The sequence below is a fragment of the Tursiops truncatus genome, chromosome 13 (assembly GCF_011762595.2).
Source record: "Tursiops truncatus isolate mTurTru1 chromosome 13, mTurTru1.mat.Y, whole genome shotgun sequence".
NCBI classification, from domain to species: Eukaryota; Metazoa; Chordata; class Mammalia; order Artiodactyla; family Delphinidae; genus Tursiops; species Tursiops truncatus.
Genome location: NC_047046.1, coordinates 46,327,372 through 46,471,550, shown reverse-complemented (window position 1 = coordinate 46,471,550; position 144,179 = coordinate 46,327,372). Strand labels below are relative to the sequence as shown.

At 41.7% G+C, this 144,179-nt stretch overlaps 2 protein-coding genes, 1 long non-coding RNA gene and 1 pseudogene across 7 annotated transcripts; 2 read left to right on the top strand and 2 right to left on the bottom strand.

Annotated features, from left to right (window-relative positions):
* LOC109549184 (gamma-secretase subunit APH-1B pseudogene) overlaps window positions 1-149 on the bottom strand; it is a 1,362-nt pseudogene extending 1,213 nt beyond the window's left edge.
* A 29,513-nt stretch (window positions 150-29,662) lies between these two features.
* B4GALT6 (beta-1,4-galactosyltransferase 6) lies at window positions 29,663-95,745 on the top strand. Of its 5 annotated transcripts, none has more exons than XM_004313790.4 (9): window positions 29,663-30,755; window positions 48,760-48,876; window positions 56,391-56,504; window positions 73,823-73,947; window positions 80,976-81,092; window positions 87,830-88,017; window positions 91,175-91,297; window positions 91,588-91,689; window positions 92,215-95,745. In XM_004313790.4, exons 1-9 carry the CDS (start codon window positions 30,641-30,643, stop codon window positions 92,360-92,362), a joined length of 1,149 nt encoding a protein of 382 aa, XP_004313838.2. In that variant the 5' UTR covers window positions 29,663-30,640; the 3' UTR covers window positions 92,363-95,745. The 5 variants fall into 5 exon arrangements, with proteins under 5 accessions (XP_004313838.2, XP_019786002.1, XP_033693540.1 ...); XM_033837648.2 differs by lacking the exon at window positions 29,663-30,755 and adding an exon at window positions 38,739-38,953; XM_019930443.3 differs by lacking the exon at window positions 48,760-48,876.
* Window positions 95,746-103,119: 7,374 nt separating this feature from the next.
* TTR (transthyretin) lies at window positions 103,120-109,367 on the bottom strand. The gene is given in 5 exon segments (XM_033836943.2): window positions 103,120-103,227; window positions 104,485-104,549; window positions 104,552-104,619; window positions 108,146-108,276; window positions 109,288-109,367. Coding segments are annotated over 5 exon segments (441 nt in total). The 5' UTR covers window positions 109,357-109,367.
* Window positions 103,139-139,114, top strand: LOC141276196 (uncharacterized). Its single transcript, XR_012325366.1, has 3 exons — window positions 103,139-103,274; window positions 103,749-103,813; window positions 139,004-139,114. It is a non-coding gene; the product is annotated as an uncharacterized lncRNA (long non-coding RNA).
* The last annotated feature ends 5,065 nt before the right edge of the window (window positions 139,115-144,179 follow it).

The window sequence follows — 144,179 nt, the reverse complement described above, 5'->3', positions numbered from 1 at the left end:
TTTGGTGTCCTCTGAAGCGTTAGTGACTGGTAATACCTGGCGGTGTTTGGTATTGTGATGGTGTCCACAGCCAAAATCCACCATTTGCCCATCAGTTTTGAAATGCTTGACATTTCTCTATCCTGGGCCTCAGAAAGTCCACTGGTCATCTCAGCGTTTATTTGCGACTTCCTAGGGCACACACTAGTGTCTGGCTGCACTGCACCCTCCACTCAGGCATGGGCAACCAGGCGTGGTATTTCAGGTTCATCTACCTGTTCTCTTCCTGTCACATGTGATACAACCTCTTCTTGGAGGCTCTCAGATTTCCCAGGTTCTATATGGTGAAGGAAGCAACTAGCTCCAAGTTTCCCTCCTATTTGTCTAGATACATCTACTTCTTTGTCCCCTCTGGAATTTGGTCTGGAGCAAGTTGCCAGAACACATATATCTTTTGCTCCCCTTTTCTCCTTTCCCTTTCCACCTTCTCTGGGAATGAAAAGTATAGTCTTTAACCTTCCTTTTCGCATGGCAGGGATCCCCCTTACAGCATAGCCTTGCTTCTCCCTATCCCTGGCTTAATGGTAAAGTGGGCAAAGTCTGAATCTTGATGTACTAAGTGAAGCTTAAAGAATTTAGAAAACAATTTCTCTTCCAATAAACCTCACCTTAGTAATCTCTTGCTAGGGACTCAAAAAAAGGTACTTTGGTCATCAAAAGCCCAGCATATAGCTCTATCTTCTGGGAAGCCATTGATTATGAGGGTCCACAGGGAGGTTAGAACTGATTTCCCCCATAAGCAGTGCCTTCCCACAGGCAGGAATGGAGAGGAGCAGAGTGGAAGGTCACACCCACCCTCTTGGCCATTCACCTCTATCTAGGAGGATTCTGCCTGTATAGCTGTGCTCTCCTGACTTGGAAGTTAGGGCTGCCTCTCAGTGGTTTTGCAAGGCTGATTCTACAAGCACCACCCTTCCAGCTCTGCGGAGGCCACGGGGTTAGGTGCAGTACGATGCTGGTTCCCACAGGGATATATGGAGATGTGAATGTGAGGCAACTTCCGAACAGTTTGAAATAATTCCTTGAGATTTCTGATGTGGGCTAATCATAAGACATTAAGTCAACACAGCATCTTCTCATTACTTTCTTCTTACAAATAGGTCCTGTCTTATTTCCATCTAGGTCAGAGTTTCTCAGTCTCAGCACTATTAACATTTTAGGTCATATGGTTCTTTTCTGTGAGGGGCTGTCCTGTGCGTTGTAAGATATTAAGCAGCATCTCTGGCATCCATCCACTGTTTGCCAATATCAGTTCTTACCAGCTGTGACGACCAGAAATGTCTGCAGACATTGCTGAATGTGCCCTGGGGAAGCAAAGCAGCCCTGTTGAGAAACACTAATTTAAACCTTGGTCTTATTTTGATGTCGTTGCGACGTTTTAATTGTGTGCTTTTAAAAAATATAGAAATATTTTACGTACTTCTGATTCCTGAAGTAGTAAAACTCATCATAAAATATTTTCCACATAAGTTTTAACATTTTGACAGTTTCATCCATGCGTGGCTTTTCCCCCCCATTTGTAGCCATACAAATGTTTAAATAGTTTTCTTTATAAAAATGGGATTTACCATTCTGTTTTGAATTTTTCTTTTTTATTTAGTAATACTTGTGTTTCTTATTTTTGACTTGTCTGTTCATATCCTTTGACTTTTTTATGTTGAGGTGTTATATTTTTCTTCTTAACTTGTAAAATATATGTGTGTGTGGCTAGAGAATATCAAGTTTTGCTTGTTATGTATGTTTCAAATGTCTCCCAGAATTTATGTTTTTCTCATATACAGAAATTTTAATTTTAATATAATCAGATTCATCGATATTTTCCTTATTGTTTTAACTTTTTGGGGGTCATGTTTAGGAAAACCTTTCTGATCCCAAGATTATAAAAATATTCACCTATATTTTCCTCTATCTCCATTTTAGTTTGTTTAAATTTTTTTGATTATTATTTTATTCTCCTTTAAATTTTTCTTCATTTCTGTAAATTTTTTGTCTTCTTCTTCTAGATCATTTTTTATTAAATTAAGGTAATTAATTTATTTATTAAATTATTTTACATCTCTGAGCTTTTGCAGTTTCTGCTTTGTAGTGTTTCTTCATAGAGGCACTTCTCTAAGTTTAAAAATTCATGTTAAATGTTTGCTCACAAATTTCAAGTGCTTCATAGTCATAGTTTTCTGACAAGTGCACTCAGCTATTATTAAGTTTTGTTGTTTTTCACAATTTTTTTCCTGTATTAGCTTTGTGTCAATGCTGTGCCCATCCTTCACCCAATAAAAATGGGCTATTTTAGGGCTTGCCTGGTGGCGCAGTGGTTAAGAATCGCCTGCCAATGCAGGGCACACGCGTTTGAGCCCTGGTCCGGGAGGATGCCACATGCCGCGGAGCAACTGAGCCTCTGCGCCACAACTACTGAGCCTGCGCTCTAGAGCCCATGAGCCACAACTACCGAAGCCTGCGCGCCTAGAGCCCGTGCTCCACAACGGGAGAAGCCACCGCAATGAGAAGCCCTTGCACCGCAAGGAAGAGTAGCCTCCGCTTGCTGCAGCTAGGGAAAGCCCACGCACAGCACCGAAGACCCGACGCAGCCAAAAATAAATTAAAAAATTTATTACAAAACAAACAAAAGAACAACAAAAAAGGCTTATTTTATGACTCATCAGTAAATGATTTGAGTTTTCCTAGAAGAGAAGTTCCTGGGGGGTAGAGATTGGGCAGAAAGATCAGGCTAGTTGAAGGACTTCTTTGCAGGCTCAGAGAGAGTCCACCTCCTGTAGAGGGGGTCTGTGTGCCCCCATTTGCTGTGCAGCCTTACCCCCTTTCCTTCTTTGGATGAGACATGGTTCAGGGAGACTCAGCTGCCCCCTTACCTCATCCTCCCCCTTTCTCAACCCATTTCCTCCGCTTGTTGTTGCAAACAAGGGACATAGGTTTTGCCTCTAAGAGGGGCTCCCCATTTTCAAGAAATGTGTTTTTGCTACGCCCCATAGCATTCTCCATGCTCTCTTCCCTCACACAGGCATGAGTTCTGGCTGATCTCTGCTGATTTGGGCAGAGCTTACAAGTTTTCGAGTCTACATAGTATATCGGACTCCTGGTTTTGCTGCAAATGGAGTTTGTGGAATTTTATTCCTTCTCCTTTTTGCTTTTATGTGACTTCCACAAAGTGAACAGGGAAAAATCCTAGCTTAGGGTAGCCATGTTTATCCTGGAAGTCCTGAGTTTAGTTTCTGGCAATTTTAAAAAGCTGTTATTCAGTCTAGTAGCTGTTAGTACTACTTCCAGATTTTGGAGGAAGCAGTATGTCATCTGCAAATAAAGATAATTTTTTTTTTAATCAGAGTTTTTTCTTTGGAGTATAGTTGCTTTACAATGTTGTGTTAGTTTCTGCTGTACTGCAAATAATTTTTGTCACTGCCTCTTCAATGTTTATAGCACTTAATTCTTTACCTTGGTCTGTTGTTTGGCCAAAACATTTTGGAAAATATTGAGCACTATTGGTGATAATTTCCTTCTTTTTCTTATTCCTCACTGTAAAAAGAATGCCTTGGGATTTCACCATTAAGTGCATGTTATGTATTAGATGCTCTGTTAGCTTCATGTTTGACCTTATTCTGTGTTCCAGCTCTCTCCCCTCCACACCCATGATAGAGGCACTCAACCATCATGGCACTCGTTCCCGCTGAGCCTGATGGGACTTCATATGTGCCACAAAATCTGTTTGCCATCCTTGTTCTAAACAATAAGGCATTTGTATTTCATTTGAAGTAGGTCCCCTAAGACAAGGTTCATGCTTCTAGAAGAAATAACAGTTGGCGAGAAGACTATTACAGCCAATCCCAACACGTATTTTCTTCTTCATTAGCGTAGAGTTGGCATCATGACGGTAGACAAAATCACACTGGGCAGGGATTTTTATAAAGAGAGAAGTAAGTATTAAAGCTTGGGAGAAAATAAGTAAGCATGAGTTGTGCTAACCTGAAGACTAGCATTTATCTCCAGCAAATATTGGGGCATCTATGCCCAGAGGTTTCTTCGAAGCCCTCCCTCCTTGTCCTTCTGCCTCAGTTCCTGATGCCTACCTCCCATGGTGGGCTATGTCCTCTGTCAGTCCCGTAGGTCTGAGCTCTCGCCTGCCTGAGCACACGCTCTGTTACTTGGCGGCTTCGACTGCCACCCCTGAGACTAGCTGGTGACCAGTCGTCAGCATCATTATTATTCTTGGCACGATATCAGAATGGACCTAGAGGGAAATTTTCCTGAAAAGAGATAACACATTCGTTATTTCCTTTCATCTCCCTTTTATGCTGATTTAGGGGTAGGAACACATATTTGTTGTTTAAGTGTTTTATTTTGGTAAGTGTACGTTTGCTCATGTAATATGGATCTGGAAATGAGTCTGAAATAACTTCTGAAGCTCTCTGATCTCTAACCCTTTGATTTCCATGGAAGACTACTGTTAAATCAACTAGCACATAAGCTCATGGACCTATTTTTACCAACTCTGATGGCTTATTAAAAGCAAGAACATGATGTTTTAAGCCTCAGTCAAAACAGAGAAAATAAGATTTAGGTTGTTTTCCCTGTTTTTGGAGGAGGTCATTGAGAGGACATGACCTTCGGTTGACCGGCAAACTGGACCTGGGCAATCAGAGGCCCCTCCCCCCCCCATGTTTGGAATAGAATGTTCAGCCCACTGTTCCCCCAGGGGTAGCTGTTCCGAGGGCACAAATGTGAGAGAGGAAGGTGCTGTTGAGACCATGTGGATGGTACATGTTGGATGTCATTGTGGATGTGTGATGACTTGCAGTCCTCCAAGGAATCTCTCTCAACGGCAGAGAGCTCAAGGAGATGCTCTGGAGGCAGCTCAGTTTCCGCCATCCCCTCCGGGCATTCATTTGGGATGGGGCAGTTATCTCTCCTATGTTGCCTAAGAGCCTAGGTTCATGGTGTCTCTTTACTTCCTCTCCTTCCCCAGTGGTAACCCCTCTCTGACCCTGTTTATGGCAGTGCAGCCTGTAGGGTCAGATCAGGTGCAGAGCTAATCATTATGTTACTGTGAGGAAATTTTAGGGTATGAACTAGGTGGCTGAGGTTAATTACAGGCTGAGTATCTCATTACTCAGTTCAACAACGGTACTGAGCATAAAACATTCTTTCAGGCATTCCCTGTCATCACTCTCATTACTAGTCCCAAAGCCAATTTCTAGACCATTTTGATTGTTTTACCCAGTTCTGAATTCTCTCTGAGACCCCTAGATTCCTGGAGACTTGGGACTTTTTGAACTCTGGGTCACAGGTCAGCCCCTTCAGCCTCCTAGTTGACTGGTGGTTAAGAGAGCTGTGAGTAAAGAGTGGTAACTGGTTAGTTAGCCATACTTTTGATGAAACATTTTCAGAAGCTTCTGTCTGAATTCCTCTCTCTCTCTGTGTCTTGTATTTTTCCCACCACCTTTCACTCACAGCACTGATGAGTTGAATGAGCGTTGAAACTGGAACCAGAAGACTTGAGGTTGGGTCCTAGGTTTACCATTTACTAGCAGTTGTGCCTGGGAAATTTCTTTAAGTCTCTGAGCCTCAGTTTTCTCATTGACAAAATGGAGAAACTTTTGCCTTTCTTATTTTACAGGGTGGTTGTGAGGTCAGATTAGCATAATGAAGGTCACAGTCGTGTAGTTTGATATTTCGCCGTAGGAGGCTGTGATTCCATTAAAAAGACAGTTCTAAACATGACAGAGATTTGGCTAAGAAATGAAACACTACTGAGAGTCAAGTGAATTGCCTATGATCAATGGTTCCTATATCTGAGTGACTTAGAATTAGTGGGGTCAGAAAAACAGTATTTTTATAAGAGCGCTATGGGATTTCCAGGTAAAACACACAATGCATGGCACATGGGACATCCTTATACTAAAAAGTTGGTCATTGTTTATCTGATCTCAATTTAACTGGGAATCTTGTATTTTACTTGCTAAAGCTGGTGATCCTACATGGGTAATTCTCACGAGTGAGCTGCTTTTGAAACTGCTGACCCACATCCTGCGTAGGGCTTGATTGAAAGCGAGGGAAATGAGCTGACGGCCTCTATGGAGGATTTCAGATGCTCCCAGGAAAAGATCATGGTCTTTTCTCATGAGAATAAAAAATCCTGCCTCACCATCTCCTCTAGGCTTGACATTTTATTCTTAGAATTGTGTACATTGCAAATGTCCGAGGGAAGGGGAGAAACTTCAGGTAAGTATCCATTATTTACATTTTACCGTAGTTGAACGACCTAAAAATAATTTTTGAGAGTAAGTGAAGAATATGAGGCCCTGAATCTCTCTGGAAAGGGGAGGATGGTGGCCTGATTTTAGTCCCAGAGCCGGGATGTGGGAAAGACTAAAGACACACATTGCCTAATCCCCAGGCCTGCCCTGGATCTGACTTGTTCTCAGTTACAGTGAAGCCCAGCCTCGTAGGTGGCCTGTGTGACCTCTCTCTGTTCAGGTGGAAGGGAAGTGGCAGGAATGGCCTTGGGGGAGCAGTAACTTAAGCACTGTAGCGCCAGTGGGAAGATCCTGACAGCGGACAGCAAAACAGCTGAGGTTTTCTTCTTGCTCTAGTTCAGTGTCGTCCAATAGAACTTTCTGCAATGAGGAGAATGTTCTGCACTGTCCATTACTGTAGGCACAAGCCACAGGTCACTCCTGAACACCGGAAATGTTGCTAGTGTCATCGAAGAACTGAATTTTAAATTTTATTTAATTAAAATTAAAATAGTTGTAGGTGGCTAGTAGCAACCATAGTGGACATGTGGTTTATGGGCCAATATCAGTCTACACTAGAGTCACTCCTTGGCCGGCAACTTGTGGGCTGTGTAGACACAGTTTGCACAGTTAGAAAAACAAACTAACCTGATTTAGTTGCCAACATTTAATAATTAGAACATTTCCGATGAAAAACTTAATTTCTGGCTTCTTTGGAAAGTATCAGGATATCTGAAAACACCAAGCCAACAGTCCTTTAAGGCACCGATTAACTTGAGCTTATCAGCGTTATTTTGTTTTGCTTTGTTTTATTTTACACCCCACCTGTTTTCCTCTTTTGTTTTATCTGCCTGGCTGCCACAGGAATTTGACTTGGGGGTCCCTGTTTGAGAAACAACATTTCAGTTTCACTTTTATGAAAACGAGTTAATTAAACGTCTAATTTTGAGGTGCCTTTTACAAATATCAGTTAGAAGCTGCCTCTCTCAGACTGACTAAAAAAGGGGCCCACGTACAGGAAAGCAGTAGCTTCAAGCTCCATCAGAGCAGGACTGCAAACTGGATTCATCATGTTCTAAGTGGACAACTTTGCGACAGTCCTTTTGCCTCTCAGAAACTCAGTTTCTCCCTCTATAACATGAAGCCAGTAATGGTAGCTACCTCATAGTGTTCTTATGAGGTTTTTCTGCAGTGAGGTGTATAAAGCACTTAATATCCATGATCAGTAATAAGCTTAAAATTTAGAAAGTAACATTTTCATTTGAGTTATAATTCTTATACTTAGATAACATCAATTTTGGAAGAAACTGGTGAGAACTAAACAGTGCTTGGAAAAAAATGCACCTTTTTGTGAATAAATGAAAAAATACAGTGCTGCAGCCTACACAGAGGAAATAAAATGTTCTTTTCATGTTTCCTGGGTTAAACTCATTGTCATAATCTAATAGATCCCACAAGAAAATAACTGCATTTTGAGCCTGTCAAGATAAAATTGGCTTATTAACACACTTTTCCTTGCTTAGTGGCATTGTTAATTTGGAATTTGAAAGGAACCAAAAAATAGAAAAAGAAATCAAATTCAGGTGGAATTCAACATCACCAAAAGCCCTTAAACATGGGACAATGAATATAAATGTGAGCACAACAAAGGAATTTAGGAAGGAAGAAGTGAAAATGGTCTTCCTGAAAGGTACTATGTGAGGAAAGCGAAAGGAAAGAACATGTATCAGTAGAGGAGCAAAAAACAATGACAACCGCAAACTTTTGCAGAAATCCAGTGGTAAATAAGAAAAAGACTGTATGTTTTAGACTAGTGTCTGCACCATCAGGAGAAGCGATGGCCAGCAGAACTTGTCAGACTTCTAAGGTTACTGATGTTTGGGAAATGGCAGGAATCTAAACTTAAGTGACTATAATCCTCTTAGGATATTTGGTTATTAAAAATTACTTAGGAAACAAACATTTGAGCATGAGCTGAATGCAGGGCGGTGGGAACAACCAGTCGGGGCTCTGCTCTCAAAGAGTTATCATCAAGTTGGGAGAGGTAGGAGAGAACAGAGGCTAGTATATGGGAGATAGATGATGACTGGTGAATTCAGAGGGGCATTGCATAGTCTTTACTTTCTAATAATCCCATGTCTTTCATTTTGAAATGGAGTTTGAAAGATGAATAGATGAATGAGAGTTTACCAGATGGACAATGGGAGAAAGTGATTCCAAGCATAGAGACCAGCATGTTCAAAGGCTCAGAGACTTAAAATACTGAATAAAAGCTGGAGAAAATTTTATTCTCCATAATATGGTGCACAGAGATGGTTGGTGGGATGGCTTACATTACTAGCAAAATTGTGTGTAAGGATTTTGGGATTTTGGAAAGGAGAGGGGACCATGAAGGGAAAACTGAGCATGATGTTGAAATTGTGTGGTATGTGATGTAGTTTTTCCTCTGTGCTACCCCCGATCTAGTAATCCTAGTAGGTTTAAGAGATGCTTGATGTTTGGGAATTATTTGTGGATACCAGTCTTGGGAAGGAGCCAAGGTCATGGGACCAGGGGCAAGAGGACAGACACAAAGAACCACCAAGACCATGGCTGACGTTATGTCATTCTTGTACAAATTTTACGAAGACACCTATTTGGGACTGTGTGGTGGCTTTGTGCAAAAACGAGGCATTTGCAGCCCCACAGCAGGTGCACAGCTTTGAGGGCAAATTGCCAATGTATTGCAGCTCCCACTCATCTCCCTGGCTGCACACCCTTCTGCAGTGCACAGCCTGCTCAACCCTGTGTGGCAACCCCCATCATGAGAAAGTATGCATGGGGGGCGGTTTTTGACCATCCCAGGTCATGGAAGTGGGGTTTAGGCCAAGATCACCTAATCCCTAAAGGATTCAGAGATTATATCACACGTGCATATGTACAGTTTGTTCAGGGAACTCTGAGCAGATCAGTATTTTTGGAAACTATGTTTTTAAAGGACTGTATTTGTTCCTTGGGGCTGCTGTGACACGTTACCAGACCTGGATGGTTTAAAACAACAAAAATTAATTCTGTCACCGTTCTGGAGGCCAGAAATCCAGAAGTTTGAAATCAAGGTATCAGCAGGGTTGGTTTCCCTGGTGGCTCTAAGGGAGTTTTCATCCCATGTCTCTCTCCTGGCTCTGGTGGCTATGGGCAATCCTTGGCAATCCTCAGCTTATAGATGCCATTCAATCTGTGCCTCTGTCTTCACATCATCTGTTCCTCTGTTAAAAGGACACATTGGATTTAGGGCTATGCCTATTACATTTCCAAAGATCTTTTAGCACATTAGGTCACAATCGCAAGTCCTGGGTGGACATATCTTTTGTGGGCCACCATTCAACATACTACAAGGGGAGTCATGGGAAGCCATTAGGCCAGCAAACAGGCAGGAATCTCCCATCTGATATTGTGTGATCACTGCATTGCTTATTTATACAGTAAGTCCCCTACATATGAACGAGTACCTTTCGGAGAGCACGTTCGTTAAGTCCAATTTGTTCGTTAAGTCCAGCAAAGTTAGCCTAGGTACCCAGCTAACACAATCAGCTATGTAGTACTGTCTGTAATAGGTTTATAATACTTTTCACACAATTAATACATAAAAACAAACACAAAAAATAAAGAAAACATTTTTAATCTTACAGTACAGTAACTTGAAAAGTACAGTAGTACAGTACGACAGCTGACATACAGGGGCACGTTTGCATCTTTGAAGTTCTCAACTAGAAGGATCATATGTAGGGGACTTACTGTATCAGCTTATGTCTCACTGATATTAAAATATTTGTCACTTACTTGATGTTTATTTCGGCCTAGGCAGTCTTTCTTCATTTTATACTGTGTGGCTTGGTTTTACCCTGACAAGGCAATTGTTTCAATCAGAAAAACATAGTTTACATTTATGCATTTCTTATTTCTGAAAGAGGAAAAGTCTCTGAGTTGTTGCTGGGTAGTCTTTGAGTTTAAGCCTGAATCTTCTATTTGCCTAGATCTTGTTTTAAATTGTTGGTATCCTAGAGACATCATTTCCCTACTTATTAGTCTTTGTGGATTGATTTCCATTGAAGTATTAAAACTTTCCCACAATTGATGAATTCTCTTTGGCCCTCTGTATTTCAGAATACTCATAGTCACGTGAGCATTCTGAAACACAGAGGCCCATGGGTTTTAAAATTGGAATAAAGAAAAGGCTCTTTTTCTGAAATGGGTTTAATTGCAAAACAAAATAAATTCCTCTCTCATGGAATTAAAGAATGTTAGAGGCAAAAGGTGCTTGTAGATTAATCTAATCTAGCTCACACATTTTACAGACAAAGAAACTGATGCAAGAGAGCTTGGCTTGTCAAAGATCACACAGCCAGAGGGTGAAAGAGAACCCATTTACTTTTACTGCTTACATTTGTAACAGTTGTGAAAATTGAATGCATAGGTAGATACTCTAATGAAATGAAAACTAATTTGAAACAGGCATTTCTATTTCATAAGGATGCATCTAGAATAACCCACCTGGTCTCATGTTTTTTCAGTCACTTAATTCCAAAACCTGAAGATGTTCTCTCTCCTATATTACATCACTATTTAGCATCTTTCTAATTAAATATATCAGTTGAATTAATGAATGCTTTGCTTTTTTGACATTATTTTCTTTCCTTCTGACAATATCTTGCAGTATCTTCTGTTGAACTCCCCTTTATTTGTCCTAGCTTCCTTCAGCTCTTTATTTTCTCCTAAAATCTACCTAATCTTTTACTATTTTTCCTTCCATGGAATAAATGGGAAGGTCAGAGTCCAGGGGTAGGGGGAAACACGGAGGAAAGATGGAAGGGAATAAAGGGAGGGAGAGAGAAATAAGATTCTTCCTAACTTTCTGCTTCTTCTGTTTTCAGATGTCAATATTCTTACAATGTTATGAATTAAAAGAATGAAGCTAAATGTCCACCAACAAGAAAGTTGTTAACTAAGTGGTTCTCAAATTTTGGTCTGTATTAGAATCTCCTCGAACACTCTTAAAAATATGGATGTTTGAGCCAAACACTAGATCTTCTGAATCTAAATATGTATAGGCTTGGACACTGGCATCAGGACAATCACCAAACTTCACAGGTGATCCTAATGTAAACTGCAATTTGTTAATTAATACATTAAATTACTTCATGATACAGTCATACAGAAGAATACTATGCAGCCATCAGAAAAGATAATGTAGATCTATATGAATTGACAGTGATAAGTGTCCATAATATGGGAGTGAAAAGGTCAGGTTAAAGAATAATACATTTAAGATGATTTCATTTATTTTTGTAATATATATCATACGTGTAACATTTGCAATATATAGCATATTATGTAATATGTATGTATATAAGTATAATGTCTAAAAAAATATAGAGCCAGTGTTCTATGGTGGTGTTAAGAGACTTCTACTCTTTGTTCAATATCTTTCTGTTTTCCAATTTTTATAATGAGTCTATTATGATCCATGGATAATTGGGGGAGAATATCAAAATAAGAAACTGCCTAGAAGCTCCTGTCCTTAAATGACAACGTCAGGGAGGCTTCTGCAAAGGGTTAAGTTAATTAATACCATTTAAATAATTTACTACTGTGAAAAATGTTTTATTCATCTCTTTTCCGGCTTACTCTTTTCAAATATTCTAAATCACGGATAGCACATGTTTAACTTATACTGTAAATTAACCCTTTCATCTAGAACAGGGAAGAATACAAAATTCTCTGCCCATCTTACTCATTGTGGTAAAAGCAAAAACTCTTAATGAGGTCAGTTGATCAGCTTCTATGAGTGAGAAAACAATAAAATGGTCATCTTTCAAGACAGGTACACTGGGTCACAGGCACTAGTGAAGTATTTTACCATGTACTGACACTATAGTATCTTCCCGTTGCGGAGCACAGGCCCCGGACGCGCAGGCTCTGCGGCCATGGCTCACGGGCCCAGCCGCCCCGCGGCATGTGGGTTCTTCCCGGACCGGGGCACGCATCCGTATCCCCTGCATCGGCAGGCGGACTGTCAACCACTGCGCCACCAGGGAAGCCCCACTGAATGTTTAAAAAAACTTTTTTAATAAATCAATTGATCATTTCTCATAGATAGAGGTATAGTTAATCATTCTGGGTGCCTGAGTAAAAAGTTTAGGAAAAGTTGACTTACATATTTTTATTTGCAAAGTAAATAGCTTCCCAGCTTCTTCTGTGTTGCCACTCCTATGAAGAGAGAAAAAGTATGGACTAGTAGTGCCTATTTATGTTTCTCTGTGCTGTTTCCTCCTGCCTTTTATCCATCTCCCCTACACACACCAGGGCCACATGAATAAATGTCTGTTCAAGATGGAAGTTCATAAATAAGCGACTCTCGCGATTTACTCATGTTACATGGTTAGTATTTCTCACAGAGCAGTCAGTGAGCACCTCTTACTGAATTAGTACAGTTCTCAGAGTTATCTTTATGGTACTGCTATTGTTTCTGATTTGTTCTGTTTAAGCACTTTCAGCTCAGGGATATTAAGCCAAAGACAGGCTTGAGTATATTGTTATTGGTTATTAACATTAATATTTTCTAAAAAACACTAAAGTCAATTATAGGAATATGGAAATATGGAGGTTTCTTAAAAGTTATATAAGGTTCCTGATAGTAAATGTTTTATGTATATGATATATACATAATAATATAATAGATGTATAGTATGGATGTATATATACACACACAACACATTTGTACACACCATATGTATGTATATTTATTCCGTCTGTGAATAGTGTTACATTTTTCTTTTACAGGGTATGAAACTTAAAATATCTAATATTTATTGAGCACTTACTATGTTCTAGGTATGCTGTCTCATTTAACCATCATAAATGTCTAAATATAATTTTCAAGAAGCTAAAGACATGATTATCATTCCAATATAGTATGAACACATGCTAAAAGATTTATTAACTCATTAATGAGAGAGTCAGCAAGATAATAAAGCTGTTCAAGGAGTATATTGAAGAACTGGGTATTTATAGGCATTTAAGAGGAATGTTAGAATAAGACTGATCAATAGGGCAATTTAAAAACCAAAAAAAACTTTGGGGCCATCTTTTCCACCCAACAGAAATTACTTGTGGTTCCGCTGTACCTACCTTCAAGTTAGCACTTACATCCAAAGAGTCTAAGATCTTTTCGTTTGTTTGTTTGTTTACAATGACAGATAATTTATTATTCAACAAAAACTGAGGCATAAGGACTCAAGTAAAGAAATTAACAGAAAATATTTTACAAGGGACCTTGAAGAGAGAGCCCAACTAAAACAAAAGTAATGCTTTACCATATACTACAATAGGGATTGAAAAAACAAAGTTTTCCATTTCACAAGGAGTCTAAGATCTTAATTCATGTACAAATCATGCAAAAAGGGCTGTGCAAAAGTCAAACAAAGGAATGTTACCGTAGATAACGAAATAATCTGTGAGTGGGCTGATTAAACAGTGCCCCAGTATGATACTGAAAGCACGTGCTGAACTCTTTGCCTTATAGACAAGTTTTAGATAATATCTTTTAACACACCCCGTTGTGTAAATACTTTTATTATCCTCATTAATTTGGTAGAGTTAAGAAGATAAGTCAGATTCAAATATGCTAAATCACATCTATTTTATAAGGCAGTAAAACAATCTGTTTTTGGGGGGTTTTTTGACTGTGTTGGGTCTTCGCTGCTGCACGCGGGCTTTCTCTAGTTGCAGCGAGTGGGGGCTACTCTTTGTTGCAGTGCGCAGGCTTCTTCTTGCAGTGGCTTCTTTTGCTGCAGAGCATGGGCTCTAGGTGCGGGCTTCAGTAGTCGTAGCACGTGGGCTCAGTAGTTGTGGCGTGTGAGCTTAGTTGCTCTGCAGCATGTGGGATCTTCCTGGACCAGGGTTCAAACCCGTGTCCCCTGCATTGGCAAGCGGCTTCTTAACCACTGTGCCACCAGGGAAGCCCGCAATCTGAGTCTGAGCAGGTCCGCTCTATTCTATATTCCCATCAATAAATTGAGAATAGCTATAGCCATAGAGTTTCATATTTATTACTTAGCTTTTGACTTGTTTGACTGATTTTGCATTGTTGTATCTGTGATTTTTTTTAACAGAATTGCTTAAACAATGTCATTTATTTATTTATTTATTCATTCATTCATTTATTTACTTATTTGCTGCACAGCACAGCATGCGGGATCTTAGTTCCCTGACCAGGGATGGAACCCGTGCTCCCTGCAGCAGAAGCCCAGAGTTTTAACCACTGGACCGCCAGAGAAGTCCCTAACTGTGATTTTTAAATGACAGGCCATGCCAAATTTTGGTGGGTAAACAGAATATTAATATAGAGTTATATCTATAAAGATTTAACTTTGTATGCCTATGTACATTTCTCTAAATATCTCTTTCAAATTGTAAATTAATTACAAATCATGTGGTTCTTTTCACTTCGCCAAAACCCTGGGTCACTTAGCCCAGTTGATTATTTAATGTATTGTATAAATGAGGTCGATATGGATTGCTTGACTTTAACATGAACAAACTCTTCAATGACCACTGCCTGCATCCCTAAACCGATTGGTTAATTCACAAATATGTATTAGTGGTGAGAAGAGAGTAAAAGCCTACATAGAATGTTTTCTAAAGATGCAACCCATCATCACTCTTAGAAAAACAAATCCACATACCTCACTTTATCAGATTTTATATATTTGGGATAAGGCATGTCAAAAACTGTACTAAGGATGGATACAGGCCTTTTTTGATATGAAAAAGCTCTCTTATGACCCTTTATAAAAGATCTTAGTTACGCTTACCCACTTCTATGATTCCTATGTGTCTTAAAGACCACAGGGTTCTTCAGATTATTAATTATAAAATTATTATTGATGATGACTATTATTTGTATTTGATGTTCTGATTTACCAGTTACTGCAAAACTTGTAGGACTAGATTTTCACATTCAGTTTTTGTTGTCATTAATGTTGTTTTTGTTGAAAATAGAGAAATCAAAGAAGGATTAAAGTCCCAGGCCTGGGTACATGATTTATGATGACAGAAAAGTTTGATGGTTAGTTGTCCTGAATCATAAAGCACTGATTCTCAACTCTCAGAATAGTATTTAAATCTCTTAACCCTGCTGATACGCAAAAAAGCCAGTGCAAATTAGTTGCTCAGAGCTTTACATATTTCTCCATACGGATTCTTAGACATTTGCGGAACATACCTGAGTCAGGTCTGTCCTCAAATACATTTATTGGGCTCTTGTCTAATTCTATTTATATAACACTGTTTCCCCAGGTGTCCTCAGAGCTCTAGCTATTTAGACGCCCTCTTTTCTTAATACTGGCGCGATCTCTGACCTCAAATATGGTGAAAATCAGCATTCCTCCTACACCGCTGAAGACTTTCTAGGGGCTTATGCTTTTCAAAGTCAGGGCTTATGCCTTTCAAAGTCAGGTTCTGTCCCAATTTGTGGTTTAGGATGAAATTTGTTTTTTATGTCTGTCCAACTGTAACTCTTCTTTACTCTCAGGCCTAACAGGAAGCAGGAAGCAGAGGTCCCCCTCCTTTAATCTCTCCCACCCACTCTATCCAGTAGCACAAGCACAAGTTTTTCTGAAGGATTGGGGTAACACAGAACTGCGTGTACAGAGCCTGTTCTTCAATTCTGCGTCGTCCTCGTCTTTTTTCTCCTCAAGGCTCAGCTACCCAGCCTTTTCTGGACCCCTGTATCTCTCCTCAAATTCTTCACTTCTTCCCACTTTCTACCCATTCCTGGGTTCCCTCGCCCTCTCCATTATTCTTAGTTTGTTATGAAAACAATTTTTTCTTTTGCTTTAAATCATTTTTCTTTCTTTTTTCTTTTCCAACCCCCTTTTCTTCCGCCAGGATGACCTACCAAGAGGCTTTGCTAAACAAGAGTTTTCTGCCTAAATTCTGCCACCAGCTAGTTTTTAAATAATTAAAAGAGAAAAAAAAAATACACACACACATATATAGTTACAAAAATTTCAACAATAAATAAATATAAAAATTTATAAATAAATTTATAAATTTATTTGTAAGTTTATAAAAATAAAAGAATAAATAAAAATTAAAAATAAAATACATAAAAATAAAATAAATAAAAAGAATGCAGAGAAAGTATGATTTCCTTTTAACCCATACTGCAAAGACCCCTATTCTTACATGATTCTCTTTTCCAAAGGCCCCTCATGGCAGATTTTTGAGTGCTTAAGTATGTGTATAACTCCACTTTTCAAAAAATAGAGCACTGTGTATCTTCCATTTTCCCCTCCAGATCTACTCTCTACTTTCGCTCCCTGATCAGAGCTCTGTAATGGATTTATCCTTGGACTCCCTCACTTCTGGCTTCAGCTTGGAAGATCTAAGTGGGAGAAGAGAGAGGTGGGCCTTGGCCTGGCTTCCTAAGGTCCCCCTGGTGTCTCTCTCCAACTACCCTCTCTTTCCAGTTCTGGTAACTGGGCCTTTCCTTCACCTCTTCAGGCCTATTGGTGGTTACTGTGCCTTGTAGTACTATCTCTAGAGGTTTCTCCACACCCCACCCAGAACTTATAAACAGTTTCCTTTGAAAACTCCTTAGATATTCAGTTTGAGTGTTGCCTCCTAGAATCCTAAAGATGAAATGGGAGCACCAAATGCACAATTTTCTGGAGCTTTAGATGTCAGGCTGTAGCAACACATATGAAACTTATCTTAGGCCTTTGCAAGCATAATTTTCAATTGTGCTGATTTGATTTATCTACCCAATCACCTACTGTTGGCAGTTAGGTTGTTTCCAGTCTCCCTATGTTTATAATGTTGCTGCAAACATATAGCCTTGTGTTTATTTCTTTGCACATATGTACAAGTAGGACTGCAGGATAATTTTTTAACTTAGTAATTGCTGTACCAAAAACTATATGCATTTAAAACATTAATAAAATGCTGACAATTGCCCCTTCAGAGGTTTGTACAAGTTTATACTGCCACTGATAGTATCTTGCCAATACAGTTTATTCTTTGCCAAACCAGTAAGTGGAATATGGTATCTCATTGCCATTTTAATTCACATTTTTAAAATTTTGAGTAAAAGATAAAAACTTTCTATTTAAAACTATTTTTTGCCATGAGAACTTCCTTTCCCTATATCTCTTATTGATATGTAAGTGCTTTTTTTATACTAATAGAATTAATCCTTTGTTTCTTTTGTGCATTTCAAATATTTGTTTTCAGATTGTCCTTGATTTTTAACTTTGCTTACGGAACATTCCAATGAACAAAATTGAAATTTTGTTTAGCAACATTTCTCAATCATTTCTTTTAATGTCTTAGTTAGAAAGACCTTCCTCATTCTGTGACAATCAAAAATTCACTTTTTTTTCTTCTAGTATTTTTTTACCATTTCACTTTTTATATTTAAAACTTTAAACTCTGGAAATTTTTAGTGTAAAACATTAATGGGTCTAGTTTCTTCCAGATGTTAGCATTGTTCCTTCTCCATTTAATGACTAATCTTGTCCATTTTTCATGACTTGAAAAATGCTACTTTTATAGGTATTGAATTTCCACTTTCATTTGAGTCTAATTCCAAATTTCTATTTTGTTCCCTTGTTTTGTTAGCCTAAGTTATTAGTTGTAATAGTTTATGTTATGTTGTAATATAAATTATTCTTGAAATATCAGTTGATTAATAAAACAAAGGTTCATTTCTTGCTCAGACTTCATGTCAGTGTGGTTCGGTAGGTTCAGATAGGTGTGGGGCGGGACTTTGCTCCACATGGTGACTCAGAGATCAAGGCTGATGGATGCACCACCATCTTATGACACCAGAGATAATCTCTGGAGTCTAAAATATGATCAATTTTATAAATGTTCCATAAGCACTTGAAGCAAAACCATATTCTTTATTACAGAGTATGGAGTTTCATATAGATAGTTTAGTTAAACCTATATTATTAAGTATATCATTTTGTTCCTCTATATTTCTATTCATGTCTACATGACTATCTTAGGCTTAGAAGAGCAAATTAAAGTATTTTTCTTCTCTTCAATTTTTCTTATTTCTTTAGTTTTGGCTGAATAATTTTTTTTCAATACTTTTTAATTGAAGTATCATTGATTTACAATGTTGTGTTAACTTCTGCTGTACAGCAAAGTGATTCAGTAAAATAATTTTTTAAACATAACTTCTCTAAATTAAAAAAATTATTGAGTTTTATACGTATTGTAAAGCACACACATATTATGTGTAGAGACTGATGATTCTTTTTTTTTTTTTTTTTGCGGTACGCGGGCCTCTCACTGTTGTGGCCTCTCCTGTTGCGGAGCACAGGCTCTGGACGCGCAGGCTCAGCAGGCATGGCTCACGGGCCCAGCCGCTCCGCAGCATGTGGGATCTTCCCAGACCGGGGCACGAACCCGTGTCCCCTGCATCGGCAGGCGGACTCTCAACCACTGCGCCACCAGGGAAGCCCTTGTTTCCTTTTTATGCCTTGTTGTACTAGGTAGAACTTCCAGTATGATGCTGAAAATGTGTGGTGAGAGGGAACACCTTTGCCTTGTTCCTCATCTTAGTGGGAAAGCTTCGAGTTTCTCACCACTAAGTATGATGCTAGATGTAGGTTTTTTTGTAGATAGTCTTTATGAAGTTGAGGAAGTTTTCCTCTATTCTTAGTTTACTATGAGGTTTTTTATTTTTTATCATTAATGGGTGTTGGATTTTGTCAAATGCTTTTTCTGTATCTATTGATATCATCAGTAATTTTTATTTTTTAGCCTGTTGATGTGATGGATTACATTAATTTGTTTTAAATATTGAACCAGCCTTGCATACTTGGGATAAATCCCTCTTGGTCATGGTGTATAATTCTCTTTAGACATTGTTGGATTTGATTTGCTAATACTTTGTTGAGGATTTTTGCATCTATGTATGTGAAAGATATTGGTCTGTAATCTTCTTGTTTTGCAATGTCTTTGGTTTTGGTATTAGTATAATGCTGGCCTCATTGTACGAGTTAGGAAGTATTTCCTCTGCTTCTAACCCTTGGAAGAAATTGTACAAAATTGGTGTCATTTCTCCCTTGGAAGTTTGGTGGAATGCACCAGTGAACATATCTGGGCCTGGTGCTTTTTGTTTTGGAAGGTTATTAATTATTAATTCAATTTATTTAATAGGTATAAGCTTATTCAGATTGTCTATTTCTTCTTGTGTTTGTTTGGTAGCAAGTGTCTTTCAAGAAAATGATCCCTTTAATCTAGGTAATCAAATTTGTGGGCATAAAGTTATTCATAGTATTCTTTTATTATCCTTTTAATGTCCATGTCATTTCTGATATTAGTACTTTGTGTTAACATTTTTTAATGGTTACCTTATAATTTACCATATACATTTACAACTAATCCAAGTTCACTTTCAAATAACAATATACCACTTCACAGGTTGTGTGAGTACCTTACAATAATAAAATAATCCAATTTATCCCTCCTGTCCCTTGTATCATCGTTGTCATTCATTTCACTTATATATAAGCAATGTAACCAAATACATTGTTGCTATTATTATTTTGAACAAATTTTTATGTGTTAGATCAATTAAGAATAAGAAAAATAAAAGTTTTTATTTTACCTTTACTTATTCCTTCTTTGGTGCTCTTCCTTTCTTTACGTATGTATGGGTTTCTGACCTTTATTATTTTTCTTCTTTCTGAAGAACTCCTTTTAACATTTCTTGCAAGGTGGGTCTACTGGAAACTAATTCCCTCAATTTTTGTTTGTCTGAGAAAGTCTATTTATTCTTCACTTTGGAAAGATAATTTCACAGGGTAGAGAATTCTAAGTTGGTGTTTTGTTTTTTTTTCCTCAACATTTTAAATATATCACTCCGCTCTCTTCTTGCTTGCATGGTTTCTGAGCAGAAATCAAATGTGATTCTTAACTTTGTTCCTCTATAGGAAAGGTATTTTTTTCCTCTGGCTCCTTTCAGGATTTTTTTCTTTATCTTTGATTTTCTGTAGTTTGAAAGTGATATGCCTAGGTGTAGTTTTTTTTGGCATTTATCTTGCTTGGTGTTCTCTGAGCTTCCTGGATCTGTGGTTTGGTGTCTGACATTAATTTGGGAGATATTCTCAGTCATTATTGTTTCAAATATTTCTTCTTCTCCTTTCTCTTTTACTTTCCCTTCTGGTATTCTCATTATGTGTATGTTGTCCCACAGTCCTTGGATATTCTGTTTTTTTTTTCAGTCTTAGTTTTATTTGCTTTTCAGTTTGGGGGGTTTCTATTGACATATCTTCAAGTCTAGAGATTCTTTCCTCAGCTGTGGCCATCCTACTAATAAGCCCATTAAAGGCATTCTTCATTTTTGTCAAAGTGTTTTTTATCTCTAGCATTTCCTTTTGCTTCTTTCTTAGGATTTCCATCTCTCTGCTGACATTGCCCATCTGTTCCTGCATGCCATCTACTTTATTCAATAGAGCCCTTAGCATATTAATCATAGTTGTTTTAAATCCTCTGTCTGATCATTCCAACATCCCTGCCATGTCTGGCTCTGACACTTGCTCTGTCTCTTCAAATTGTGTTTCTTACCTTTTAATATGCCTACGAATTTTTTCTTGATAGCTGGACATGATGTACTGCATAAAAGGAACTGCTATAAGTAGGTCTGTAGGAATGTGGTGGTGAGGTGTGGGGGAAGGAGAAGTGTTCTATAGTCCTATGATTAGCTCTCAGTCTTTTAGTGAGCCTGTGCCTCTGCGCTGTGAACTTCACAAGTGTTTCTCAGTTTTTTTTCCTCCCCCTTAGGTGGGACCAGATGACTAGAGCAGACTGGAGTTGGATAGTTCCTTTCCCCAGGTCGGTTAGGCTCTGATAATGCCCCAACCAGTTAGGCTCTGGTTAACTAGTTTCTCCTGAGGGCAGGCCTTGTTAAGAACAGAATGCTCTCCTGGAATCATGAGGAGATTTTCCTCTGTTATTTATTATGAGAACATGTTTGAGCTCCTGGGGATGAAATTCACAGAAGTGTGGGGTCCTCCATGACTGGGTCCCCTGAAGTTTTTAACTCTCAGACTTGTTCATACTGAGCCTCCAGCAATTTGTCAGTTATGGTTCAGGTTTTCCTACTCCAGCACTGATTCCCTTGGTGGTTTCTGTTCACCACTTTCTGCTCTGGGAAGCCGTGGCTGTTTCTCCAAACTTGGGGACAGCAGCTTGTCCTGTGTCTTCATCTCTCTTAAGGATCCAATAAGAGTTGTTGACTTTTTCAGTCTGTTCAATGTTTTACTTGTCTTTCGGACAAAGTAGCAATTTCTAAGCTCCTTATGTGGAAACCAGAAGTCCTGTCTCTGATATTTTTGTTTTGTTTTTCTTTCACATTGGTTTTGTGCATTTCCTTTTCAGTTTATTCATGGGTATTATTTACATATATTTGCTGCTGTTCTTGTGATCTTTTTGTTGTGGTTGTTTATTGTATAATCTCACAGGTTAATGTTTGTGCCAGGTAACTTTATCAAATTTTATCAATTTTGTAATATAATCAGGTAATTTATATCTTCCATTTGCTATATATCTTATATTTTATTTTATATTAATTAATTAATTTTTTTGGCTGCACCACACGGCTTGCGAGATCTTAGTTCCCTGACCAGGGATTGAACCAGGGCCCTGGCAGTGAAAATGCCAAGTCCTAACCACTGGATAGCCAAGGAATTCCCTATCTTTATATTTTAAAAGAAAGCATATGCTATATGTATAACAATGATTTATATATTGAATATTCTATCGTATTACCCTATTACTAGGGTTTTTCTCTATGCTCTGAGCGCCATCATATGTTCGACCCATGACGTACCAGTGGAATACACTGCTACCAAACATAAACAATGAGTAATGTCCTAGCCATCCTGAGATGAGTAATTCTATAATGTGTGTTGTTTTCTCTGCTCTAGCTTCTCCTGGGATTTATTTATGTTATAAATTTATTTATTTATTTATTTACTTTTGGCTGTGTTGGGTCTTTGTTGCTGTGCGCGGACTTTCTCTAGTTGCAGCGAGTGGGGGCTACTCTTCATTGTGGTGCACAGGTTTCTCATTGTGGTGGCTTCTCTTGTTGCAGAGCACGGGCTCTAGGTGTGCAGGCTTCAGTAGTTGTGGCATGCGGGCTCAGTAGTTGTGGCTCATGGGCTTAGTTGCTCTGCGGCATGTGGGATCTTCCCGGACCAGGGCACGAACCCGTGTCCCTGCATCGGCAGGTGGACTCTCAACCACTGTGCCACCAGGGAAGTCCATCCTGGGATTTATTTTGAGCTCTGGTAAATAATTCTGACACGAATTGACTTCCAAAGGTATGGTACCATAGCACTCTACCTACTACAAAGGAATAGGGTGAAGGACCAGGCACTAGGTTAGAATAAAAATTTTCTGGCAACTTGTGATGTTTTTAAGGAAATGCTTTAGGAAGCAGATGATAAAGAAGATTAGGAGGTTGGTAGAAATCTTTTGACATTTTGAAGGACATCCTAAACATTGTTAGAAGCTGAGATGATTGGGCAATTGCTTAAGTACAATGCTTAATATACTCCTCCATAGGAACTATAGGACTCTGTATAATTAAGTCCAGTTAGAGCTCTAATTTCTAGGAATGTATCCCCATGCTGAACTATGTGTGTATATATATATTTTTGAGTGGCTCTTTATTAATCTCTCCTATTAGATCTAATGTGTTTTCCAGTTAATGCTCTTTATGGTAATCATAAACTTATAAATAACAATAATTTTTTTATCACTTTCTTTCCACTATTTTTACCCTTTAATTTTATTTTCCACGTGCATTGGCTAATTCCTTCCAATCCATATCTTTTCATGATTCTAATGAGTAAGATTCTACATTAATCATACCGATGCAATTTGCTTGAGATAGCTCTTTACAAAATAGAACATATCCTCAACACTATTTTATGAAGAGTTTCAACATCAGAAATTTTTTAATTGTACCAAATGCTTTTCCAGCCTCTATAGGAGATACTGTATGCCAATAAATTTATGAAAAATTGCTCAATCCCACTAGCCCTCAGGAAAGTGAAAATTAAAACCAAAATGAGCCACCATTATATTCTACCTGAAATGCTAATATTAATAAGGTTGACTATACTAAGTGTTGGTGAGGTGAGCAGCTTGAACTCTCGCTGCTGATGAGGTTGTGAATTGGTATAATCATTTTGAGAAACTGTCTGCCATTATCTCTGAAATCTGATCATGCACATATAAAACCGAGAATTTTGACTACCAGGTATATAACCAAAATGAAATGCATAATAAGTTTATTTTATTCATAATTGAGTCAAACTGAAAAGCCATGTCCTTTAATAAATAATAAGATAGGTAAATAAATTGTCCTATATTTATACATTTACCTACTTAAAAAAAGACACTTGTTTTTTTTCTTTGACCTAATACGTTATGCTAATAATTTGCCTAATGTTGCCAGGTTCTTGCATTTCTGGGGCATTCCTTACTGGTCATGGTGAATTGGTATTATTCATACTTTTCAGGCTGAAAATATTTTGGTTTCTTTCTTTCTTTTAGTTAGCTCTGAGGTATCTAAAGTTCTTATGTTTTCACATCTTGCTACAATAACTTACATCAAGCTTGTTACTATGAACTTGTGGATTTTAGCAAGTCAGGACCTTAGTATTCCAAAATTCCCTTTCCAGACACAGAAACACCGAAATCCTTTGTCAAATTTACCTGAAACCTATTTCTCACTTCAACATTTACCCATTTAAGCTCTGAAACCAGTATTTTTCCCAGAGTGATTTAGTCACAGACTGAGAAAATCCTATGAGACTTATGTTAAATATGAAAATAAATGGATAGAAAATGGCCTACCAGTGTCCTTCACTAAAAGCTATTCTATATCATAATTCAATTTCTTAAAATGCTGTTGTCTGCCACAGCTATAGGATTCTTAATGTGGTAGAAGAACACTGTCATAGGATACTCCTTTCACCTACATATTTTATCCTCTACTTTTATGAGTCATTCACCTATGGAGATGGCTCTTTTGATAAAATGCTCTGGATGAGATAAGGTGAACTAACTTGTACTCATCGTTACACTAAACCCAAAAGAATATACATAATAGTGTAAAAGTTAAGACTGTGTTAATTAATTCATTCAATAATTATTTACTGCCCTGCTTTTGTACTAAGTTCTGGGAAACTACTATATATCATCAAAATAGAATCGTGTTCAGGAAATGACTTCTTAAAAAATCCAACGACTGAAGGTAGGCTATTTTGACTATAACAAGCAGATTATTTTAACTGCATCAAGTAACAGGAGTTTTTTTCCCTTCTTTTTATTATGGATATGTGTATTAATAAGGAAGATCTCTCTCAGAGTTACCTAGGACTAACTGCTGTTTAGAATTCAAGGCTGCTCTAGGAATGTGGATATTTGTTTTGTCTGTTCAGTAGCCAAGTTTATGGGCCTTCCCTCTAGGGTTGACTGGTCCAGCTGGTGTGCACAACACCCGAGGTGCCTGTGTATCTGGGTTACATATGTGCAGAGACTTTGATTTCCCTCAGCTTTCAGGCAGGCTGGATACAGAGGAAGCCTCAAGCAAGTCGAGAGGCAGCCTCTATGTTTACCATGGAGAGAGCCTGAATAGCATCCTCTCCATGTAAGGCACAGGGCACTGCCTGGTATGTGAGTCAACTACTCTTTCAATCTCCTCTCTCTCCTTTTTATTGTATTTTCCTCTACCTTCCAACTTCATACTTTTCCGAACAGATTCTCATTCCATTGCCATTGGGCAGGCTTCTTTTTCCAGGGGGCAAGTCAGTGGCTAGTGCCCCGCAGCTCAGATTCCCTTGAAGGGGAAACTAGCAATCTGTTGAATATACCTAGCATTAAGCTGAGCAAAAGAATGGATGAAGCAAACACAATCTATTCATTTTCTCATTAAACACAATCTATTCATTTTTCTCATTTTGACTTAACAACTGATGACAAGCAAGAATGAAGACAGTTGGGTCCTAACTTTATGTACCATGTAGTACAATTTATTTGGTTCCTGATACAGATGTCTGAGACAAAATTGGTAGAGAAAGTTTGAAAAATGGATTGCATATATTTACTTCTGGAAATATTTAAAATACACACTAAATCAAATATTTGCCCTGATAGGCAAAGGAATTCGTGTGAAAATGAGAGCTGGTGCTGTTTGTGGAAAGGGCACTGAATGAAGCTGATAACATCTTGGCTCTCTCCTCAGCTCTGTTACTGATCACCATGTGACCTGAGGCCAGATATTGTACCTCACTGTGCTTTAGTTTCCTCATGCCCAAATGATATAATAATACTTGCCATATCTCCCCCAAAGGGATGTTATGAAACGATAGGAAAAGTGGTTTGAATACTTGAAAATGCTACAGGGCATTCTTATGATGTGGAAGAATGATCTTGGATTCAGGATGAAAGGATTAAGGCAATTTAAGATGAGTATGAAATTTGGGTCAACTGCTGAACTGAGGATTGTTGGCACTACGGTGGTTTTCTTTTTCAAATTTAACTATAATAGAGTATTATTAAGTTCTGGATTATTTCATATATGTAAGATTATTAAAATCTAGCTTTAAGGTGATTATGTTTGATCTCAAATGTAAGAAATTTAAGATTTCTTTAATATAACTTAAATAAGAGATAGGGACTATTATTTTTCTCTCAGCAGAACTCTATATTTATATTGGAAATCAGTGGGAAAATGGGCTTTATTTAAGGGAAGTTTCCGTACCACAACAATATTTTGGAATACATATTCCATTTTATGAATCATGCCAATGTCTAACTCATACAATCTATGTTCCAATTATGTAAGTAAAAAAATTCAACTAAGTACAATCTATCAACCTAACAATTTTCTTTAACTGAAGCTCAGATGCTGAGACCATGTATTTAAAAATATAAAATTGCTATATTTAATCAGTGATTATAATATGGAGGTCGGAGCCCTAAGCAATCATAAAACTGAGATCTACGTGCTCTTTCATTCTTTTTTCTCCAATTCACAAGAAAAACAAACTTACTGATTTTTATTTTACCAAGGTTACGAGCAAGTCCAAAACACTTAATGGATATTGTTTATCCTAGCCCAGACCAAGTAAAATGTCATCCATCTCATTAAACAAGTACATTTCTCTTTTTGTGGTAATTACAATCTCAGTAATGTATTTCTTTTTTTGTTTGTTTGTTTGCGGTATGCGGGCCTCTCACTGTCGGGGTCTCTCCCGCTGCGGAGCACAGGCTCCGGACGCGCAGGCTCAGCGGCCATGGCTCACGGGCCCAGCCGCTCCGCGGCATGTGGGATCTTCCCGGACCGGGGCACGAACCCGTGTCCCTTGCATCGGCAGGTGGTCTCTCAACCACTGCGCCACCAGGGAAGCCCAATGTATTTCTTTTTTAAAAATATTATTTATCTATTTTTAAAATTTTTTTCTGCATTGGGTCTTTGTTGCTGCACGCGGGCTTTCTCTAGTTGCGGCGAGCGGGGGCTACTCTTCATTGCCGTGCGCGGGGCTTCTCATTGCAGTGGCTTCTCTTGTTGCAGAGCACGGGCTCTAGGCGCGTGGGTTTCAATAGTTGTGGCGCACGGGCTTAGATGCTCCGCGGCATGTGGGATCTTCCTGGAACAGGGCTCAAACGTGTGTTCCCTGTATTGGCAGGTGGATTCTTAACTACTGTGCCACCAGGGAAGTTCCTCAATAATATATTTCTGATTAACATAAATAGAAAACCATTAGTTGTAACTTATTCAGTTTGATACCCAAATATTTAAGAGCACAGGGTCTCTAGTGGACAGAAAATAGCAAAAGGAATAGTTGGTGGTACTAAACGTAGAACAAAGCAGGTACGTGAAATTTACTGTGTCTTGCTACTGTAAGTAGCATGTCTTATGATTTTATGTTTAAGGTCTCTTCGTTATAAAATGAAACTTAGTAGATTTTTGTAAGGTCACTCCTCTGCTGTGGGCCTTACCTGGCTCCTAAGGAAGTATCAGGTGATAATCTGGGCTTGAAAAGGTTTGGCTCTGAGTATTTCATTGACCTTTGCTTTACAAATGAACTGAGACCCTGAGGCATCCTTCAGACCATTAGAGACTGAGACTTCATGGCTGAATCAGTAGGAAATTTGGTTTTTAAATAGGAAGAGACCAGCATAACTTGTTAGTTGGCAGAGAGTAATCTAAAGGAGAGATTAAAAAAAAAAATTAACAAATATTCAAATAGTGCTTACTAGGTACCAGGCTCTCCCAAGCTTTTTAGAAGAATTAACTCATTCAGTTTAATCCTCACAACAACCCTAATAGGCACTATGGTTATCTTCTTTAGCTGATGAGAAAGTGGAGGCACAGGGAGCTTTAAGTAACTTTTGAGGTCACTTGACCTGAGTAACTGGGATCCAACCGTAGGCTGCCTGGCTCTAGAGGCCTGGCTACCTCCTTCTGTGGCTGGTGAACAACAATGCTAAAGGGTGCACCGACTAACCTGGTTTTCTGGTACTTGCTTAACTCCAGGGGAGAACTAATCATTTTTAACAAGTACCATGTTAAGAGATACCAATGGCAGTCATCTATGCTAGCCAAGCACATCTGTACACAGACTTCATATTTCTTAAAATAAGATTAATCATCAATTTCTAAGATGTTAATACTTCCCACTTAGTTTCATAGTAAACTTTCTTTTCAAAAAGCCAATTTTTCCTTAGAAGAATTATCCATTGCCAAGACAGCACAGTGGTATTAGCATTATAAACAACAGTTGAACTGGTGCAAATAAAGAGAGATAAAAGTCAGCAGGGTCAGAGGGGGAAGTACTACAACTTTGCTTCCTCACCACTCATGGATTTCTTTCTTTTGCATACGTATTTTTTTACAAGTGAGTTTTATCTACATATTTTTTTACAAGTGAGTTTTATCTCCTATTTAATATGTTGCTCCATTTTGTATTTCAGATTTCCCTCAAGCATCTAAAAATGTTACAAAACAGTGTCATTTCCTTTCACATTAAATATCAAATTAGCCAGAGAAGTTCAGTAACTTGTAAGTACTCCAAAAAGCAAAATATTAAGAAATGAAGTTGAACTGGTGATTCCATCCAGTCAACTGTCTAAAGGGAGGTAAGGAAACATCTTAGGTGCCAGACATCATATTTAGCATTTTACACAGTAACCCGGTTTAATCCCATAGACTTGAAAGCTGGTATCACACCCACCATTTGAAGGCTGAGAAGAGAGGCTTGCAGAGGGTAGTGGCTTGGCGTGAGTTTCAGTTAATAAAAGCCCTTGGTGGAATTATAAACTCAGGTGTTACAGGCTCCACAAAGCATAGTACTATCTCAGAGACGATGGAAGGCATGGGTCTCTTGCTAAGAAGGTACCATATTTGCTGGCAGTCAAGTGGTGTTCAATACTGCTGCATCTGGAAATAGCAAATAATGGCAGTAGGGGGCATCCAGCCACTTTCTACATGATTAGCTGCAAAAGAAACAACTACAAACACACGTTGGAAAAATGCGATATAGCTAAGGACCAGCTAGTAGGAAAAAGTAGCTTTTGAACAAAGGGTAGACCACGATCTAGGAGGTGCATTAAAGCAATTTGCCCATTGAAGCTGGTTGGTGCTGCAGCGCTCAAGGGCCTATTGGCTGCACAGAAGTCTATTCCTCCCCGTCTGAACGGATACAGCTAAAGTAGGGCTATTCAGTGCTCACCTTCAGATGGGAAGGCAAGTCCTATTATAAGAGATATACACAGATCCGTATCACATCCTGACAGTATGTTTCTATAGAAAGTGCGGGATGGGAGGTTCCATTAATCTAGTACTGGAAAACACCTTGTTCCCGGAGCGCGTATTTTGGGAGGAACGCACACTACACCACAGAAGCTTCCTCCTCGAGATAAAGACACAGCATCTTTCATTATCGATCCCCAGAGTGGAACGTATCCAAGGTTCAAGACGCGTCCCTCAGCCCCCTGCAGCACTGGAAGCGCCGGGGTCCCCGCGCGGGCGGGGACGGCGGTGACGCAGGAGGCGGCCGGGGCGCCGGTCCCGGCGCGGGGAGGAGGGGGCAGGTTGTTCGGCGCGGTGCGGCGCAGGCCAATCAGAAGGCGCGGTGTTTCGGACGAGGGGAGGGGAAGGGTGGGCGGGAGCCTCCAGGTTTCCTCAGGGCCGGCGCAGCGCCGCCTGCAGTTCCGAGCTAGCGCGTGGGGCCGCCGGGGGTCTCCGATCCCGCCCGCGTGCCCGGTGTTCCTCCGCGGCTCCCCCGCCCTCGCAGGCCCGCCTCTTCTGCGACTCAGACGCGGCTCCGACGGCGTCTGGCCTCCCCCTCTTCGGACTCCTAGGCTCTGCCAGCCGCGCGACTCACCCCGCGGCTCTTCGCCTGGTGTCCGCGGGCCGTGCGGGGGCGGCGCCGGCGGGGGCGCCTCACCCCGGGCCGGCGGCGGTAATGCTGCTGCGGTCGCCGCCCTTGCGGCCGGGCGGACAGCTGGCGGAGGCAGGAGCCGGAACCGGAGCGCCCTCGCTGCTGGCCGGGACGCCGCCCTCGCCTGCGCTCGGCTCCCGCGGCCGCCGCGGGACGCCGGGGCCCGGCGCGGCATGAGGAGGAGGCTGCGCGCTGGCGAGCGCCCAGCTCCTCTGCCCCTAGGGCCCCCGCGGGCCCCGGCGCGTTGCGCGCGCCGGCTGCGGCCCCGGCGCCCACGCTAGCCCCGCGCAGGCACGAGACGCCGCGGCCCCGAGGAGGAGGCGGCGCAGGCCTGCCAAGCGCGGGCTGCCCGGACCCTGAGCGCAGGGGCTTCGCGACCTGGACCCCGGCGGGCGCGGGCAGCCGGAGCCGCGGGGGAGCCCGACTTGCTGCAGTCGGCCGGCCCTCTCCGCAGGGGCGCCGCGGCGCGCAGCCCGCACCTCTCCCCACTTAAAGCCCCTCCCCCCGCCGCTACCTGGCGTATCGAACGCGGCTCCTCGCCCTTTCACGGCCTCCTCGGGTTATTTGGTCCCCGGGGCTCCCTGCCCTGCGTTCCCTCCCCCCTTCCCGCGCGTCCTCCCACTCTTCCCCTCCCCCGGCTCCCCCGCCTCTCATTCATTCCGTCGGCTCCCTCCTCGCTCCTCCTTCCCGCTCTGGCCCCTCTATCCCAGATCCTCCCCGCGCGGACCCCGCTGCAGTCCTGTGGTTTTTAGCACATTCATGGAAGTTTAGGGCCTGGACGGTGCCCCCAAGTCCGCCTTGAGAGCGCAGCCCGAGCTGCCGGCCGGGAAGAGGAAGATGTCTGTGCTCAGGCGGATGATGCGGGTCTCCAATCGCTCCCTCCTCGCCTTCATCTTCTTCTTCTCCCTCTCCTCGTCTTGCCTCTACTTCATCTATGTGGCTCCGGGCATCGGTAAGCACCGAGACACACCCTCACTTCCCACGGTCACAGTGAAGGAAACGCAGCATATTACTTACGGGAGATGGAAGCTGTATAAACAGGGGCCCGGCAGAAAGCATTTTATTTGAAATGCGATTTCAGACCTGTCACATAAACTGCTTCGGGGCATGGCTTTGGCATGTGAGTTTTGTCAATGCACGTTTAAACAACTTAAAGACTGCGTTACGTGGACAGAGCAAAATAAGGTGTGATGGCCCGAGATGCCCTGGTCGCTTTCTTGAGTATTCGTGACAGCTTTATCCATTTAATATTAAGTTTTTAAGTTTAAACTTAGTAATCGTAATTTTATTCAGACACTCTCAGCTATATTAACTAGTTGTAAAAATACGATGGAGGAACCCACAGTAGGGAATGTGATTGAGTTCAAGAATGTACTGTTCTAGTGTTCTAGGTCGCTTTTTTAGAATGGGGTCAGTGAACATTTGTGCCACACTTCAGGAATTTTTAGGCGATGAGTTGTCTAGTAAAAACAATGCTCCAATTGTTCAGTGTGCTTGGGTCTGCTTTGCAAGGGTAGGTAGCCTCTGCTACCTGTTAGGATGAATTCTGAGATAAGATGATTAAATTAACAATTATGCAAGATAGTTTACAATTTGAACCTATTTACCATTTTTTCTTTTGGTTTCTAGTCCAAAATACACTTTTGTATAATCTGCTTGAATTAGCCTCTTTAGTAAACATCCTGGTTTCTCAGCCCCTCTGGTTGAAAAGGTGCCAGTGTGGCATTCTCATGACCGAAAAATCTGAACTTCATATGGATATTAAAACACTGTATTTCCAGAACTTTTCTGAGTTCTTCCGGGTTATTATGTATTTAATGTTAAATGAGTTAGTAACATTGTGCATCTCCTATCATTGTTTTTTAGACATTAGTAGTTTTTTGAACCAGTACCATTTCTCCCCTGAGTGAGCTAAAAATGTATGTATGGCCTCTTACAGAGTGAAAACACCTGCAGAATTTTAAGATGGAATTATTATCAGGGCATTGTCTCACATGGTAGTAGATTATTTCAGTGGATTGCAGGGGGGAGGGAAGAAACAGACCTCACCAAACCTCATCAAGACTGTTGTGTTTCCTAAAAATTATGTGACTTGATTAAATTTTCAGGTTCAAGTAAAACGTATAAGCTCAGAATGATGCTTGAGAAGGCATAAATTGTCGAAACCTTGATATCCCGAAATAGAAGTTTGGGGTTAAAGTTTGAAAAAAATATGAATATTTCAACATATTATTTTCTTTTAATGCAGTTTTTTTCTTTAGGCTAAATTGGATACATCTTGAAGCCTGTAGTAGAAATGACAGTGATAGCTCAGTGGCTTTGAGAGTAGTTAGCCAAAATATTCAGCAAGCTTTTTCTTAAAATTCTCTGCCATTTTGGAAGTCTTATCAATTAACTTCTCATTCTACAGCAATTTTTACTTTCTTATGTAGCTCTTTAAAGGTTGGACATCTTTGGGGGATGTTATTTTATGAGATATTTTAACTTTGAGAGATTCTGGAGAAGTTTTTTTTTGCACTTAGATAACAATTTTCTTACTTTCTTGGTATTTTGAGTAACATATTAAAATTACTCCAAAAGCTAACCAAAGGAAATCAGAATTCCAGCTTTCACTTGATAGCCATTTTTTGTTATTGCATTAATATATTATCTGTAGATTCTTAAAATTCAATTGATGTGAAGTAGTAATATATCTTTCTTATTTCTATACTTAATGTTTGCCATAGAACAATCACTGACATGGCATAAAAATTTTGGCAGTTGTCTTCTAGGCAATTAGGTTGACATGATTTAAACTACTCTGTTCTTTTGGGTCTTCTAATTTATAACTTAAAAAAATTGATTGAAGCCAGTAAGAAGAATGAAAACCAAAACTTGTGAAGTGTTAACAGTTTGTTAAACTGAATCTGTTTCTTAAACTAGCATTATTTAGCAGCAAAAAACCCTCCTTACTTTTAATTATTGAGAAACAGTTTTCCAAAACTCAGATTTTTGCTTGAAAGCTTGAATTTTGTCATTGGTAACACATACTGTCAGTTTTTCTTGAGGCGTCAGGCTCATTTTGCTCTTTTTGGGGGAAATGTAGGTCAAATACAGAAGTCTAAATGAGCATAGTTTTTCAGTTGTACCTTTAAGTAAAAATGGTGTTCCGTGAAAAAAATGTGGCTAGTTCAGCTCACAATGCAATGATCTATTGCACAATTTGATTTTCAAGACAACCACAGTACTTTGGTATGCTGCAGAAATGCCTTATGCATACTTCTCGTTTCATCACAGATTTCTTTTTTCTCTTTTCTTTTTTAAATTAATTTTTATTGGAGTATAGTCGATTTACAATGTTGTTTTACTTCTCAGTTATACGTATACATTTATCCACTCTTTTTTAGATTCTTTTCCCATATAGGTCATTACAGAGTATTGAGTAGAGTTCCCTGTGCTGTACAGTAGGCTCTTGTTATTTGTTTTATATATAGTAGTGTGTATGTGTCCATCCCAGTCTCCCAGTTTATCCCTCTCCCTGCTTCCCGCTTGGTAACCATAAGTTTTATTTTCTACCTCTGCATCACAGATTTCTTATTAATGAGACATACCCCAAACTAATTAGGTTCTTATAACTAGTTTACATTAGATATACATAGAATCTTTTTGAAATAATTCATATTTTAGCCTGAATTACATCTTGGGGCAGAATTTTCTTGTGACTAAAATACATGTTATGTAAGAGAGCATTTTTTAATTGATCTTAAATAAATGTTTCAAATCTCTTATGTTAAAAAATCCATGTTGATCCTATCCACATCAACCTGTTTAGTAGACATCAATTGTATTTTCCTACGTTTTTTGCTCAGAGACCTATTTTTGTCGTGTGTCTTCCCCCAGGCAGTCAGTCCTGTCATTTTAGTTACTCTTATTAGTCTCCTTCCTCAGTGTTCTCCTCTCCCTCTCTTCCTTCTGAGAAGATAGTACCACACAGTTGTAGGTAGCAGAATATGTTTAGTTTCCAATGTTTTCTCATGTGGCTCAACAACTTTTTGACTCTTTGGATTTTAATCTGCAATGAATTCCAGCAAACTCAAAGCTCATTATTTTAAGAATAATTTGAAACACTTTCCTTGAAATTTCTAATTCATGCAAGAAACACAGGAACTTTCTTTATATTAGGAACTTTAGTACTAAGGGAAATTGGTCTGCAGACCACCCTCCACCCTGGAAATCCATGGACACATGGCTCTAGCCCACCCAGTAGAGGCTGGTGCCCTGAATTTTTTCTCGTTCTCTTTCTACTTTTGTGCATGATTGCAAAAAGGTGAGTGCAGTGTTCCCCTAAGGTCTTGCCTTGGCTGAATTGAAAATGGAGTTCCATTTAGTGTGAAACTGTTTTCAGTATAACACAACATAGTCATTTACCTGCTATTGCATCAAAGGAGTAGGTGAACTGACTTATAGATTCGTTCAGCAAACACGAATAGAGCACCTCAGACAGGCTAGACATTGTTTGAGGAAAAAAGATGACCAAGACAGAGTTCCTTCCCTCATACAGTGGGATGAGCGCCGTGAAAGGGCTGCATCAGGTCCTCAGAAAGCATGCCGTGGGGAGTGAGGTCTGGTTAAGGATTTCCAGAGGAGGTGATGGATAGGATTTATCTGGACTGAGCAAAGGGACTCTAGTCAGAGGGAACAGCATGAGCAAAGGTAGGTTCCAGAAAATAGGAGTATTTCCATCTGGCTACCATCCAGGGCGTGGGTTGGTAGATGGGCCAGATTGGGAAGAGTGTCGGGTCTCCCCTGCCCAGCCTCGTGTTCTGGCACTTGGGGTCCCTGAACTTCCTGGCCGAGAGAAACTGGCCTTGGTTCACACAGCTTTATTAAAGCTGTCTGTGGCTAAGAAAGAAGTTGATGAGCCTTTAATCAGCGGGGCAGTATTGTGGGGGAGATTGCACAGCTCCCCTGGGGGTGGGAGATTTCACTGTCCATTTGACGGTCCTGACCTTTGTCAGACTTGCTTTCAGGCTGTCTTATTCTTTGCGTAGAGGTGGAGTCCGGTTGGGCCACTTTGGTGTGAATTCCTGTGGGCCTGTTGAGGAATCACTTGGCCATGTGCTTTGCTTTTTTGGGTCTCAAGGAGGTTGGTGCCCTGCTGGGTCAGGTGGAGCTGGGGATGGGTGGGCAGGGCGTGGGGGTGTGTTGTGGGAGTGGGTGGCTTAGTAGGTCCTTGCTCAGAGTCCCCCCGACGTTCTGGCTGGGTTTCTCTCAGTTTGCTCAGAGAGTAGCTTGTTAGTTGCCTGTAGCTTTCTTATGGCAGCCCCTTAGCCTCCTGGCGGGGTGAGTCTGGTTGTGCACTTCTGAGCTGTTACAGTTTGCTTTGTGTTTCAGAGGTCCTTCTGGTTTCTTTCCTCACCAAGTTCTCTGGTCACCATGGCTCTTTTGGGGGGTTCTTTTGGTTTGGGCCACCGTGTTGGGTATTTCTTTTTTTCTGGGCCTCTCTTACTGGTCAGACTTCCCATGCTAATATTTTTGTCTTGTGAGTAGCAGGAAACATCAGAAGTTCTGAAAAGGGGGATGCTGGAATCCTTTGTTGTAGAGCAGTTCTTCTGCGTGGAGTGTGGGTTACAGAGGGCGGAGCCAGTGGCTGGGAGACCAGGTGGGAAGTTTTTTCAGTTGCTCAGGTGATAGAAGATTCGAACCTGATCAAGGTTGTAGTTGGGTCAGGGCAGAGTGGAGAGGATGTGAATAGTGGGATTGAAGGAAAGGGAGAAGCTTGAAGACGATGCTTGTATTCTGGCTTAGACAACCAGGCTGTGGGTCGTAGGGACTATAGAAAGGCAAGTGCCTTGAGGGGGCGATTTTGGTTTTAGAGATATAGAGTTGGGAAGCTTATAAGATAGCCAGGAAGAACTTGTCAGTAGGTAGGCAGATGGACATAAGGGCTTAGAGCCCAGGAGAAATGTCTAACTGGAGAGAGATTAGGGTGTCTTTGGCATATAGGTGAATGATACATATCTATTTTTCCCCTGACACACCTGAGTTAATAAAACTAACTTGTGCAAGCAGAAGTGACTCACTAAGTTAGTTACTCTTAAATGTGGAATGATAGGGGTTAAATTGGAATATGAAGGAAGCCCAAGTGCAGTTTGAAGGGTTCCCCATGAGGCTCTTTTACCTTTTTCACTCCCCAGCCCTAAATGGGAAGCAGTGTGATTGACACTGTGGAAAGTTTAGATGGCTACCCAAGGACAGCTGGTGGAGGCTGAAGGCAAGGTAACGACAGATGAAATCCATCAGCCTAGGGCACGTGGAGAAATAGGAATAGGAAAATGAAGGGAGAGAGAGAGATCATGAAAGTGAAGAGAGACCTTCGCAAAAATAAGTAAATAAATAAAAATGATGATCAGCAAAACAAGCATTGCAGTGTGATATATAGTTCAGTGGGGTAAAGTCTGGAAGGAGAATCATGGATTTGGTAAGTAGGAGCTCTGTGACAGCCACTACAAGAGCTGTTTTTGTGGTGTCATAGGGCACCAGCCAGATTGCCTAGCCTTGGATTGGATTGCCTTGGGTTGGATTGTAAATCAGAGGTCAGATGAAAGTGGATCAAAGGAGCCTTATAAGATGGGAAGACCTGAGCTTATGTGGATGCTTGGGGAGTGAGGGCATGGTTTGAAGATTTGAGGAAGGGAACAAATTACAACGTATGATCTAGGAAGACTTAATTCATTTACTTATTCATACATGTTTGTCTGTGGTTCTGCACTGGGCAGAATCCACACGGTCGTTGCCTTCATAGAGCTCGTAGCCAGTGGGAAATTCGCATAGTTGCAGAGCAACTATTCTGGAAGAGAGTGTGGAGCGCAGTTTGCTATGGGGCACCAGATGGGTGGGTGGGGGTACTAGGCTAGGCGTCAGGGAGAAGAGGGAGGTTAAGCTGAGGCCAGAAGCTTAAGTTAGGTGATTAAAGGGTGGGCCTGGGGAGAAGTGCTTCAGGTAGGAATGGGATATTTGAAGGCTAAGAGATGAGAGAGAAATGGAAAGTTTTTTTAAAAAAGAAAAAGGGTAGGGGGCTAAAGAATAGAAATCAGAGAGGAGTGTGGGCCGAAGCCAGAGAGAGAAATACGGGTCCAGCCATAGAGGACCTTGTAAGCTGGGTTTGAGAACTTGGACTTCAGCCTGAGGACAATGTCAGACCACTGAGCTTAAATTTTAAGTAGGAGAGTGACATGATCAGGTTTGCATTTTAGAAGTACTTAGGCTGTACTGGTGTGGATGGATTAAAGTCAGCAGTTCTGGAATCAGGGAGACCAGGTAGAGGGAGTGGGATCAAGTATATGGGTAGATTAATTTTGGAGATGGGAGAGGAGATAAAGACGTTCATGATAGCAAAGATGAGATGCATATGGAGAGGGAGGTTGAGGACATGCATACCTAATAAGGTGGGTGACTGAGCTCTTACAGTGAGCGGCTCTGTTTACGTGAACAAATGTTAGTATAAACTGTTTCCTAGACTAGGTTAGGAGATTTGGTTTCTACCTCGGCACATACTAGAGGCTTAGTGAAGGGTTGTTGAGTGACTGTTTCCGATTAAATCACTGCTTTTGGTGTGGCAGCTCCAGTTCGCTCTCTTCCCTGCCCACTCATCAGTACCATTCTAGTGTTGGATGTTAGACACCTTGGAAGAATATGGAGGGGCTGTCAGGGGATGAGGAACAGTGGAGAAAATGCCAGGATTGGTCAGTGTATTAGTTATCTATTACTTTCTAACAAATTACCTCCAAATTGAGGGTCTTAAACCAACAAACATGTATTATCTCATCGTTTCAGTGGCCAGGAATCTGGACACGGTTTGGCTGGATGCCTCTGGTTCAAGGTATCTTACTCGGCTACAGAGTGTAGCTCAGGGCTGTGGTTGGAGGCTCCACTGGGGGAGGATCTGCTTCCAAGTTCACCCACATGCATCTGGGCAGGATTCTGTTCCCTGAGGGTTGTTGGACTGAGGACTTTGCTTCTTCGCAGGTTATCGGCTGGAGGCCTCGCTCAGTTCCTTGCCCTGGCACCTCTCCATTGGGCAGCTCCCAGCCCCATTGCTTTCGCCATATTTTCTTTGTCAGAAAAGAGTCTCTAGGTCCAGTGCACACTCAAGGGGCAGGGGAGCCTTCTCAGAGGCTGCTTACCACCGTCAGGTTGCCATTCTTTTATTTTTATTATTTTATTCTCTGGTTGCCATTCTTGAGCGTATCCGTTAACTCAGCTATATTGTTTCAGCATGAGTGAATCTAAATCCTATGACCTTGTGGGAAATTAGGTATTTTTGAAGGGGATATTGATTGATTGAAATCTGACAATGCTAAATACCATTCTCCTTGTTACCATTTTATAAGTAAATTTGACGTCTATTAAACAACATGGCAGAATGAGGTAGTGACGCATTTATTCTGCGGCAGTGTTTATCATTACTACTTTTTAATGTTTATTAAAGGTAAAAATAGCCGTGTCTGTGGATACCTTAAAAAGAGAAACGCCTAATCTAGGTTTGTCGTCTCTGTATTGGTAGGTATTCCAAATACTATTTGGAATTTTGTTGGGAACAGAATGCATTTTCCTCTCGGGGCAGTGTTACATGTATAGAGGGTGAGTAATTTCCTTACCCGTCTTGTGACCAGCCTGTTTATCACAGGATGTACTGCGAAGCTTCTCAGGACACATACGCTTGTGCGCATGGCGTTAGGCTCTGGTGGTTGCAGCTGTGGCTAAGCCTCTCCCCACCGGAGCCCCTCTGTCTGAGGGCCCCGGGCCATGGGAACTTTGGACACAGAGGCCTTGGCTCTGGAGCCAGAGCTGTGTGCAGAGAAGCCCCAGGAGCAAGATTCCAGAGGTCTGCTATTGGAGCTCCGCACCCCCTGCCCCGTGCTAGGAGAATGGCCTTGTTGTAAAGGAAGAGAAGGAAAGGCCCCTAAAGATCACCACTTGCCCAGAGTCTCACGCGTTGTTGTTGGAAGAACTGAAGTGGATGATTTTTGGAAAAGCTGAACTGTGCCCCTTGGGATTTCTGTGCCTGAGTTGCCCTGGAACATTGAATATTTGGGGGACGTATGACCTGTGTCTTCTTCAGCTTTAAGGAATACCCCATGGAGAAGAGAGGAGACTCTTCTGGATAGTGTGAGAGCAGTGAGCGTAATTACGGGGCAGGTTTTCTGCTCTTTGTAAAGAAGCCAAATCAGACCATTCTAACAGAGCTGTAAACAACAAAATAAGCGGCCTGCTAAGCGTTCCTTTCGTAACCTGTTCTCCAGCCGAGAGTAGATGACCACAGGTTAAGGCTGGAGAAGGTGCTTTGCTTGGGGGACCGGACAGGCTTCTCAGCCCCTTGCCCTCGTTTCCTCGGTGCTGTGTTCATCTCTGCAGCCCTCTCCCTCTTCCACCTGTGCCCACTTCTACCCACCTGCCTTTGTGACTCCTTTTCCCTTTCCAGCCTGCCCCTCATGTTTGTCTTAACCTGAGTGAAAATGTGGAGGTGGTGAGAAGGAGGTACGTTGTGGAGAGATTTTTCTAGAACTTGGATTTCCTAGGTCCTATTTGGGAGTTCTGGAGAATGGAGAGCCCCTCCGGCTTTGTGTGTTTACAGTTTTCTCCTTCCGGTCCATTTTCCTGGCCGCCTTAGACCATGCTAGCTCTTGTCACCACTGCTTGGACTGCACTTTTTTTTTTTTAACCAGTTTAATCAGAGCAGCCTGCCCCCAGCTCTTTCTCCCTTGTCTTCTCTTTTTTCTCCTTTTCCATCTGAATCTCTTTTTCTTTTTTTGATTCCCAGAGGCTCCGGTGATTGAATATTTATAAAGTCTTTTCTTTCCACTTCTGCCTGTTGTCAGGATGATAACAAAGAGAATAATATACGAGTAATATTGTGATTCGAGTTGAAGATTGGCTCCATTGAAGGTTAAAAGGTTTTCTGAGGATACCTACAATGCCATGGAAAATGGTTTACTCTAGTTATTACTAGGTATTTTTACTCATGTCTTGGGCCCACTGGAGAGTTTCAGGTAGCACCCCAATTTTATTTCTCTCTAGCACGTATATCCTATACTGGGCCGACTTAATTTGTTCTGTTTCATAGGCATACTTGTTTTCCGTCATGGCAGAACTTGACAGAGTTCAGTTTAAACCACAGCAAAAACCCTCCTCAGTTAAAATAGGAAAGATAGCTTAAAAAAGATAGCTTTGTCAGTTTTATTTTTGGCCATGTGGCACAGCAAAATGTTTAGGAAAACATAAATCTCAAATTTGTAATTAACTTTTTTTCTCCAGAGGCATAATAAGTATGACTTCCTGTTCGTATCTTTGTTTTCATGATTAATTTTCTCGAGTTAGTAAAAGTCTTTGGCTCTATGAGGTCTTTGTGTTGTATGTTCGTTAGGGATGAAACATAGATTCTTCGTTGTCTGAATGAATTGTTCGTAAATTAGAAAGCTGTATAAAAGAGGATGTATTTGGTATAAGTTAAACTAATTATGAAAGCTTCTACTTTTTTGCTTGTTAACAAATGTTAATGACGTTTAGAGAATGGTTTTTCAATTTTCAAACATGAAGGTGCTTAAGCCTTACCTAAGGCAACTCAGGTCTTATCACCAGATATTCTGATTGTGATCCTGGTTGATTTTTAATTAATACTTCAGGTAATTCTGGACCCTGGGAACTTATTTCTTTTTAAATTTATCTTATTTATTTTATTTTTGGCTGCATTGGGTCTTCATTGCTGCACGCAGGCTTTCTCTAGTTGCAGTGAGCAGGGGCTACTCTTCCTTGCGGTGCACGGGCTTCTCGTTGCAGTGGCTTCTCTTGTTGTGAAGCACGGGCTCTAGGCACATGGGCTTCAGTAGTTGTGGCACATGGGCTCAGTAGTTGTGGCTCGCAGGCTCTAGAGCACAGGCTCAGTAGTTGTGGTGCACGGGCTTAGTTGCTCCACAGCATGTGGGATCTTCCTGGACCAGGGCTCGAAGTCGTGTCCCCTGCATTGGCAGGCGAATTCTCAACCACTGCACCACCAGGGAAGCCCCTGGGAACTTATTTCTGACAAATACCCCAAATGGTTGGGAAATAATTTAGTGCTAAATAGTTTTACTTTTTAGACTGGTTATCTCATATCATTTGATCTTTCATAGAACTGATCTTACCTGTTAAAAAACGGATTAATTTGTTTATAGCATCATGTTTTACTGGAGACAGAAATGGCTATCACGGTGAAGAATTTTTTTCCTCCAGAATGGAAATGGCCAGAATGGACAGACAGGTTGTTTAAGACAACCAGGATCATGTGTTTCTTTATGAGTCTCCACTGACTATGTGATTGAGTTATAGGTTGATCCTAAATTTGTTTAGTATTTTTAATTATTAGAAAGATATACTGTAATTCACTTAACAAGGTCAGTGAAAGTTATTAAAGCATGTGGCATTACATGTTAGCCAATGGAAGTAATTTCAAAACAAAAGACTTATAAAAGTCTTTATAGTATTTTCATAGCTAAGCAGCTCTATGAGGTTTGTTACTATACCATGATATCTTAATTGAAATATTATCTCTTTCTTTATTTTTAAATATTTGGAGCTTGCTAGTGTTAATAATTCTTTACTGAAATCATTTATATATATTGCCTTGCTGGTAATTAAGTTAATCGCTCAGATATTGTGACTTCTAATTATAGTGCAATTTCCAGTTTGACTTGGAGGAAGAGAACTTGGACTTTATTTTCATTTGAATCAAGAGACCAGTGGTAGGGACTTCCCTGGCAGTCCAGTGGGTAAGACTCTGCACTCCCAACGCAGGGGCCTGTGTTCGATCCCCAGTCGGGGAGCTAAATCCTGAATGCCACAACTAAGAAGTCTGCATGCAGTGACTAAAAGATCCCGCGTGCTGCAGCTGAGACCCGGCACAGCCAAAAAATAAAATAAAATAAATAAATAAAAATAAATCTTTGAAAAGAGGCCAATGGTAGAGAATGAGAAGATGCCTTGTTTTTAGATTTGAAAATATGCTCTAGCTTTGGAAATCTTTGAAATTCATTTCCCATGCTGTGTCCCCTTTCTCCTGCCTGTTATACTTACTTTCATGATTAAGTAAGTTGAAATTATGAAAGATATTTTAATTGTGAAAACACAGGGAAATTGGGGATGGTTGTAAAACATAGTTCAAATAGGTCTCCCTTTTATTTTTTCTCAAGATAGCATTCTTAAGCGGGTAGAGGTTCATTTCGCATTCACTTTAAATGTCTTCTGAAATCATTCATTTTCAGCAGATTTATAATGTTTCCTGGATGTGTTTATTTATGGTTTCATCTTTTAGTCGGTAATTTCATTAGGTAAGTTTCCTTACTGATTAGATTAAAAATGTAATTGTCTGCATTTTTCCTTCCCTGATTCCCTCATTTCCTCCTGATTCTACTTTTCTCTAATGTGGTTTATAGCTCAACTCTTCAGGCTTCTGTCATGCTTTAAAGAGGCTATGTGTTTAAGTGAATAACAGTGAATTAACAAATGACAGTGCTGAGAGCTATCGTGTGTTAGATCATGTGTTCAGAGTCTAGTTTTTGAATTTTCAGCTGAATTTAAACTAGGCTGAACTGATGGTCTGGTTGTTGTAGAAGTAATTCCGATGTTTTAGGCAGTTTATTCTTTTTCAGGATTTTGGTTTTTACAGAGGAACCCCCATGGCTTCTTAGTTTCTGGTACTGCTTGGCAGTTGGTAGTTATTCAACAAATATTTATTGAATAAACACGTCTCTACCCTGAACGTCTTTAATAAGACTGGTGGGAAAGTCAAATTTTATTCAAAAACATTTAACTTTGATCAGTATTCAAACACAAGTAATACCCTCAAATAACTTAAGACTGTTGAAATGCAGAGTGGAAGTGGTAAAAGTACCTGTTGGAAAGAATTTTTTGTTAATGTTTGGTGTCTACATCAGCAAAGCTTGAGCTGTTGGCTAAGATCTGAAATAGATCTGTACTGTATGTGATCACTGTATTCATTATTGCTTGATAAAATGAGATTCTGACCACAGAATTATTTCATTCTGTTTATTAGTCAGCCTGTGACTTACTGGAAAGATAGGGAGGAGGATATTATAGGCTAGTAATTATTTGCTCTGCAGATTTTCTTGAGCCCATACCTGACTTTGAATTATTATCACCATGGTAAGATAGTGTTTAAATAGTGAGATCTGTTTAAATAGTGCTTTGACATAAAGGGAATCATTTGTTTTACAGCCTGGCACAGCCTAGAAGTCTGTTACTTTTTGTTTTTAACTCAAGCAATACTTTGGTCCTAGGCAAAGTATGAACTATATTTCACATGTCATGTGGCCTCATCCTGGGGTTTACAGTATTATTATTAGAGATAATATATTTAGCTTTTACAAACTTGCATGAGTAATGTCTGGAAACTTGTTGCACAAGGGGCTAGATGTGGAAAGAAGAAAACTTACAAGCATGTGAAATAGATTATTGTGAGTTCTTAGAAATTCAGAGAATACCTGATTCAGATATCTGTGGTTACTGTCAAGGGATGTCTACATGCAGTGTTTTGCCTTTATCCATATTGTTTATTTCCTTATGTGTTCTGTGGATTATTTGGGAAACCGTTTTCTCTCCTGTGACTTTGAAGTGCCCCTTCTGACTTCCTCCTCGCATTAGTTGAAATCTGTTTATCCCTCCTGTTGTCACTTCCCTCATAACTTTTTACGTTGAAGGTTTTTCTTTTTCTTAGCCCCTCTCTCTCCTCTAGAAGAAGCCATTGCTTCTTCCAAATAGCTGCCCCTCAGGGTCATTCAGACCAGTGCTTGAATCTTGATTTTTAAAAATTCCAGCTGTGTAACTTCTGAGTTTGTTTTCTGATCTCATAATGGGGAAAGCTGTACCTGTATCCCGGGGTGGTGTATTCGTTTCCTAGGGCTGCCGTACACGTTACCACACTCTATTCCAGTTGGCCAGAAATTTGAAATCAAGGAGTTGGCAGGGCTGTGCACCCTCTGGAGGCTCTAGGGGAGAATCCTTCCTTGTCTCCAGCTTTGGGTGCCTGTTGGCATTCCTTGGCTTCCTAGGCTGGTGGCCAGGTCACTCCAATCTCTGCCTCCATCCTCACATTGCTTTCTCGTGTGTGTGTGTGTGTGTGTGTGTGTGTGTGTGTGTGTGTGTGTGTGTGTGTGTGTGTGTGTGTGTGTGTGTGTGTGTGTGTGTGTGTGTGTGTGTGTGTGTAAAAACCTCCCTCTGCCTTTCTCTTGTATGTGCACTTGCCGTTGGATTTAGGGCTAACCCAGATAATCCAGGGTGATCTCGTCATCTCGAGATCCTTAACTTAATTACCTCTGCAAAGACTCCCTTTCCAAATAAGATAACGTTGACAGGTTCTGGGAATTAGGATGTGCACACGTCTTTGGGGGCCTCCATTCAACCTGTTACATAAGAATTAAGTGAAATGTAATTATATGTGTGTTTAAGTATATTTATATATGGCATTTAGCTCAGTGCCTGATGAATGTAGTTACTCAATGTTAATTCCTTTCCCTTCCCTTCAGAAATCTGTGCTCTCCAACATTCTGCCCCCCTGGGATGCTTTCCGCGGTTATGCTCAATTCAGAGCGTTTCTGCTCCGCTTTGCCCCTGCTGGCGTCCTGTGGTGACCATCAGGTAGTCTGCTTCTCGTCTTCCATCTTTCCTTGCTTGACCATGCCTGGGTGTCCCCATGTCTGTGGTGTGCTCTCTCTCCCGACCCCAGTCTTTCTAACCTTCCACGTCTGGCACTTTCTCACCTTCATTAATGTTACTTCTCATCTTCACAATGAGCTCTAGTCCCCTCTTCTTTGTTTTTGCACCCCATTCGTCCATTTGGACCTCTATAACTTATTTTCCATTGCTGCCAACACTATTCAAGTTGGATCGCTTATCCCCGTATATCCTTTGCAGCTGTGCACCTCACAGCCTCTGCTTATACTGTCCTATCGACGTAAATGTGCTTCTCCCTCCTTCCTCTTACTTCTCTTAGTGCCTTCGCTTTAAAATTCATCTTTCCTCCTTCCACTCAGGCCACAGTCATGCTCAGGTCCCTCCTGTTACAAGAAAACTTCCCTTGACCTTGCTCTCACTTACCTGTTCTAAAACTGGACTGCTTCCACTTTATCCACTCAACTCCTTACTAGTTTCCTTTTGTTTCCATTATTTGGGTGAAACTGCTCTCTTGAAGGTTGACCGTGATCTAATAGCTTTTTTCAAGGCTAACTGGGTTGGTGGTGAAGAGCTGGGTTGCTGGAGCTGACTGCAGGGGGTGAATTCTAGCTCCACTACTTGCCAATAACTGTGTGACCTTGAGCAAGTCCCTTAACTCCATGCTTCAATTTCCTTATCTGTAAAATGGGAATATTAGTACCTAGATTATAGGATTGCTTGTAAGGGTTACATAGATTAGTTTATGTAAGGAACTTCTAAGGATGCCCAGTAAAGTATGCACTAGGTATTAGTTTTTTTTATTTTCTAAGCTATTGTGTTTTAGTCTTTCTTGTTAGCCTGTGTGGTGACATTTGACATGGTTGACCGTTCCCTTTTCTTTTGTCCAGTGACTTCTTCACCATGTTCAAGCTCAGATTAATTCATCTCGGGGTCTTTTATCTTTGTGTCTCCTATTTGTGGTCTGAACTTCACCTTCTTATCTCCTTTCTAGATAATTTTTCCTGTGGTAATTCACCACCATGGTTCCTACTTTTACTTTTGTGTGAGTGTCTCCGCAAATTGTATTTGTACCTTGTCTTTCTTAGCTCCAGCACTGCGTTTATAGCTGCGTGTGAGAATGCCTAACCAACACAGTCTCCCTCACAGTCAGCTCTGTTGTTGACTTCTGGTTTTGTTAAAGGACCTGGAGATTGTGACGATTAGAAACATGGATGTCGGGATCAGAGGGATGTTGTATTTGAGTCCTTCAGTGCTTAGGAAGCCTTTCCAGATCACTGCAGACGGCACAGTCTCCTTGGCTTGAATACACAGCGTGCTTTCAGTGAACAAAGCTGCGTGTGGAAAGAGGTAGAGAGACACAGCTTTATGGCAAATGTACTCCTTAGTTTTATTAAGTTGAGAATGAGGCATGTTCATAAATCTTTCCACACAAACCCAGGGTAGGATGCCTAGAAGCTGTTGTAAACTGTTGATTTTTGAAAGTTTTTTTCCTTTAAGTTGTAGTTGTCCCCCCCTGGAAAACAGACTAGGTAAAGAAGTTAAATTTATGTCTCACAATGCAGAGGCAAATAGCAAATGAACTAAATTAGAGAACATGGCATCATTTTAATTAACCAGTGGTAGTTTTTAGTGTGTTTCTGAGTTGTCTTGAGACCAAAGGGCAAGGATGGGAAAGATTTCCCTCTTTGTTTTCTGAAATGTAGTCTCTTGTAAGTTGGAATAGAAATTTTAGACCAGGATTTCCAGGCTTGCCAATAAGATATTATATTTTATAGTAATGATAATTAGCAGGCAAGTATAGTTACTTGAGTGTGGATTACTGGACTTTCATGATGTTTGGTAATCAGACAGTCTGGACCATTCAGTGCTGGTTTCTTGGGCCTTGAAACTCTGACACATGGCCTTGCTCCTGTTAACAATGCCTCTGTTTAAACACAGCTTCATTCCTTAATGGGTTTTGATCTTTAGGGATTAAACCCGTGAGGACTATTAACCTAAGGAATGTAACTCAGTTAGCTGTGAATGATTTAAAATAAACTAATAGATTTCCATTTGGAGAGCTTGGTGTCTCACTTTATTTCTTCTCCATCCATCTAATGAATGGTAAATGCAGTCTTTTGGTAAATGATTCACCTTTGTCACAGGTGCCATCAGTGATACATTTTCTTAACGGTTTTGTTACCTGATATTTTGAAAGTTTTTAGGAAAATTTGACTTTGATTATCCTTTTCTGTACTGGATGTTTTCCTTGTTTCTTAAATTTGACTTGGTTTCAAGATTCAAACCATTTTCTTTGTAAGAGTAGGTGTGTTAATTAAAAGTAAAAGCTACATAGTTTTTAAAAGTTCTGTTTCCAGGACAGACAGTGAGGTACATGTGTTCTCACCTAGCATATCCTTGCTTAGGCCAGTACTGTTTCTTCCAAGGCTGGGAATCAGTACTGGTCTTCGCTTAATAACCCTTGGCTCAGTCCTGCTTCTCCATGACAGGTCTTTTTTTTTTTTTTTTTTTTTTTTTCCAGTTTGGTGCATAACAAATATTTAGGATATTTACACCACTGATAACAGATTTCGTGTATAACTTTAGGATTAAATGATCCGAGAGATTGTAAATCAGTTGGCATTCATTTTTTTTTCCTGCATCATTTCAGTTGAACTTGAGATCTTGGTTTAGGTAGAGCTGCTAATGTTACTTTGGCTTTTCTTGAACATTTTCCCACATTTTTGGTTGGCTGTTCTCTTTGTTTTCATTCTTCACTTTGTCTCGTTTGTCTTTTAAAGTCCATTAGAAAGCAAAACTGTAATAAAAACTTGTGGGGCTTGTAACCCTGGTATAATAAATTCAAGTCTAAGCAAGTTAAATCTAATTATAGGACTGCTTTCTAGAGAGGATGTGGACAGTCTACTAAAAATGATTGAGGTAAAGCTTATGTGGAACCTGGATTTCTGTTTCTCTCTCTTTTATGGCTTGAAGGTGAGAGAAAGAGTGTTAATACACTCTGCTTCTCTACTCTCGTTATCTATTTTCTGTTCATTTGTACTTTGAGCAAGTTCAAATTTCAAAAAAATGGGAAAGGAGGTAGCAAACGTTTTGCTCATTTCTCTGTATCATGTCGAAGAAGCAGAACTGGGCCCAGAAAATGAGTCGGCATTTTTGATTTTTTCATTCAGCATTCATTTTTCGAGAGTGTCATTACTGTGTTGGGAGACAGCTTACCTTAAAATTGAAAGAGCCATTAACCGAGGCTTGCAGTTTCTTGGTTTTGCCATGAAAGTGAGCTTCCTCCTCTTGTCTGAATGGAGTTTATGATTTTTAGCTTCATGCTTGGAGAAGTTAGAGTAGAAGGGGCTTTAGAGAAACCTAGTGTAGTACGGCCAGTTTTAGTTGAGGAAACTGAGATCCAGTGAGCTGCCCATGGTAGCAGAATCAGGACCAAAAAAGAAAAGGTCTTTTGACTTGACTTCTGTGCCTGTCTGAGGAGGCTTGCCATCTCAAAAGTCAGGGGTTTTTGTAATCTTTGTCAAATTACCAGTTTCTCCCAAAGGAGGAGATTAGAAATTATTTTTGAAGCACTTACTCTGGAGAATTAGATTAACAGCTTGAAAATGCCACATTGATTTTGATTTTGTCTGCTTTTACAGTCCTGGTAGGTAGATTTGTGATTTAAAGGGGGTGTAAAAGTTCAAGTATTTAAGAAAAATTACAAAAAGTGATACTGATTCTAGATCATTCTACACTCTGCCCCTCCAACGGCTTGAGAATTTGCAAGATCCATACCCATACTAGAGAGATTGATTTATGATCTATTTATGATTCAAGATGGAATCCTCACCTTTGTGGAGTCTTTGGTTTGAGGGAATTAATATAGAATTAGAGAAAGTGAATTTTAGGAGTATATGGTTGAATACTTATAAAAAAATGCCTCTTCGAAATTTCTAAGTATATTTTATAGTAGAAAATCATCTATGGATAAAGGAATTACGATATTTCAGTTTGTTCGTTTAGTCTCATTCTGTTTGATGGATGGATGTTACTACTTTAATTTTTTCATTTTGTTGTTTTTTTAAAAGAGTTTGTTTTTGTAAGTTTTTGATAATGGGAAATAGTCATTTTATATTTCTCTTTTCCCTTTGGATGTACTAATTGAGTCAGTTTGGGTCTATTGGGCAGTTCCTCAATTCTGAATATTTTTAAAAATTTTTAAAAAGCTTATTGAGTCATGACATTCTCTTTTTTTTTTTCCTTTATAGCCAACACATATCTCTTTATGGTACAAGCTCGAGGAATAATGTTGAGAGAGAATGTAAAAACAATAGGACATATGATCAGGCTGTACACAAATAAAAACACTACACTCAATGGTACAGGTAAGACTGCTTCCTGTTTAATTTTGCTTTGCTTCCACTTCTTACCCTTAGAGTCATAAATCAGTAAACCAAATCTCTTCAGCTCTGGTTCTGCCTCCAAGTACCTTCCTGTTAAAGATGAAGGTCTCCTACTAAGTGCACTGGGAGGGTCTTTCACTGCTTGAGTCGGGACTGTCATGTATTCTAGGATATATATAAGGGTATGATCACCAAGGTGATGAGGGCTTTGTATAAAGATACTTAAGTTAATTCTTGCAAACATAAAATATGAAAAACAGCTTGTACTTTTTCAGTTTGCCTACTGTGTTGAAAAGAAATTACCCACAAAGAGAGTAATTTATTCCTCTTAGCCATACTGCCATCTTCTTTATGCCCATTCTAATTCCTAAGATGCTTTCCCAGCTATGTCTAGAAAGTACTTGTTTTTAGTTATAGAAGAGTCTTAATAATTGTATGGCCTTTTTAGGGGCTAATGGGAGAAATCATATAAAATTGGAAATCAGTAGCTGCTCTTGTCTTTTTAAAATATAATCTGGAAGAAGAATCTCCATCAGAATCACATGAGGTTAAAACCTGTGTAATAGGCCAAACTAGTGATTTAATGATGTAAATAGGTTCAACTGCTGTGGGAGGATGCTTGTGCTCTTCTCTGGCAGTGTTTCCACATTGTCTTCCTGAAGTAGAATTGGCTGTTATTTTAAAGGGTTCAGTGGCTGATTATCAGTTGTTGCATCCACTGTATTCTCATTTTAAACAGTTAAAGTGAAAGACTTATGTCAACAGTTCTTCATTCATTGTGCCACTGTAAATCACACACACATATCCCCACACCCTAATAGGAAGTCCCTATCTCCCAACCATAGGTATATTTTCTTAAAATGGGCGTTAAGATGGGTAATACTTTTAGACCCTTCTAAAAATTCAAGACTGTGACATTGATTCTTAATTTAATGTCACACATGCTTCTGCAAAACCTGTCCTAGTCATTTGCCTGATTTGTATTATGATGCCGCCAATCAAACATTCTTAGTTTTCTTCTTCCTTTTAACTTTAAAGAAATTTCCTTTAGAAAGACTGTCTCATCTGAGCTGATATTTTAATAGTACGGTAAAAGTCTCATGAACTGGTCTTCTGCATTAATTGGTCTTCTGAACAGTAGGTCAATTTTAGGAGAAGTTTAAACATTTTAAAAGCTTCGCTAAGACTTGTCCTGGTTGAATAAGTTGATGTGAAGGTATTCGCTAAAAGTTCATTCACCTGAAGTATTAAGCATCTTTAAGTTACTGTATTTATATAAGTGAGTGCTAATAGAATCTGTGCCCAATCAGGTTATTTTCCTGGAGTATGAATAAGTTATATGCGTGAATGTTGCATTTTTGATTAGGAGAACTGGTTACTTGGGCAAGACAACCCTGCCCTCAACCCCACTGCAGCATCCCACAGCTGAAAAAAAGGAAATCCTCTCTTCCCCTCACCAAGTCGTAGTTGCAGTGAAGACCGAACAACCAGTGCATCCTTTGATGAAAGTGTGCTTTTTATGAACCTTTGGAAAATTTTCACATGGTTCCTTTACTGATGGTGCAACTCTTCTCAGGAGACCGTCAGTTATTGTATCAGTTAGGAATTAGGTTTGGTTGTAAGAGAAACCTGCCTGCAGTGGTTTAAACCCATGAGGCTTGTACAAAAGAAGTCTGGATGGAGGACTGTTTCTGTTGTGGAGAAAGTCTTCACACACTTTCCCACTTCTGCTCTGTCATGTAGCTTCACAGGCTAAGATGGCTGTGGGTCTCCAGTCTCTATGTTTGCCCTTGGGTCATTAGAAGGAGAGATGGAAGGGAGGGAAGAAGAAGAAATAGAGTGCCCCCTTTGTAAGGACCCTTCCCGGAAGTCCCATGTAGTAGTTCCACTTACGTCTCACTAGCCAGAACTTAGTTGTAAGGACGCCTGGGAATGATAGTCTTTGAGCTGGGCTCCCTGCTGCCCTGAATGAAATTGGGGTTCTGTTACCAAGGAAGAAAGGGAAAATGGAGTTTGAATAGGCAACTGTGAGGTTCTGCCGTGTTCATTTATCTTGAGTAGTTAGTGTAGGTATCCTTAGCTAGATATTAGAGATACAAGATGAAGAAAAACATCCTCCTGAAACTGTGCCTTTAAACAGCATAGTCTTTCTTCCACGTTGTCACATTACCTTTTTTAGGGAAAATAATCTTGGAGCTTTCGAGCTAGAAGGACCATTAGAGATCACCTACTTCAACCCCATTATTATACAGCTGGGAAAACTGAGGCCCCAGACGAAGTGATTGACCCACGGCTGCACAGCTAGTAACTAGTCAACCAGGACTAGAGCTTGTCTTTCAGACTTCTGATGTTCTCTGGTTTAGGGATCAGAAGACTCTGGATCTAGCACTTGTTCTTATACCAACTAGCTATCGTATATTTAAAAGATTCAGCAAGCTCTTTATGCCCAGCTTTTTCATCTACGCTGTTTCATAGAACTATTAGAATAAAATGAAGATCTGGCATTTAGCATTCATTGTAAAAGGCAAATAGTACTATTCAAAAATAAAGGATTCCTACCAAAAGAAAAAAAAAATCCTCCCTCTACATGAAGATCTCTAGGTTTCTGAGAGAGATGGAAATGTAAATAGCTACTTATAATGCAGTGATTTATTTCTGCACAGACTTGTACAGATGAAATCTGCCAAAAAGGAGATAATGGACACTAAGGTTTACAAAGAGCTAATTGAGCTCCAGGGGAGAGTTGATGAACATGTATTGACTCATTTAAAATTTATCACTTAGACTTCCCTGGCGGTCCAGTGGTTGAGACTCTGTACTTCCAGTGCAGATGGGTTCGATCCCTTGTCGGGGAACTAGGATCCCAGATGCCCCTCGGCATGGCCAATAAAAAAGAAGATTATCACTTAGATTAGATCTTAAAAATTCTCATCACAAGAAAAAAAACTGTAACCGTGTGAAGTGATGGATGTTAATTAGCCTTGTGGTAATCATTTCACAATATATACATGTATCAAATCATTATGTTGTACACCTTAAACTAACACAGTGTTATATGCCAATGAAAATAGTTTGCAAAAAACATAATATTTAACACTTAGTGGCAAATTGTGATATTTCTAAGTACATTTGATTCCAAAAAGGAGTTTTTAACCCTGTGCCTGAACGTTCTGAAGCACCAAGTGTAAAGAGATGTATGTAAAATTTTTGTAAAGAAACCATGTTCTTTTATAATCAAATGGTGCCTTGCCTTGTAGCCCACGGAGTCAGTCAAATTAAGAAAACAAAATGTATTCAGTGAGCAGTTATCAAAACAGATGACAAGGGTCACGCAGTGTTAGAGCTGGTAGGTTTGTTAGAAATAACCCAGCACACTTCCTCATTTGGTGGATGCATGGTCAGAGGCCCACAGACATCGCCAGACTGACATGACAGGCTAGCAGTAAATAGACTGGAATGCTCATTGAGTTTCTGTTACCTGCTTTAAGCTGCCTTTTGCAGGGAAACCAAAGCCCTGGAGAGGTCTTCTTTGGTCCTGTTCTCCTAAGGTCCAGTGAGAGCTGAAGAGGGGACTTGTCCAGCAGTTTTCATTCTGTGTTTCCTTTTCGTTTGGTGTGGCTCTGGAAGGAAGAAGGCAGGGGCCAGGTCTCACTGTGGTTTCATCCATTCATTAGATGAAATAATGTCTACATTTTACAGCAGTTGTGGTGGATCAGCCTTCAGTGCATTGTCATGCATCACCTTTTAAAACTCCTGATTTGGGGGCTTCCCTGGTGGTGCAGTGGTTGAGAGTCCGCCTGCTGATGCAGGGGACACGGGTTCGTGCCCCGGTCCGGGAAGATCCCACATGCCACGGAACGGCGGGGCCCGTGAGCCATGGCCGCTGAGCCTGCGCGTCCGGAGCCTGTGCTCCGCAACGGGAGAGGCCACAGCAGTGAGAGGCCCGTGTACTGAAAAAAAAAAAAACAAAAAAAACCCAAAAAAAACCCTCCTGAAATGAAAGCAGTGGGTTATACTCCATGGGCCTCACCACTTTTGTAGGAATAACGATTTTGTGGGTTTATTACATCAGAGTCTCCAAAAGTTTAAATCATTGTTGGCTATATTATCAGTTGTGAAGTGTTTATTTGCAGTAAGTTTCTACTATGTTGTAGGTCCTTTATTAGATGCTAGAAATCAAAGGCAATTTGATTTCAGTTAAAAGAAGTTTATAGACTAATGGCAAGGGGGTGGATAGCCTTATATACAAAATACTTTGGGATGACGTAACTACCACTGGACACAGTACTTAAGGGATACAGATGCTTTTATTAGTCTGACAATAAGTTGAGATCCTTATGATCATTTGTAATGATGTAGCCAAGAATAACATGTTTAGCTGCAAAACTTCATATTTAAAGGACATGAATATACTGATACTGCATGTCTTTAAGTTTTTTTTTTTTTTTTAACATTAGTTCTTTGAAAACTGATGAAAGTGATCCATGAGTTCTTTTGTAAAAAAAAATTCAATCATTTTGGCATGAGAATAAAAAGTGAAACAGTCCTCCAGCCCTCCTGTTGCCATGAGACTCCCCAAAGGGAGCTGCTGTTAACAGTTTGTGTTGCAGAGATGTCTGGAGAGCTTAAAATCTCTGTGAGTTAGGTGTGGATTAATAGAGTCTATAAATTATGTGTGGCTAAGAAAAGGGGCCCAAGCTTTAATGACAAGAATTAATAAATTATTTACAGTAAGAAAATACCCTTATTTAAATTTAACTACGTGACATTAAGAAATTAGGAATGCGTGAGTGTTAATGTTTATCTTCTTCAGCATTATATGAAAATGAGCACACACACTGCCTTTGGAACACATAAAGGCAGTGCACTCCCAGGGACAAGCTTATCTATCTTCTGTTTTCAGCTCCTACAAATGCATTGTGTAGAGTAGATGTTTGGCTAACATAGTGGGAGTCCCCATAAAAGCAGAACTTTTAGTTTTTTTTACTATACCTTGAAATTTGATATATATCTAGATATATATTTTTAAAGGGATTTAAAAAAAAAGAAGCAGAACTTTATTGGACTTCCTTACACTTATTTTATGTTTAGTATCTTTAAATCTTTCAGATATCTATGGGTGAGATACAGAGTATGGGCTCCTAGAGGGGTTTCCGTGGTGTTAGTCCGTCCCTGTGTGTCTTGGCGTACAAAACAGCTAATGTCCACTGAATCCCTCCCCCTCCTTTGTCTTAGAGGATTTTCCTTATCAAATGCTTTCCAGGGCTCCTCTGGAGAAAGGCATTGGGGAGGATTCTGTTACTGGGGCTTTCTGACTTCCTGGTGGAATAGGCCTTAGCCATTGTACCATCATTGGTCCCTATTTATCATGTTGGGGTTTTCTGGTAACACACTTACCTTAAAGCCTCCTTACTGATGCCTTTCCAAGTTCGTAAGGTGTTTCCACTTATTCATAAGGGGTTCCGCTCTGCAAGGCCCCTTCCAGAAGGTGGGCCTGAAGGTGGGGTGTGTCTCTTTGCTCCAAAGTGCCATCCTGGCTCCCAGGCTGCATCCCCATCTACGGTATATATTTTTTTTAAAGAATTTCTTCAGTTTACTTTATTATTTATTTATTTATTTGTCACACCACGTGGCTCACAGGATCTTAGTTCCCCCGACCAGGGACTGAACCCAGGCCCTCGGCAGTGAAAGTGTGGAGACCTAACCACTGGACTGCTAGGGAATTCCTGTCATCTACTGTATTCTGATGATGAGTGAATATTTATGTTAGGCCAAGCCATGGACGGGAGGTGTTTGGTTTTCTTTGACTCTTCTCACATGCTTCATATTCAATTTCCAGGATTCTGCGGTGAGAGGGTTTAGCTTTTACAGTCCAGTAAGGCTGTGATTTTGACCTTCAGCCTTTTGCTTGCTGGTCTCTGGCTGACAGGCCTCTCTTCTAAGTCATATGCCCGTTCTCCCCCTTTCTCACTCTGCATGCAGGCCAGTTCTGATAGGAATACCTCTGTTATCAGAGCAGATTACTGAAGACTGAAAGTCTTCACATTTTCCTAAAGTGTCTGCTAGAACTTCATTTCCTGTGGGTACAGGGTTTGTGATCCAGAAGACAGATGGTAGTTTAATCAGCGGTTTCCATTTCTCATCTCTTACTCACCACATGTTGGTCTCATTCTCTCAGACCAACTTCCTCTTACATAGCAGGAAGCTGGCAGGTCATGGTTCCCAGATTTGCATCTCAGAACTTTGTTCCAGAAAGGGACTGAAATGGGAGCTCCTTGGTTCCAAGTTTAAAATTCCCAAGGCTCTGACTGTTCCAGGTTGAGTCAGGGGCTCATTTCTAAAGCAGTCACTCCTAGCTGAAGTTCCTGAATATGCATATGGGCTAGGGATTGTTCTGAGCACTTTGTACACTTATCTTTCTGAAATCTGAAAACGACAGCATGAGGTAGGTGCAGATGAGAAACTCTGTTCTCTTGCTTTGTACCACAAAGCTAGTGTGTGTTGGGGCAGGATTTGAACTCAGCACTTGCCTTTGGTGCTCTAAACCGTACCCTCGGTGTTCCATAATTTGCTGACTCTAAAGGTAAGGGACCTAATGTAATAACAGCTCCAGGGCTCTCTAGAAACTGCAGCCCACGGGTTGGGAATGACTAATTTAAGGACTTTAAATGGGCTGTATTACAAAAGTCAGTTGAGTGGGTAAATCGCAGTTTCTCAAGTGTGAGGCGATGAGAAAACATTACTCCCACCCTCTGCTCTGTGGATGTGGAAGCAGTGTGCTGTGGCTGTGTGGCTGTCCAGAACACCCTGGGCTGTTTGATACTGAAGAGGATCCCCTGGTGTACTTTCACTCCCTCTTTTTTTTTTTAACACCTTTATTGGAGTAATTGGAGTATAATTGCTTTACAATGGTGTGTTAGTTTCTGCTTTATAACAAAGTGAATCAGTTATACATATACATATGTTCCCATATCTCTTCCCTCTTGCGTCTCCCTCCCTCCCACCCTCCCTATCCCACCCCTCTAGGTGGTCACAAAGCACCGAGCTGATCTCCCTGTGCTCTGCGGCTGCTTCCCACTAGCTATCTATTTTACGTTTGGTAGTGTATATATGTCCATGCCACTCTCTCACTTTGTCACTCCCTCTTTCGAAGTGGCTCAGCTGGGGGAAGGGTGGAAACACCTGTTCTCTTACAGTTGCAAATGGGCCTGCTCTGTGTGTACGCATGGATCGGGCCTTGTTGCTCCCCAGACTTGTCCCAGCTTCCCCCCGGGGAAATCGTGCTGAGAGGTCCCGTCTGGCAGTGGTGAAGGGTGAATGGGAGAGTAGTCACGGCAGCTGTATTTTGCTTTTCTCTAGTTCTTTATAGATAATTGCTTTTACGTACTGCTGCAGATTGCAGATTGTAGTCTTTACACAGTGACGGTGACACATTTCATACTAGGAGCAAAGCAAAAGACAATTTTTGGGTTGTAACTTTTCTCTCTCTCTCTAAGATTATCCTGAAGGCAATAATTCAAGTGATTATCTTGTTCAAGCAACAACGTATCTTCCGGGAAACTTCACATATTCGCCATACCTCCCCTGCCCGGAAAAGCTGCCTTACATGCGTAAGTTTCATCTACTTTTGACTTAACTATTTGCTTGTATTATAATAAAATGAAATCGCATGGTTTGAGCACACCACCCTCAGGCCATTATTGGGGGTGCTCGTATTCATATCACGTAGCATGTTATTTGACTTTCTTCTGAGAGGGGTGCAAAGCAATTTTTTGGGAGGGGGAGGAGGATTGAAAAGCTAAAGAAAAAGCTTATGCCTTACCCAGAAGTAATCTCACCTCTGTTGTGAGTTTGATGTGTGTTCTTAAAATTATCCTTAAAATGATTTTAACACTATCTTTTACATAGATAGGAAATTAGAACGTTTCAAAGGTTTTAAGAAATTATATAAATGATTTTAAAATTACATTTCCTTCTGTAACTTGCTTTCTTAATTATTTTTTGAGAACTGTCCGTGCTGATACATAGAGATCAGTTTATTTCCCTTCACTGTCGTATAGTGTATCTTTGAATAATTGAATACATGTACCACATTTCATTTACCTTTTTCTCTGCTGATGGAAATTTAGGTTGTTTCTACTGTTTTGCTACCACAAAGCAGTGCTGTAAGGAACAACATCATACAGATTTCCCTGTGCATGTGTGCTTGAGGGTTCATGCCTAAAAGTGGAATTGCTAGGTAGGCTGGTGTGGTTGCACTCCACAGCCGCGGTACCAGTTTATATCCCCAGGGGCAAAGCGTGAATGCACCACTTTGATATTGATGGACTTTAAAAATTTTGCTATTCTTATAGATAAAACACTTTTTGCTATTATGACAAATCAAAAAAGGTATCTCGTTTCAGTTCTTACTTTCTTCATTACTGGTGGGTTTGAGTGACTTTTCCTGTGTTTGTGAGTAGTTTTGAGTTTTCTCTCCTGTGACTCAGTTACCGTTTTATCGGTTCCTTATTGGTTAATTAGATTTTTGTATTGATCAGTGGGAGTTCTTTATATATATTCCAGCAGTGACCTATTGTCTGCTATATGTGTTGCAATTGGCTTGTCTTTTCATTTTGTTTATGGAGTCTTTTATTTTATAGATGTTTAAAATTATGTTTCTAAGTGTATCAATCACATTATTTAAGGTTTTTGCTTGTTTTGGTCTTAAGAAAGCTTTCCTTATTACCCGAAAGCCGTACGAATACTCTTTTATTTCCTTCCAATAATTTTACAATTTTGTTTTGAATTTTCGTGTATAATATGAGGTAGGGATCAAGATAACTGTATTTTAAACATTTTTTTCAAAATTATGAAGATAATACATTATCGTTTAAAAAAACCTCTATAATCAGTCAGAAGCCACACGGCTGTTATTTTGCAGCTTTTATTGTTTGTGTCTCCCTCCTCTGATTTTAAGCATACTTTGTACATATAAGTTAGTATCTTGATTTTTATGTAATTAAAATTCAAATAAACGTTATTTTGAATTGCTTATTTATCCACGTGTCTTAATGTCCTCAGTATCTAAGGTGTGTTTTTTATGTCTTTATGTTACTTTTCTTTATTGAGGCAGTTAGTCTTTGCCTGTCATGTTTGTAGGATTTTTTTCAGTATGTTGTTGATAGAGATATCTGTAATAAAAAGTATGATTCACCTTTTATTATCATCTAAGGGCATGGTTCTCACGCTCTAGGGTACATCGGAACCACTGGACAGCCCTATAAAACACACATTGCGGGGCCCACCTTCAGAGCTTCCGAGTCAGTAGATGTGGAGTGGGGTCTGAGAATTTTCATTTCTGACAGGTTCCCAGGTCATGCTGATGTTGGTGATCCTTGGGCCACAGACCCACTGATCTAGAATTGATCCTGGCTGCACCATAGCTTTCATAATTCTGGGACCCAACCCCTAAGTTTCTCATTTTATTAATTAGCTGCAGGGCCTGAGTATTTAAGAAAAAATTCTCAGCTGATTCTCATATTGTTATCTCCTTGCTGTCCTGTAATAGAGAATGAAGCTATGGTTTTTGTGGCTATGTATTTGTCGTTACTTTGTCACTGCAGCCTTGGCTTTCTAAAAATGAATGTTTTTGTCTGTGTAGTACTGAGACCACTGGGTGTAATGTTCTGTTGAAATATTGATTACAGTAATTTCATTTTCATAATTTGCATATTCAAGGATTTATAGTTTTAGGAAATCTTTCTGTTCTTGGTTTAGTTGCCATTTTCTTAATTAGTGCTTTCTGGGTACTAATTGAAGTCTGTTTCAGAGCGTCTGCCTGCCAGGCCTTGCCCTCCTCTCCCCTGGCCCCGTAACTCATAAATGCTCCTGTCACGTGCTTGAAAGATTGTGTCGCGGCTGTTCTCACTGCCTTTCGCTGACTGTCTTGGTGACCCGCTCCTCCCCTCTGCTCCCATCAGTCTTGCATTCTTCTGCAAGAGAGGATCACACCCGTTTGGCCAGCTACCTTTTCACAGAAGGCCTCCTCATGGCTCTGCTGGCTTTGGGTCCAGCACCAATTCCTTGTCCAATTAGCTGTGGCCAGCCTGATGGGATGATGGTTTAGTAGAAAATATGCCCTCATACAGATAACTCCTTAGGAAGGGCCCTGACACGAGCCATCCTGGAGAACCCCCTCACTAGTCCTGTGACCACTGCAAAGTAGAGCCTCAGTTTGCCTATCTGTAAAATCTGGGATTATATGCCCACTTCACAGTGTTGTGCGGATAAAGAGAAGCACAGTGCTTGAAGCTTGGTAGACGTTAATTTGCTGTTCCCTTTCCTTTTCCTCATTTCTTTGAATGATGGAGCCAGATTTTACGATGATCAAGGGAGTGAGAAACCTAGGAGAAATGTGTGGAGTTAAGGCATTTTTTACTTAGCTACGCATCCTTAATTTGTTTTTAATTAACAGAATTGTTTCCCATTGATGAAAGAGAACAGCATAATAAAATACCTATGTATAAAAATCTTATTGTCATATCACACAAAATAATTGAATACCATACCTCCCCAAATAATAGTCAAGGAGAGTCTGTGTAAGAAGGTGATCTACTTAGATGAAAACCATTCAAGTATGTATGATACTGAATTCCTGTAATCACCAGAAGGGAAGTTAAGGCTTAAAGTTGTTGTTTGATTATCTAGCTGTAACTTGCTTTTGATTTTTGTTGGCACTGGATTACCATAAAGATGAAGTTTGAACTTCTCCAGTTGGAATTCACATAAAGTTGATTTCATGGATTTCAGCATTATTTCACAATCAATTACAGTGTAAAATCTATTTTAAATGTTATTTGTACAATATGAGTGAATACTTCTTTGTTATTGTTAGTATTTATAGGTTCTCCAGAGGGTGAATCCACTTTCAGTTTTATTTTATTTATGTGACACTCTCCGTGCTAACAATTCACTTTATCTAGAGCTGAAAAATAATAAGTGCTTAGCATGGATGTTTTGATTTTCTGGATGAGGTTAGAGATGGAAAATGTCAGTCGTGCACTTTGCATTAAAATGAAGATGGACTTACGTGTAGATTTCCTATCTTTTAATTCCTATTCAAATAGAGTGCAATTTGTAATGACTTTTATATATTTTGTCCTTAGCGTTTTTGGAGTAGTTGCCTTTGTGGTTTAACCCTGATAGTTTCTATAGTTGCTAGCCTTAGGAGCATAACAGAAGCTACAAGGACTTTTTGAGATGAATTTATAAACTTCAGAGAAGCTCAGGTAATGCTTAATGTAACAAACCATCATGCCCACGTTTATTGTAGAAAAGAGTGATGGGGGCCACTGCAGAGGAACGGAGCAGTCGTGACCCGCCTGCAGCCGCCCCTGTGTTGTTCGCAGGGGCAGGCGGGGAGAAACACAGCTGAGTATGTGCCTGCCGGCTGGAGCGGGTTACACATTCGGAGGAAGGGTTGTTATGTGATGAAAGGGAGACAGCAGTTTCCTTCTGGAAGGAAAGAGAGACTTCAGAGAGAGGGAACATTGGAAGTGGGTCTTGCAGGATGGTTCAGCAGGTAGCTGAGGGGGCAGTGTCCGAGCACAGGAGGCCCTGTGTTCTGAGAATGGGGAGTGGTCCGCTGGGACTGGGGTGGGTGTGTAGTGGGATGTGTGCTGCATAGGGAGGTGAAGGGCCCTGTGTAAAGGACTCACCAATCCGAGGGCTGCCTGGGTTCCATGAAGCTGTCGGCATCTGTGAGGTGGGCATCAGAGGGAACGGAGCCCCTGAGAGTGTGTGCAGAGGGTTGATTTACAGCCTGGTGTGTATCTCTCTAAGATAAGGGCACATGGTTTTCCAAGGGTCTAGGGACAAAATAGGGTAAAAACAGAAAACACTGCTTTTTTAAAAAAAATTAATTTATTTTGGGCTGCATTGGGTCTTGTTGCTGCGCACGGGCTTTCTCTAGTTGCGAGCGGGGGCTACTCTTCGTTGCGGTGCTCGTGCTTCTCATTGCGGTGGCTTCTTTTGTTGTAGAGCACGGGGTCTAGGTACGCGAGCTTCAGTAGTTGTGGCACATGGGCTCAGTAGTTGTGGCTCGTGGGCTCTAGAGCGCAGGCTCAGTAGTTGTGGCACATGGGCTTAGTTGCTCCGCGGCATGTGGGATCTTCCTGGACCAGGGCTCGAACCCATGTCCCCTGCACTGGCAGGCAGATTCTTAACCGCTGCGCCACCAGGGAAACCCCAGAAAACACTGCTTTAGGGAATGTAACCTTCATCTGCTTTAGGTAGGTACATGGTGTGACTAGGATGGTAGCTTGGAAAGATGATCCTGATGAGAAGTTGAAAATGGATGAGCATGGGGAAGTGCCGGGATCTGGAGGGGCCGTGAGGAGCTTCCTGCAAGGGCCCCAGAGGAACAACGGGCACGTGCCGGGGCTGTGGCGCCGAAGAGAAGAGACGTGGTGACCAGCTGAGGGATCAGGGCTGCTTTCCAGGTTTCTGTCTCGGTGGCCGTTAACTGAAACATATAATGCGGGATAAACCTCACATTTGGAGAACGGGGAAGTGCATGAGTTCAGTGTTGGGCCTGTTCTGTTTAAAGCTCAGGAGAGTTCTTTTGGGGTCTGAATTTCTTCAGAGGGATCTGGGCTGGAGATGAGAGGAGGGGAGGTCCTACGAGTGGACCCCTGGAGAACATCCATGTCTGAGGGGCAAGGGGAGGTCAGCAAAGAAGGGAAGGCAGCCAGGGACACAGGGGAGTCAGGGGACGGTGTTCCAGAGGACAGCAAGGAGAGGGCTCCACCTTGTCACATACCTCAGAGCAGGTAGAACGAGGGACTGTGAAAGGCCATTGAATTGGGCACGAAGAACACTCACGGAATCACAGTCGGCACAATTCCAGTGGGGCGGCAGCGTGAGAAGCAAGATACACTGTCCTGAGAAGTGACTCAGAAGTCTGTAAAAACTAGTTGGTTTAAAACAAGGACGTTTGGGACTTCCCTGGTTGTCCAGTGGTTAGGACTCCGCCTTCCACTGCAGGGGGCCCAGGTTCCATCCCTGGTCGGGGAACTAAGATCCCTGCAAGCTGCATGGCATGGCCAAATAATAATAATAAATGAATAAAACAAAGAAGTTTGGTGGGAAAGGGAAGGAGACTGGGGGGAAGGAATCTGTGGAGGAGGTGGGGTCAAGGTGACAACGTTTTAGGAAGAGATGGACTTAAGTGAACCTTAAGCGCTGCGGGCGTGGAGGGGAAGACTCTGGACAGATGGGGAGTGAAGGGAGGAGAAGGGAAGCATCCAGGGAGCCTGGATCTTGGAGAAAGTGACAGGACACAGAATGTACTCGGGTTGAAGAACTGGCCTTGGAAAGTAGTAGGGGGACACCTCCTGCCCTGAGGCGGGAGTGACGTTCATTTGGAGATGAGGGGGGGAAAGTAAAGGGGGTTCAGGCCTGTTGCTTCTGTGTTCCTAATAAAGTAGGGGAGGCCAAGAAGGATGAGGGGGATACGTGTGAAGGATATGTGTGAGGGGGCGGCCAAGAAGGATGGAGCAGCTTGTAAAGGAGGAGTAGATATTTTGAACGTTGTAGGTCATGCAAAGTGGAGTCAAGCAATCATAAAGGAAAAGGTGCTCACTAACCGGTTAGCCAGGAGAGCCCTCCCTACCCCGTGGGGGTCAAAATGTACAAAGAATATAACGCTCGTTTCTGCTGAAAGCTTACTATGTTTAAGGCAGTAAATTAGGTACTGTCACCTCAGTGGTGGGATTATGTGCTTACGTGATTTTCTTCAATGGTATTTCTTGGGTGCAGGATTTGAGCATGGAAAATTGTTGATCAGGTGTGGCAGGTCAGGAAGGGAGGGAAAATAACAGTGTTTGTGAGTATATGGGTGTGTCTTAGTCTGTTCGGGCTGCTATAGCAAAAATACCATAGACTGGATGGCTTAAGCAGCAAATATTTATTTCTCACAGTTCTGGTGGATGGACGTCTAAGGTTAAGGTGTCAGCAGATTCGGTATTTGGTGAGGGCCTGATTCCTGCTTCATAGATGGCTGTCTTCTTGCTGTATCCTCACATGGTGGAAGGGGTGAGGGATCTCTCTGGGGTCTGTTTTATAATGGCACTAATGCCATTCATGAGGGCTTCATCCTCATGATGTAATCAGTCCCCAAAGGGCCCACCTCCTAAAACCATCACATTTGGGGTCAGGATTTAAAAATATGAATTTGGGGGGTGGGGAGAACAAACATTCAGTCCATTGCTGTGATTGGGTGAAACTCGTGGAGCTGGGTTTCTCTACGTGTGGTCCAGAGATGATCTACACCAGAAGCCATGGGGATGCTGGTTAAAAAAAACCTGGGTGACATATATATGGAATTTAAGAAAAAAAAAATGTCATGAAGAACCTAGGGGTAAGGCAGGAATAAAGACGCAGACCTCCTAGAGAACGGACTTGAGGTTATGGGGAGGGGGAAGGGTGAGCTGTGACAGGGCGAGAGAGAGTCATGGACATATACACACTAACAAACGTAGTAAGGTAGATAGCTAGTGGGAAGCAGCCGCATGGCACAGGGATATTGGCTCGGTGCTTTGTGACAGCCTGGAGGGGTGGGATAGGGAGGGTGGGAGGGAGGGAGACGCAAGAGGGAAGAGATATGGGAACATATGTATATGTATAACTGATTCACTTTGTTATAAAGCAGAAACTAACACACCATTGTAAAGCAATTATACCCCAATAAAGATGTTAAAAAAAAAAAAAAAAAAAAAACCTGGGTGGCCACAGAGGTCAGTTCAGAGGCTGAGCCACCAGAGCAAGGCCCAGACCACTCTGGGCAGCATCTCCTGTTGCCATTTGGCAGAGATCACAGCTCCGATCAGACGTGCCCAGAGGTGCCACTCCTGGGGTCCTTAATGCCAGAAGCTTCTGCCAGCACTTTTACTGAAAGACAGTTTTGCAGAGTGCCCACGTCCTCATGTTCACTTCTGTTTCAGAGTCACCTTCGGGTGCATCTTGTCACTTGACTGCTTCTCTTTGCTGGAGAGGTTGGGAGAGTGGAGAGGTAGCTTCTTCCTCTGGGAGGCAGGACTCAGTGGCGGGCAGTTCAGGCCCCTGAAATGTGTTCAGGTAAAGCTGGGTGTCCACAAACATGACCCACGCATGTCTACTGACACAGGGGCTTTGAGAATGGGCCCGGGACTTCCATTCTCAACAGGCAGGCCTGGTGATTCTTAGCCACTCCACCAAAATTAATCAGCTGCTTTATTAGGAGACCATAGAGACAGGAAAAATGTGGAGACAGCAGAGAGAAGCTGAAGCCAGAACTGACTGGCTTTCAACTCTGACACTGCCAGTCATTCTAGGTGACAGTGGTGCCCAGGGTGTGAATGTGGAGCTGGGTGTTACATGCAGGATGTCCAGGGAGAGGAGGGCACCTCTCAGTGAATGTGGCTGCATATTGGAAGGTGGTTCGGCTGAAAGTCGTAAACTTCAAAGGAGGTAAATTTATGAAAGAAGGAAGTAATTAATTTTTGTGAGGTGTAGGTATAATCTGCAGAGTACCTTCTTATATGCCTTACCCCCAAGATTGTGGACCTCAGGAAGTAAGCACTGAGCACAGTTTGAAAGGAAGAATAGTGTTTCACTTAAGATGAGGAGTGGAGGTGCTATTCTAGAAAAGACATTGAGATGCAGTGTATGGAAGCTTCTTGGCAACTGAATGGTTTGAGAAAACACATTGGAAAAGGCCAGAGTGGTATGTGATATACCATATTTTTCTTGACAAACCGCATCATTAATTTTTTTTTTTTTTTTTTTTTTGCGGTACGCGGGCCTCTCACTGTTGTGGCCTCTCCCATTGCGGAGGACAGGCTCCGGATGCGCAGGCTCAGTGGCCGTGGCTCACGGGCCCAGCCGCTCAGCGGCATGCAGGATCCTCCCGGACCGGGGCACGAACCCGTGTCCCCTGCATCGGCAGGTGGACGGACTCTCAACCACTGCGCCACCAGGGAAGCCCTGTGGGACATCTTTTGTACAAATGTCTTAAAGGCATATTTTAGCACCTGATGGAGCCAAGGTTTGGAAATGCAGGGAGGAAGGAAGCAGAGGGAGGTGAGACGGGATTGACATGGCCAGCTCTGTCATTCCTGCTCATCTGTTCATGCACCCATTCGTTCATCCATCCATCCATTTATTCATTCACCCATCCTGTGTCGAGGCATTGCCCTTGATATTGGAGATGTGTGACTAAAAAACCACTCTGTTTAGAATACTAGGATTTGGTCACTTCAAGAATAATTGAGTAAGAAGTTGTTTGTGTAGGTAGACGTTATACAATTGCAGAAGTTGAGAAGCCAAAGGAAAGCATTGGACGTGGGCAGTTTATTAGAAAAAATAATATCCTAAACCATGTCATGTGATATGTTGTAATCTACACAACCATAAACTTTTGATTGGGGCCTGTGCTGTTCCAGACGGATCCCAGGCCACTCAGGTCCCACTTCCCAAAGCAGGAGGCATCGTTGCACGTCTTGCCAATTCATGCTGAATTGGCATTAGAGTGAATGTGCCGTGTAGCCAGTGGTACAACCAAGTTATTCCCTCCCACACAACACAGAAGAGGTTGGCACCTAGGCTTTGTTGCGCAGCCTGAGAGGCAGCTCACCACTGACTGTCTTCTTCCACTTTCCTTCTCGGTAAGTGGCAACCTCTCGTCTCTTAGGCGTCCAGTTTTCCTGCTCTTGCCTTTCTAACCCTGGTCCCACCTTCCAAAGGGTGAAAATCATTATTTACATTGTTTATATTTGTGTGCTGAATGATTGCACTGCTGGGTAAATAGATTTCAGCCAATAGATATGTTTTTCGACCTTTTAATTTCTAACTGGGGAGAGAGAGCGTGTGTCCCCACTGGAAAACCTCAGGTGCAGCACAGAGTGGAGGTGGGGATCTGTCCCTGGAGCTCACTGGGTCCTTCCTCTTCAGTTGCCCTTGAAATCTCAGCAGGTGAAGTAAAGGGGGCGGGTCTGGCTGATTGCTTACTTCTTTGAAAGTAAAGCGGGATGCCTTCTCTCCCGGCTTTAGAGCACTGGAATGCTTCCTTTTTTTTTTTCTTCTTTTTTAAATTTTTATTTTATATTGGAGTATAGTCGATTTACAATGTTGTGTTAGTTTCAGGTGTACAGCAAAGTGATTCAGTTATAAATATACATATATCCATTATTTTTCAGATTCTTTTCCCATGTATGTTATTATAGAATATTGAGCAGAGTTCCCTGTGCTATACAGTGGGTCCTTGTTGATTTCCTGTTTTATATATAGTAGTGTGTAAATGTTAATCCCAAACTTCTCATTTATCCTTTCCCCCACCTTTCCCCTTTGGTAACCATAAGTTTGTTTTCTAAGACTGTGTATCTGTTTCTGTTTTGTAAATAAGTTCATTTGTATCTTTTTCTTTTTTTGTTTAGATTTCACATATAAGTGATATCATATGATAGTTGTCTTTCTCTGTCTGACTTATTTCACTTAGTATGATAATCTCTAGGTCCATCCATGTTGCTGCAAATGGCATTATTTCATTCTTTTTTATGGCTGAGTAGTATTCCATTGTGTATAAATACCACATCTTCTTTATCCATTCCTCTATCAATGGGCAATAAGATTGTTTCCATGTCTTGGCTGTTGTAAATAGTACTGCAATAAACATTGGGGTGCCTAAGTATCTTTTCTCTGGATACATGCCCAGGAGTGGGATTGCTGGATCATATGATAGCTCTATGTTTAGTTTTTTAAGGAACCTCCATACTGTCCTCCATAATGGTTGTTTACATTCCCACCAACAGTGTGGGAAGGTGAAACAATTTCTTGAGTGAAACCTGGAGGGGACACCTGGTAGGTAAAGGAGATGAGAGTAGCCTTAGTGGGTGCAGTAGGGAGGAAGGACTTGAGGTCCTGACCACAGGCTCTCGAGAGGTTCTTTCCACTGAGGGTCGTTTGGAAACCGTGTCACCACTAGCTCATTTTCTCCGTGCCTCTTCCTGGCCACTCTCTATAATATGCCCCTTTCCCTTCACTTTCTATGCACAGGAAATAAGTATTCTAATACCATGTGTTGACTAGCTGGAGCTGGTATATTAAATTAAGAATTTGCAGATTATGACCTGTTTGAATAAAGGGGCATGAGCCCGCCACACGTGGTTAGCAGGTAGCTCCCTCAGCATCTGAGCTCCTGCTTTGGGGAAGTGGAACCCACAGGGTTGTTTTGATGGAAGGTACAGTTTCAATACACCCACACCAAGGAAGTAGAGTCATAAGCTTTCTTACTTAAGGATCCTGGGAGCTGCGGAGGAGGGTGCAAAGAGCTGGTGGGAAGGACAGTCTTCCGTCCCAGGAGATGAGAGCAGGGTACCAAGCACCTGTTTCTTATAAGGTGGTTGGGGCAGAGGTCACAAAGTTCTCTTGGCCTTAATTCTAAGCGGTTGTTTTTTGTTTGTTTGTTTGTGGTACGCGGGCCCCTCACTGCCGCAGCCCCTCCCACCGCGGAGCACAGGCTCCGGACGCGCAGGCTCAGCAGCCATGGCCCATGGGCCCAGCCACTCTGCGGCACATGGGATCCTCCCGGACCGGGGCACGAACCTGCACCCTCCGCATCGGCAGGCGGACCCCCAACCACTGCGCCACCAGGGAAGCCCCTAAGTGGTTGTTTTAAAAGGTGCCTCTGGAAAAGCAAAGTGGGAACTTACGGCAGGAATCCTAAACTCAAGCCCTTATCTAGATGTCCAGACACTGGATGTGAGCAGGGTTATCGCACTGTGAAATGCCTAGGCAGCAACTCAGAAAAACAAAAGTTGTTTTTCTCATCACAGTTGATCCCGTGATGCCTCACCGTTAATCTTTCGGGAAGATCATAGGCACTCTCTGGACGGTGGAGATAGTAAAAGCCCCTGGCAGGGTTTTGATCTCCCAGCACACGAAACATTTGAGCAAAGCAAAAATGCCATCAGCAATATCACTAGACAAATGGCAATTTGAAATCCTGTCTGTAACCACTCTCCCCCCATTAGTTGGGGTCTAGCCAAGAAGATAAATCAAAGCCCTTGGATAAGGTTAAGATAGGTATTTGATTTAAAACTTCGGTGAGATTGTGGAATACTAGTACCACATCTCAGGCCATCTTTTGTAAATTTGTCTGAGTTTGTCCAGAATTATTAATATACACACAGCAGGTGGTGCCCCTTACAGCACATACACCTCCTTCCTGGGCCAGTGAGTAATCCAGAGCTAAACGGTTACCCAAGCTGTCTGTGCTAAAGAGTCACACTGCTGCTGCTGCGCTAAGGCTGGCCTTTGGTCTAACAGCCCAGAGTGCTCGGCCGGCTTGGCTCCCAGGGTGGGGTTTGCTGTAATGACGTGTTGTTTTATGCTCAGTGCAGGGTCACCTTGAGGCGCCTCAGTCCTGTTGAGGGTAGTAGCAGACCTACTCCCAGTGTACTGGGGGTGAATGTGGCAGGCTTTGACATGAGGGGGCAGAGAGCTGAATTGGGGGTGTCTGTTCAGTGATGTGAGTGTTCTCAGAGAGACTGAAGTGCCCTGGAGTGAGCAGACAGGACTCCGGGGTGCGGGGAGGTGGAGGGAAGGAGAAACGCGTGGAGAACCACGTGTGTGACGACACCGGGGCCCGGGACCCACAGTGGGCACAGGCTGCGGGATCAAGGAAGCCAGAGGAGTCAGGGTTCCCCCCCGGGTGGCAGAGCTGCAAGGCCCAAGATGGTGGGGGATTATACTCCTTGGGACCAGGTGTGGGTCCTGTTCCTCCATGTATGTGGTCAGGGCATCCATACCCATGTCAGGAAAAGGTAGGGTTAAGGGGCCACCACTAAAAGATTTTTAAGAAAGGTTGTTCCAGTAGTGACTTCTGCTATCCTACTTGCTATGCCTTGTAATTTACAGGGTGCCCTTCATTTCTGTTTGGAGGGGTTCGGGGAAGCAATGTAATTTGGGCTCCAGTGTCAATGAGAGCATCCCAGTGGATAATTAGAGAAGTGAACAGGTGATTGTCCCCAAGAGGAGGGACAAGCTCGGGGAACTGCAGGGTCCCTAGGACAGGGGCCTTGGTGGCTGTCACTCTCACAGATCAGGGTGTGGGATCCTGGGTTCTGCTGCTGGGGCGGGGACATTCTGAGAGGTGACAGCATCATCCCTTGGGATGGGACCACAGTCTCCTGAAGAGCCGGCAGCACCTGAACAAAGGCTTCTAATTTGCGTTCAGCTGTCCCGAGATTAAGTCATCAGGGACCCTGATCTCTGCAGCTGCCAGTATGGAGAGCTTGTTGCTCATCTTGCGAGGGAGGCCGAGCTTCTTCCTTCTGTCTCTGTGGGCTCAGAGGCTTGGAGGGGTCTCTTTCTCTGTAAACAAAGCTCGGAACCAGTTCCAAAGACCCCTAAGAGCCAATCAGTGCCCTTCTCCCTCTTCTTTTGAACGAATTTTTCTAAAAACCCTTGCATTTCTATCATGGTATAGTTAGGTGTCTCTGTTCCTCATTCACACTGGCCATCGTTGGATGTTTTGGTATGATGGATTGTAACAGGGAATGCCTGGGACAGAGGTCGCCTCTTCCCTAACTCCTCTGCTGCCACCTCCCATTCTAGGGGGTCCCAGTCAACTGCTGAGGGTCAGGGTCCACCTCCACCTCCACCTGTGCAACATTAGCAGATGTATTGGGGCAAGCTCCAGGCCCCAAGAACGTAGTAACCTTCACGACTTGGCATGTAGATATGCCACTGTGCTCCATAACGCCCAAGCCATGGGGGTCTCACAGGCTTCTAGTAGTTTTTTAACATCCTCTGGGGACGTGGGAGGAGCCGGTACCAAGCGCTTGGGGCCCCACTTTTAGCAGCATGTGATGCGCTTGCCTTGCAGCGTTTTGCCTCCCGGGTGCCACGATGGCCCTGATAGCGCTGCCTCCTCAGGGGTTAGGCCGGCTCCCCAGGCTCAGCACCCGGTCCTGACACGACACAGTGGGCCCAGCAGCCGGCCTGCCCCTCCGGCTCCAGGGCCCTGGGGAGCTCTCCTTGGCTCCCAGTACATCACAGCCTGTCCCCCAGCCCTGTCCCTGCGTGGGGGAAAGAGGCAGAACCTGACAGTCCAGGTTAGCTCGCCTTGGCCCAGTGCCCAGACTTGGCATGTGTGATGGTCACCAATCACCTCCACACCTGACCCCGAGTGGGGTCTCCTTTGGAGGATAATGGGAGACAGAGCTGCTTCAGACTGGGGCCTGCTGGCTCGTCTCTGCAGCGGAGTCTGACCTTTTACAGCACCAACAGTTTAGGGTGGGGATTCTCAGCAGAGCCTGGCGGCACAACACACAACAGTGCAGCGCAGCGGCCCTGACTGCCGGCCAGCAGTGGATCCCCCCAGGGAGACTGAGCGGTCTGGAGGGGGAAGAGAGCCACCCGCAGCTCCAAGGCATCGGATGGGTGTACAGACTGCGCCCACGACCCCGTCCTCTTCTTCAACCGTATTCAGCAGCTGGAGCTGCTGTACTGAATTAAGAACATGAGGATTATGACCTGCCGTGTGAGGGGGCACCAGCCACCCTTACTGGTTGGCAGGTAGCTCCCTGGGCATCCGAGCTCCCACTTTGGGGAAGTGGAGCCCAGGGGGTCATTCTGATGCAAGGTGCAGTTTCAGTACACCCACACAAAGGAAGTAGAGTCTCAGGATTTAGTCACGGATCCCAGAGGGGGCCAGGGCACAGTGAGGCGGGGGAGTGCCGTCCTCTATCCCAGGTCACCAGCCAGCAGGAGATGGAGAGCAGGACGGCAAGCACCTAGGACTTAAAAGGTTGCCGGGGTAGAGGTCACTAATTTTTTGCGGGCTTAACTCTGAGTGTTTATTTTAAAAGGTTCCCCGGGAGAAGCAGAGCAGGCACTTAAATGGTGGGAATCCTAAACTCAAGTTCTTTCTTTTTTAATAAATTTATTTATTTATTTATTTTTGGCTGCATTGGGTCTTTGTTGCTGCGCGCGGGCTTTCTCTAGTTGTGGTGAGCAGGGGCTGCTCCTCACTGAGGTGCCTGAGCCTCTCACTGCGGCAGCCTCTCCTGCTGCGGAGCACGGGCTCTAGGTGCGCAGGCTTCAGTAGCTGTGGCTTGCGGGCTCTAGAGTGCAGGCTCAGTAGTTATGGCTCACAGGCTCTAGAGCGCAGGCTCAGTACTTGTGGCGCACAGGCTTAGTTGCTCTGCAGCATGTGGGATCTTCCTGGACCAGGGCTCGAACCTGCATCCCCTGCATTGGCAGGCGGACTCCCAACCACTGCGCCACCAGGGAAGTCCCTAAACTCAAGTTCTTATCTAAATATCCAGACCCTGGGTGTGAGCAGGGGTATCACACTGTGAAACGCACAGGCAGCAACTCAGAAATAAGTGGTTGTTTTTTCAGAGAAACAAAAGTTGTTTTTCTCATCACACCCTGCTGCCCCCCCACCCCACCTCCACTAATTAGTGTTTATTTTCCTTTCTCTCTCTTTCTGATCACACACTTGCTGTTTTTAGCGGTGGCGCTGCCTGTCCTGGAGCCTGTCCCCCATCCCTTCATACCCACCCCCAATAGCGATGTTGCTATTACTCCTGGCATGACAGCCTCATGCCACTGGGTCATCTATGGCCTTCAGCCAGTAAGATATTAAGATTTCAGATCAAAGAGCAATAAGCACATAGAAAAGCTGCTAAGGGTCTCTGAGGAATGTGAATGGGGGGGCCGATGGAGAGGGAGGTGAACTTCGGGTGCCTTGGGCATCAGGGATTGTAAGTGATGGACACCAGAGGCCCTGTCTACTGAGGAGAAAGATATAAGGCCTGTCTCTTAATTTGCTGGCACATGTGTGTTCAAGATGAAAATTAAACGCAAATGATACTGGAGAAAACTGCTGACAATAATGTTGGTTACAGCTGTTGAAGCTATAAAGCTGGAAAAAGGCAAAAAAATTGGTTTAAAAGTGCGTAAGGAATACCAACTTCAGTTCCTTATATGAACGGCTTATTATTTAGCCTAATTACTATCATTTTAGGAATTACGCATACCGTTAAATGCATCAGATTTCTTTGTGTGAATTTTGTCTTATTACAGTGCCAGAGTCTGTTTTGTCAGCTGAGTCATGGTCGTCTGTACTCACATTGACCGATGGATCTTACATTTGATCTATCCTTTCTGTGTAAGTTCCTAGGTTACTCTTTAGGTAAATCTGACCTTTCTAAGATTAGCTACTTTGCATATCTTGTCACACTAAAGGATGGGTATTTGGTTATAAAAGACAGCAAACATTGTCAGGAGAACAGGCAGACATTAGAAGATCGCAGATTTTTTCCTCGCTTACTCTGTGGAAGCTAGGCGTTTACATTTTGAAATACTTCTCTCGAGTATGCCTAAGTGCTTCGTGGAAGCCACTGACGGATGTTCCTTCCTACTTAGGATGAAGAGTGGGGATGGGAAGACGAGTGGCTGTGAAACCTTATAGAATATAGAATAGCAGGAAGAGAGGAAAGGAAAGAGGCTCCGTCGAAGAGGAACTGAGTGCTTTACAGTCATCCCTCAGTATCCAAGGGGGATTGGTTCAAGGACCCCCAGGGTACCAAACTCTGAGGATGCTCAAATCCCTTTCAGTCAGCCCTCCATGTGTGGGCTCTGCATCCACAGATTTCAACCAACCTTGTGGATATGGAGGGCTGACTGTATGTGTGGAATCATGGCCACTGAGCTCAGAAGACTTGAAATGGGAAACCTCAATAGTTGTTGGTTTGTATTTCATGAGACAAGGAGGTGAAAGAACTTAGTTTTGTTAGTCCTTAGTTCTCTTAATTCTTAGTTGGTTTTTTTGTTTGTTTTTGTTTTTGCGGTACGCGGGCCTCTCACTGTTGTGGCCTCTCCCGTTGCGGAGCACAGGCTCCGGACATGCAGGCTCAGCGGCCATGGCTCACAGACCCAGCTGCTCCGCGGCATGTGGGATCTTCCCGGACCAGGCACAAACCCGTGTCCCCTGCATTGGCAGGCGGACTCTCAACCACTGTGCCATCAGGGAAGCCCCCTTAGTTGGTTTTGATTGAGGTAATGGAAATGGTTTTCCATCCAAGAGTCATTCCTGTTTCCATGGTATATGTTAGAAAAACTGTTAGTAAAAACATTTCTAGGAATATCATATATTTGTTAATTTGGAGAGTGAGTGCTTAGTAGACCAGGAGCATCTTAGAAGTTTATAGTTTTTCCGTTTTGCATGTCAAGGGGATGCATGGTAGGTGCTCAAAATAAATTTGTTGAATTGTGTTTGTGAATTCTCTCTCTGAAGAAATGTCAGTAAAGTAGATGACAGTAATAGTAGCTAAATTTACTGAATGTGTACCTTTGTGCCCGGCATTGTTTCATCTAATGGATACAACCACAGCGGGAGGCAGGTATTACCATCTCTTTTTACAGATAAGGAAACTAAGGCACAGAGAAGTTAGATAATTTCCCCAGTACATAGAAGCTAAGATTGAGCTCCCTGTCAAACTTAACTGCTTAATTAACTCTTACGTACTGTGTGTTCATTGTCTCCTGTGTTGATTATGTTGAAATTAAAAACTAGTTTTTAAATACTTGAATAAATTGGAATGATAAGCTACCTTGTAATGACATGCAAACATTTCCCAAAGAATATTATAATATTCACCATATTACTCAAAAGCAAAAAGTTTAAGTGCTTTGATTTTCTTTGGCTGATTTACCAAAGATAGTAGGATGACCATATAATTTATCATCCAAACCAAAACTGAAAGGTGATATTAACAATTATATGGTGATAACAGGAATAAATGGTACCGTCTCAGCAACTACATTATGCCATCACCCTACTGATTGTTGTTTGTCTGACTTCGTATTAAAACAATTCTTCACATTTTTGACCTTTTAGGGGGATTCCTCAATGTCAATGTAAGTGAAGTCAGTTTTGATGAAATTCATCACCTCTTCTCCAAGGATTTAGATATTGAGCCAGGAGGTCACTGGAGGCCTAAAGACTGTAAACCCAGGTGGAAGGTGAGGTCCATTTTTTCATAAGTAGTGTGACTGTTACTATGCATTTGAGGAAAAGTGTGTTTGATTCAGAATATACAGTCAAATCCCTTTGTCTTGATAAATTTAAGACATCAAAATGTTTGTGTTTAATGTGTAAGTATTCACAGTCCAAATGTGAGTTAATCGTGTTACCTGTGAAGCTGAATGGCACCTGTGCGTATACAGATACATGCTCCTATGTTCAGTCTCTTGGAGATCCTGGTGATAAGTACCTTGCTTGAGATTGGCTTGGAAAACAGATGATTTTTCCTGTTCTGTTTGGAAGAGAGGCTGTGATTTCTTTGCTTCCTGCTGCTGTCCCTAGTGGTTACTGACACCTACAGGCATAGCCCCACCAAGGCCTGGAAACAGTGGTTTCCAGTTGGGCCCAGCATTGGGGTTCCTGAGTCGCAGCATTCTAAAGACGCTGCTCGGCGGTCACTGCAGGACACAAAAAGAAGAACTTCGGGCTCTTCTTTGCCTCTGTTTCAGAAGACAGAGCACAGGCTTTTCATCTTTTTGATATATCAGAATCCTACTTTTAATGTTTTGTTTGAAAAACTATAAGGAAGTGGGCCTGCCCCTGCTGCTTAAAAAAAATTGAAAACCATGGTTTAAATCAGAGTTGTTCTCAGTACTGTGAAATTGGTTAATAAGCACGTGTTCATGTAATGTTATGTTTGAATAGGAAACAGCATTTATGTAATTCAAGTGAAAACTACATATGATTAAATCAGATACTACATCCTGAAGGATTGTGCTTTAGCCTGAATTGGAAACAGTTTCCAGTTCCTGTTTTAAATATCAGTATTTTGCTAAAATGTTTTGTCTTTTGGTACCAAAAGAAGTCACTCCTGGGAAGGAGAATTGTATGCTGTTAAGCTTATGATAAAAGCCCTCTGACTTAAATGGCCTTGAACTCTGTGTGTTTGGGGGTGTTGGGGATGTGTATTATTTACGTCTGCATCCCTAACGTAGAGCTTACCCTCTCTTGTATAAAGGGGAAGTGCCAAACCCAGTTTTGTTGAGTTGAGTTTATGAGACAGATACATGTCTTGTTACAAATTATTAACTAAATGTTTGGGTTTTTTTCCCTCAAACAAGTTGTAAAGCTGCTGAAATGGATTCCAGTACAGATTTTGGCAACACATTCTATATTACAGTTGTTTTATACTATTTCCCAGATCAGATTCGGATAATAAATGAATTTTTTCCTATTTCATGATTGAGTTTCCTCACATTTGTATATAAAATATGGCCCAATTTACATAATGTTACTTTAAAAAATGTCCTGGGCAAAATAAATTCTTTTTCTTACTTGGGTGATGAGTATGTACGTTGAATGCTAACAGAAGAAAAAGCATACTCAATCACAAAGGCTGTGGGGTAGAATGGAGGTTGGTTCTCAGAGGTATATTAATACACGTGATGTATACCTCTCACGTGTGCACTGTGTGGTATAGCAGTAGGGTAAGTTGGGATCAGGAAAATTAAGTCTTCTTGTCCTTTCTTCAGCGGTCTACATCAGATGTTGGATTTTAAATTTTAGCATTTGTTTTCACCTCATTTTCTAGAGGAGAGGTATATCACACATAAGTAGTTTCTACTTACAGATTTTAGGAGACTGTAAACTCCAGTGAATCAGTAGGTAACAGTTTTGAAAGTGAAGTTTCAGGAGCCAGCTAATTCAGGGATCTAAAAATTGGCTTATTTTATTTGGGAACTATATGCTACCGTTGCTCTTATTTCAGTTATGCACAAACCCTTCTCAGAATATAGTCTCTAGTTCTGAGCTACGCAGCTCAAGGTATGAGAGGGAATTGGAGATCGTTCAGAGGTGACCTATACCTGCTATACTTAATCAAACTGAGTTGAGAGAGAAGGAAACAAGAAGTAACTAGATTTATGTGAAACATCTGCTATCAACTTGATTGTTAATATTTGAGGATCTTTTTCTTTTTAAAAAAATACCAACTAAGTTCATCAAAGACCAATCAAGTGGAATTAATCTTCTAAAATTAGTGATTTCACCAATTCCTAGGTATTTTGAACATCGCAGGTCGCAGTGGAAGATTGAGCACAGGTCGGGTGCCTTGTAGAGGCAAGATTATTTCTAAAAGGGAGGTTGGCAGAGGAGCAAAGTGATGCTTTTCAGGTCATTAAAGTGAAGTGTTTACCTGTGATGTTGCCTGTGTTCCATTCAGGGTTCAGGTGGAGGCCTGAACCACTTTGGTCTAAAACCTAAGCCTTTAAAGAATCAGGCAACTGCTTGATGGGGTTATCTGCTCGGAGGCCTGGAGTTGTGTTTCTAGTCCAAGGTTCCTCAAAGATGGGTCTTAGCCACGTGTTTCAGAGCTACCTGGGGTGTTTGGTAAAAAAGAAGATTCTTGAACTCAGTCCTCAGACATCCTGATTCTGTTGGTGGAAAGGGACGTGAACCTGCAATTTTTATCGCGTGCCTCCTGTTTAAGAAGCTCCTGTAGGCACTGGAAGTGAGGGGGAGGGGAGGAGGGACCTGAAACACTGCAGGAGAATGAAGGCTTGGCAGCTTCTACTCTGTTCTGTCTTAGTCAGTGGCAGACAGCTAGTGCACCCTGAAAGGTAGGCAAGTCAGCAGCCATGTCATTTGGGGACATCGTAGCGGTCGTGTGCTTGAAGTTTGAAACTAGGGCAAAATCTTGGTGGGGAAAATTTATGTAGTCAGCATTTTTCTTGCTAATCTCTTCATGGTGAGTGTAGGAGAAGATGAGCAAGGATGAAAAATAGGTGCATACATTCCGTAAGATTAGTGGTTTTAAAGTGGGAGCAAAGTGCGTGTGGATAATTTTGCTTGACCAAGAGGTGGCGAGGAGAGATTCATGAAGATGACTCTTGTTTTTCCGAAGGTAATGACCAGATGTTTAGTTCTATCTCCAGTGGAGATGCTTCAACAGGAGAGTGGCTCCAACAGCAGATTAGGGCACATGTAAGAAAGAATGTCCTGAAACAAAGGCTATTAAACCTTGAGATAAATTACCACAGAATACCGAGATCTTCTCTTCCTAGACAATAAATTGTAAACTGTTGACAGTGAAATTCCACAGCCAAAGGAAGGGACGTGCCAAATGAATTTTTAGATGCTATTTAGCTTTGTTTTAGTAAAAAATTTACTTTAGGCATATTCAAAACCTTTGATAACTGTCTCATTAATATGTGGACATGCATTTGTTGTAAAAACGACAGTTTAGCTTCTTTGAACTTGCCATGACACTGGTCATTTTCTTTCTCTTATAATACTCTCAGTTTCCATATAATATTAAGGAAAAATCAACTCAATATTTTAAATGTTTTATTGAAGAAATTACTGTATTGGGGCCATGACAACCTTTGTTTATTCTTAGATGTTCAACTGATTACTCAGCCTCATTGTATTTAATATGGGCTGTCTTTAATATGGACTCTGCAGCTTTTTAATAGCGTCTTTCCTTAAATATCTATAATGCGTCTTAACTGCTTTTATAGCCCATTTACATCATAGGCAGCCAACTTGTGGCCAAATTCAAAACCAAGAAGAGTAAGCTCGACCCTAATTTTGCTAGAAGTTATCACACTGATATATTTCAGATAAGGTCAGTGGTAGGGATTTGTACTTGCCATCTAACTCCTGTTTCTCCTTTCACTTTCACAGCAGTTTCCTATCCTAAGAGTAAACTTAGGGGTTCCTGAACTGCTTTGGGAGTTGTATAGATTTGGGAATTCTGTGGAGATGCCAACAATGGATACTGAGGCCTGTCAGCAAGTCTCCTCGGTCAGAAGGGAGTGCTCAGCACCAACCGTGGCCATTGTGTGGGGTACAGGAGGGACTCTTTTTTTTTTTTTTTTTTTTTTTTTTGCAGTACGTGGGCCTCTCACTGTTGTGGCCTCTCCCGTTGCGGAGCACAGGCTCCGGACGCGCAGGCTCAGCGGCCATGGCTCACAGGCCCAGCCGCTCCGCGGCATGTGGGATCTTCCTGGACAGGGGCACGAACCCGTGTCCCCTGCATCGGCGGGCGGACCCCCAACCACCGCGCCACCAGGGAAGCCCAGGAGGGACTCTTAGATGTGGGTTCCGTATTGTTCTGTAGCCTCGTGGTCCTCAGGCTCATATGCCAAGAGCCACGTTATGGAGCAAACCAAAGAAGAATGGGACCCAGAGTGGGGCTGGCCGAGGCACCAGAGCCCCTTTGGTTCCTATCACTTACCAAATGTGAATCAATGTAGACATGAAAGTATCAGCCTCAGAACAGCCATTGTCTCTTTCTCTTTTCCACTATCTCATCATCATTAAGGGAAAATTAGTGGTGGAGTTTTTAGTTTAGATGTCTTCAATTTTATGAAACCATGTGTTGTTCTCTTTTAAAATAAAACTATTTTAATAATTTAAAATTTTCTCTCATGTATGATCCTGGTAATGTAAAATACACAGGTAAATGTTACTATTTTCTATTGACTACATCTAATGTCATGTCCTGCTGTTACAAGTAGGATCAGATCCTAAAGCTATGCATTGTCAATTATTTACATTTATTCATTCATCAGTAAAATTTATTTGGTATAGTTGAAATTTTAATAAGTCCCATGTTTAATGTTGTTACATAATTTTCTGTTTAACCAGTTTATTAGGCTGTATTTAAAAATCCAAAATATAGAATGACACATAGACATTATTATTAGACATATTTTGATTCTTATGTTCTTTGAAAATCTAATGATTTTGGAATTTATAATTTTTTGGGCATTTTTTAATTGGACTATAGTTGATTTACAGCATTATGTTAGTTTCAGGTATACAGCAAAGTGATTCATTCAGGTGTACAGCAAAGTGCATATATATATATATATATATATATATATATATATATATATTTCTTTTCAGATTCTTTTCCATTATAGGTTATGAAAAGATACTGAATATAGTGCCCTGCACTATACAGTAAATCCTTGTTGCTTGTCTATTTTATATATAGTAGTGTGAATCTGTTAATCCCATACTCCTAATTTCTCCCTCTCCTCCCGTTTCCCCTTTGGTAACCATAAGTTTCTTTTCTACATCTGTGAGCCTGTTTCTATTTTGTATATAGATTCATTTATATCATTTTTTAGATTCCACATATAAGTAATATCATATAATATCTGTTTTTGTCTGTATGATTTACTTCACTTAGTATGATAATCTCTAGGTCCATCCATGTTGCTGCAAATGGCAAATATTTCATTCTTTTCTATGGCTAATATTCAATTGTGTATATATGCCACATCTTCTTTATCCATTCATCTGTTGACGGACACTTAGGTTGCTTCCATGTCTTGGTTATTGTAAATAGTGCTGCTATGAACATTGGGGTGCATGTATCTTTTTGAATTAGAGTTTTCATCTTTTCCAGATATCTACCCAGGAATGGAATTGCAGGATCATGTGGTAGCTCATTTTTAGTGTTTTAAGGAACCTCCATACTGTTCTCCATAGTGGCTGCACCAATTTCCATTCCCACCAACAGTGTAGGAGGGGTCCCTTTTCTCCATACCCTCTCAAGCATTTGTTATTTGTAAACTTTTTGATCATGGCTCTTCTGACTGGTGTGAGGTGATACCTCACTGTAGTTTTGATTTTGCATTTCTCTAATAATTAGTGATGTTGAGCATCTTTTTATGTGCCTGTTGGCCATCTGTATGTCTTCTTTAGAGAAATGCCTATTTAGGTCTTCTGATTTTAGAATTTATAATCTGTAGAAAACTTATTTGGTTTAATTTCAGTTTTTAGAAAATTCACAATTATAATAAGGCTAGCTTAGCTCAGAAATTGCTAAGAAAAGCAATGGTTAGAAAACATTTTAGCTTTTTCAAGGGCAAAATCTGAATTGTAGGGTCACTTGACTTGTATATGATGAAGTTTGGATCCAGGAAAGAGGACTTGAGTAAGTGATGATTGATCATTATTCATTTATTCCCATATTATAGTAGCACACTTTGTAAACAGTGATTTTTAGTCTTGATTTTGAGAGTCTTGATCATTTTTTTTCTTATTAGAAGAAGGATTGGTCTACTGAGAAACCATTTTAATTCCTGTAAACGTGTTTTTTTTTTGATTACATAAGATACACATTTCTTTAGTTTATTTAAGGGGTGAATTTCTCTGATGCTCATGCTTGTTTACCTTATCTTTTTTGTTGAGCTTAACATTGTAACATAATTTTATTATCATTTTTAAACTGAATATTATCCTACCACTGAAATAAACATGCAGTGTATCAAAAATTTAATCGTGCATTTTGATTAGATGAAAAATATTATATTAATATAATTATCAAACTTCATTTATATTCCATGATATATCTGTTATATTTTTCAAAAATATCTCTAGACCAGGTGAGCCATGTTCGATACTAGATATTCAGGTGGAATCTCTTTTAAATTCAATTTAAAACCCATAAACTTATTGTTTATGATCTACTTTAAAACCTAGAAATCAGTCTGGACACATCCCTCTCCCTCACTCCTTATATCCATTCCAGGAACAAATCCTGTTCATTTACCTCTTCAGTGTTTTCAAAAATTCATGCACTTCTCTTCTTGTCCTCTACCCGGCCTCTGTTCAAGCTACCATTACCTCTTGTCTTGACTTTGCATTAATCTCTAACCAGCTCCCTGAGCCCACTTTTGGTTTTCTCCAATCTGCTTTACACTGCTCTTCATAGTAGTGTTTGCCATCACCAAAGCTGATTTTATCACTCGTTTAAAATCTTTCCACGACGTTCATGGTTCTCATAGGATAAGGACCACAATCCCTAGAACGGCCTTCAGAGCCCATTTATACCTCTCCAGGTTCACAAGAGCTTAAATGGCACAAAGGCAAGGGCCTTGTCTGTTTTTGCCCATTGTTGGATCTCTGGTGAGAAAATTCATGAGTAAGAGAATCTCAAGGGTCAGTTTTTCTTTTACCTCTAGGGCTTGCTGCTGTATTTATTTACATATGTGATTCTTTTGTTTTAAAGGTGGCAGTTCTCATTCCTTTCCGTAATCGCCATGAACATCTTCCAATTTTTTTCTTGCATCTGATTCCAATGCTCCAAAAACAGCGGCTGGAATTTGCCTTTTATGTCATTGAACAGGTGAGAATATTTTTCAAAATGGTAACTGGGTATACTAGAACATAGTAAACTCTTAGATACTGTGTGATTAAAAGTGTGTAGTTTAAGGTTAATCCTTGGTTTTATATTTGGGTAAAATTCCATTTTGGATTGAGCCTGTTAATTGTGTATATCACATTTTGTTAATCCTTTTATCAGTTGATGTATTCCTATCATTTAAAATCATCTAATGTCTTACCTATTAAACTGAAATATACATATAATTATTCATATTATCAGCTAATTTTTTCTCTGTAAATACTTTAATATCAGTATTCCGTATGTACAGTTTCTTTCAGACTTATTTAAACCCTTTGTAGATATTTTCTGTACTATGTTTTTCTACTTCTGTCATCACCTGCTTTTGTACTTAAGGTGTCATCTTGGATTTCTTCCTTGGTCTCTCCCCAACCCCACTTCCCAAACACTAGGGTCTTTGCTGAATTTTGTCACTGATTGCTATATAGTATTTCTAAAGTGCATTTTGTTCATGTTTAGAATACATTGTAATTTGGATACTTTTGGTTTTGACATTGATGACCTCATTTTATCCTGATCGGTCATTCTTTTTACTAAATCTGACTAAAAATGTATTTCTTTATCAGTAGACAGAAAGTGACCTAGCTTATATTAGATGCTGGGATTTTTTTTTTGTTTTTGAAATATTAGAAAATATTCAGATTCTCTTCCTAAGATTGTTACAGTTAGTGTGTTTTCCCATGTCCTTTGTGGCTGATTCTACCTTTTCTTTTTTTTTTTTTAATTTTATTTTCTTGCTCTTAGCTTTTTTGCCTCTATTTTTCCCCCTGGAAGTACTGGGTATTTAATGTAACTTATGGTTCTCTGTGTGTAAATCACCCTTTTAAGGTCTGTTTCCTGTTCATATAATGATGTATATAGAGCATATGTGCTTTTTAATGCAATCACCTATATTATGAAAATTAACTTTTGTTAACCTGATAGTAAATTAAAAATTTTAGCTACTTTCATGATAGCCATAGTTATAAACTTCTAGATCCGTTTTACCAACTGCTAGTTTCCTTTTTTGAAACTTCAGTCTTCATAATGTGTTGGGGGATGAGATATCTGCCTCTGTGTTTTTTGTTTTTTGGGGTTTTTTTTTTGCGGTATGCGGGCCTCTCACTGTTGTGGCCTTTCCCGTTGCGGAGCACAGGCTCTGGACGTGCAGGCTCAGCGGCCATGGGTCACGGGCCCAGCCGCTCCGCGGCATGTGGGATCCTCCTGGACCGGGGCACGAACCCGTGTCCCCTGCATCGGCAGGCAGACTCTCAACCACTGCGCCACCAGGGAAGCCCTGCCTCTGTTTTTAGAGGCATTTTCTTCTGCAAGTCCACACCATTGAATTATTTTGTGTATGTGATGAAGAAGTCTGCAGAGCAGCTAAGGTCCATATTTTATAAATGTCTTAAGTCTGAATCTTAGCTTTGATCAATATTAATTCAGGCCTGTATGTTTGATAGTGTGTTGTGGTTTTGAGCTAGTAACATCTTTACCACATGAAATAGAAGAGTCATTTTCCTGCTGGACTGGTGCCAGAAGGGCTAAGCCTTTGACGAGCAGCTCAGAACTCCCAGTTAAATATAGAAGGGGGTACAACATATTTCCCTCTTTTCCTTTCCAGACTCCTAAAATGAGTGAAAGAAAAAACTTTTAATGAGTTATTAAACTATAAAGACAAAGAGATGGAAGTAGTTGAGCCATTTCAGCCCACTTCTGAGAGTCAAGAGGCAGGTGGAGCACAGACACGCCCTCCCTTAGCCCAGCACAGGGGGCTCAGACCCACGTGCTGTCAAGGGGGATGGTGACAAGGATTGAGTTAGTCTGCTGGACAAAGCCCCCCTGCACATCTTAGCCCTTGAAAGACGAACTGAAGCACTAGACTAAACTAAGGGATTGTTTAAAAGTTTGATTGCAGAACAGTCAGATCCCTAGTTTCTTAAGTTGGCTTTTGCTGCCAGGTGATTACTCTGTTGTATGTTGTAGAAAATGAAAAGTTTCTCCTTGGAGAAACCAGCGCGGGTCCTGCCGGTGCTGATGCAGCCGAACTCTGGCACCTCAGAGCAGAGGCTTGAGTCGGGTTGCCTGTGGACCCCAAGCGCCCTCTGTCCTTTTCCTTGTCTGACTGTTTGAAGCCAGTCGTTTGGTGTGAATCCCCCCAACCCCTTCAACTGAGGCAGGGCATGAGTGGCCTCTTCACTAGAGAAGTAGCTTAGCCCCAGGGAGATGATGCCTGGTCTAATGTTGGGAAGTCTCCAGAGGAAGAGGCCAGTTCCTCACTTTATCACCTCCATGAAGCCCGCTTTCATTCATTCAACAAAGGGGAGACAGCAGGGGACAAGCCAGGTGAGGCCTCTTGTTCTTGTGAGGGAAGGAGGGCAGTAAATAATCATGTGGTATGTCAGGTGGTGCCCGGAGCTAAGAGTCGGGGCAGAGAGAGCAGTAGGGGCAGGGAGATGTGCTCTTTCCTTCAGAGTCTTTACGGAAGGCTCTCGGAGGAGGTGAGGTGGGAGCAGCCCTGAACAAAGGAGCAGCCCATGCTGACGTTCGGGGATGTGTGTTCCAGGCAGGGCAGGAGAGCGCATGGTGTGTTTGTGCAAAGTGGTCAGTGTTGCTGGAGAGACAAGTGAAGAAAGACGTGAGGCAGGAAATCATAGGTGGGATAGACGCAGGTAATGAAGAACCTGGGGGAGGGGCTTCCCTGGTGGCACAGTGGTTGAGAGTCCCGCCTGCCGATGCAGGGGACACAGGCTCGTGTCCCGGTCCGGAGATCCCACGTGCCGCGGAGCGGCTGGGCCCGTGAGCCATGGCCGCTGAGCCTGCACGTCTGGACCCTGTGCCACAACAGTGAGAGGCCCGTGTACCGCAAAAAAAAAAAAAAAAAAAAAAAGAACCTGGGGGAGGACTTGGATTGTCCCGCGGAAGGTGAGAAGGTGCTGGAGGCTTCTGAGTAGAGGAATGGCGTGATCTAATGGTCTTTGGAGAAGATGACGGTGCGGAGAGTAGACTGAGCGGGAGCTTCTGCTGCGGGCCAGGCAGCAGAAGATGCTGTCTCGGGCTACGGTGGTGTTGGAGGGAGGTGAGCAGTGGCTGGGTTTGGGCTACATTGGGTTTAGAAGTCAGATTATTTGCTGTTGAAGTGGACGTACGTTGTGAGCAACGGAGAATGGTCAACCAGGATGCAGGGTTTTTGTCTTGAAGGAGGGTGTTGCCGTTTTCTGAGCTATGGCACATAGAGCGCTGGTGAGGAGGGTTGGGGCTTCTGTTTCTGTTTCACTTTGGCTTAGGGATTTGGTCGTGCACATGCGTGTGCATGTGTGGTGTGTGTGCAGCCAAGAGTACTGTGCCACAACCTCACATACGTATGTGGAGGTTCCCCTCAGCTTTTTAGTGCCTTGCTCTCAACCGTGAATGGGCGGCGAAGGGTTCCCACAAAAGGAGACAAAACCAATCCAACAAAAGGGATTATAGAAAATATAGACAGTGGAGGGAACAGAGAACATTTTTTAAAAAAATGAACAGTAATAAAAACTCATAATCACTATCCACAGAGAGTGAAGGAAAGATAATGCATCTGTGAAATGAAAACACCATAAAGGGCAATCAGAATAAGAAAGTTATCATAAAAGGAAATGTGATAAGTAAAACAAAACTTTCAATAGAATGGCTGGAAGATAAACTTAAGAAGATAACTCTTAAACTAGAACCAAAGCAGGAGAAATTAAGAAGTATCAATGCCTCACAGGGGTAACCACCTCCAAGGTGGTCCCCAAGGATCCTTGCCTCTTTGTATGGTCTCCTGCCACAATGAATAAGGGCTGACTTGTGTGGACAACCACACTGCAGAGTGACAGTGTGTGATTTTTGAAGCTAGGTCATAAAAGACATTGCCGCTTCTGCTTTGGTCTGTTGGATCACTTGCTCTTGGGGAGGCCAGCTGCCATGTCATGAGGACACTCAAGCAACCCTGTGGAGAAGAACTGACTTGCCAGCGTCACCTTGCTGGCTGTGTGACTGAGTCCTCTTGGAAGTGGATCTGCCAGCTGACGCCCAGACATCATGGAGCAGTGATCAGGGATATTTGCTGTGCTGTCAGAATTTCCTATCACAGGTGCTTTGAGCATAATAAATGACTGTGGTTTTATTAGCCACTAGTTTTGCTGTGATTTGTTACACATCAGTAGATAACAAATACACTTGCTAATCAGAGTTCTGAAAAAATATAGCAGGAAGAAAACGGGGTTGGGGTGGAGTAAAATGACCAAAGAAATAATATAAGAATATTTTCCAGAAGCAAAGACATGAGTCTTCAGATTAAAGGGGTCCACATGTACACATGAATAAAATATAGAGCTTTAAAGCATATTATTTTGAAACTTTAGAATGCAAATTAAAAAGGGAAGGTATCAAAAAGGTTCTGTAGGAAAAATTACCAGTGATTATGTATCAGAATCATATGAACCTTCTCAGCAGTGCTGATACCTAGAAGATTGTGGAACCACATGCCGTTAAAATTATAGGGGAAAGTAATTCTTCTTTTTTTTTCCCGGTACGCGGGCCTTTCACTGTTGTGGCCTCTCCCGTTGCGGAGCACAGGCTCCGGACACGCAGGCCCAGCGGCCATGGCTCACGGGCCCAGCCGCTCCGCGGCATGTGGGATCTTCCCGGACTGGGGCACGAACCCGCATTGGCAGGTGGACTCCCAACCACTGCGCCATCAGGGAAGCCCCGGAGAAAGTAATTCTTACGTAGAATTTTTTACCCAGTCAGAATATCAATCAAGTGTGAGGGTAGATTGATGGCATTTTCAGTCATTCATTGGCTAAAATGTATATATATGTATAATATCCGTGTGTGTATATATGTAGATAGATATATATATATATATACATATTTTTTTTTTTTTTTTCTCCCGTGGATCCTGAGATAGGAAGCTGCTGAAGGATGTTCCTCAGCAAATTGAGAGAGCCAAGTAAAGGACACCGATGATGTAGGGAATGAAAGAGGAGGCCCAGGATGATAGTTGCACATGGTCAGACCAGTCAAGGCTGGAGCAAGACGCGAGGGCCGTGGCAGCCGGAGTTGGGCTTGGGGGGCGGGTGGAGGAGGAATCGATAAATGGTTTGATGTGTTTCAATGATTGCATCAGTTATTAAAAAATACAGGGCATGCCTGCTGGGGCTTTTGTACAAAGTAATACTAGTTATATAGAAAAGTAAGAAAACAGAAGACAGTTATGAATCTCAGTTTGAGAAAGAACACAGAATCATAATTTACTCAACAGTCATATATATACAGTCATAATAATGCAAATACCGTTGACTTAACAAAAAATTATGACATAACTCTGTTGGGAGAATGGATGGAGGGGCAGTGAATGGGGGGGTATAAATCCTCAATGACCATGGTAAGAAATCAGTAGTGTCTAAAAAGTTAATGAGGCAAGGGAATATCAAAACTTTCATTACCCTGAAATGAGGAGATAAGTACCAGAATAAACTACTAGAGGTGTGTAAATGTATTGCTTTTGGAAGATGAAGGTGGGTTCGACATAAAACTTCTTATTTTTATTATAAGCCATTAAGTATTATGTCCACATTTAATGAAAACAGTTTTTTAAATCTTAAAGGAAAGTCATTTGTTCAAACTGGTGATGTACCAGTAATAATATTATAATTTAACTGCCTTTCCTTTTTAGTCTCTCCATTTCATTGGTGAGGAAAAGCTGTAAAAAGTAAAGTGATTTCTATTACCTCAAGTTAGTGCAGGACCCAGGACTAAAAATTAGTTATTTTTCACTTTTGAGGGCTCACTCTGGTGATGACTGCATTGTGCATCTCATTCACTTCTTTCATAATCATTTTTTGTTTTATGTTTTGGAAATGATTTTGAGAAATATTGCCAAGGCATAGGTAAATTGCTCTTTAATTTTCTTTAGCTGTAGCATGAAACCTTTTATTGCCAATGCACCTTAATATAATTTTCCTCATAAGTAAAGGGAAGTGGTCATTATATAGGAAGTTGGGTTCTGTGTAATAAGTTCCCACTTTTTTTTGTCCCTTCAGATGCTCTTGGTCTTTATCATAAACAAGCATAATAAGAATAGAAACTGTTGTCTGGACACTTTATTTTCCCTAGTAATAAAGGAAAATGGTTATAATAAAGGAAATTGGGTTTTGTGTAATAAGTTCCAATTGTTTTTGTCTCTGAGAATGGCTATGTCTCTATTACAAGCATTAGTAATGCAAAGTTAGCCCTCTCTGGCCTTGTTATGTAAGAGAAGGGTTACTGCTTCTTGAGTCACTTTGTTTCCTGCTTCTTTTAGTCTGGACACCATATGGAAAGCTTTGCTAAAAAATACAAGCTATATTATTTTCAATGGCTTTATTTTTTTTCCTGGTCATAAATAATCTATATCCTGATACATTTGAAGTAAAACAGAAACATGAATTATATCATTATATAAAGTTGATCTACCAGTGGCCCTTAAAATAACAGTGTTTTCTTGTGTGTTACCAAAGTATAAAATTATGTAATAATTTAAATAGTATATTTGAAAATCCTGAAACATGTTTATTATTTTATCCGTTTGGTTTGTGTGTATTTATTATTAGTATTTGACCATGATTCAACAAGTTATAAAGGTATAGAAAAAAGTCATGGCAAAGCCTGAGTACATTTCTGTTTTTCTCTTTGTGAAGACTGGCACACAGCCTTTTAACCGTGCAATGCTCTTCAATGTGGGCTTCAAAGAGGCCATGAAAGACAGTGTCTGGGACTGTGTCATCTTCCACGATGTGGATCATCTACCTGAAAATGACCGAAACTATTACGGATGTGGAGAAATGCCACGTCACTTTGCAGCCAAGCTGGATAAATACATGTATATGTAAGTAATGTACACTCTTCTTTTGCAGCACACCTGCAAAATCATATCATTGAAATGGTAGCAGCATTATGTGCCTGGATCTGAGAGGGCTCAAGAGCCTAGAGGGTATCTTTAACTCCAGCCCTTCCTCGCAGGGAGCCGGGGTGTAGGGTCGCTTGTGGTCCATCCAGTCGCTTCCTCACACACAGGTTTCAGCGTGGGGTGGTGGGAAATAGAGCCTGGTTTCTACGGTCAAGGAAATGTGGACCTAACTTCTGATTTTCACGCTTAGCAGTTAGAGGGCTTGGATTTGCATCTTAGGACTTGGATGTCTGAACATTGGTTTCCTTGTTCAGGGAGCACTAGAGCCCATCCACGGGTTCTGCGAGATCCCAGGCGCTGGGCTGCCGCAGGTAGGAGCACAGCACAGGTTGGCTCCCCTCTCTTCCCTCCCCCAGGTTTGTTCCTGTGCAGTGAAGGCCCGCTCTTCTGCAGTATATTTTCTTCTTCCTAAGCTATGGATTCTTGACCTGCCTTTAATAAGAAGAAACATTTTTTCGTTCTCTGACTGGAGATGCCTTGAAATGATACTGTCATTGGAGCTGTGACAGTGACTTAAGTTGACATTAAAGGTCTAATTTGGGAAAGAGATCATCACAGTTTTCATTGACTCATGGAAGTGGAGAGGAGAGAAAATAGCCTGGAGCAGGGAAGGTGTTGCCTTCATCACTGTTTTGCCTGCTGCCTCACCTGTCGAGTTAGAGAAGCAAAAAGTCTCAGTGAGGAGACCAGGTGAATTAGCACTGAAACAGGAAGAGTGCCTTTTTTTTGTCTTTTTTTAGACTGGTTGTTATCATTAGAAAACCTTTTCCTTATTACCATAGTATCTGAAAGCCAAGTCTGGCGTTACCTTGGGAAGGTCATCCAGGTTCAGGATCTGATTCTTAGCACTTCTAGAAACTCAATTTTAGTCAGCCCACTAGAGTCAAATTAAATTTAGCATAATTGATTTTTACTAAACGATATCATAAATGTCATATAAACTAGGGATTCTAAATTAATTTTTTATTTGAAAATATTAATTTCTAATCAGTAAAATACTCATATCTACCTAGACTAATCCCAGGGTGCATAGGGTATCTTGGAAGTTGGAATAGAAATTAGAGAGAATGGCAGCAGAGCAGGGAACGGGCCGGACAGTGCATGGGCTGAAGTGTGATGAGGTGTCCCTGCCCACAGTGGTGCCCACGCCATGAAGGCTGCTGACCAGAACGCTCAGGTCTCCAGAGCAGTGTCAGGTAAACACTACTAGATTTGTGTTTGTCAAGCTTCCGTTTTCTGTTCTTTATCTATTACACCTTCATTTTATCTAATCTTTTTCTATTCTGGGTATAGTGCAGTTGATTGTTTCTGCTTTTAAGCAGAACACTAAATGGAATTAACGTGCTTGGCAATTTATACATGTCAGTGAACACACACACGCACTTATCCATCTTTACCTATCTACTGATTTCAGGTTTCTCCCAAACCCCTAGCCTGGGCAAGCATAATGCAACTGATGTGGGAAACACAGTGCTGCCGTGAGCGCTTATTGGCCCTATTGGACCCCAACTGGTATCATAACTAGAATCTAACTTCCCCAGTGCAAGCCTCGTGAGGTACCCTGGGACACCGTGGTAGACTTTGGGGTCAGCATTGCTGTTACTGTCTTGGGGTGCCTTTGGCCCAGTGTGGGACCAGGATTGCTTTGTCCCGCAGCCTGGAGTTCTCTGTGGGAGCTGCCTCTCTCATCTTCTGTGGCCACACAAGGTCCCCGCTGGCACACAGCACTTCCTCCCTGCAGAGAGTGAATCCAGAGTCCTTCCAACAAAAAAGTGAAATCTGCCCCCTGTCTTCCTCTGAGGCAGCTTTGCTTTAGTCCTGGCCAGACTTCCCTCAGCGTGATTTTCAGAGGCTGCGTGTGGTCGTGTTTTCTCTGCTGTTCCTCCACATTGGCCTCGTCCATTCAGGGGCTCTGGCACGTGGCTCCCCAGGAGCACATTTAGGGCCACAGGAATTTATTCAGGACTGCAAGTCTAGGGATGCTGCCTCAACATCAGAAAACCTGTCTGTTTCTAAACAAACAACTTTGACAAATTCCATGGAGGATGAGTTAGAGAAAGGTAAGGAAAATAAAATCCAGATTTAAAAATATAGTCATTTCTCAGAGAAAGGCAAGTACTGTATGATCTCACTTATATGCAGAATCGAAAAAAAAAAAAACCCGAATTTGTAGATAAAGAGAACAGATTTTGGTTGCCAGAGGCAGGGGTTGGGGGTGGATGAAGGGGATCAACAGGTACAAAATTCTAGTTATAAGACAAGTCCTGGGATGTAATGTATAACGAGGTGACTCTAGGTAACAAATACTGTACTGTATACTTGAGAGTTGCTAAGAGAATAGCTCTTAAAAGCTCTCATCATGAGGAAAAAGTAGCTATGCATGGTGATGGATGTTAACCAGACATATTGTGGTAATAGTTTTGCAATATATACATATATCAAATCATTATGTTGTACACCTGAAACTAATACAGGGTCAGTTACATCTCAAAAAATTGTCATTCTTCTAACTATTAGCGCATTAAAAATAAATATATTTGTAAATATCCATGAATATTTTGGGAGTGTAGTCCAAATAGAGAAGATCATTACAGGAATACGCAGCTAGTTTTTTCAAAATTAAATGCTAGACTTGTTTTTACTAATTTATATTTATCCTAGTCTATATGATAAATAATGTATTTAATAAATTAATATCAATTAATTTAGGAAATTAGCTTAGTAACATCTAACATTGCCTTAGCAGCTATTGATCAAGTCTACTTTTGGTGTGAAAGTAGACCATTTTTGAACACTAGGTTTTGAGTCTTATAAAGTAACAATACTCAATATTAAATTTCAGGTACCACAAGTGTTTTGCATAACACAGTTAGATGTACTTGTTTCACTAGAGTGTAAAGATGTTTTGTTTCTTGATGTACTTTACTTTTCCCAGAATATGATTTAGTCAACATAATTGTTTATATGGAAGTAGGGGTATATTTTGCAAAGCATGTAAAAGACTGAAAACTCGATTTCATATGGCAAACAGTTTTGATTTCATTTTTAGAATGCTATATTCTGCTTTCTTTTTTAGTCTTCCTTATAAAGAGTTTTTTGGCGGTGTAAGTGGACTGACAGTGGAACAGTTCAGAAAGATCAATGGTTTTCCTAATGCTTTCTGGGGATGGGGAGGAGAAGACGATGACCTCTGGAATAGGTATGTTGAGGTACAAATTGCTTAATAATGGAATTTCTATAAATTTCCTTTCTTTAAGTAAACTATACTTTTCTATTCCAGGAAAGGATTCTTTGGGGTGGAAAATTTTTGAGGTTCCTAAATCCTGCGTTGTGTTTCTCCCTTTTTTATTGAGAGTAGTACCCTTTTGAAATTACTGACAGCGTGTACATTAGAGCATTCTTTTGCATTTTAAATTGAACTCACATAATCTATTTTTATGTTAGATTTTATTTCTTAATGTATTTTCATTTCTGTATGTTGTGTTGTAGGGTTCACTATGCTGGATATAATGTAACAAGACCAGAGGGGGACCTGGGAAAATACAAGTCTATTCCTCATCACCATCGAGGTGAAGTCCAGTTCTTAGGACGGTAAGTTTAATATCATCTTTAGATATCAAGGTTTCAAAATTATTTAATTATGAAAGATTTTTTAAAAATGTATTGCACTCCCCACAAAAAACTTCTGAAGGGGATTTTCTGTCGATATCATTTTTGTTTATAAAAGTAGAGCATTTTGTGCTTGTTTTGAAGAGATATACATATACATATACCTACATACACACACACATATATGTATTCATGTAATATTAAAGAGCCCAGTTAATTATTTATGTAAAAATGTTTCCTTAACATAAAGCGTAATGCATTTTATTTCTTAAGGATACCTAATGTGTAAGAGTGCAAAATAACTTATTTTCAGGTAGCATTTTAAGACTAGTAAAACTGTTAATTTAGAATAATGGTCTAGAAAGATTTTTAATTATGTGTAAGAACCAAAAATTGTAAAGAGCTTTAAGTGCTTTAATGATAAGAATGACCTTGAGCGTATTCCTCATCAATTTTTCTTTTCAAACATGTTTCTGTTACTTTTAATTTTTTTCTCTAATACTATAGGTATAAATTACTAAGATACTCAAAAGAGCGCCAGTACATCGATGGGTTGAACAATTTAGTATATACGCCAAAAATACTGGTTGATAGGTTGTATACAAATATATCTGTAAACCTCATGCCAGAGTTAGCTCCAATTGAAGACTATTAAAAGAAGTAGCTCTCATGGCAAGATAGACCACAATGCTGGATCGGGAACTTGGAGTGCACTCTTAATGGAGGTCAGTGAATGGATGTGTCACAGTGCCCTGGGTGGTGAGAAGAAGAGCCTGTGTTCTCAGTGTTTACTTGTGGGATTGTATACAGTCACCCTTCTTCCACCCACCCATCCTCTATCCTGAGACACACCCCATGGCGAGCACTGCAGAGACCAGATGCTGTTGCTTAAGTCTGGCAGTCAAGAGAGCTCCCTACAAAGAGAAAATTTTTATACTAAAATCTATAGTTTAATTCAAGAGAATGCTTTATTTCCATTTAAACATATTTTGTACATATGTGATATAAATTAATGTGTTCAAATTGTTGAGAAACAAGATGTGTTGGCAGTTTTGCATGTAATGGGTTATGCCTTTATGGGACTTTTATAAACATTTTTTTATTTGCATGGAATAAAACAATGTAAATTTATGTCACTAAACAAAGGTTAACCTTGTGTGAAATGAAGGAACTGTCAATAATTGACAGCCAACTAATACAGTACACTGTTATACTAGTTTTGAGCTTTATACCGTCAGCTTTTTGTGTGGACGAAGTCACAGCTTCCTTAGGGTTTTAAAGGGTAAGAAGAAGGGACTTAGCTTTTCTTCCTGCAGAGGATTACCTCTTTTTTTCCCCTTGCTTGTAATCTCATCGGATTTTGCTAAATCACAACCATATTGTTTGTGTATATTGCATGAGTATTACCAAGAAAATCTTAAAAGTTATGATGTGACATGATATAAAGGACCTCTTTATGTTAAACGTCTCTCATGTACCTCTGGTGTAAGTGTCAGGGATTTTGTGCCTCAGAAAATGTTCCCAAGGTTGCGTGTGGTTGTACACTGTATTTTTTTGAATTCATAGTGAGCAGCGCTTTTATTATTTCTAGTTCAGAAGAGCCAAAAAAAAATCTTCATTTAAAAAAAGCAAAACAGTTTTGTAAAAGATTGAGTTATGGAAAACCCAGTAGTACTTAAAATATACAAATGAATTATACTATTAGGTAAGAAATTAAATGTTCTATTTTTATGAAGATAAATGCTTAGTAGATAGAAACAAATTTTAAGTTTGATTATTAGACTCATAGGATTTCAAGTTTGGAAGGGATCCTTTTTAATGTTGGCCAGTTTCATTCAAACTACATGTATTTTTTTCACTTTTAAGATATCACATCTCTGGTGTTAATTTCCTCACAAAAGCATAAATTAATAGAATTATATTAAAATACATTATCAGTTATTTAAATGCATTGGTGTTAATAAGACAGTTCTCTAAAAACAGGTTTCTCTACCTGACATCACGTATATTACTTACTCTTAAATTTGGATGGCATTTTCATAGCAAAACCAAACAGTATCTTTACTTTGAAAATTATCAACTATGGTTAACCAAAGATTCTTTAAAATATCTTAAGATATTTTCACAAATTTAAAACAAAAAATTAAATATCTATAAAGTGAATCTTCAACAACATGAGGAACAATAGAAATGGATTATTCATCTAACACAGAAATATGGTTATTTATCTCTCAGGTTGTAAATTTAATTTTGAAGTTGGCATTTTCTATGGCAAATATTAGTAACACAAATGACCACAAACCAAATCATAAAATAACTGAAATTCTTACACTTTGAGAAAACTGGTAGCTCTCGGTTATGATACCAAGCAGAATTTTTCTGCATTTATTTCTTAGAAATATTTCCAAAATATTTGTTTTTCATTTCTTTGCTGATAACTCAGAATAATGAAAAATCAAACTTTCTGAAAAGCAAGGTATTTGTTCTTAAATTGTGTATCTATTCACTTTCTGTCATAGCCAATGTAATTTTTTAATTTGATGAAATGAAAGAAAGTAGGTTGGGAAAGTTAACATTTGTTGATCACTAACAAGATACTAGGGGCATAGGAGCATAATTAACCCAATAATACTTAAATATTTTAGTCATGGGGAAAATTAGGGCTGTTTCTGAGTCTTATTAGGAAAACATTTTTCTCTTTAATATGGAGCTGCCCACATTTTGGTATCTTCTCGTTTTGATACACATTTTTATAGTTTCAAGAGAACTCCGTTCTACTAGTATTTGTCTTATTTTCTTGGATTAAGTCTAGTAGTAATTTTTGTTTTAGGAGTGGGCCATGAATATTCTGCTATTTTCCATTTTGAATACGGTGTGTCATCCTTTGAAAGCCATCTCAGTAGTTTGCTTTTTGTCTTTTGTTTGTTTTTATTTTCTTTTTAAGTGCAGACCTCAAATTGATTGTTGCCTATAAATAGTAACTTATATGTTTGCATATAAGTGACATAGCTTTGCCCAGTTATCTTCATTGTATAAAAATAACTGTATTCCACAAAAATTAACAAATAGATTGCAAATGCAAACTATCTTTATAGTTTGGTTGATTTATTAGTGAACATGTATTGATTACCTACTCTATCAGTTGCAATGCTAGGTATGTCTACAGAAAAAATATTTCATTTCTAAACAAATCAAATCAACCAAGTTGAAACCTTTCTAAAATTATGAAAACATCCTCTGATAACTTATGTGTTGTATTTCTTAGTCTCAAAGTCAAGAAACTTATATATGTGGACATAGTTATGAGCTTCTTATGGCCCTACTGGGAAACTTATATAGTGCCTTTCAACTAGAGAAAGTAGTAATGATTAATGGGCCTGTTTGTAGAAAAGAAAAGGAAAAAGTGTACACATTTGCTGTAACATTATATCTCATTCACAGTGGAGATGGTCATTTAAGTCTTTGCCAAAACTGGGGTTTAATGAATATTTTTTTAAGTCTAATTATAAATTTCTGTTTGTATTTTGTGAAAAGGTGTTCAGCAAGAAAACCTTATTTGCAATATTATGTAAATACAAAAGTATGTATTAAAGCTTGCTTATTCTCCTTTCCCAGCCAAGATGTTGATACCCATTTTAAAACAAAATGGGAAAATATCCAATACAATATTCTTCTTCTTTTGGAAGCTCTGTACACGTGAAAGCAGACTTTGTGTCATTTTATTTGGCCTTTGCTTATCTCTGTTGTATTTCGTTGTGTACTTTTCAGACAAATACTGGTACTCTAGATTTATTATCTTTTATTTGCAAATATGCCAGTGAGAGAACTAAAATGGTCATAGTGTTTATCAGAAAAAGGAAGTGTACTTAAGATTATTTTATTTATTAAAATCTGAAAGGCTTCTATATAAATGCACTGAAATAAATGCTAGTAATTTCTTGTACTCTCATTTTTTTTCTTTTTTTTTTTGCTTCTCATGGAAATGTTTGTACTTTTTTATCATTGTCTTTTATGAAATATAATGTTCTAAAGACCTGGTGTGATGATGTAATTATTTTCTCTCGGGAACTTTTTTTGGATTATCTGGGGTTTTGTTGTGTGTGTGTTCCTGAATTCCAGGTGAATTGCTGGTGAATACCTTGGTTGCACTAGGATTACACCATGAGTATGAGGTGATCACATGTGCCTTTGCAACAGTGTCTGTTAAATACATTTAGAGATCACCTCATAGCTTGGACCTCAGAGGAGACACCGTGACACTTAAATGTTTTCATCAATGCAGTTAGTAATCTACTGTATCAAAATGAATATTTAAGAAGTCATTTTTAGCATAACTTTCTTCTCCCTGCACAACTTCAGTAAACTAAGCTGGTGTGTTGTGGGCAATTCCCTTCTTGTTTTTCAGGTATTAGGAGTCTGAATATCTTTAAGGCAAACAGTCAAATCTCAAAAATACCTCAAGACTAGATTTGCGTTTGGGACTAGATGGTGAGATTATGACTTTTATCAACTTTAATTATTTGTGTGATGAATTCTCAGTATTATTAATCTGTATGCGTAGTATGAGCTACCAGAATATTGTCCACTATATATCACAAATAAAGCCAATCATTAAGTCATAATCATGTAGTCATGCAAAGCCATAAAATGGAGTTCTCTTAGTCTGCCCCAGGTTCCTACCTATGGTATTAATGTATCTTCTGATGAATCATGCCAACTTAATTTAATGGTTTTATAATTTTTTTGTTGTCTTTATTTTTTTCTTTCAGTTTTATTGAGATATAATTGACATACAGCACTGTCTGAGTTTAAGGTGTACAGCATAATGATATGATTAAACACCCATCATTTCATAAAGATGCAAAAGAAAAAAAAAGTTTTTCCTTGTATGGATTTAAGGCTGTGGAGATATCCTGGACCAAAATTGTTTTACTTAGAAAAGGCGTTTATTAAGGAGTACTCTACTGCTATTGATTTAAGTGACTTCAGAAAAGATAGTGCTATATCACTCAAAATTATACTACAATTAAAAGAAAAATATATGGGTTAAAAAATAAAACTTGTATTTTTCTCAACACATTCCTACAACATATTTTGGTGGGCCTGAATTCCATTGCTAATTTAATCTTCCCAACTCCATTAGTTGAAGTCTGTGCTCTGGAGGATCTCCAAGAAGCATCAGACATTACCTACCCTCAAGGAGTTTACTGTCCTCTGTGTGTAAAACTGAGAGTGAAACACCCGAAAACCCACATCCTATCAAATGAGGTGCTCCTTTGTGCCCTCTGCAAACTCAGTTTTATATTTCACTCATGCAATATTAAAGAACCAACAGAGCATCTTGAAGGAGCAGATTTTCTCCACGTGCAGAATATTTCTTAGCTGGAAACACTACACTTCAGAAGGGTGGTTGAGATCAGTGCTTTTCTGCAACAGACCTTGAGTATTTGCAGTTAATTCTCAGTAGAACTGTGTGGAAGGTGGTAGTTATAAGCAAAGATTCTGGAGTCAGACTGATCTGAGTTTGAATTCACAGATTCCCTATTATTGGCTGTGAAATTACAGCAAAATTTTAAACTGTGGTCCTCAATTTCTTGGTCTCTCAATGGAGGACGATAGGAACTACCTGAGGATTGTTCAGATGATTAAAGCAGCTAATTCTAATAGAGCACTTAGCACAGTGCTGGACTCTTGAGCAGAAGCTTGGCTTATATTAAGTCAGTTTTCAGCTTTAGAGTGACAAGTTTTTCTTTCATGCCAATTGTCTTGTGTCATATTTTAAGAATGATACCACAAAATAAATGTTGTCACAAGGCACAGATACTGTGATGAAAGAGTTTGAGAGCATATCCGAAAACACCTGCTTGATTTATCAAGGAGAAGGTGTTAATTTACCTCTGGGACATCATTTCCATCTGAGGTGGAATATTTTAAAGCATATTTAGTTAATTTCCAAGGATTCAACTTCTTTTACACAGTCCTTCCTCCCCTTCTTCCATTCCTTCACCTGCTCTTCTCCTTTCTTCTTCTACCACCACCATTGTTAGAATCAGGAAACATCATGGTGGCTGTTAGTTTCCCTGGAGTCTTAGCGAAATCCCATGAGTGCTTTCGTTCAGGCAGAACAGGGTCACTATGGGTAACCAGATTTGCCCCACATTATTCCATTATCCCTTGACCTTGTATAAATGTCATTTTGTATAGGATAATTATGCAGTCTTTCAGCCTGTCTAGCAGCTTCTGGCAGGCTGGTCTCTAGTCTCTCTAACCCCAATATTTTAGGGCATTTATTAAGCACCTGCTGTGTCTCAGGCACTGGGCTGTTCTGGTGGCATGAGAGTGACTTAAGACCCGATTCCTTCCCCCAAGGAGGCTACAGCCAAGTAAGGGAGATGCTCGCCAAGGGCTTCTCATGGAAGCCAATCTCACCTCTTTTCCTCTATCTTATAACCTACTTGGAAACCCAACAGAAAAAGGGGCAAAAGTCTCAGGCCACGTAAACGAGGGGAGTTCCCAGAGTTCCACCCACAGGCTCAACACCACGGAGGAGATGGGGGTGGGGAGTGGGTGGGGCGATAGGGTTTGGCCACCACTGCTCCTCAGTGGGAGTGGGAAAGGCCCTGGCTATTCTTAGGGTGCCCTTCTGGAGAATAGACAGTATGGTTGAACGGTGCCTGCTGGTCTGCACCCTTCTAGGTTCTCAGGATGTGGAGAGCAGGCATTTCTTGAGGGGCTTTTTCTCTTTGGGTCAGTTATGGACATTTCTGGTTGCTGACCTCTCTAGCACCCAGGCTGGGATATCAAAGAGGCAAGAAAAGAACTCCCGGGACTCATGGCTGGGTTGTTCCTCGAGTCTCTGTGTCCTTGGGCAGTTGGTCTGCCTTACCCCACCTTTCGGAATCTTCTGGTAGGCTTCTGGTATTTGCATCTGCACAGAGGAAGTCCAGACAGGAAGGGTCTTGACTCCTGTCAAGGCCCCAACTTCCATGCAGGGCTCCGACCCCCCTGCAGTGTCGGCCCCAGGCAGGACCCCCATCCCATGCTGCTACTCTGTGGGGAGGCCTAGAATAGCAGAGCTTCTCTGCCTTTCAAGACAATGAGGCAAAATCCACTCAGTAGGCTTTAGTTGTAGTTTTGAGTAAAGGAACCCTTTTTTCTTTTGGCCCTGGGCCTAGGCAGTGGCAACTTTATAAGAGTCTCACGCTATACCAACTGAGCTAGCCAGGCCCCCAATGGGACATTTTGAATCGACTGATTTTATGGTAGACATTCTCGGTGACTGAGTTCTTGAAATCAATCCAGGCATGCAGATCCTGAAACTGAATATTTGAACGAGGTTACTTCCGGGAGCTGGTAGTCTTAGTGCTTCCCAGCAAACTGGTCCATTCCATGGTGCCATTTCTCACACGTCTATATGAGAGGGAAAAACCCTGGTAAAACCCCAGGGACTTGAAGGGCTCAGATGAGAACTATTTGCCTACCTGGATCCACCCTTTCCATTCATCCCTTTGGCAAATATTCACTGAGCACTGACTATGTGCTAGGGACTGTCCTCCACATACTTGGAAATATATTCCAGGGTATTTTCCAAATCACTCTCCTGAGGAAGGCTGTCGAGTCATGTCCACTAAGCTCAGCGTGAGTCCTCACTTGGGCAGCTGCCAGGGCTTGTTCCAGCCCCAGTGTTCTCTCCCAAGCCCACCGTTGCATTCCTGCCCTATACGCAGTTTCCCAACCTTCAGCCTCCCGGGGAGTGACATTAGTGGCAGCGGCAGTGGGTGGGTGACTGCTGAGCCCCTGGGGAAGCTCCACATCTCAGTGTTTGTTTCAGCAGCTGCAGGTAACCCCTCTCTCCTTGCTGGCTGACAGTGATTCCGGAACAGACCTTCAGCATTTGCACTGAGTGCCAAAGATGAATTACCATCTGCCGTGGCTTTAAATTAACTGGGGCAGTCCTAACCCACAGAGAATGGGAAGCTAGGAAAATGGAATTGATTCTGAGCTTATTTCCATTTTGAAAGGCAGGAAAAAGTCGTGGGGCTGAAGCAGGGACAGGAGTGTTGTGTTCTCTGAAATGAGAAGTAAAAGGAAGGAATGGTCATAAGACTGAGGGTTTGGGTGAGAAAAGTTCTTAGAAGTGTCACCTTCGTGAACAAAATACAGGTTAAGGCATAAACACCCTAAATTTCCTTGTTTGGCAGGTGCTATCCAAATGTTTCAGGAGGTATTTTAATATTAGTGAGTTTTGTTCTCTGCCTGTATGGGTACACACAATGCTGACTTCCAAGGTATGAGATTGAAAACTGGCTTGATGACTTCAAGCTCACTGTGGCTAAAATTGAACTCACCCATCGCTGACTACAAATCTGCCCTCTGCCCATATTCCCGAGCTCAGTGACTGGGTGGTCCGTTCAGTCTGCTGGCCAGGACCGATTGATGCCTAAAACTTCATGGACTCCTCTAATTCTCTCCCCATTCGCAGCAAAGCTATCACCACTATTTTCTGATTTTTTGTTCTCAACAGCTCTATAGACATTGAGGAAGAGGGTGGGAAAGCAGCTGCTGGCATTCGGGAACTGGCCTCAAGTTTATCACAGGCTAGTTTGGGCCATCGTCGCTCTGTCGGATACAACAGTCTCACAGAACATCAAACAATGTCGGTCTAAGACCATGACAAAGCAAGAAAAAAAAGGAATCGCTGAAACCCACAAAATCCCAAACCTCCCTTTTCACTGAAAGGAGTAACTATTTCTGCTTTACCAGTCACAGCTTTGTGTCTGCTCTGGTCTGCCTTCCCTACAGATGAACTGTTGAGATCTCAGTCATAGAATTGTCCCCACTTTCTGATGGCGTCCAGTCTAGAGAGTAGAGTCCCACTTTCTTAGACTCTACCCCAGGCCACCCAAGCAAAGCCCAAACCCTGTGATAGGGTCTGTCTAATACTGTCTTAGTGAGAGTGTTGTGTGTTCTCTCTTGCCGGGACGAGTAGTAAGTCCAACTGGTTCAGCTACACACGTGTTCCTGGTGGATTTGGACTGGAGAGTACTGACACACTGTCTTCTCTCCATTTGTTGAATCTTGTTTTCATCACCGGCCTATAAAGCTACAACAACAACGTCATGGCTGTGTTTCCAGGTTCCAGGGTTCTTCCTCTCTGTCTCCTCTTTCTTGCTGCTATGAGATATTTCCTTCCCACCCACACCAGCACAATACATGAGACTTTCTGTTGATCAAAAACGGGACATAGAATATGACATATTGACAACATCAACTCCTAACTATAACGCACTCAGATGAACACTGATATCACTTCTGTGGTATTCTTACCAAAAACAATAATTTCAGTCCAATCCTGAAAAAATGCCAGGTGAGTCCAGACTGAGGGTGGTTCTCCAAAATAACGGATATCAGTACTGTTCAAAAGTGTCAATGTCATGAAAGACAAGTGTTATGAGTTAAATTGTGTCCCCCTCAAAATATATGTTTAAGTCCTAACCTCCAGTACCTCAGAATGTGATTTTATTTTGAAATGGGGTCATGGGAGATGTAATTGGTTAAAATGAGGTCACACTTGTCACAAAAAGACAAATACTGTTTGATTCTACTTATATGAGGATCTAAAGTAGTCAAACTCGTAGACACAGAAGACAGAATGGTAGTCCCCAGGGGCCATGTGGAGGGGGCAAAGGGGAGTTGTTGTTTAATGGGTATAGAGTTTCAGATTTGCAAGATGAAAAAGTTCTGGAGATCTGTTTCACAATAATGTGAAAATACTTAGCACTACAAACTGAACACTTAAAAATGGTTAAGATGATAAATTTTATGTGTTTTTTTACCACAATAAAATGTATATTTAAAAAATAAAAGAGATTATAATCCAGTAAGAAGGCAGCCATAGGAAGGCAGAGACACATGGTTCTCTCTCTCAGTTCTGGAGGGTAGAAGCCCCAAATCAAGGTGACATCAGGGCCATCAGCCTCCACTCCAGCCTCATTTCCCACCACTCCCAGCCCTACTGTGACAGAGATGGTTGTTGACCAACACAGATTAGTGCTTTTTTCCAGACTGTAGAGTTGTTCTGGGAAATGACTCTCAGCTGGGGACCATATTGCTCAGTGCATCTGAATGGGACCGTGTAACTAGTTCTGGCCTGTGAAATGTCAGGGAGAATCATGTGTGACACTTCAGTGCAGAGGTAGCTAATACCATAATTTCTTCTTCCAGCCTGCTGACTAGGTGTCCCTTGAAGCCACAAAATAAATCAAACTGGGGCCCTGAGTCACCATGTGGAGGAAAGCCACCTCCATGTGGAGGGTCACCAGAACATGAACTTCTGCACTGGACTTCACACTCATGAGAAATAAACTTTGTGTTCAGGCACAGAGATTTGGGGTTGTTTGTTACAGTAGCACAACCTAGTGCACCTCAATACCCACTACGATCCAATATTCTAATCCCCCATCTGTTCTCTCAATTTATCAAGCTCTTTCCCTTGGCCTGCTCTTGCAATCGCTGCTCTCCTTACTTAGAATACGTCCTCCTTTTCTACCCGATAAATGGCTAAGAGTCAAATTTCAAACAAGTGCAACTTATTCCGAGTCCCTCTCTGACTTCTCCAGGCTGTTTGCTATCCCTCTTTCCCACCCTCCTGCCAAGGTATGGTGCCTTGGGCCATAGCCCTTGTCAAATCACGTTGACATAGTTATCTTCTTAAAAGAATGTGAGCGCTTTTTACGCAGGCACTGGATCTTATTTAGGTTCAAAGCATCTAAAGGAATGCTTGGCGTACAGCAATCTCTCAGTACATGAATTTCGGGTTAGTCCAAGTGAGTTGGGGGTGCGAGGGTTCTCTGATCACATCCCCAAGTCAGCTGCCTGTGGGCTCTGGTCATTTTGAACCAGATTAGAGGGCTTGAGTCACTGTAAGTCTGTCCCGGTGGAGCTGGGCTACTCTTGAAATCAGCGAAGCACTTAAAGGAAATGCACATAATAAAGAAGAGGACCCTTAGAATTTGCCTTTTTCTATTCATCAAAGGTGAGAGGAAAAGAAAGCTCTCTCATTTTCAGAATGTGTGTTTTTAATAGCTGCGAACGAGGTCGAATATGTGCTTAGCTTGGAAAACATTGGAAATTTGGATTTCCCCCAGAGTTCAGCCGGAGATGTTCTTTGAGTTCCTTTGCATTTCTGTCAAATTTGGTTCCTTTTTTTAATTCGAGAGGACAACAGGGGAATAAAAAAAAGCAAGATCAAATGGTGAGATGGGAAGTGCTTTAATAGGAATGTTTTATTGTCTCTGCCCGAGTTTCTAACATAGCCTATAAAGTGAGAGCCCTGCTTTAATAAAAATGGAATGCTGTTGGTTACACGAAGTCCTGTCCCTCATCCTGCAGGTCCACCGAAGCAGGTGCCCCTCACTCCTTGGGGCCGCTGATGAGGGCCGTGGTGGAGTAGGTGCAGGGGCTGAGCAGGGCCATGATGGTATAGTGGCGGTGGCCAGACTCGTTGGCTGTGAACACCACCTAGGAGGGCACACGGACCGGATTGCTTTTCAGCAGAGCCTCCAAATGTGAGTCACAGACAGAGGGACCACTCCAAGTCCAAAGACATTAGTTTTACTTTCTTATTTTGTTTTCTGGAGCAGTGTGAGCAAAAGGCAAAACTCCAAATATGCTGGCCAGCTAAGCCGCTGGAGCCTTGTGCAGCCCTTTCCACCAGATTCTTTACTCCCGCCTGTATAATCAGGTCTCTCTCTTTTTTTGTCAGATTCACACTAAAAATCAGGGTGGCCCTAACCTGACCGAGGGAAATCACAGAGCTCCTAATTGCTCACGTAATTAGTTGATCTTTAACGCTGACCGACATGTCTGGATTCTATTTCCACGGCAGCCATCTGTTTAACACGACTTAAGGAATTATTACAGACAAGGAGATTGGGCCCATGGATAACTTTGAGGTTCCCACTACCTCATAGGCAGAGGAGTAGAGTGTGAAACAAGGGTTACAAATGTGGCTTTATTTTTATTATTATTATTTTTTCTAGCGTGACTTCTCACAGGAAGAAAGCTGAGGCACACCTGGAGGCTAAACCCAGCCTGGGCCCTGGTGGTAAATATTACTGCTCTTCCCCTTACTGGCCCCGTGACCTCGGCAAGTTGTTTAACTTCCCTGGGCCTTACTTTCTTCACCTGTAAAGTAAGGATAATAATAGGAATGGCTCCAATGGGTTGTTTACAAAGATCACGTAGGTTAAATATAGAAAACAGTGGTAGTATATGCTTGAAAACTGTTATCTATTGTGTTGCTATTATTATTATGAATTTACTGTCTCTGTATGCATTGTCCGAAATCACTTATCCAAACCTCTGGAAGCCAGATGTGTTTTGGAATGAAAAAATTGTCAGATTTTAGAGAATTAAAATGATGCACTTATTTTTTGCTGTGTGACACCCTAAGTGGGGTCTGGAGGGTTGCCTAATAATCCAACATATTAATATTTCTTCAGCAGACAAACAATAGGATTCAGTGGAAGGAATGAAATCTCTAAAGAGCATCTTGTAAGTTCAGGTCATGTTACTAAATGAGTTATCATCAAAGAGAGAAAAAGTTTGCTTTTCAGAGTTTTGTGGATTTTTGATTGTAGAAATGGGAAAGGGAAGCTGTGCTAGTACAGTACGTTCCTTCCGACTTTTCCAAGGGGTGCAAAGTGCAAACGGTGCATTTTCTGGGATTGAAAACAAACAAAAAATTGAAAACAACACAAGCATCCATCCACTCACCTCTGCCTATTCATGGAAAGGGGAAAAGCCAAGTGACTTCCAGTAGGATTTGGTGTCTAATTCTACTTGTATATTCCTTCTACAAGTTTTTCATCTGTTGTGAGCCCATGGAGCTCCCCAAATTCACTGGTTTTCCTAGAAGGTGCAAAAGTCCACGTTAAGTTAGGCATTGAGAGAATAAATGCCATTTTGAGGTGACACCACACACACATGCACACACACAAGTGCAGTTTGTGTATGTGATTATATATATATGTGTGTATATATATATATATATATTTTTTTTTTTTTCTCAACTAGGTCAGGACAGGGAAAATTCTAGTAACTGTAAAATTAACTGACAGGAAATTTGTCAGGAATATTTCAAAAAGCTCATTGTAGATTTTTTCTCTTATGAGGTTTCACTTCAAAAAAGTCATTACGCATAAATACACTACCTTGTGTCATAAATACGCTACCATGTGTAAAATAGATAGCTGGTGGGAACCTGCTGTATAGCACAGGGAGCTCAGCTCGGTGCTCTGTGGTGACCTAGATGGCTGGGATGGGGGGTGGGAGGGAGGTCCAAGAGGGAGGCGATATATGTATACGTATAGCTGATTCACTTCATTGTACAGCAGAAACTAACACAACATTGTAAACCAATTTTGCTCCAATAAAAAAAAAGAAAAAAAAAACCACACTGACGTTTTCTAGAGAGGTACACTTTTAACGTGGGATCCTTCATTGCATTCATTATCATCTATTTACACTCCTGTAAACTGATGCTCCCAGAGTAACCAAACTTTAAAGCATTAATATAAACACGATACCTCTTTTAATTGCAATAGACACATTCTTAAGTCATTCAGTCCAACAGGACCCATTACTAATAAACAAAAAACACATTTTTGGCCGCTTCCCCATACAGTACAAAGTAAGGAGGAGAGTAAACGGCTTCCCCAGCAAGGGGCCTTGTCCCCTCAGTGTTTTGAGGGGGAAATTGTAGATGAAAACCTGGTTCCAGGCCAATGGCAGGAGATAGAGGAACATCTAGAAACTCAGGGAAGTGTTTGAACTGGGCTAACTTGGGGCTTGTGGGTGAGGCGTGGGAAGGTCAAAGAAGCTCTAACCATCATGGTGGGGGAGGAGGGACAGCCCAGGCCACTCAGGAAGGCAGTTACTGAAGCTGTGACCTCCCTGGGGCCCACCTGGCACCCAGGTAGCCTGCAGCAGAGCCAGCCTGACTGACGGGTCCATAGTCCCCGGGAACCACCAAGGGCAGATTGAGCTGACAGCTGCTAATTTGGAGGACTTAAATGATGTGCAGTTTCAGGAAAATTTGTTTTTATTAACTTGTTGGATAATTTGATGTGACGGGATTTTGTTCATACGTAGAAAACTGAGAGTAGTTCTTGCTGTCAGTTGAAAAGACTGTTTGACGTTTTATTGCAATGGGTTTCCTTTCCCGAAAGCTAAAAATCTTTTCAACGTACTTCTGTGTCTACATGTTCCAATTTAGGTTTTAGCAGACTAATTGCCAGACAGTTAACATTAAAAAAAAAAAAAGTCATTACGATTCAGGGTTGGTGTTTGGGCGAAGGTTCGTAACTACCCCTGGAAGTGGCCATAAGCTTCTCTGACTGGGGTTCCCTTGGGGAACCTGGGGGCCTCACTTCTCTCCCCTGTTGTGTGAGGGTATCTTCCAGAGGCGGTATCATTTGTACACATGATGGGAACCCCAAAATACAAGGAGAAACCCATATCTGACTTTTTCATTGTTTATATGATTAAGCTCCTTGGTAACTCTTTGCCGTCAACAAATACTAGGTAACTCCTTTTTGTTTTTAAACTAGGCAATTTCTGTTTCCATGTAAGTACCTGCTCAATGGCTGGTGTTAGAAATCACTCTCCATTAGATAGCAAAAACTAAGACAGGTAAAAATGGAAGTTGTCTTTATTGACTCTTTCTTCCTTGCCAGGAAGAAAATATTGGATTTCCCTTTTTTGTCTTATCATCAGAAAAAAAATTCCCACAAACATCTGAATGTTGTTTTTTTTTTTTCTTTTTATTTATTTATTTATTTATTTTCATCTGAATGTTTTTGGCATCCGTCCTGTCTCATGCTTAGAATATTCTCTTAACTTGGCATTTCCACAGTGTTCTTGGCATTTTATAGAAACATAAGTGAACTAACAAATAAAAACTGAGTGGAAACCACACTAAAGAAAATGACCTTCCCAATGATGGATGAAGAATCATCATGTGTAAAAAAAAAAAAGAAAAAATTCTATTTCAAGAATCATCATGTGATTCTTGGGATTCATTGAAAACCCACAGAAACTCTCTTCTCAGGGGACAGAAACACTTAGCAGTATCGCTTGGTACTGAATGTTTCTTCGTTGTTCATTCTTTTCGTTGGTTGGTTTAGATTTTACTAATGTGCATTTTCTTTGAAACTCTTGCTAGTGGAGGTGGAAGAACTCTGTGAAAGTTATAGAGCGTCTGGTGAAGATGAGAAGTCATTTGGGCTCCCAGCGGTGGGGCATGGTGACGCTGATCTGTGGCTGTGCTTGCTGTCATGTGTCTTTCTCTTCTGTGTCTTTTCTTATGGAGCTCGATAGCCCCAGCCTCACAGAGTAGATGCTCCACCAGGGTTTGCTAGACAACAGCTCTGGACTCTGGATGATCCAGATACACTACAGACAGTCACCTCCTCCATGCAGCCCCTCGATTCCATTCCTTTCATTAATAAATCAACACAAATTCTACATCTTTCCTAACATTCAAAGACAAGGAGTGTTATGCAAGGGCATCAAGGCATCTGGAATTCCTGAAATTATATACACGTTTTTGTATGTGTGTATATGTGTATTTTTCTGGGCATGGAGTTCATAGTTTTCATCACCCTTTTCATGTGGTTCATGACCCCAAAATGTGGTGAAGTGTAGGGGGGAGTAGGAAGCTGCCCGGAATGCTGTTCAGGATCCTGGTCACTTGCAGCTGAACAAGGCAAGAGGGCATCCTTCTCAGAATCCACCTTCCCTCTGCCCACATTTTCAGTTTACTTGGTGGACCTTTAGTGAATGATGTTGTTAGGGACCCTTTGACCGAAACCGCCCGCCTTGGCCAGGTACGACAATAACTGCTTGCATGAGTTGTCTCACAACAGGAGGTCCTGATAAGGAACACGGCACTGCCTCAGAAAACTAATCGGGAGAACCCGAGAGGGGCCAAAAGGAGGGAGGAGCCCATAGGTCCTGCCGACCTCCCAGAAACCCTCGAGCTAGAATCCATCTTGGCAGAGAGATGTGCCTGCCACCAGGAAGGATCCTGAGTCAGGCCAAATATGGGCACAAGCAAGATGATTGGCCAGAGACAGCCGGAAACTAGCCCCATCACCATAAGCCCTGAGACTGCGAGCCACGTGGCAGAGCAGTCCTCCTGGGTTCCCTTACCCTGCTGCTCTCCACCCGGGCGCCCGTTCCCAGTAAAGTCTCTGCTTTGTCAGCACGTGCGTCTCCTCGGACAATTCATTTCCGAGTGTTAGATGAGAGCCCACTCTCGGGCCCTGGAAGGGGCCCCCCTTCTGGTAACAATGTGAGCCCCTCTCTCTAACAAGTGGCGGGGGAACGGGAAGGTATAACCAAGTCCTCCATCTGGGTTCTCCGGGCAGCTCACCCCGAGGCAAACGGCTCCCAGGTCTCGTCAGCAGCCTTTTTGAACACTTGCACGCCCACGTTCACAGCAGGAATGCCCTGGACCACATCTAGGACTTTGACCATCAGAGGACACTTGGATTCACCAGAGCCCTGGGCAGAGAGAAAACAAGTGACAAGTCAACAAAGTTGGTCAGAGTGACAGGATGCGTCCTTTGTGACCTTCGATTTGGAGGAGGCAGAAAGGACACGCGAATCCCATTTCCAGCTACGGAAGTGTTGATGGTTAATGAGCTTCCCTCACTCAGTGTAGCAAAGACGTGATTGTCTCCAAAGAAGGAATGGTTTCTGCCTCTGGACATGCTGTGCTCCAGCGGGGGGCGTGTATAATGAACTTGAAGGGAGCAAATAGGCCCTCTGAGAACAGTTGCTTCAGTAAGCCTTGTCATCTGAGTGGAATTACTGCAAAGATGTACTGTGCCATGGGACTAAATAGTTTTTCCTGAGAGCATTTTACTCAGTTGTTGCTGTAGTGATTCCCTCTTACTAGTCGCTGTAAAATAATGTCAGATGATTTCATGACCCTTTTTAGAGTTTTAGTTAATTCTCCTAGGGGATTTAAGAATTTTTTTTCTTTTTCTTTTTGGCTGTACTGCATAGCTTGGGGGATCTTAGTTCCCCAACCAGGGGTCAACCCGGGGCCCGCAGCAGTGAAAGGGCTGGGGCCTAACCACTGGGCCACCAGGGAATTCTCAGGATTTAAGAGTTAGATATCTGACTAGAACATTGTCTGCCAAGCCTTTCAGAGGTTAATCACTACATACTTTTTGATTAGCTAAAGGGAAATCAACTTTACCAAATGTCAAGCTTCTGAAAACTCAATAGTAACAGCTTCTGGAATATCGGATCTTTATTTCTACCATTTATCTGAGGAAATTGAGGCACCACTGCAAAGCCATAAAGGAGAGCGCCCAGGATCCAAGCCCCAGTTCAGTGAGCTCTGCAGAATTTCATTGTTTTTGAAGTTTGAATCAATGATGTTTAAAAATAGATGCTGGGTGCCCTGGCCCTACTAACAAAAGCTGGTTGGCAAAGCAGGAAGGAGTCCCTTCTACTTCGTCCACAGGAGACACATGAAAGGATTTCAAAGAGTCGAACACTCACCACAGGGCTAGCCTCAGACACAAATACCAGTCCAGCGAGGCAAGGGAGGAACAGACGGGAAGAAGCCATTCTGCCGAGGACTGGTGGGTCTCTGAGAAGGGCTGCTCCCAGCTTCGGGCTTTTATACTCACTTCTCCCCAGCCAGCCTCCTGAGCCCTGCCAACCTGACTCCAAACCTGCTGATTCTGACTGCTGACTTAGTCAACAAAGGGAGAATAAGTAACCCACACAAATATGAAACTTGCCTAGACAGATTAGAGCGTCAGAACATTAGCTCTATGAAATATTCTTAACAGGTCATTTGACCAGCTAGATCACCAAAACAAAACAATCAAAACAAACAAAAATACCCTTCTCCATGCATGGCTGGATGCAGCAACATTCCTGGAGATTTTATTCCTCCCTACCTATTATTTCTATGCATGTTTTCCATTTTCTATACATTTTATCATTCATTTTAAATGATCGATGCAAACTGTAATAACTTATTTCACATGGAATGACATTTGGCTACACAGGCTTAAATATAGTGCACCAGAAAGCATCGTTGCACTCGAGCTATATCCATGAGTCAACGAGGAGAAACCTTTGGCAGTGCTTACATTTGAAAAACCTATGTTTCAGCCAAACTAAGTCATTTGGAAGCTTAACTTAGGAATTTCTCCATGATTTTTGTGTTCTTCTGAGACAAGGTTCTCGACCCAAGGAATAATGACACATTTCAAACTGGCATCCACGAGCCTGAAATACAAAGAACCAGATATTTTTTATGGCCTCTCCTGCACTGAATGTGCAGAAACAAGGCTACCCAGCTGGCTTTTGTCAGAATCAAAGTTTCCGGAAGGAAGTAGAAATGGCTGTGAGAATTAGAAGCCATGGTTGACAAAAGGTTCTCTTTCTCCTGACCAGTTTACAAGTACAGCAATTATAATCATTTGATGATTCATTGATCAAGTACCAGCTCTTGGGTGTATGTGTGTGCACACAAGTGCATGTGGCTTTGTTATGGGTTAAGACAGGTTTTGTCCTGATAAAGACGTATATGTAGAAGATGCAAAGAAGATAGACAAAAATTTTGGACAATCACGTGTCAAGGATGAGTCCAGTTTGGAGCACAGAGAGTTGGGGGAGCATTCCTTTAGGTGACAGCTTGGAAGAAACTGGACAAGAGGTGGTGAAGGATAAGGGCTTTCAGGGAGTAGTGTAAGGGACAGGAAGACATTCCAGGAATACGGAAATGTGCAGGGGAGGAAACTGACCACAGAAAAACAACAAAGGAGCAAATCCAGTTCAGAGCATAGCTAGGAATGGTATCTCATAGCCTTAGAGTCTGACTCTGAAGTAGCACTGGAAAGAGTTTTGAATTTGAAGTTTGATGACCTGAGTCCTAATTCTCTTGCCCGGTTTGCAGGGTGACCTTCTGTGAATTATGTAATATCTCAGATACCCAGCTCATGCATTTGTAAAACAGAAATACGTACTTTTCTACTTCAAAGAACTATTCTAATAACTTTTTACATTAGATAATACAAAAGCGCTTGATAACCTGTAAGCCACTATTCTGGTATAAAGTATAATTATAATTTAGTTCAACATCTCTGCTAAGGAGAAAATCCTTTCTTTTATATCTTTCATATATTGTCATCTACTATTCTCTGGACTATTTCCCAATGCTCAGAGCTTGGGTGGAGAGTCTGTTTTCTGACTGTGAATTCTAAACATTCGAACGTGCTCTCATGTCCCAAGTCAATCTTCTATCTATGCATCTTTGCGCTACTTTCTGTTAAAACCAAGAAATGTGTCCCATAGACATCATGACCTGGCAACCCTGGGCTGCCACCAGCCCATAGACATGTTATGTTTGGCCTGAGGAATCTGTCTTTAAAATTTTTTTGAAATAGTTGTTAAAATTAAAAATTGAGACATATTGCATGAAAATGTGGATTTCTGGCTTCTCTTGAGAAAGCAGAAAAGGATGTAGCATTAGGCCTATTCTCACATGTGACGGTAATCTTCAGGCTGTCATTCTCAGACATCACAACAACCAGGCCTCTCCTTCGACTCTGAGGCTAGGTAGCATCTCTAGTGGCACTCTCACACTTGAGCTCTTTTCTCTCCTTATACATGTCTCGTTTCTCTCATCTATGTTCCTGCCTGGCCTCCTGGAAATTTGAGTTTGAAATTGCTGGTCTCCTGACAGCCATTTGAGTGATGAGTGACAGCTTATTTCCTATTTGCCAAATAGACATTCCAACTTCTTTGAATGATTCCTTTTCAGACACGTTTCCCAGAATCCTTATCACCCAGAACTTCCTCCTCTGATACACTCCCATCGGTGGTCAGTGCTTCTTTTCAAATGTGATGCTGTGAACTGGATACGTGCTCCAGGTAGAATCAGGCCAGTACACGGGACTTTGAGACAGTAACCTTCTTTGGAAGATGCTCTACTGCAAATGATGCATCCTGAACGCATGTGTAACTGTAATAGCTGCGACCACATTCCCCGCAACATAACACTACCCGTCATGACCTCTTGGTCGCGATGATCAAAAATCACCATATATTATCCATCATCTCTGCTTTTTTCATTTATGAATCTTATTTTCAACTTTATTGAGGTATAATTGACAAACGAAATTTTAAGATATTTAAAGTGTACATAGTGGTGATTTGATATATGTATACATTGTGAAAGGATTCCCACCATCTAGTTAATGAACACACCCATCACTTCACATATTTATCTTTTTTTTTTTTAGTGAGAACATTTAAGTTCTACTCTCTTAGCAGACTTCAATTATATAAGACAGTGTTATCAACTATAGTCACCATGTTTTACGTTAGGTCTTCAGACCTTATCTATCTTACAGCTGTGAGTTTGTACTCTTTTACCAAACTCTCCTATTTCTTCCACCCCTCAGCCCCTGGCAACCACTTTTTATTCTCTGTTTCTATGAGTTTAACTTTTTTAGATTCTACATATGAGTGAGGTCATACAATATTTGTCTTTCTCTGTCTGGCTTATCTCACTTAACACCATGCCCTCGAGGTCCATCCATGTTGTTGTAAATGGCAGGATTCCCTTCTTTCTCATGGCTGAATAATATTCCATTGTGTACATACATACCACAGATTCTTTATCCATTCACCCCTAGACAGAGACTGAGGCTGTTTCCATATCTAGGCTGTTGTGAATAATGCTGAACACGGGAGTGCAGGTATCTCTTGGAGAGCCATTTCTCATGTCCTTTGGATATATAGCCAGAAGTGGGATTGCTGGATTGTATGCTAGGTCTATTTTACATTTTTTGAGGAAACTCCATACTGTTTCCATAGTTGCTGTACCAATTTACATTCCATCCGCAGTGCGACAGTGCACAAAGATTCCCTTTTCTTTACATCCTTGCAAACATTTATTATCTCTTTTCTTCTTTATGATAGCCATTCTAACAGGTGTGAGGTGATATCCTCCTGCGGTTACCATTTATGAATTTTCACCTAAATACAGGAACTTATATTTATGCCTGATCTATCTCCTCATGTTAGTTACACCCCCACTCCATCCATTTACACCCCCTAATAGTAGATTCCGTTATTCACTGCAGTAGCACACCCTCCAAGCCTCATGCCCTTGGCCACTTTGACTTGCTTGTCTTCTGAACTATCATTGACCTGGAAATCATTAGCAGAATTTGAACTTGAACAAGATAAGGAAGTAGAGGGAAAGTGAGAGTACAGGGAGCATCCCGAATCTGATTGTGGGATCATCAATAACTTACAGAGATAGAGACGATTTTTAATATAAAAAGAAGAGAAAATTCTGCCAGAGACCTAAGAGCAAATGTAGATAAATGTGAAGTAAAAGTAAGAGAGCCTCAGGAGAAGAAGCTTATGGTGTTTTAGGTGAGAGAAGAGCAAAGCTGAGGAGGAAGGAAGAAATGAAGAGAGTGGGAATGCATTCTTGGTCAAAGGAATGCTGGTATGGAACAAATGGCAGTGACAAATACAAGAAAAGTCCAATGTTTCTTACCTGACAAGCAACTTGTGATGAAAGAGGGTTATAAGGATAAACATAAACTCCCAAAGATAAGAGGGCCTGCCTTTCCGTGTTTATCTGAGTTTGTGAAAGCTCTTTTAGAAAGATGGTTACATGAGGTCCACCAAGAGGGATGAATTAAGGTCAAGGGTCACCACATTCCTGGAGCCTTAAGTGGTTGCTGTAGAAACAGTGTTCTGTAGGGCGGATATCAACAGCAGTAGGATCAAGCGCCAGAAAACAAAGGTGCAGTAGTGAAACATTTCTGCTATAAATGTATGTCTTTTCTTAGCCATGTACTGTTTTTCTTCACATTCTGAGCATGGGGCTGAAGCCTAGATGTTTAGCTGAGGTAAAAAAGAGACTCATTTGATGATGCTATTCCTCCTTTTACTACAGAAATATGTGGTAGTTAATGAACAGCTCAGGACTGCTCTCTGTTTAAAGTTCTTCTGCCGTCTCCCTTCTAAGGGACAAGTTTATCTATTAATTTTTAAAAATATCATAGATAAATTCTTTCTTCTTCATTTATTTTCTGAGGGTGCATGTCAACTGCTAGCCAGTGATCTGTTGACCCTGAAATGCCCACTAATATTCTTGTGAGTAAGCTGATTAGCCAGAGTGGAGAGTTGGTTGGCCAGGAGTTTGGACTGGGTCTCATGAAGGAGGGGGATGGGTAGGGGGGGAAGACAGTGTTTTGGGGCCCTGGATCTTTGCAGGCTGAAGAATTCAATTTCGTCAGCTCCCCTTGAGGTGACTAAGCCCTGAGGATTCCATTAATAGTAAGATAATCGTAAAAGCTTCATTTTAAAACCATAATACCAATTTAATTAATAGTCAGATGGTTGCTGAGTAAGCAAGGAATTAGAGCAAAGGGACTTGACTAATTTTTTGAGACTATTTCATCCAGCCTACGGGAGAGCCTAGAAAATTTCCTTACTTCACAACAGACTACAGTTTTCTTGTGCTCGGAATGCTTGTTTCTGTCTTATCTAGTGTGTCTTTCCTCCGGGGATGGCTGAATAAATATGGAAAAAGCCTTTTCCTTTGTTTCCCATTCTTTTATTGCCCATGCAGGCAACCATATAAATGGAATCATACAGTATGTAGCCTTTTGATTAGCCTTTTGTAGCCTTCTTTGTGTTAATATAATTCTTTTTCTTCATCCATGTTGCTGCATGTTTCATTAATTTTCCTGTTAATTTATGAGTAGTACTCATTTGAATGGATATACCACAATGTGTTTATCCATTCAGCATTTGGTGGATACTTCAGTTTCCAGTTTTTGATGATTATCTCATGTTCTTAAAAAGATGGAGAATGTATCTGAGAACTGTAGGTAGTATATATAGACTGGAATGAATTGCCTAAAGAACTTAGAAACTGTGATGTGAGAAACACATTATAAAACCAGCATGTAATGTAGAAAAGCAGAGACATGCCAAGTCATCTTAATAGGGATTCTTAACCTGGGGTCCACAAACTGTTGGTGTCTGTGGGTAAAATTCGGAAAACCTGTGATATTGGATGGGAAAAAATTACATCTTTATTTATACAAATCCCTGACTGAAATTCAGCATTTCCTTAAATTATAAATGTAGACAACAAACCAAAAGTAGTTATTAGCAGTACCTGTGACTTTGTCACCAATAGAAATCACATATATTTTCATATACATCTACTGGGTGGATATCTTTTAAAATATTCTTTATGCTCATCACTACTTTGAAGTTATGGTAGTTATTAGACCCAGTGCTAGATTTTGTAATTAATAAAGATGCACACATATTATATCACAATTTGAAAAATATTTTAAAGTGTCATTTCAGTGTTATTGAGTTCCTTTGTACTGTATTTAATTTTACATACAATGAGGTTAAGAACTCTGAGGAAAGAGATGGAATGGACCCCAGGCCAGCATGGCATGGCTGTAATCTCATGGAATCTACTAGCATATACAAAGTGAGAAAATGGAAGTTATCCCTGAGATTCGTTAGCAGTTGAAGGAAGTAAAAGGGAAGTTGTGGGCTTCTCTGGTGACACAGTGGTTGAGAGTCCGCCTGCCGATGCAGGGGACACGGGTTCGTGCCCCGGTCTGGGAAGATCCCACATGCCGCAGAGTGGCTGGGCCCGTGAGCCATGGCCGCTGAGCCTGCGCATCCGGAGCCTGTGCTCCGCAAAGGGAGAGGCCGCAACAGTGAGAGGCCCGCATACCACAAAAAAAAAAAAAAAAAAAAAAAAAAAAAAGGAAGTTGTAATATTTGTTGTTTGGCATGAAGATTTATAGTTTTACAAACAGGATTTTCCCTGGTGTAGGGAAGAGTGTCACAAAGACTTCCCACAGAAGTACAGAAATTATCCGTCATTCTGGCCTGTGGGGCTGATAGGTTTTTTATGGGATGTCACTACACTGAATTCTCATTTATATTTCAGTCTTTGTGAGCTTGGTCGCGAGAGTCCATCTCTGAGATTTCAGATGAAACGGTGGTTCTGAGCCTGCACAGTTGACTTTGGACATTGGCCAGCCCATATGAATTGGCAAATTCACCCAGGAAATGCCCCCTAGGGAGATGGCCAGCTGGGGTCCACCAGGAGACACCGATCTTAGCAAAAGCCCCTCTTACAATGTCAACAATAGTAGTCGGGCTGGTGTGGTGTCACCTAGAAGGAAGGGACGGATACAACAGACAGTGCTAAGCAGGCAGAGACCAGAGGAATAGGGTGTTGAAGATGTAGTGGTAGATGGTTCTCCAGTATTTAGAACCTGAGAAGATTAGACAGGTGCTCCTCAACAGAAAGACAGAAGGCAGTGAACTAAAACAACAGCCAAGTAAACCGAAGTTCTCATTTATGGAAAGAGCAGTCATTTGAATATTTAAAGGCAGAGGCCAGGGAGAAATGCAAGTTTAACACAAGTCAGATGTCCTAGCAGCAGCCATGTTTTCCCAAAACAAGGTCCTTAGTGTCCTGGAAGAGGCCATCCTGGACCACTGGGCCGTGAGAATGTAACAATGGGGGAATTCTTAGGTCGATCTGCTTCATCACTTAAAGATGCAGAAGTATGATTGATTTTTCCAGTTGACTTGACCTCGAGACCTACTACACGAGCAAAAGGGGTTAACCTACAAATCGTCTTGCTCTCCTGCATCCCTACAGGTGCAAACTCCTCTCTCTTCTCTTCCTTTTCAGCTTTTCTGTTCACTCGTGCTCACTGCCACTTAGATCACACCCCTGCCCGTTCCTTCCACTGAGTTCCAGAAAACTTCAATCCTCCTGTGCCCAAACTCCACTTAGCTGGTGTCCCAAGTGCTCTGTCTACCTCTTCATCTTAACTGAAATCTGGTCTCTCCAGTGACTGCATTTCCCTTGAGCTTTCTTTAGTGGTACCAAATTTCCCATCTACCAAGAAACCCTGGAGCCCTCATCACTCCCATTGGGGATGTGTTTCCTTCCCTCCCAGCCTGTGTCCCATGGTCAGTCTTCAGTGTCTCTCTCACCAGGCACCCTAGATACCTCTTCTCCTTAATCTTCTGCCATTTCTCCATTCGAGTGTCCCCTCACCATCTGATTGGAGGACACCTATGGAAGGTGGCAATGTGCTAAGCTTGCTTCAGGGAAAAGTGACAGAATTATCTTGATCATGTCCTCAAAAAATTCATTTAATTTTTGTGTAACCCTCATTTCAGCTCTATTATTCTTATATCCATATTCAAATCTTACTGATTCCTTGTTTCCATTTCTAGGTATTTTTAATTTAGTGTTAAACTTTTAACCTTCATTTCTACTATGAGCTATTCCGTGACCCTCCTGCTTTCATCCCCCCATTCAGGAGAGAGTTCATGATTTTTTCTAAACCACCCCCCCCATTTTTCACCTTTCTAGACTAATGTTCCCACTTTGATCTTGATCTTATCAATTTGTCTTCTTCTAAGATTATCCATTACCTACTCTTCTCCCCACCTCTTTCCTTCCTTTATGCCTGAAAACTAACTCACGTCACCCAATGTGACACCTCCCTCCCATCCTTCCGTTCCCATCACCACTAAAGAGTAGTCACTTCTCCCTTCTTATCACGCGCGGCAGTGATGACAGTCTGGTTTCCCTGCTACTTCCCTCTTACAAGATAGTTTTTACTCCAAAGGTTCTTGTCATCTCTAAACCCAGAGGTATCCCAGCAGCCTTTCATCTTGATCCTTTCCTCTACAGCTGCTCTATATCCTCTGAGTAAGAACATCCAGCTCCATTTTCTGGCCTGACTCATCTGTCCCCTGATCTCCTGCCTCTCTGGGCATCCCAATAAGGCCTCCAACAACATGACTAAATGTGAGCCCCATATCGCCTATCACCTCCCTCCTTCTCCCCTCCCCCATCACTCTTTCTCCAAGTGACATTACTCTGCTCGGTTGGTTAGGACTAAGACCTCAGGAGTTACTTTTGAATTCTCCCCCTCTTTGGCACCAAACTTCAAAAAGTAATAGCACTTCTATGTCCAAAATATTTCCTCCATGTCTTACTTTCTGTTTCCACAGCTGCCAACTGAATTCAAACCTTCATTGCTCATCACATAGTCTTTTGCAAGTATGTCTTAATTAGTCTCCTTCCTGCTAATCTATTTTCCATATAATCTTTTCTATAAGCTACTGCCAAATTAATCTTCTTAATGCATACCTCTGATTACATCACATCTCTCTTCAAAAGTTTTCTCTCACTCCCCATGGCCAGCTAAATAAAGTCGAATGTCCTTTGCCTGACATTCAGAGATGGCCAAGACTCGGTTCTACTCCATCTCTGTTGACAGCAATCGTTCTTCAAACACTAGCTGGGCCTTGGACAGATCCTGTGACATTCTACCCCTGGGCCCTCACCCCTTTCTCATCCTGTTAACTGCCCAAAGGAGCAAACAGAGCTGCCCAGAGTCTTCTTAGTGTGTGAAAGGCAACCCGCTAGGGAGAGGTGAGACTTGAGGCAGAGGTTTCAGAGAGGAGGTGGTCTCAGTAACCCAGGGAAGTGATGATGAAGATAATGGTAATGGAGAGAAAAGGCCAGGTGAGCAATAGTGATGGAGGTAGAAATAAGAGATTCTGCTGACATCACGAACGGAAAATGGGTGAGAGGAAAGAGCCAAGGTCTACTCAAGTACTTTAGCTTGGGAGGCTGTTTAGAAGATAAACTCATTGGCTTATTCAGTTAGAAATATGAAAGAAAGTGAATCTAGCTTTGGACATGTTGAGGTTGAAGGGTTGATATCCAGGCATCCAAGCCCTGATAACAGTTGGAAATGATACCCTGGGAGATGGAGCTTGGGAGAAATCAGGTTGGAGATGGAGATTCAGGGTCCCGAGCCTGAGGGGTGGATCCAGCATTTGGAAGTCACCGATAGACTTTAACAGTAAGAAGTCTGAGGATAGAACTCTGGGGTAAAGTAACATTTAGTTGATGATAAGAACAAGAGAAGCCTGAAACCTAGATTTTTCCGAGGCAGAAGTTACCTTTCTTCTTTCCCTCAAACATGTATGCCATTTGTCAGAGCTGTGTATTCACAACTTCTCTTTCCTGGAGCATTAGTGCCTTGAGAACAGAGGCAATGCCTTCTGATTTTTTTGTCTGTCCTAGTCTTTAGCTATGGTAGGGCCTGGTACACAGGAAACACCCCAAAAATGCTGACCAAATAATTCAGTAAATGAAGGAAGAGTCACCTCCAGTTGCAGGTAGGTTTTGCTTTCTCTCTCAGTGAACCAAAACTTGCATTGCCCTTCACACCCAACTTTTGGCATTTCTGATGGCAGATCAACAATCTAACTGTCATTTTCCTATGTTCTTTTTTAAAAACATGTTTTAAATTGAAGTATACTTGCTGTACAATATTATATGTTACAGCTGTATAATATGTTACAGGTGAATTCACAATTTTTAAAGGTTAGACTCCATTTATAGTTATTGTAAAATATTGGCTATATTCCCCATATTGTACAATATATCCTTGTAGCCTATTTTATACCTCATAGTTTGTACCTCTTAATCCCGTTCCCCTGTATTGCCCCTCTCCCCTTCCCTCTCCCCACTGGTAACCACTAGTTTGTTCTCTGTATCTGTGAGTCTGCTTCTTTTTTGTTATATTCACTAGTTTGTTGTATTTTTTAGATTCCACATATAAATGGTATCATACAGTAGTTGTCTTTCTCTGTCTGACTTATTTCACTTAGCATAATACCTTCCAAGTCCATCCATGTTGCTGCAAATGGCAAAATTTCATTCCTTTTTAAGGCTGAGTAATATTCCATTGTATGTATGTATCACATCTTCTTCATCTGTTGATGGACACTTAGGTTACTTCTATTATCTTGGTGATTGTAAATAATGCTGCTATGAACATTGGGGTGCATGTATCTTTTTGAATTAATGTTTTTGGATTTTTTTCAGATAGATACCCAGGAGTGGAATTGCTGGGTCATATGGTAGTTCTCTTTGCAGTTTTTGGAGAAACCTCCATACTGTTTTCCACAGGGGCTGCACCAACATTGTTCCATGTTCTTGATTACACATGCCAGATGGAGCCAGACTGAGTCTGAGCTTCAGTGCTCCTCGTTTTAGCCCCTGACCAGTACCTTTGTTTTCCTGCCCACTCACCTGTGCTCACCTGCCGTCTTCACCCTGATTATTTTCCATGGGCCTCTATCTGTCTTCTGCATTTGTCTGAGGATTCATTTCTTCATTCATTGATTCCAGACTCAAATCTCAAACTCCTTTACTATGGTTCAGCAGGATGGGCAGAAGGCTTTTGCCCTGACATTTCATTGCTTCCAAAATGTGCATTCTAGAAGACGATTTCACCTAACTTACTTAGCCCAGAACAGATCTGGAAACTGGAACAAACGCTTTATTCTGAGTTTTTGAATGAATCTGTTGTGTCTTTGGGGTCCAAGGGCAATTTCTCCTTCCTTATCACACATCTTAGATCAGTGGTTCTTAAAGTGTTGGCTCCAGACCAACAGTATCAACATTCCCTAAGAACTTAGTAGGAAGTGTAAATTCTAGAGTTCCACCCCAGAAATACTGAATCTGAAACTCCGGGGGTGGGGCCCAACAATCTGTGTTTTAACAACGCCTCCAGGGGATTCTGATGTGCCTGAAAGTCTGAAAACCATTGTCTTGGATCAGCTCATGCACAGGAGTGAGGTTGGGCCATGGAGTCCAGAGTCTGGTTTCTTTAACAGCTCCACCACCTCCTAGCTGGGTAACCTTGGCCAAGTTACTTAACCTCCTGGATCCTTAGTTTTATTTTATTTATTTTTAAAATAGTAATCTTTTATTTATTTTTATATTTATTTTTGGCTGTGTTGGGTCTTCATTTCTGTGCAAGGGCTTTCTCTAGTTGTGGCAAGCGGGGGCCACTCTTCATTGCGGTGCGCGGGCCTCTTCACTATCGTGGCCTCTCTTGTTGCGGAGCACAGGCTCCAGACGCGCAGGCTCAGTAGCTGTGGCTCACAGGCCTAGCTGCTCCGCGGCATGTGGGATCCTCCCAGATCAGGGCTCGAACCCGTGTCCCCTGCATTAGCAGGCAGATTCTCAACCGCTGCACCACCAGGGAAGCCCCTTAGTTTTATTTTTAATAAGAGTCAAATTTTGGGGTCAGTTGGTCACAAATTTGAGTCATAGTATTCTTGGGCTCTGTGAACACCTACAAAGACAATACAAATCCTCAATGGGTTCAGTTAACCAGAGTTCAGGGCTGGCTAGACACGTTAAAAGGGCTAGGCTGGCTAGTGACCAGGTACACGGCTACCTTCCCCTAACCTTGCTCAGAAACAAATCCATTTGACCAGGTGTCTATGAAGCAAATAAGAACTTCCTTGCCTTCATACCCAAGTTCTCTGTTGAGAGTGGCTAAGCAAATGATCTATGACATGTGGCTACTATTGAATTAGGGAGTCTTTAACCTGTAAAGAAAGAACTATTTGCAGATATTAGTAGCTTGGGAGGGCTGATGCATGAACAGTGACCAACCCAGATTTCGACAGGCAAAAGGGTTACGCAGATAGTGGTTCAGTGCTGCCGTGTGTTATTTACTTATGAATTCAGCGGAGGAGGTTGCTCATCGTGTTCTCCATTTCAAGAGTTTAAACTACAAGGTCACTCTGAAAATGAGCTGATTCTTCTAGAGAAAGAAACCATGTCATCAGCTGTCTATAGTCAATGCAACTCCCTTGGAACACACTCAGCTTCTATTCTTTTAATGCATATTCATGCCAACACTGTAATTCTTCAGTTGGGACAAATGTTCTCATAAAAGACAAAATAAATTTATCCATAGCTTTATCTGAGTCATGTTTAACCCCACTTAGCCTTCTCCCCACTGCTTAGTTCTGAGAACAGCTCCAAAGTCATCATGAAGACAAGGGCTGCTGCTGGCTGGTTAGAATAGAGCAGTGTTCCTAGTTGCACAGTGGCAGGCAGCTCACAGCGTTCCCAATCTCTTATCCCCATTCTTGGGGGCCCTGTGGGGCTCAAGGCAGCTCCCGAGACAGGTAAGCGCCCGCCTGGCTCCATGCCCATCCATCCCCAGAGTCCTTCTCTGACTTGGCCTCCACCTAGAGACCTCAAGGGCTATAGACATGGCAACTGTACTTAGAACCCCAAACTGAGGACTCTGTCCATTTTTTAAGAAGGTCACAAATTTGAGTAAGTGGGACACGTCTGCTCATATTTGGTTTTTGAAATCTCTTTGTTATCAGGGCCAGTTGAGGGCATATGGATTTAAAAACCTGGCTGGGGCATGTGTGAAGGAGACGGTTTGAATTTTTGTGCCACCGCTTTTTTAAAGCCTTCTAAGCATCTCCCCACTTTCTTATACTGGGGCCATCTCCAAATCTGTCCACACCGACCCTGGCTGTGAGGGCTGCTCAGCAAAGAAATACTATTTTATTTGAGAGGCAACGTAGCATAGTAGACAATGCATGAACTTTGGAGTCCGAAAATCTTGGTTTGAGTCCGACTTTGCTGCCTACGAGGTGATTTACCCGGGTTTTCTTACCCTTGAGGCTTAATGTCTTTATCTGCTAAACAGTGATAAGAATAGCATAATCTGCCTGTTAGGGAGGGTTGAATGCAATAATGGGTAAGAAGCACAGCATGGTGACTGACACATAGTAATTCATAAATGCTGGTCTAGTCGGTAGAGGTGGATGGGGTCTGGGGTTGGCTGGCCTGCCTTGATTTTGTTTAAGCAATTTAAACTTTGGCTCTGTTTGTTGCAAGTCCATGGCTGTCCGTTTCCAGTTCCCCTCTTTTAGGCTACGAATCACTATATCATACCTGAACTGAAAACCTGTTGCCTTTTTGCCCAAATGCAAACGTTGACATCATAAAATATGGAAGTCCTGTCAGAATTTGGATATTTATTAACTTAGTAGTTGCCTCTTGGATTATGAATCATGTAGAAATGTGAGTAATAATCATGACATTCGAGTGATGTCCATTTATTTCAGTGGGCTTCACTATGTGACATGGATATCATGCCAGATAGTTTGTAAAAGTCAAGGTCATAAATTAGGTCAAAGGAATGGGAGGAGCTCTGCTGCCTCTGTGGTTGCTGGGAAATATGAGGAAGCTTCGTGGTCCCCTCCTCCTGGCCATGCAAGAATGGGGCTCTGTTCTTTTTTATTATTTTATTTTTTTATTTTAATCTTTATTTATTTATTTTTTTCGGTACGTGGGCCTCTCACTGTTGTGGCCTCTCCCGTTGCGGAGCACAGGCTCCGGACGCACAGGCTCAGTGGCCATGGCTCACGGGCCCAGCCTCTCCGCGGCATGTGGAATCTTCCCAGACCGGGGCACAAACACGTGTCCCCTGCATCGGCAGGCGGACTCTCAACCACTGCGCCACCAGGGAAGCCCTATTTTTTTTTAATTTTTAAACTTTTAATTTTTTGGCCGAGCAGCATGTGGCATCTTAGTTCCCCAATCAGGGATTGAACCTGTGCCCTCTGCAGTGGAAACACGGAGTCCTAACTGCTGGACCGCCAGGGAATTCCAGGATGGGGCTCTAAATTATCTGCCCTGGGGAGGGGGATGGGTTGGAGCTGGACCTTGTTGTTGATTGTCAGCTAAAATAGAAGTGTTTCAATCACGTTTCTAGATTGTGTATGATTGCAGCTCCCTGCAAACAGGTCAAGGGTGATAACTGCATCAGTAATATTTAAATTTTGCCCTGAGCTTTGGGCTTCTGTGCATTCAGAAGTGCTTCTTTGGCAGGTTCAAAAAATATTCATTCAGAGGCACTAACTGCAGCAGGTTGAGATCATAAATGGGGACTCGGGACCCTGGGCTCCGGTGAGCAGCATGTTGCCTGACTGAACTGGGGGAGGCTTCAGCGTTTGGTGTGTGGCTCAGGTGTTCCAACCCCTTCTAATATGATGTAGAAGTTCTTTTTCTAAGGTAAAAAAAATGTCTTGGACCTGAACTTCTAATATCTACCTATTTAGGAAAAAAACCCTATGACATAAAGTTAATAAGAGGTCAGCAGTGCCTTGAAATGACTTTGTATTTTATAAATCAAGTGTGTGTGTGTGTGTGTGTGTGTGTGTGTGTGTGTTTGAAAAATAGCCATCTATTTCTGGATGAAATATCAACGTCAATCCCCTTTAATGGTTGGGCTGGCAGGCCGTATCTATTGTCATTACCTATGAGGCCCCTGAATCTGCAGATGGTCCTGCAGGGGGAACTCTCGAGCATCCTTCTGCCAAAGCCTTCATCTAGGACAGGTGCTGGCGGGAGCCAGTGCAATGAGTGAGTCAACACACGTCTTGCGGAGAGGGTCTTTACCTGCAGTACTAGCTCTTAGCTGCAAGGGACGTTTCAAGCATAATCTTGTCCTCAAGCAACTGAAACCTCTTGCTAGGAGAGAGAGGAAACAGATTTACATGCTTGAAATCATGTAATCAAGGGCTTGGCTGGCAATGCTGACTGAAATTGCCCATAAGCTTGGGGGAAAGACAGGTGCCATTGTGGGGTTGTGGCTGTGACGAAGACTGTGGAGGGGAGTATTTTTTGCGGCGGGAGGAGAGAAGAAAGACAGGCTTTCGATCCTGACGTTTCCATGAATCTTTGCCGATCTAGACCCCATCTTCACTATCCCGGCTTTCCTTCCTCTCCCTCCTCACTTTCCCCCTCCTCTCTCACACCCACCTCTTGTCCATCCTGCTAGCTCAGTGTCTCTGTTTTGTGGCTGGCTACTACCTCTAGCAGAGAGTCAGGGCAGGTAACTCTCCCACACAAGGGTATATTGAGTCAGCCACCATGTGCTTCCGGCTTTAGCTGGGGACCAGATTAAGGTGGGATCCTGGGGAGAGGGACATGGGGGACCATCCTGGCCCAAAGTCCCCAGGCTGTCTGCTCAGTGTTTAGGACCCTCAGGCATAATTGCTCTGGAAACCACTCTGGTTCTTTCTTATTAGTTATTTCCTGGTTTTGCCCTACAGTTTTTGCACTGGATGCTTTTAAATCAGAGATTAAGATCCAAACTTCGGAGGCAGCCAGCCTGTGTTCTGACCTGGACTCATGGGAGGGGGCTGCACTGCACCTGCTTCCTCCAGCTTGGCCTCCTTGCTTCTTCTGGGGCTGTAAGCACAGGTCTGTGACTTTCTGAAGAGGAATGGGCTTGAGAGTTGGGAGCTCTTGGGGAATATGGGAACTCCTTGGGGCCCTGGTACCACGTTTGGTTGGCTTCTTGGCTTAGACTTGACATTCAAAGCCATCAACTTCTCTTTGCTTGTTCTTTCAATTTAGAACTTGGGCTTTCTGGGAAAGCAGTATAAAAAAATGGTGCAAATGAGGTTGGGGGATTACCTGGGGATTTCAACAATGGTTGATTCCCTTTAAGAAGGATAATCTGGACTTGAATGTATAAGGGTTGCAATTTCAGGGCTTACACAGGCTGCAGGGGCCAAATTGGGCCAGTGAAAGCCAGTAACTACGAGGGAAATGATGTCTACACAAGGGAGACATGTCTCGCCATTAGGACTCAGGAAAATTGGTCTTCTCATCGCTGTTTCCTCTTAGCTCTAGGGCTGGAGCCGCTGGATCAGCAGGAAAGCAGGGCTGAGAGGCACTCAGAACATACACCTCTTCTCAAAAAAGACAGGACAGACTCTCATTCAGTGCTGTCTTGCTGGGGTGACATTGTGGCTGTGAACCTTCTTAGGTATTCATATCTCTACTTCCCTCTGGGATTTCTCTCATTTGTTAGCAGGAGTCATTATGCTTTGTTCTTGCAGAGAAAATCTCCTTAGGCAATCACACTGTATTGTTAAGTTGTTCCCAGCATTTTGATGTCTCCTTCTGTCCCAAGTAGAAGATGAGGTGGGGAAGTATTTACATAAGGGTAGCATGGAGTCGAGGAAAGAACATGGGTTGTGGGTCAGACAGACCTGTGTTCAAATCCTGCCTTTACCACCCTCTGGGTGAGTGGAGGGGATTGAGGGGGCTTGGGGAGGATCGAAGGAAACTAGGTATGGAAAGCACTGGCTTAACCAAGAACCTGCTCTCAGTGCATGTCTGTTGTTTTCCTTTTTTCCTCTTCAACAGCTTCTAGTAACACCTAGTTTCACTGTATTGTCTTCCTTCAGCCAGACCTTAATTGTAGAAACCTAGACTTCCTGGCCTGGAAGGCACCTTTGTAGTCCCCAGTACAAATTCCCACTTTACAGATTAAACAATGGAGGTTCAATGAGATGCTTGTGGCAGGGTGCATAGAGTAACATCCAGCAGGCATCTATGGAGGGCTTGTGGTGAGCTAGGCAATGTGCAGCGAATCCTTATGACAGCCTTGTGAGAGAGTTACTTTTTTTAATCTACATTTTATAGATGAGAAATGGAGAAAAATGTGGGCAGTTGACCTATACCAGATCACTCAAGGCCATACAAATCTTCAGTGAGGAAACTAGAGCCGATACTGAAATAGGCTCCACCTTTTTCCTGCGCAAGGATTCTTTCCAACACCCTGAATGGGACAGTCTACCTCAAGGTTACGATGTGTTCTCTGAGATCAAGAAAGGCTTTTAACTAAATCCACAAGAGCATTATCTATAGGGAAACACCTAGGAATGTTTTTTTTAAAAATAGAGTATTTTTAGAGCAGTTTTAGGTTTACAAAAAAATGAGTACAGGGAATGAGTACAGAGTACAGAGAATCCCACACATGCCCCGCAAACTCCCCCCCCCCACAATTTCCCCTATTAGTAACATCTTGCATTAGCAGGGCACATTTGTTACAACTGATGGGTACAATCTGGTACATTATTATGAACTAATTGTTTACATTAGGAGTCACTCTTTGTGTTGTCCGTTCTATGGTTTTGACAAATGCAGCGACATGTATCCACCACTGCAGTGTCACACAGAATAGTTTCACTGCCCTAAAAATCCTCCGTGCTCTGCCTATTCATCCCTCTTCCCCCCAGGCCTGAGTAACCCCTGATCTTTTAACTGTCTCCGTAGTTTTGCCTTCTCCTGAATGCCATATAGCGGGAACCATACGATACACAGCTTTTCAGATTGGCTTCTTTCACTTAGTAATATGTGTTTAAATTTCCTCCATGTCTTTTCATGACTTGATAGTTCATTTCGCTTTATGGCTGAATGACGTTCCTTTGTCTGGATGTACCACAGTTGGTTTAGCCATTCACCTACTGGAGGACATCTTGGTTGCTTCCGCATTTGGGCAATTATGAATAAAGCTGCTATACACATCCGTGTGCAGGATTTTGTGTGGTAGAAATGGTTTCTGATTGGCAGCTAGAATGATTGGCTGAGCTTTAAGAATAATCTCAACTTCTCCAATTACACTTATTTATTTTCATCTGGTTTACTTCATCTAATACACACAGGGATTCCTCGGTTCCCCAAGCACGTGTTTTCTTATTTAAAGAGGAACAATCCATATCATATAACTAACAGAACTCTGAAGCCTGGGAACCTCTCACACCCTAAGTTCACACAATGTCCCCGGGGCCCCCAGATTTGATTAGACTTAGGGGAACTTATCACTCTCAGAATCAATCGGCAACCATGGAGTCTTAACCAATACGAGGTTCACATAGAGGGTTCTGGAATGTTGCAGTCAATTCATGACTAAACTGGGGTCTAAGCTTGGTCACAGGCATGATTCTTCGGGACTTAACAACCCTATTGTTCCTTCTTCTAAAGTTGACTCAGGAAAGAACAGTTTCTCAACAGCTAATGCTCTCCGGAGTATAACTCAGGTTTAGGAGAGCAGATGTGAGAACCATTAGACCACACGTAGACCAAGGGGGAAGTACCCGAATTTTAATGTTGTCCTGTTACTATTTAGGCAAAGGGGCTGTGGAGACTGTCACACGTTTCCCAATCACCCTGCTGACTCAGCCCCGTCCCTTCCTTTTACTTGTGGACTGAGACTCGCAAAATTCTCATGTTCTGTTTGCTTCTATTTTTACACACCCATTTCTTTCCCTCTCACCTTTATTTGTTTCCACAAAAAACAGCCCTGTAGAAAATCCTCTGGATAGCCATGCTAGTGATGGCACTATGTTTTGTTTCAAGCCATTAGGCTTTTCATTTTATTATTACTTTCCATTCTTTTTGGTAACCTTAGTCAAAACTTTAAATGAAAATAAAAGTATGTTCCTGCAGTCATTTGGGAATGAATTTTTTGGGTGATGGAATTAAAATACCCCTTTCTTCAGTTGCTAATGTTGGAAATGAGGTGAGAGGAGGGAAAAATAAAATGAGGTGGACCCTGTTTTTTCATATCAAAGATGCCTTATTTTTCTTTTTTTAATTTTTATTGGCATTCAGTTGACTTACAATGTTGTGTTAGTTTCAGGTGTACAGCAGAGTGAATCAGTTATACGTATATATATCCATTCTTTTTCAGATTCTTTTCCCATATAGATTATTACAGAATATTGAGTAACGTTCCCTGTGCTCTACAGTAGGTCCTTATTAGTAATCTATTTTATTTATAGTAGTGTGTACATGTTAATCTCAATCTCCTAATTTATCACTTCCCCCCACGTTTCTTCTTTGGTAACCGTAAGTTTGATTTTGAGATCTGTGAGACTGTTTCTGTTTCATAAATAAGTTCATTTGTATCATTTTTTTTAAAGATTCCACATATAAGTGATATAATATGATATTTGTCTTTCTCTGTCTGACTTACTTCACTTAGTAGGATAATCTCTAGGTCCATCCCTGTTGTTGCAAATGGCATTATCTCATTCTTTTTATGGCTGAGTAATATTCCATTGTATATATGTACCACATCTTCTTTATCCATTCCTCTGTCGATGGACATTTAGGTTTCTTCCGTGTCTTGGCTGTTGTAAACAGCACCGAGGCAGACTCTATTTAGTGTTACTGATAAAAGAGCCCTGGGGACATGCATATTTTCTAATAAACCACATGTGAAAGTGCACTCATATATGTGTCCACATTTATAAGCCTGGGTGTCCAGGTACAGCTTAACACTTGGAAATAAATACATAAAGGACCCCAATTAGAGGTGGAGTAGAGGGAGGGGACGGGGTTGTGGCCAGTGGGAAGTGGGCCCAGGTGAAGGGGCAGCACTCAGAATGGCCTGATACTGATTCCTGGGGCCGAGAGGCCGCATATAACCCTTGGCAAACCTACCTGCCCAAGCTGCCACCCTATGTCAGGAACAGGTTCAATACAGGTGACGGGAAAATGCTTGATGGCCTGGGCCTGTTCTCTGCATAGATAAGGACGTCAGAATAGCGAGTGTCCAAATGTATTTAATGTCAGAGCTGAAGCCAAGACTGAGGTCCTCAACCAAGAAGGGTGATTAACAAAATTCAGGCCTCAAGATCCTGTTTACTTTGTATTGTGAAGTACATGTATGCACAAACTCAAGGCCAATTGGATGCCTTACTTATAATTTATAAATAATGGCTGAAATTAGTGTTTAACTTTGCAATAGGTGGCAGTGAAATTCTCACCTGTGCCTACAGTGAAAATTTGATTACATTCTCTATATCGATAACGACAGCCTCTAGCACAAAGTAGGATAAGAATTATTTACTGAATGCAGTATCCATTGATAGGTATCAGTATTGCTGCAATAATTACTGCAGAAGACCACCATGCAAACAAATACTTGATTAGAGTTGATACAGAAGAATGTCTAAGACTTTAATGAATTTGATATTATTCCTCTTGGGGCATTGATTTCTTCTTGGTACTATACCTGATCTTCAAAGTTCCTTCTTTTCTGGTGGACGTACATTCAACTCTAAGGAATCACATAGGGGAAAGTATACTGTAAATCTAGAAAAATCCCACAAGGCTTTCCCACACACAATCCTCTGGGCCAAACCCCATGGTCTCCATTTACCCTTTTGCTGCCTGTGGATGGAGGAGTGAGACAGGTTCAGTGGGTGTGGGGTGGCCCAGCCTGGAAGTATCAGGCCCAGGGCATGAGGTTACCTGGGGTGCAAGGATGCTCTGGGCAAGAGCTGGAAGTATTCAGAAGGAGAACAAAGGTCAACATGTGTTAACACCCCTAAGGCCTATGACCGATGTAAAAGACTAGCTGGCCAGCAAATCTTTTGGCAAGAGAAAGCAGCAAAGCCAGGAGTCAGCAGAATCTGACCAGAAGAATGAGAGGAAAGCCTGGAGGCCCAGAGCAGGCCACTGGGGCCTTTGTGTGTGGCCCCTCGTAGGCTTGCTCGGATGTCCTAGTTCAGTCTGTGAAGGGCAGTGGATTCCTTGCAAAACTGGGAATGTTCAGATGGTATCAAGCTTGGGGGTGAGTCTGTGTGGAATGGGACACCTGAACAAGGGTGGCCGGAGCACACATGCTTCTCTGCTCACCTGCAAGGGGTCAGACGTAGGTGAATGCAGGTTGTCTCAACACCGCTCTGGGCCCAGCTTCTCTGCCACTTGCTTGGCTTTCCCTGAGGGCTGTCACCCACCCACTGGCTGTCCCCATCGTGTCTTCAGACAACAGAAACCTGAGCAGAAGAAGGGCATGTCTGCTGCTTGGGAGGAAAAGCCTTCCCATGACTTTCCCTCTGAGCCTGTTGGCCAGGATGGAGCCGCAAGCTCAGGACCTGGCCACAAGGCAGGGCAGTAAAGCTGGTGTCTGGCATTTTCGGCTTTTATCAGCCAGGAAAGAAGCCGGTCCAAGGAGTGGCAATTGTAATTCTGCAGACAGTGCCGGCTGCAGCGTTTTCACGCCCTGGGGTCTTTTAGGTCTCTTTCAGAAGATATAAAGTTCAGCCACATGGCTAATTCACATCTCAGCCAACCCATTTGATTGTGCTCCATCCTGGTTGAGAGAGGAGTTATAGATGCACCCAAATTATTCTTGAGAAGCCTAAACGTGAGCCAAACAGGAAGCCGGTGTTTCCTATCCTCTTGTTTCCCATATCCTGCTGCTGTTTGTGGAGTAATTGGAGACAGCAGGACCAGGTCGAGAACTCTCTGCTAAGGAAGAGTGAAGGTTTTTGCGGAAGTGTTGGTATCAGGAATGGAACATGTGTGGGTCATGCACTATATTGCTCGTCAGAGAATCTGTCACACGCCAGCTACCACGTGACAGATATTCCATCTACAACATGATTTTTAGTATCAGATCCGCCCTCCGTGTCAGCTTTTGTCCTGGCTTTCTCTGAATTCCACCGATTTCATTTGACGCTGCTCTGTGCGCATGTGTCTAGTAAGCTTCAAGCTATTCCGTAGCAGGATGGAAATGTATACACAGTGTACTGGATTGTTCAATGGCCACATTTTTGCTTGAGGAACAGAATCCCCTATGTGTTCCAGCGTCCCCTTCCCTCTGTGGTCTGAGTGAGAGTTGGCCAACAGAGACACCTGCATGAGATTTGAGAGGCAGCCGGGGAGTCGTGGCTGGTTTGCTCTGAGGCTCTTTGCAGGCTGATATGGTGGCAGACGGATGGGTGGTGTCCAGTGGCTTCAGCCTGTCCTTGCTGCCTCCCTCCGGTGTGCAGCTCTTCTTCCTGATTGTTGGCCCAGCTGAACGACAATCTGGCACCAGCCACGTGGCTGGGGATCTGCAGTGCCCCTCTTCACCACACAAGCAACCCTACTGCTGTTCTCCTCACTGACCGACCAGCACTTGGCCAGCTCTGGTCAGCCCACCCAGCCAGCGCTTCACGAGGCCTGGACAGGGCGTTTTCTCTGATTGTCTCACTTTTCCTTCCAGTTTCTTGCTTTCCGAGCTCCTCCCACAGTAGGGTCAGGTCCACTCCCTAGGCTAAATCTTATCCCACAGCACCCATGGCAACTCTCCTCTCATAACACAGCCTGGATGAGACACATGCTACTCAAACGTGCACAAAGCTGGCCTTCATTTATTTTTCTCTAAGCCATGTTTGGTGCCCCCATCTCTCCCCAGGATAAGAGGATGTGGGATGCTACTTAAACTTGCCAAATTAAGGAAATCCTGTCTCTTATAGTTTAAAACACTCATTTTCTGGGTTAACTTAAACTGTTTTGCATCTCCCTCCCTCCTCTTTCTCCTGGGTGCCCTGTCCCTGGGCACGAGGGAAAACACCCATACTCCTGGTGGGATGGCCCTCTCTCAGCATGTTGATCTCCACGGTGGTATAGCCAGGCTGTCCCTGGAGGCCCTGTACTGCTCTCCCTTGAGATGTGGCTAATTCCATATGGTCCTTTGGGCCAATGTGCTGGAATCTTCTGCTGGATTCCAAGGCCCCTGACATTGTGGGTTTTTTGGTTTTTTTGGCTGCAACATGTGGCCTGTGGGATGCTAGTTCCCCAGCCAGGGATTGAACCCACGCCCCCTGCATTGGAAGCATGGAGTCTTAACCACTGGACTGCCAGGGAAGTCCCCCAAGGCCCCTGACATTTGCCTGGTCTCTCTGTCCTTGTCTCCTGACCCCAGCTCTCCACTGGCTCACCCATGCTCTTAGCATCTCCACATGCCCCCACTTGGACACTCCTGGTTTCCTGAATTCCACGCCTAGGCTGTGCGGGAATCAGGGCACTATCAGAACCATTTAGGGAGTGTCTAGAAGTTTAGGGAGAATCCACTAGCAGGGAAGAGGTTTCCAGTCTCCAGAATGTTGAAGAGTAGATGCAGTGGGGATGGAGACATGCCTGGGAAAGCGGGGACTTGAGATGCATGTTTCTGAGGTAGGTTCCTGGAGCTGACAGACTCGAGGACATTCCCCAGGAGTGGGGATGGAGTGAAATGACCCTGAAACGGAGCCCACAGGAAACTTACCTCGTGCTCATGCTGGGGAGAGGCTTCAAGGAGAGCAGGCAGGAAGCCCCAGGATTTGGGGGAAGAGCAGAAAGAAGCTCAGGAGAGTGGAAGAATCGTGGACTTTGTAAGTTAACGTCCTGAGTTTAAATCCTGGGTCTAAGGTCGAGGTAGATTCTTGCTTTGAGCCTCTCTTTCCCCAGGTGTTAAATGGGGGCCATGACGTCCCTTCCGCAGGATGACTTGTGAAATAGTCAGCAGGTACTTGGTGCTCTGCAATCCATCATTAGCTACATTCATGACGCATCATTAACCGGCAACAGCCAGAAAGGAAAACAGTAAAAATGCACCACTGTATCTCCTTGCACTCCCCCTGGGTTTCTAGAATCCAGAGGGTGTATATGTTGTCGTACTCACTCCCATTTCTGGCCTCTTTGTTCTCTTATTAAAGCAAAGGGTCCATCTTATAATTTATGGTACCTTAAATCCAGGAGAGATATTAATTTACTGCCACTCCATACACGTACGACGGAACTGGACACAGTTTGACGTTCATTTTATCTCGTTTTGCCCCTAGAGGGCGTGCCCATCTGCTATGGCGGCCCCGTCCCTCCCTCTCCCAGTGGAAATTAAGAAATAATTGGATTTTAGTGATAAAAATAGAGCTGGGGGGCTTCCCTGGTGGCGCCGTGGTTGAGAGTCCGCCTGCCGATGCAGGGGACACGGGTTCGCGCCCCGGTCCGGGAAGATCCCACGTGCTGCGGGGCGGCTGGGCCCGTGAGCCATGGTCGCTGAGCCTGCGCGTCCGGAGCCTGTCCTCCGCAACGGGAGAGGCCACAACAGTGAGAGGCCCGCATACCGCAAAAAAAAAAAAAAAAAAAAAAAAAAAAAAAAAATATATATATATATATAGAGAGAGAGAGCTGAAACTTTGACATGGAAAAGTTAAGGTGGTTTTGAATGGTCGCTCATTAAAATGCAAAGTTTCAAAAACAGAACACTCCCGAAGTTCACACAGCAGAGTCTGCTGCCATTATTTCATTAAGTATCTGCGTCACCGCAGGAGACCATAAGCTCCTCGCCAGTGAGGACCGTGTTGTAAGGATCTTTGTATGTCCAGGATTTAGTCTATTGCCAGGCCCGGTAAATGTCTTTCTAATGAATGATTGAAAAATTGAACCTGGAGAAGAGACAGGTCCATGTGAATTCATGATGCCTGTCAAATTAATAAAAGACTAAGGAAAATCATAAGAAAAATAGATGCTTCCATGATAAAGAGTATAAGAAGGGATTAGCTTGAAACAGTTCCATGAGGGATTCCAGTGAGACTTAGGGAAGAACTTCCTGACACAGAAGCTGTGAATGGGAGTGGATAACAAAGAACAGTGGAGCCCACCCACACCCACTTTCCTACTTTCATTGGTCAGGAGGTGCCTCTGAGTGGGAGGCTAGGTCTAGCTGACCTTCCAAGCTCATTTCAGCCCTGAGACTGTGAATGTGTTTTCCTCACTTATTGCAAATCATTGCTCTTTTCTTCACTGCTGAAATCGAGTCTTGACAATTTTTTTGGAGGCTTCAGAGCATTTCACCCCTGATCTTAACTATCGTGGGCTGGTGGGGATTTCTGTGGATGTAGAAAGCTGAGACGTTGCAGAGGCTGAGTAATGGGCACAAGACCTCCCAGCGGTTCAGTGACTAAGCGAGCTGGGGACTCTCCCCACAGCCCAGACTCTGGTCTCTTTCAAAGACTATATGCATTTTATAAGCCAAACAAACAAAGAAGACTTATTTTGCAGTGAAGGAAAAAAACTCAAAGCAAACCGACAACAATTTTGCCTGACCTTTAAAACCCCTGTAAGCCTCAGGGTTGTTGGCTGTATTTTGTAATAACTCTGATCTTTTTTGACTAAAAAAAAAAATGCTGATCAGCCTGGGGATGCCAACCTCCATTTGTTACCCTGTTGCTAAGTGATAGCTCAAGAGGATTAACCCTCATAGATCACAGATGCATGGAAATTTCTGCCTTGTGCTTTTGTTTGTAATGATGAAAAATAGAGTATTTGAGGGGAAAAACCCCTTTCCTGTGTCTTTGGCTCTTGAATTGTTTTTAAAGAGCCCCTCTCTGTCCCAAAAAACCCAAAGATGGGAAGGTGCAATAAACAGGTTTCTGCAGTCCTGAAGTGCCCCTTACTTGACTTTCTCTTCTTCCTGTCATCATTTCTTTAGCTTGGGCTAAACCTCTGATGACGCAGAAGGCATGAAATGGATCATCTAGCTTTATTTACATATTGTGTAACTGCACTAACCATCAGCTTACTCATCCATAAAATGGGAGAAAAAATAGGATGTATCTCTAGAGGATAAAAATAGATTAGTATGAGAACTGCTTAATTAACATCGTGTCTGCCCAAAGAAAGTACCCGGTAAATACTGGATACTGTTATTACTACCACCGCCATTGTCATGTATCAGTGTCTCTCTGTGGCTTCAGAGTACTATTATTCCAAAGTGAAATGCGCATGTATTTTCTTCTCTTAAAGACTGACTGCAGTTACAAGTTTTGATCGGCGTGTGGACCACCCAGGGGCGAAGGTCACCGCATGTGAAAGCTTTGCCCAGCAGCCTGTACACGGGGCCACACCCTTTGGTTTGCTCATATGAAAAGTGGGCCATTAAGCCCGCTGTAGCTGACACACCTGTCACGAAGTTTGGATGGAGCCGTGGAAATACCGATTCCATGTTCCCTTGTATTCTTGCAATTACTGAAAGTAATTTAGAAATAGCACCATTTTTTAACTTTAAAGTATCTCATTAATCTACAGGTGGCACTGCACAGAGCTGACTTTTAATTTATAATGTTTGCATGATAAACAACATTGTGATGAACATCCTTCTACACACATCTGGGCCTCATTGTAAGATTATCTCCTGAGGTGAAATCTCAGAAACTTAGCTGCTGAATCCGATTATCTTTTGATGGGTCACTGGCAGTGTCACAGGAAGTGCCTGGTAGCAGAGGTCACTCATCCCCGTTACCAGGGTGTTAGAGCTGGAGGGGGGAAGACCTGGAGAATTTTGTTTCCCTCTGCGTTCCTTTTACTTCTTTTATGTTTCTCTGCTGCTTTTTTCTAACCCCCTGATTTATACTTATGACCAAACATTACTAGAGACACACACACACACATAGAGAGAGAGAGAGAGAGAGAGAGAGAAAGAAAGAAAGAAAGAAAGAGAGACAGAGACAAAGAGACAGAAGTGAAGAGAGAGAATATTCCTCTTGATCATTGCCTTTATTTCCTTTTCAACTGAGCTATTGTCTGTGGCTAGGGTAGGTGGATCCCTAAGCCAGTTTTCCTAATTTTTAAGAATTTAAATCCTGCTTTAGCAATAATGAGGTGGATTATATCAATACTACCCTTTCTGAGAATTCTCTAGATTATTCCTGTTCATTTGCAAGGGAAACTCCCGGATGAAAAAGCTCATATCTTAGAAAAGCAAGAATCCCCATTTATCTCTTTAACCACCGATTTAGCTGCTTTCAAAGAATTGGAAGAGTGCTTTGTTTGTCTCTTTTTCCTTCTGTGTCCACTTTTAACTAAATGCTTCTTTCCAGTGTCTCCGTTTCAAATTCGCAGAGAAAGGAATTAACTGGACCAGTTACTCACCATCATGGCTTTGTGAGCAGATCTTTGAATCCATCTTATCTTTTCGGCTTCTAGACACCCTATAGGTGGCTACTCTCAGGCTAAGCATCCCTCTGTCATCTAATCAGCTTTCAGTTCTGTGTGTGTGTGTGTGTGCGTGTGTGTGTGTGTGTGTATTGACAGTCTATTTGAGCTGCTATAACAGAACACCATAGACTGGGAGGCTTATAAACAAATTATAAGAACAAGTTAATTTCTCACAGATCTGGAGGCTTGGACGTCCAAGATCAAGGTGCCAGCATATTCAGTGTCTGGTGAGAGCCCCCTTCCTGGTTCACAGACTGAGTCTTCACATGGTGGAAGGGTTGAGGGAGCTCTCTGGGGTCTCAAGGGCACTAATCCCATTCATGAGGGCTTCGTCCTCATGACCTAATCACCTCCCAAAGCCCCCACCTCCTAAAACCATTACATTGGGAGTTAGTTTGAATTTTGGGAGGACACAAACATTTGGTCTATAGCTGGTGTGTATCACATGGAGTGGAAAGACTCCTCTGATGTTCTGGAGTTTTGAGTGAGGTGTATAGCATTCAGTGAGCTTGTATGGGTGCTCTTACTCAAGCTTTCTCTTAGGTTGTCAAACCAGGGGGGAGAATTGCCAAGCATTTTGTAAAAAGGAGCTCCTGAAAACATCTAAACATTTACCCCGTGACCGGCAATTGCAATCCTAGTTATTTGCCCCAGAGAAATGAAAACATACGGCTGCAAACACCTGAACAAGAATGTTCATAGTAACTTTATTCCTGATAACACAAAATTGGAAAACAGCCCAGCTGTCCATCAAAATGAGAATGGATAACCAACTTTGACATGATTATATGATAGACCACTACTGTCGACGAAATGTATTACTGATACACATAACACAGGTGAATCTCAAAAACATTATTCTGAATGAAAAAAGACTTATCCCCCAAAGTACAAAATATACGACTCCAATTTACATGAAGTTATAAAGAGGCAAAACTAAAAAAATTTTAAAAATAATAGAAAAAGTTGTTGCCTCTGGGTTGGGAGTGGGGCCTCGGTAGGAGGAGGCATTAGTATTTTTGTTGTGATAATGTCTACATCTTGAAAGGGGTTTGAGTTGCACAGGTGTAGGCATTTGTCAAAACTTAGCAAATGCGCACTTAAAATTGGTACATTACATTGTCTGTAATTTTAACTCAGAGGGAAAAAAATGTAAACAAATCTTGAGCTCTAAAGATATGCACGCTGAGAAATTTAGGGGGAAGTGTGCTTATGGCTATAATTTACTTTGAAATTGATTAAAAAATAAGATGGATTGATGGATGGATAGAGAAATGGGTAGGTAGATAGATATGTGATAAAGAAAGAATTAGTAAAATATTAATGGTGGAATTTGGTGATGGGAATATGGGTATTCTCTGAAAATTCTTTCAAATTCTCTGCCTGTTTGAAGTTTCCCAATAGAATGTTGGCTAAATACCTGGTGAGGCAAGGAATGCCATTCAATTAATTTCAATAGTACTCAGTTTAATTTAAGGTCAATGCAACAACAACAAAAAACAATTGAGTACCTGTAATCTATAAAGCAGTGTGTTATGTACTAAGGATACAAGAATAAACAAAGACAAAGTACCTGGCTCAGGAAGCTTACAGTTTCATAAGGGAGACCAAAGAAAACCCAAACTGTCATGGGGACAAACACAGGTCAATGATTTTCTGGAATAGTCTAACTGCAAGTACTTTCATTATTTTTAAATGTTTACGGATTCATTAGGTAAATAACTCAGTGTTATTTGGATTGCTTAACTTTGTAAGACTTTGTATATGAATATATTCACAAATCAGGAAAGAAAATCTTTTGTTAAGTGCAATCTCCTGATTTCGTTTAGGAAAACATTTTTGCTATAATTACATCTGGCCTCTCTGTTGGTTCAGTGACCTTGTTGACATAACATTTAAACTTTACCCCAAGGAAAGAGGCACAGGAATACATGGAAAAATCAATGAACATCAGAGAAGAAAAGGTTACTGTTTAAGGTTCCCATGGGTTGGAGTTATTTTTAACTCCCCCCCCCCCTTGCTTTAGTATTTCCCACCTGCAGACCATCCCCCACTACAACCTGGGGGCTCTTTCTAAACCCTGATCATAAGATTGTCCTGCTCAGAAATGTCACGTGACTCTCGGTTGCATAGAGTCTGGTCCCTTCACCTTCGATCTGTACGTACCCTCCATCCATACCTTCTGCTGCGTCCTCTGCATGTCATTTCCCAAACACTAGCTACCCGCAGCCCTGTGAGGTGAGCCTCTGATCCAGCTGATCCCTGTTTACTTAATCTTCACTTTTCATGAAAAGCCCGGCTCTCTAAGAAGTCTCCTTAGGTATTCCCATCTCCATAACCTCAAAGGGGAATTAATCTCGCCCAGCAGCCTCGGCGTTTTCTATCTTTGATGTCTTGTTTAGTACAAGCCGTCTTGGTTTTCGGAATAAGGTGTTTGTGACTACCACCTGCACTATTGTGTGGGCCCCTGAAGGGCAAAGGCTGGGTCTTACTCACCTTTGAATAAACTTTAAGGCACTAAACAGTGCTCTGCCCACAGTGAGAAGACAGCAAATGGTGGTTTAATTAAATCTCGTTTTGCAGAAAAAGTCATCTTTTCTTAAAATTAGCCCACACCGGGCTAAGTCCGTTATTTGTAAATCCATGGGCCACTCCATCCTCCAAAGTGCAGCTTTTTTTTTTTTTTTTTTTTTTTGCGGTACGCAGGCCTCTCACTGTTGTGGCCTCTCCCGTTGTGGAGCAACAGGCTCCGGACGCGCAGGCTCAGCGGCCATGGCTCACGGGCCCAGCCGCTCCGCGCCATGTGGAATCTTCCCGGACCGGGGCACGAACCCGTGTCCCCTGCATCGGCAGGCGGACTCTCAACCACTGCGCCACCAGGGAAGCCCCAAAGTGCAGCATTTTTAATAGGACCGAAGCCTCCTGACTTATCTTCGGAAAAGACACTGCGTATTTCGACACCAAAGGAGCCTACAGGTTTCATCAGACTTCCATAATCTGGACCTCGTTTCCCAGGTAATCCTGAAGCAGATCACACTTTATCTGGGAGGAGCACAGTTAGCAAAGGCAGGTATTGGTCTTTGTGAGTTTGCATTGCTAATGAATTTATTAAACTGCTTAATTTTTTCCCTCGTAGTTTTGATACTGATCGACTTTTGATTCCTTTGCTGCATGCATAGTGCCATCTTGTGGCCACAATGCATATAACACTCACTTACTCCAATGGTACTTTGGCAGTGGTTTTTGAGCATGTACTTGCTTAGGTCATTGTGCTTCTGTTATTCCATCTATTTCTGTGGTCCAGAGGATCTCCAAATGGAGAAGCGTGTGAATTACTACTAGGTGAACGTACACATAATTCACTGCTAAGCCCACTCAGCTTGGGCTTCATCTACCAAGAGTATATTTAGAAGCAATTATGATGTTTGTATTTTGTGCGTTTTCTTATTTTTTTATAGCAGTACTCCAAGGGCTGTTTTTCCCTCCTCACCCCAGTAGTTTTCCTCTGATAAAGAGCCCGTGTAAAACTGGGGCGATGGTAGGTGTGGTCCTTAGAGGGGTTGGGAATGACAAAGCTCGAGATTACTCCAGCAGGGTCCAACTCAAGAGTGTTGTGAAACCAAACTTTCTGCTGGATAGAAGCTGAGAGCAGTAGATGAGGGGAAGTGGGACATCTGGGTTCCATCCCAATGTCAGCCTTGAGTAAAAGGACAGAACAATAAAACAAGTCTTTAATACAGTGAGTAGAATGTCTTGACAATCTAAGCAACCGGAATATAGAAAGGAACTCTGAAATAAACACATATGTTGAGTCATTGCAAATAATTCCCATTCTCCACTAAAACCTTCATAGTTCTCTTTACATTCTCAGAGTTTATTGATAAGACTACAATGAGAACAAATGGGCTTGGGATGCAGCAAGTTAGAGGTTGGAAGTAAAATGAAGGATGGACAGATGAGACACATCATAGATCACGCGTAGGTTTAGTAAATCTACTTTGAAAATTTTGTTGGATTTTCAAAATTCACAATTGTCCTGTTTGAGCGTATCATGAGAAGACAGATTCCTGCCTTCAGTGATCTGAATTCCTAGTGAGGTTGGGGATAAGATCAATATACACAAAATAGTTTCTTTTTCTTTAATCTGCATTTTGCCTTTTTTTCCCCCAACAAAGTACCCATAATACAATAAAACATTTTGGTAAAATAACACTTTAAAAGTGAGAAAATTGGAGTGACAGAAAGAAGGGGTTGAACCCAGGCAGTACATCTTCTAAGAAAATAAATTAAGTGGACATTCTGGTTAGCAAATGACAACTTTTTAAGATTTAAAATATTGATAATTTCTGCTAGTCAGAGATAGTTAGGGGGCTGTACCAATGGTTTGTTACAAAACAAACATTAAACTAAGTCTACAAAATGTACAAATATTTATTAGCAGACAGGTCAAGAAAGTCATACAACCTGATTTTGTAACTCACGGCATTTCTACTCTGCCCTAGTCCCTTCTGACTAGCAGTTGATGAAAGGTAGATGGAATCATGTTCAGGTGACAGGACGAGACAGCATTGTGGTTGACCAGATGGCAGGAATCTCCTGGGAGTGGAAGGACACAGGACTGGTGAGACTCCAGTGCTACAGTGGAGCCATCCGACTCTTGGGACCCCCATATTTTCATGCCTTGTTCATGGATCTGCATGTTGGGGGGTGGTGTACCCAATGCCTCAACAATCGCCAGTCTCAAAACCACTCATTTCACCAATTAACAAACTTCTATACCTTATGCTAGTTAGCAAATCTTCCAATGTGGATTTTTTAAAATATATTTTAAAATCGAAGTATAGTTGAGTTACAGTGTTGTGTTAATTACTGCTGTACAGCAAAGTGATTCAGTCATACATATGTATACATTCTTTTTTTGTATTATTTTCCATTATGGTTTATCATAGGGTGGTGAATGTAGTTCCGATGTGGATTTTTTTTTTTTTTTCTTGCGGTACTCGGGCCTCTCACTGTTGTGGCCTCTGCCGTTGCAGAGCACAGGCTCCGGACACGCAGGCTCAGCGGCCATGGCTCATGGGCCCAGCTGCTCCGTGGCATGTGGGATCTTCCCGGACCGGGGCACGAACCCGTGTCCTCTGCATCGGCAGGCGGACTCTCAACCACTGCGCCACCAGGGAAGCCCCCGATGTGGATTTTGATAATGATATTTGAAGGGCTAAGTAACCACCCCCGGAGTGTCAATTTCTGATCAGAATCCTTCAAACACTAAGCACACCTCGGAAATAAATTAGAACTAAGTTGTACACGTTTATCACACACCTTACACTGAAGTGAAAATGAAGTGAATTATCTCGTAGATATTATAACAGAAGTCATGATGAAGAAGAAGATCAACATATCTTATTTTAAGGTCTTTGTATCAGCATTTTTTTAAACTAGTAGGGAAGATAGGGGGAGAATAATTTGTAGTGACCTAAATTTAGAATACAAAAGAAACCAGGAGGACTTCCCTGGTGGCGCAGTGGTTGAGAGTCCGCCTGCCGATGCAGGCGACACGGGTTCGTGCCCTGGTCCGGGAAGATCCCACATGCCGCAGAGCGGCTGGGCCCGTGAGCCATGGCCGCTGAGCCTGCGCGTCCGGAGCCTGTGCTCCGCAACGGGAGAGGCCACAACAGTGAGAAGCCCACGTACCGCAAAAAAAGAAAAAGAAAAAAAAAAAGAAAACCAGGAAAGGCCACTGAGCTAGGTAGAGAAGCCTCAGAAGCAAGTAAGAAAAAAAAATTAATCCTTGGAATGAGTTCCACGGGAGAGGACCATTATGCTTCCCCTCGCTTAGCTGAAGAGTCATTTGTGGTGCATGGATTGCAGAAACCTCTGAGGAAGCAGAAAAGCTTGTATGTAGCCCGCGTCCAATGCTGCTGAGCTGGGGTATTTGGTGCTGTCAACGATCTTAGGTCCCCAGGTTTGGAATCTGTACAACCAGGTGTGCTTTGCTTTGATTGCCTTTGAGGTTTTCTTTAAAGTTTCAGTAGATACTCTGCAGTGTCTTCGTTCAAGCTACTTTCAAGTCAGGTTTAAATTTTATTACTGTTTCAAGCAATGTGCATTAATTATTAACCAAATAGTTGGATGAAGAAACTCTGGGCTTTCATGGGAAAAAATAGTACAGCTCTTCAAGCTAAGTCTGTTTGTTTACTAGGTGTTACGGGCTGAGTCCTGTTCCCTCAAAATTCAGCTGTTGAAACCCTAATCCCTAGTACCTCGGAACGTGACTGTGTTTGGAGCTAAGGTCTTGACAGAGGTGAAGTTAAAACAAGGTCATCAGGATGGACCCTAATTCAATATGACCAGTGTCCTTATGCAAGGAGGAAATTTGGACATAGAGACTTAGTGACGTAGCAAGATCCACAACGTGTAAGTTCGAGGTTTATGTACATTGTGAGGCAGTAGAATATTTGAAGGCAGACTACATAAATTAAAGATGCACACTGTAATTTCTAGAACTATGGTGCCAAAAACCTTTCCACAATGACACAAATGGTCTATATTTGTGCTGTTCAGTTGGTAGCCACTTGCCACATACAGTGTAGCCCTAGAATCTAAGGGCAAGTAGAAATCTTAAAAAAGAAAAAACGGAATTTTTCCTAATGCGAAAAGGGAAAGAAATTTCCACCCCCACCCCCTCTTTACTTTAGAAAACTGGTAATTGTTAATTCTTTCTCTGCCCTTTCAGATGGTATATCAATCTTTTGAAAACTAAATAAGCCTTTTGCCAGCTTTACAGGCAGGAATGTCTTTCTCAAGGACTTGGGAGCCATCTCTTTGAACATCAAGGAAGAAAGCACCCCTATCTCTCCTTCTCCATGGGTGCCTGGCTCCAAATCGTAACTAGCTACCTGTCATAGATATTAAAAGTTTTATTTCTTTGGATAAGGGCAATCAACAAACACAATGGCCACCTCAATTACCAGGGGAATTTAAGATGAGCTATGTATGAAAATGGTTCTGGCACGCCTTGCTTGAGAACTAGTTATCGTTTATCTTGTGAACAAGTACGTAATCAGTTGTGCGCCTGGTAAGAGATTTTCTTCTGTCTTTGCAATTTCTTTACGGGTTGCCTATGATGCACATCACATTCTGGCTTAATGTTTATTCAATAATAAATCTGTTTTCTTTCTCTTCTACCTTTGTGAGAGTTTTTCTGGGTTGGCAGGAGATTTTGTTTTTAATTAGATTTCCACAAGAGCAAGCAGTTAAAAAAATAAACACGAGGAGGTATAGTTAAAAGGTCAGTAGAAGAGCTACAGTGGAATTCTAGAACACACAACACACAAAGAAACGCAGAAAATAAGGAGCAGAGAAATGAAAGAACAGATGGGACCAAGAAAAAAACAAACACCAAGATGGTAGGTTTAAACTCATCCATGTGAATAACTGCTGTAAGTAAATTAAAACTTCCCATGAGAAAGCAAGACCTATCTATACGATAATTACAAGAAACACACATTGGAAGTATAAAGGCATAGACAGGTTGAGAATAAAAGGGTCAAAAAAGATATACCATGCAGACTGTAAGCCTAAGAAAGCTGGAATGGTGAGTGTTAGGCAAAGCAGATTTCAAGACAAAAAATATAACCAGAGATGAAGACATGCTATGATGAGTCATTTCTTTGGAAAGACACAATAATTCTAAATGTATTTGTATCTAATAACACAGATACAACAATTTTTCAAGGTACAAGAAGTAAACAGAGGAAGAATTAAAGAAGAAACAGACAAAACCACAATCAATTGGAGATGGTAACTTTCCTCTCTCAGCAATTAATGGAAAAAGTAGACAAAATAATCAATAGCGATATAGAGGATTTGAACTACACTA

What these genes read in the sequence shown, in the direction of transcription:
- B4GALT6 (XM_004313790.4), top strand. Translation starts at nt 30,641, where the DNA reads ATGTCTGTGCTCAGGCGGATGATGCGGGTCTCCAATCGCTCCCTCCTC. An exon ending in CTATGTGGCTCCGGGCATCG is followed by an intron (nt 30,756 to 48,759) that starts GTAAGCACCGAG and finishes TTTCCTTTATAG; the next exon opens with CCAACACATATCTCTTTATG. An exon ending in GAAGTCCAGTTCTTAGGACG is followed by an intron (nt 91,690 to 92,214) that starts GTAAGTTTAATA and finishes CTAATACTATAG; the next exon opens with GTATAAATTACTAAGATACT.